The sequence below is a fragment of the Antechinus flavipes genome, chromosome 3, assembly GCF_016432865.1.
Source record: "Antechinus flavipes isolate AdamAnt ecotype Samford, QLD, Australia chromosome 3, AdamAnt_v2, whole genome shotgun sequence".
Classification (NCBI taxonomy): domain Eukaryota; kingdom Metazoa; phylum Chordata; class Mammalia; order Dasyuromorphia; family Dasyuridae; genus Antechinus; species Antechinus flavipes.
Window position 1 is genome coordinate 245534411 of NC_067400.1, and position 144179 is coordinate 245678589.

The following is a 144179-nucleotide window of genomic DNA, read 5'->3' on the forward strand; positions in this document are numbered from 1 at the left end:
CCCCAGACACTATTTAACATTTTGTCAGAACTTTATACATTTTAAAAGACAGATACACAAATCTACACATTATACAATGGAAACATTTTCTCTTGTTAATAAAAGTAATAGGGCATAGTAAATAAAATGCTGAATCTGGAGTCAGAAAACCTTTGGCACCAATCCTACCCTGGATACATTTTTTTAGCAGTGGTATACTGAATGAGTCACTTACTCTGAAGCATTATTGCCTCATCCTGTAAAATACAGTTAGTATTAGTACCTCAAAAGTTTTTTGCTAGGTTAAAATAAGGTAATTTACATACAGTGTTTTACAAAAGCACTACTATTTCTGAGCATTATAATAGTTATTCTTTTCTTCTTATTCACATCTTTTTCAAAGTGTTCTGATAGAGAGGGTCATGGAACATGTCACTAACTTACTTCTACTCTTTTTGTCTTTTAAATTAAATTTTTTTTTTTTTAATTATCAAGCATTTATTTTCTCTCCTCACTTTCACATGTCCCTTCACTAGGAAAAAAAAAAGAAAAAAAAATCCTTGAAACAAATATATGTAATAAAGCAAAAGAAATTCCTACCTTGGCCTTAACTATGTCACATTCTGCATTCTCATTTAGGAAGTGGTAGCATTCTTTATCAATAGGCTTTTGGAATTTTGGCCATTCATTGTTCAGAATTTTTGCCTTTAAAAGTTGTGTGTGTGTGTGTGTTTTTTTTTTTTTTTAATGTGTTATTGATGAGGGGAGCCCTGAAACTCTTTCTCTTTCTCTCTCTCTCTGACTTTGGGGGTGAGCCATGAAGTAAAACACTTAAGAAGCTCCTTGAAGGAGAGATTCTCCTTGAATCCTGCCTCTGTGAAATACCCCGCTCCAGGGAATAAAGTGGTTTATCTTGGTGGGACTAGTTGAAGTAATCTCATTTAGCTGGAGATTTAGATTTCTATTGACCCCTATTGAGCTGAAAATTGGCTCAAAACCACTCCCAATAAGTGGTCTCATAGAGGCCTGGGGGCAGTGACAGCATTGAGGAAATCTCATTCGGTTGAAACTTCTGTCTCATATTTCCTTATAAAAATGGCAATTTTAAACTCATTTCTTTGCAGAGGACTTAATATGCCATGCCAAAGAACCTCTCTCTTTCCTTGGCATGAGCTGCAACCCTTTGCCCATTGAAATGATATTCTCTTTTAGCATTATTCTCTCTTTATCTCTCTCTCTCTCTCTCTCTCCTATTTCCCTAAAAGGACTATGCCCTCTATATCTTCCTGCTGGGGTTTCTCTGCTTCAAACTTTACTTCTCTGTCAGGACCTTGCCACCAAGGAATTTGGTCTTTCTAGCAAAGGCTGACTTCCCCATGCCAATAATAAACTTCTTTTGCCAGTCTAGCTTTTCAGGTTTGTAAATTCCTTTACGAAGGACCTCTGTGCTGACCAAAGAGGTTCCCACAACTCCCTGCCCTGAGCCGAACCTCATCATTTGGGGGTACAATCCTAAACATCTTCATTTGGCTCCCTGACCACCAGGAATCGAGGAGAGCCGGACCTCTTCATTTGGTTCCCTGACCTCCAAGAACCCCAAGCCTCTTCATTATAATATAAATTGTTCTCCTGGTTCTACTCGTTTCACTTTGTATCATTTCATATAATTCTCGCTAAGTTTCTCTTAGATTGTCTCCTTTGTTGTTTCTTACAGCACAATAGAATTCAGTTGCATTAATATACCTTAATTGTTCAACCATTCCCCATGATAATCATTTCCTGAATTTACAATTCTTTGCCACTGTAAAAGAAGCTATTATAAATTTCTCTATATATGAGCCAGTTGATTGGTTCTAGTAGATAGAGCTCAAAGCCTGGTTTTAGGAGGACTTGAGTTCAATCTCAGTCACTTACTAGCTCTGTGACCCTGAACAAGTAACTTAATCTCTGCCTCACTTTCTCATCTGTAAAATGGGGGTATTAATTATACATATCTCCCAGTGCTGTTGTAAGGATCAAATGAGTCAATAATTGTAAAGCATTAGTGCAATGCCTGGTGCAGAGTAAGTACTATATAAATGTTAGTGTTGAGGTGTGAGAAGTGAAGGATGAGAGATACCCTAACAGCAATGACCCCTGTGTCACAGGTCTTTGCAAAAGAATTTACAGTCCCGATATGCAGGCAAGTTTTTTGGAAAAAAAAAAAGTTTATTACACTGAGAAACAACTTCCCAGAGGGCTAGTTCCAAAAGAATTTAGCAAAGGTAGGTTTTTGGCAAAGATGGGTTTACTCTTAGAAACAACTTCCCAGTAGGCCAAATCCTGTTAGGAAATTAGCAAAGATTTGGGGTATAGCCTTTGATTATATTAGGTTTCTATGGTTTGGGGCTAGGGAGCAATTAGGGGCTGATTTTCAATTCAATAAAGGGTAGTCATTGTTTTCCAGATCAAAATGATTATCAGATCAATTGGAAGTGGGTGATTCCTGTGGGAAACCAGGTAGCTTTCCCAAGGAAGATTCAGATGGGTGGGGATCATGTCCAGGAATTTCCCCAGGGCAGATGGCCTACTCTCCACAAAGATCAGGGAGACACAAGAGTCCTTATTACATCATTAGCTAGTATTGTTGTTTTTAATTATATAATATAAGTTCTCTTTTCTTTTTCTATGATATAATGGAACATAGCCCATTAGAGGTTTTACTGGGTCAAAATGTGTGCACATTTGAATAACTTTTGAAGTATTGTCCCAATTTGCTTTCTATAATGGCTGGACCAATTTATGATGAATCAATGCATCCATTAATACATCTACAACCCTTCAAACAGTTTTCATTTCCTCTTTTTTCTTTGATGAGTTTAAGGTAGAATTCCAAAGTAGCTTTAATTTGCATTTCTGTAATTATCAGTGATTTAGAGCAGTGATGTCAAACTCAAAGAGGGGCCAGTGAAGGAAAGCTACAGGTTATACATTGACTTTGTTTTAAAATATAATATTATCCATGTTTTATTGTATTTTTGTTTTGTTAACCATTTCTCAATTGCATTTTCTTTCATATTATTCTTGGGAATACTAGGATCTGCATATAAACTGCAGGCCATATATTTGACACTTGATTTGAAACATTTTTATATGGCAATTTATTGTTTAAATTTCTTCATTTTGAGAACTGCCTTTTCATATCCTTTACTATTTTATCAGGAAGCATGTAAAAGGAAATTGAAAAAAAACAGATTAAAAGGGGAAAGTGAGTATGCTCTTGCTGAAGAAAATAAAGATGATAGTGGGACAGTGTTAATCTTCTCAAATGTCAAAGAAGGATTCATTCTTACATATTTGATAACTTTCTTCTAGTTAACTTTCTTGTCTAATCTTAGCTGCATTGGGAGTTGTTTTTGGTCTATAAATTTTTAAATTTTATTAATCAAAATTGTTTATTTGATATCTTATAATCCTGAATTTTTCTTGCTTTATTATGAACTCTAGCTTTAAATCTGAAAGTTAATTCTTTTTTTATTTTTATTTTTTATTATAACTTTTTATTGACAATACATATACATGGGTAATTTTTTACAACATTATCCCTTGCACTCATTTCTGTTCCAACTTTTCCCTTCCCTCCTTCCACTCCCTCCCGTAGATTGCAGGCAGTCTTATACATGTTAAATATGTTATAGTATATCCTAGACACAATATATGTGTGCAGAACTGAACAGTTCTCTTGTTGCACAGGGAGAATTGGATTAAGAAGGTAAAAAGAACCTGGGGAAAAAAACAAAAATGCAAACAGTTTACACTCATTTCCCAGTGTTTGTTCTCTGGATGTAGCTGATTCTGTTCATCATTGATCAATTGGAAGTGAATTACATCTTCTCTTTGTCAAAGATATCCACTTCCATCAGAATACATCCTCATACAGTATTATTGTTGAAATATATAATAATCTCATGGTTCTGCTTATTTCACTCAGCATCAGTTCATGTAAATCTTTCCAAGCCTCTCTGTATTCATCCTGCTGATCATTTCTTACAGAACAATAATATTCCATAACATTGATATACCACAATTTACCCAACCATTCTCCAATTGATGGGCATCCATCCATTTTCCAGTTTCTAGCCACTATAAAAAGGGCTGCCACAAACATTTTGGCACATATAGGTCCCTTTCCCTTCTTTAGTATTTCTTTAGGATATAATCCCAGTAGTAACACTGTTGGGTCAAAGGGCATGCACAGTTTGATAACTTTTTGGCCATAATTCCAGATTGCTCTCCAGAATGGTTGGATTTGTTCACAACTCCACCAACAATGCATCAATGTCCCAGTTTTCCCGCATCCCCTCCAACATTCATCATTATTTTTTCCTGTCATCTTAGCCAATCTAACAGGTGTGTAGTGGTATCTCAGAGTTGTCTTAATTTGCATCTCTCTATCAATAGTGATTTGGAGCACTCTGAAAGATAATTCTTTTTTTCTTTTGTCTGTTTATGATGTGATTTAAAAAAAAATCTAAGGCATAGATCTATGTGGAAATTTGTATCTTATCTTAATATATGTTGTGAGGTATTGATCTAAATCTAATTTTTGTCAACTGCTTTCCAGTTTTCACTGTAGCTTTTGTCAAATAGTGAGTCCTTATTGCAGTAATTGAGGTCTTTGGTAACCTAGGCTATCTTTGTGTTATGACCCTAATCTGTTCTACTGACCAACTTCTGTATTTTTAAATTTGTATCAAATTGCTTTTATTATTGCTTAGTAGCATTAAGATGTGATAGTATTTCTTTGTTTCCTCAGAGGAATTTTTAAATTATTTTTTCTACCGTTATCAAATAATCTTTTGTCAGCTTCCTGGACCCAAGATTGAATAAATAAATTTAAGTAATATCATTTTTATTTGTCCAGTCTACACATGAATAACTAATATTTCTATAATTCTTTAGGTGTTTTTTATTTTCTCAATTCACTTACAAAATGATCTTTCTGAAATATAGCTCTGACTACGTCATTCTTCATTTGGTAAAATTCAGTAACTTCTTATTATCTCTAAGATATAACATAACATTTTCTTTAACTTTTAAGATTCTATATAATTTGGTTCCTTATTTACTTTTTTATTTTTTCACATTTTACTCTTTTTTACATATACTTTGATTCAATGAGATTTGCCTTCTTGACATTTCTTATATAAGACACTCCATTTCCTATGCATGTTGATTGATTGTTCACATGGCTGGAATTTTCTTCCTCCATCTTCACCATCTGGCTTTCTTGGAAATATCAGCTAAGTTCATATCTTCTGCAAGGTGCCTTTCCCAGTCTCCCTTAATGTGAATCCTTTCCCTCTGAGATCATCTCAAATTTATCCTATATACATTTTGATTGTACATAATTGTTTGCATTTTATTTTCCCAATGAGATTGTAAACTCCTTGAGAACAGGGACTTGCCATGTTGTAAGTCCTTATTAAGTGTTTGTTGACTTGTCTATAATAATCCTAGTGTTTTCAGATGGTTTATGAAATTTTTGTTTGTATCTTGATAAGTAAATTATCAAGTATTTTATATGTTTTCTGATTCTTTTAAATGTGATTTTTCTTTCTATTCTTGCTAGGTTTTATTTGTAATATTCAGAAATACTAATGATTTATGTGGAAATAATTTAATATCCTCCAATTTATTTCCAGCAAAGTATTTAACAAAATTCAGAACTTCCATGATTAAAAAAAATACAACAAGCAGCCCCAAAGAAAAAAAGCTCAAGTTCAGATGAGATAAAAAAAAAAAATGGTATTCACCACTATACTAAGGAGAATTTGGAATACAATATTTCCAAAAGCAAAAGATATAGGCTTTCAATCAAAGATAATTTAACCATGGGGAGCTAGATGGCATAGTGGTAGAGCACTGGCCTTGGATTCAGAACTACCTGAATTCATATTCAGTCTTGTATACTTAATACTAATTAATTGTGTAACGATGGGCAAGTCACTTAATCCAAGTGCCTTGTCAAAAAGAAAAAAAAAATTGAAAGAATGATTTAGCTAGGAAAATGAAGTATACTTGTACAGGGAGAAAAAATGGATCTTTAATGAAATAGAAGACTTCCTAGCATTCCTGATGAAAAAATAAAAGGTGAATAGAGCTTTTGAAATGGAAACATGAGACTCAAGAGCACTCTAGAAGTGTAAATATAGTGGAGGATAATAGAAGGAATAATACAAAGATGAAATATTTGCATTCTGATAGATTGAGAAGAAATAATCCTTTTTCAACTCTAATACCATTAGAGGGGAGTGTCAAAAAAGGAGTTAAATATAAGAAAGGGTCTGGAATCATTTTTATATGTTTTTTAAAAATAATAAAAGGAATGGGGGAGGCAAAAAAGTAAGATAGTAGAGAAAAAAGGAAGGGGTGTGTGTGTGTGTGTGTATATGTGTTTGTGTGTGTGTGTGTGTTGTGTGTATTGGGGGGCTTTCTATTTTATATAACTGAGGCATACTAGTTATGTATTATGCCAAAAAAGAAGGAGAGATAGTGATAGAGATATCCTTGAAACTCAATTCCATCTCAACTGAACAAACTAAGGTAGAAGATACACACATAGATAAGTTTGATATAACAATACATTCAATTTAAAAGAAAAGAAAGAAACTGGGTTGTATAGAGGACAGAACTGAGAATGTAAAGATTGTTGGCATTCTCATGGAGATATTAGTCATAATAAAAAAACTACATACACTTGGAGAGTGAATCATTTAGAGGGGTTTCAAAATAATGAAAGGGAATATTTAAGAACTCATGTTTGTGGTCTCAATAAAAGGAAGAGAAGCAGAATCAAGCCATATACTAGTCACACTCTGCATACTCAATTTTCCTTACTATCTTCTTCTACATGGTTAAATTACAGATTCCAGTATACCCCCTGGCTAAATTATTCCTTCAATTTTTTTTTCTTTTATCAAGACTCTTGGATTAAATGACTTGCCCATCATCACACAATTAGTTAATATTAAGTATACAAGACTGGATTTGAATTCAGGTAGTCCTGAGTCCAAGCCAGTACTTTATCCACTGTGCCGTCTAGCTAAATTATCTTTGATTGAAAGCCTACATCTTTTGCCTTTGGAAATATTTTATTGAGAGAGAGAGAGAGAGAGAGAGAGAGAGAGAGAGAGAGAAGAGAGAGAGAGAGAGAGAGAGAGAGAGAGAGAGAGAGAGAGAGAGAGAGAGAGAAAGAGAGAGAGAGAGAGAGAGAGAGAGAGAAAGAGAGAGAGAGTGTTTTTAAAAATTAAAAGAGCAAACAAATGTCAGGAGCTAAGGACCTGAATAGAATTTTAAAAAGTTTACCTATCTGGAGGTTGCTGATTGGAAAACATACAAGTGTATGTGTATATGTACACAATATATATATACATATATATATATACATATACACATGTACATGCATGTATGTATATATGTATGTATTTATATAAAATATATTTATGTAGAAATAGATACATTGTATATTTTTTATTTTTATTGTATATTTTAATTTTTTATCTACACACACACACACATACACACAATTCTCTTTTTCCCCTATAAATATTTATTTCTCAATCACATGGCATATTTTAAACTTGGCCACAATTAAGACATTAAAAAACTCACAAAAATCTGTAAAATTCTACATATTAAATGTATTTTTTTATTGAACACTTCATAACATTTTAATTAATAAAAGGACATTAAGCCAAGGATTAAAATTATCCGTAGACTAAAAAACCCCAAAATACTAATGGTTCAAGAATGTCATGAAACAATACATAATTTCATTAAATATAATTAAAACAAAGTTCCTACCACTATTTAAAAACAGAACATAAAGGAAAACTATGGGAAAGAGAACAACAGCAAAAAAGTGAAAGTAGTATGCCTGGATTTGCTTTTAGATTCCATAGACAAGACTGTCTGTGGATAGTATTTCCCAGTATGAGTCTTTTAGATTTGTCTTAGAACATTGCATTGCTAAGAAGAGCGGTCTATCAAAGTTGATCATTGCTACTGTGTTACTGTGTACAATGTTCTCCTGGTTTGGCTCATTTCACTCAGCATCAGTTCATGTAAGTCTTTCCAATTTTTCTGAAATCTGTTTGTTCATCATTTCTTATAGAACAATAGAATTGTATTACATCATATACCACAATTTGTTTGGCTATTTCCTAATTGAAGGACATTTCCTCAATTTTCAATTCTTTACAATTCTTTGTACCATAAAAAGACCTCCTATAGACATTTTTGTACATGTGGATCCTTTCCCCTTTTTTTATGATCTCTTTGGGACCTAGTAGTGCTAATAGCTGGGAAAAAAAGGATATGGACAATTTTGTAGCCATTTAGACTTATGAATTGACAATTTTCTTTCTTTTTTTCTTTTTTTAATGGTATTTAATTCATCCCTCCCACTAGTTGCATGGCTAAAAATAATTGTTTTTACATTACATTCAATTTTCAACATATTTCCATGAGTTATGTTTTGGGGGAAAAATTAGAATAAAAGGGGAGAAAAACAAGAGAAAACAACAAGGTAAAAATAGTATATTTTGATTTACATTCAATCATCACAGTTCTTTCTTTGGATGTGACTGGCATTCAAAATCTATTGGAATTCAAAATCTTGTATCATTGTATTGCTAAGTCTATCATAGTTGATTATCACACAATTTTGCTGTTACTGTGTACATACTGTGTTTTCTTTGTTCTATTTACTCAGCATTAGTTCATGTCTTTTCAGATCTTTTGATTTATTTGTTTATTTATTTTTTAAAGTAATATATTCTTTTGCCAAATACATGTATAGATAGTTTTTCAACATTCATTTTTGTAAAACTTTGTGTTTTAAATTCCCCCCCCCTTTTTTTTTAACCTTCCCCCTCTTTAGGAGAGAAAGCAATCTGATACAGGTTAAATATGTGCAATTCTTTTAAGCATATTTCCATATTTGTCACGTGGAGCAAGAAAAATCAGTTCAAAAAGAAAAAAAAACATGAGAAAGAAAAAAAAGCAAGCAAACAAGCAAACAACAAAAGTTGAAAATATTATGCTTTAATCTACATTCAGTCTTCATTGTTCTCAGTCTGGATGCAGATGGCATTTTCCATTCCAAGTCTATTGGAATTGCCTTGAATCAGGCAATCAGTACTGCAAACATTTATTGCACATGGACATCCTTTCCTTTCTTTTATGATATTTTTGGAATGTAGACCCAGCAGTGGCACTGTTGGATCAAAGGGCATGCACAGTTTTACGGCATTTTGAGCATAGTTCCAAATTGTTCTCCAAATTGCTTTGCAATATTTTTGTTTTCTTTAGTTCTTAAGCCTCTGTAATCAAATTTTGGATTGATGCTGAATTGTTTATTTTGTTTTTGTGCTCCTTTAACTCCTTGTACAGCCTGAACTTACTGACTTTTACTTTTAATAGATGAACTTTTGTTGTGTTTTCTTCTTTTTTTTTTTTTTTGTCTTTAAGTGGGAAATATGTATTCAACTTTCTTCTTCAAGTACCAACAAAATATTGCTGAAATCTTATAGTTCCTTTCTTTAGTTCTTCAATGAATCTTTTTTTTCCTTCTCCTGTGAAACTGTTTGACTCCTTTTAAGTGGAGTAAAGAGAAACAAACCAAATGAAATAACTAAACAATTAATATTTCTTCACCTCTCATCTTACAGGTCCTATCATGAAAATGACCATGTCATAGATAGTCATGTGCTGATACTTAAATATTTTTATTTTTCCTGCAAAAGTTTGTGGGAGAATGCATTCATTCATGTTAGTTATAGTAGATACAAGTTTTTTTTTTGAAATTACTCTGTTTATCCTAATTAGTTTGCAAGTTGGATTTATAATGTCAGACCAAAAATGGTGATTCAAAATTCCAGTCTAAGTATGTCCACTTCTTTTCCATTTGAGACATTGTGAAATATTTGTCATCTGTTTCTTTACTGGGTACAATTTTTGGAGATTTCATTAAGTGAAAATTTTCTATGTTCTTAGGTTTTGTACCTCTTCCCTTTTCAGATTTCAGATTTGGTCTGTATCCCAAAAACATCAAAAAAAAAAAAGAGAGCAAAGGACACCCATGTACAAAAATATTTGTAGCACCTCTTTTTTGTGTCGTTAGGAATTGGGAATTGAATGGATGCATTCATCCAACTGAGGTTGGTCAAGGACTGAATAAGTTATGGTACATGAATGAAATGGAATATTATTATTCTGTAAAAAATATTGAATAGGCTGATTTCTGAAAAGGCTAGAAATATTTACATGAATTGATGTTGAGTGAACTAAGCAGAACTAAGACAATATTGTACACAGTAGGATTATGTGATGATCAATTGTGATAGACTTGTCTCTTTTCAACAATGTGATTCAAGGCAATTCTAGTAGTCTTGAGATGGAAAATGCCATCTGCATCCATCAAGAGAATAATGGCGACTGAAAAACTTTTGTTGTTTGTTTGCTTTTTTTCTCATTTTTTCCTTTTTGAACTAATTTTTCTTGCACTACATGACAAATTTGGAAATATGTTTAAATGTTTTGAATTTTATCTCTTTTTTTAAAAATAATATAAACTTAGTTTTTTTTTTATTGTTTTGTTCTGGTAAGCAAATATTATGTGAATTGGACCTGCAATTATTCTTGACATAGAAATGGTAAGATCTATTTCAAATTATGCACTGTTGCAAAATGAAAGTATTCAAGTGTAGGATCTCTAAAATTTTTTTTGGAAGGCAATTAGTCAAGTGTCTTGTACAGGGTGACACAGCTAGCAAATGTCTGAGGCTGGATTTGAAATCAGGGTAAGTGCACCATTTAGCTGCTTTACCACCTCTATCCCATCCCATCCCACTCTGAGATACTTTCACATTTTAATATTTAGGTTTGCAGGACAAGTTCTCAGAGACACAATAGTTAGTGAATCAAATGGATGCAAGCATTCCTACTACCTTATCTCATAGGTCTCAATTTATTAAGATACTATAGTAAGAACAATAGCTATAATTATAATTATGCAATTATATATATACAATTATAAGGAGTTATTATGCCCAATCATAAGGAGTTATTTTGCCTAATTATATGCCACTAAATTTAACAATTTAAATGGAAGAATATTTACAAAAATATAAATTGCCTAGATTAGCAGAAGAGAAAATAAAGCATCTATGTAGACATATTTTAGAAAAAGAACTTGAACAAGCCACAAATGAGTTTCCTAAGAAAAAAGCAACAGGATAAGATATGTTTACAAGTGAATTCTATGAAACTTTTAAAGATCAACTAATTCCAATGTTAAATATACTATTTGGAATAATAGTCAATAATAGGCATCCTACTAAACTTCTCTTATGAAACAAATATAATACTGATACTTGAACCAGAAAGAATAAAAATAAAGGAAATTATTGACCAATTTCAATAATGGATATGATGTGAAAATCCTATATAAAATACTACTAAAATATTACAGTAATATATGACAAAGTGGGATTTATATTAGGAATGCAGGGATACATTAACATAAGGAAACCTATTAACATAATTCATTATATCAATAATAAAAGTTTTAAAAAATCATTATAGCAATAGATACATAAAAAGCTTTAATAAAGTAGAATACTAATTTCTATTAAAAATACTTGAAAACTATTAGCAAACATTATTTGTAATAAAGATAAGCCTTTGTAGTAAGTAAGTGAGGTGTAGTAAGATTCAAGGTGTCATCAATTGTTACCAATCCATTGTCACCAATACTATTCAATATTGTATTGGAAATCTTAGAAATAGCAATGAGAAGAAAAAGAAATAGAAGAAATCAGAATAAGGAATGAAATTATTTCTTTTTGCAGATGATATGATGAAAAATTGGTTGGAAGTTAGTTGAAATAATTAACAACCTTAGCAAAGTAGCAAAAATGTATAAAATAAATCCACATAAATTATCAGCAATCCTATATATCACAACAAAATCTTGCAAGAAGAGATAGTAAAAGATATCCCATTTAATATATAACTCTAGGTAGCATAAAATACCTGAGACTATACCTGCTAAAAACAACTCAGGAACCATATAAACCAAATTATATTAAAAAGCCCAAGCAAACCCTTTTCATGCTAGTAAAATATTTAAATAATTGGGGAAATAGTCATTATTAATAGATAGTTAGGGAAAATATAATAAAAATGACAATTTTACCTAAACTAATTTTGATGTCATCCTATACAAATTACTGAATTAGAAAAAAAACATGACAAAATTATTTGGCAGAACTATATATTCACTTGGAAGAACAAGACTATTAAAGGAACTAATGAAAAAAAAAGTAAAGGAAGGAGGTTTAGCAGTACCAGATCTTAACTTATATTATAAGGTAGTAATTATCAAAATTATTTGATACTGGCTAAGAAATAGAAAGTAGGTAGATCAATAAAACAAAATAGACATACAATTTACAGCAGCAAATACTTGTTATTTGACAAATTTAAAGTGACAAGTATAAAGACTTACATTTCAGATATATAAAAATGCATTATTTGGCAAAAAAAAAAAAAAAAGGATGGGAAAACTGAAAAGCAGTATAGCAGAAATTGGGCATAGACCAATATCTTACATCATTTACTGAAGTAAAATCAAAATAGACACATGCTCTAGGTATAAGTGATGTGGGTTATGGTCCCTTTAAGAAACTATTCCCAACCCCTCCTAGCTGATGCATTATCAATCCAGGAAGCTAGGATCTTTGATTCACAAATCTTGGTCAAAAGCATCCCTTTGAATTCCAATAGGTGATCCGGGCCTGCCCCTCACCTGGATCTGAGCCAACTTGGTCTGTCCCAGCCCCCATTCTGATGATCTGCTCAGATTTTCCAACCCCCACCAAGCAAACTTAAGCCCCCACTGAAATCCAGGGAGGAACTAACTTGGGACTCCACCCACAGGCCCCTTTAGCTAAATCTCTCCTTATAAAAGAGTCAAGCTGGAGCCTTCTCTTTGTAGAGGATTGAAACATGGTGGCACTATGCCTGGCACCCCAAGGACCCTCTGTCCACTGGAATCCTGTTTCCCACGTCCTCTTATCTCTATCTTCACCTATTTCCTTAACTAGACTTTAACCTTACTTCCAAACCCCATAATAAACCTCTTTTATCAATCTAGCTTTTGGGGCCTGTAAATTCCTCTACAGGGGACTCTCACACCATTACCAGACCTTATTTAACTCTGGATCCTTGCCCTGAGTCCAAAGGGGTTGCAGGGGAGCTCTATTTGACTCCCTGTACCCTGAACCTGCCACTAGATCTCAATTAAACCCTAATTTCATTTAGGTACCTCAAATCTAGACCTCATCATAAGGAGAATTATTACTAGAAAATCTGAAGAACATAGAACATATTACTCCTTATAAATAGGCAGACAATTTATGAATAAGTGTAAAGAGGTGTAAAATGGGTTATTTTGATTACATTAAAGTAAAAAGTTTTTGTGTGAATAAAGCAAGGGAAGAAAAAAAAGAAAAAAAATCACATAGTAACTTTATTATGTATTTAAAAGGAATAGCACGCTGTACATAATAGATTTGTAGTTTTATGTGGAATCATCTTTTAAAATTCCACTGTAATACAAATGCTTGTTATTTCAAAAATTAAAAATAAAATAAATAAAATTGTTAAAATTTTCTTTTCTACAAACCTTAGAATATTATGCCATTAACAAATACTATTTGGGTAATGGTAATAAAGCATATATATAGGGAATGTTTGTGGCCAAGACTACTAAAAAGTCTAATATAACAGGTCCATGGTGACTTTTTGCTCTATATGAAAGCCTCATAAAGTTCTTCAAATGGTAGAAGATCTCTTTAGGATGATTTGCTTAGCTGAGTTAATAGGGCTTCTCTTTACAACTCAGTTCTGATTTTGAACTGTCACTTTTATGGAGTTCCTAAGTCCATATCCATATCCCATCTCTGTTAGCAAGGATCACACTCCTGGAAGATTTATACATGCCAATATGTCTGTACTCTCTCATTTATGCCTAAAACTTTCTCAAACTAACTTTCCAAGTGATTTGTCCTTGAGATGTTTCCTTCTTGACAAATAGCTCCATTGTTAGATACTATGATGAATGTGTATGTACATGTGTGTGAAAGGAACAATATACAAGAGATATTACCCCTCCTTCAACAGGACTTTAGCCCTAAAAGGAGAAAAAGTCAGGACTTGATTAGCCCTATGGGATGAGACAAGGCTTAAGTTGTACTTTCCTAGAAACCATTTCTGGGGTCCTTTAGCTATGTTGAATGGGGTTTCCTGACCTCCTGAAGACATGAAATGATCTCATTCACATGGGGTCAGCACCCCTCCAACTTGGAGGATACCTTATAACACATGGATTGCCATGCTCTCCCTTGCTAAATAAATGGAGATAGGAGTTAGGAGGGGAGGAGGAGGCATGACCATGGAATTTGTGTTAAATGCTATATCTTTGATATGTTAAGGCTAAGTAAATCTCAATCTCTCTTTTCCCCCATCTCCCCCCCCCCTCTTTTTCTGTCTTTCTCTCTCTTTCTTGAGGCAATTGGTGTTAAGTAACTTGCCTAGGGTCACACTGCTAGGAAGTGATTCCAGATTACAACTCAAGTTCTCCTGAATTCAGGGCTGGTGCTCTATTCACTGTGCTACCTAGTTGCCCCTAAATAAATCTCTTTTAGCTAACTCTTTAATTACCTCTAAGTACCTCATTTTATTCCAGCATTGAACCTGAAGTAAGAGAGTGTGGGCATTAGGGGTAACCCTATTATTTGGTGTACTTTAGGATTGGAATAAAATGGCCTCTGTGTCTTATATCATGTTTGACATAGGGGGAAAAGCAAAACAAATCTGGACAGTGGAGTGATAAAATGACTGAATTCAGCAAGATGAAATCTGGTGATAAAGTGCTTCTGATTATGTGTGGGGAAACCTCCCTGTGGAAAAAGCAGCTGGTATTTTTTTAGATGGAGCAATTATTCTATGGGCACTATGGAGGCTGCTAGGTAGGGTAAAGAAAGTGCCAATTCCAATATCCTGTCCTTATTGTTCCAGGTAGGGTAAAGAAAGTTCCAATTCCAATATCCTGTCCTTATTGTTGACTTGCAGAAACTAAACTGCTACCGTAAATATCAAACTGAAAATTAACTAGTTTAGTCCATTCAACTACTAGAAAGCAAGCTCTTACTCAGAGAGCAAGCAATGTGCAATGAAGGCTGAGGGGCAGCTCATACAACTGGTGACAGTGCAGTTGAAAGAATTCCTTTTAAAGTATTGTGCATTGACTTAGTCACAGCAAAGAACTCATATATCCTGCTTTAATCAGATCTATGAGACATGAGATTGAAAGCAGAAGAGAGGAAGAAACTTGGAAATATCCTTTGGTGATAATAGCAATAATCTCATTTTATTACTGTTCCTAAGAGGAGAACTATTTCCTTCATTGGGAGAATAGGGGGCAGGTGGATTTTCAGCACCAAGGAACTGAGCAGGTTGCATGAAAAGTTCAAACACAAATGAATCATTTATTGGAGCTATGGTTCCTGAGGAAATGACGGTCATTGTTAAAACTCTCTTTATGATTGGGTTTTATAAGCTTGGGGAGTTCTTTGGAAGCATACTTTAAGAATCAATTAAAGTCTCCAGACTGAGGCCAGCCTTTGTTTCCCTTTTGTTAACTGATATAATTAGATATTTGCCTTTTGCTCAACATAGATGAATTTCTCTTTAAGCTGACTCCCTGATAGGGTATAGCAAAGGAATAAGATTCAGTTCCTAATGTAAATTATTTTCATAGATTGAAGCTATGAAACTATCTCTCATTCCAAATAGCCTGCCACAATAGCTTCTAGGACCAGTATACCTTGGAGGATATTAGAATTCTCCTTAAGGGTAGAGTCTCATCAAAATGGCTTTAGACTTTACCTATATATGTTTCTTAATACACAATTACACAATTTTGGTCTATTTAACCAGTGAAAATTGATCAGGAGAGTTGTGGCTTTGGAAGGATTGTAGTCAATGAATATATATATTTTGGGAATGAAAGGAGTAGTCACAGAACCCATCACCCTGATAGATGGGAAAAGTACAATGACATCTTCCTCTGGAGGAACTTTTAGATGTGCCTTCTACAACAGGATTGACAATAAAGCAATTGATAACTATTCTCCCTCATGGTACCACATTAATTTGGGCATAGACCTTTCCAGTGGCATTAATGCATACCCTTATAATGACATAATATTTGACTAAGTCAGAAAAGATAATAGTGAATCAGGTCCAAGGTCAGATGCTAGCCCATATGAGGAACAAAAGATGGTAAATCAATTTTATGAGAAATATTATTTTTGACTGGTTGACTAGATTGATCCATCCACTATGAGTTTATACATAATTGGATTTAAATAGTTACTAGTTTAGTAAAATTCCCCTAAGAAATGTAGGTTCTTTCAGTGGGCTTAGCTCCAAAATTTATGGAAGTCAAGTAAGAGTCTTGAGGGTTGGGTCAAAGACAATCTTCCATCTACATTGATTACTGGGCCTGAGCCTGCAGATCAAGTGAAGGGCAGCCTGAAGAACATAGGATTTAGACAATGAGACTCTGCTGTTTTAGATCAGAACTAAAAGGAGGAATTTTGATGACACCTCCCACTGTATAGAATTATTTATGGTACATGTCAGCATCAGTCAGAGACATCACATCTTAAACGAAAAGGTGAGAATGCTATTTGCACAGGAGCATTAATTGGTATTTCTGATTGTTTTTGTGCATTTTGCCATAGTTAACTAAAAGCTTAGGGAAAGCTTCTCTATATCTAGTTTATGATGACAGTTTTGAGTAGACTAAGTATGTAACTTATGCTGCCCTACCAGTTTTTTTTTTAACTTTTAAAAACAGTTTCATTACTCTAACTGTGGGGGCAATACAGGAAATGTTATTTCCAGAATTCAATTCATCAGTATTTTATTTTTTAATTTTTATTTATTTATTTAACGTTTAAATACAAAATAGAAAAAAAAAACACTCATCACCATGTGCATAACAGAGCATGAGAGAATTCAAAATATAAAGCAATAAATTTCCAATTCAAGAAAGCTTATATAATAAATAATACATGTTCAGAACTGTCCATCTTTGCTTCCTTGTAGGTTTTCTTTTGTCTTCTGCTGAACACTTTTTACTTTATTCTTTTTTTTTCTCCTTTCTTCCCTAATCTTTTAAACACAGATACATTTATATATCTATATGTACACATATACAAATATATAGATATCTATAATCATACTATATATACACATATACATTTATATATACCCATGTGAAACCATACAGTGCTTGTTTGTCCTCTGTTTCTCTGAAGGTGGAAAGCACCATCCTTTCCACATTTTTGTAACTCTATCAACTCATTATTTCCTATACTACAGCAATGTTCCAACCTTATATTATCTAGTTATTATAAATAGTCTAAAATAATATTGATTAATATCACTGACATATTGTACAGCGTTCTTACTTTTCTCTTTTGATTAAATCCGTTTTAGTTTTAACTTTATCTAAAGTCATGATTACTACCTCTGCTTTTTTTTAACCTAACAATTTTTTACTTCTGATCATTATTATTATGTTTGTGTGTATCTCTCTTCCTATCTCTTCTGATTTCTCTGATTTACTTCTCTCTACTACCTTGCTGTTCTATTACTCAACATATTCCCTCATCCAAGGATCCCTCTCTTATTCTCTTTCTCCCCTGCTTCTTTCCCTCTTGTTTCTACCTAAATTTAGAAGACTTTTATGGCCTTCCAAATATATATATTGTTACCACTTTATCTCATTCCCATTACTCTATATACCTTTCTATGGTCTCTTATACCCTCACTCTTTATAAATTTAGAAGATTTTTTCCCTTCTAAATATAAAAGTTGTTTTCTCTTTAATCCTGATCTGAAGTGAGTAGCATTTGTGTGTGTGTGTGTGTGTGTGTGTGTGTGTGTGTGTGTGTATGTTTGTATGTTGTTTCTTTAACCTATTCTTAATGAGAGTAGGGCTCCAAAACTACTAGCCCTCTTCCCCTTCTAATTCCATTGCCTTTCCTATATAGTTTTACTTTTTTTGAATCACATCCTACATAGCTCTAATCCAATCTTTCTTTTGAAGTACCCAATTATTAAGGACAATCTTAGACACATGGTTTAAATTTTCACATATAAGACATAAAAACAATTTGTCTTATTGAGTAATTTGTAATTTGTTTTTGATGTTTCATCTTATATTTCTCTTGGATCTTGTATGTCAAATTTTCTATCAAGGTCATATCTTTTTGCAACAAAATCCTGAAAGTTTGAAAATTCATTGAATGTCTGTTTTGTTGTTGTTCAGGGTTATGATTAATTTTGCTGGATATGATATTTTTGTCCACAACATTGTTCTTTTGTTCTTCAGGGTACAGGGTTGCAAGACTTGAGATCTTTTAATGTAGTCTCTATTAGATCTTTTCTGATTCTAATTGTGGCGATATCATATTTGAATTTTTTTTTTCTGCTTACAATAATTTCAACTTGATCTGGGGGATTTTGAATTTGACTACGATGTTCCTATAGATTTACCTTGTAGAATCTCTTTCCAAGAGGTGATCAATGGATTTTTTCCTATTTTGACTTTCCCCTTTTGTTCTAACAGTTTAGGACAATCTTCTTTAATTATTTCTTGTGTTTTTGTATCAAGATTCTTTTTTGATCATAGCTTGTTTTCTCTTTTTGATCTGTTCCCCATATCTGTTATTTTTCTTATGAGATGTCTTACATTCTCTTCTGTATTTTTCCTTCTTTATATTTGGTTTAGTTATTTCTTAGTTTCATATAACTTTGTTGGCTTATCTTTGCCCAATTCTATTTCTCATGGAGTAATTTTCTTCCTTAATGTTCTGGATCTCCTTTTCTAGTTGGTAGACTTTCTTTTCATAATCTTGTTTTTATTGGATTGTTCTTATTTTTAAAAAGCTTTTCCTTAATCTCTCTCATTTGATTTTTAAAGTTTTTTTGAGTTTGTCTATGTCTTTTTGGGCAGATCATCATTTAATGTTACTCTTTGAGGTATGAAGAGATTTTTTTCCCCCTCCAATATCCTCCTCTGAAGAAGAACCTTGATCTCTATTCTCATAGTAATTTTCTATGGTTGGGTTCTTTCTTCTTTGCCTGCTTATTTTTTTTTAAACCTTAGAGCAGCTTGTTAGTGTAATCATCTCTAATCTTGAGGTGTAGGGGATGGTGCTTCTGGTTCCAGGTCCTCCTTCAATTCTCCCATCTGTCCTGGAATCAAAACCAAGAACCTGCTCTCCAATAATTGCCCAATCATCAGTATCTCTGCCTCACTGCTTCTGCACTCATGATGTTCAGGAGGTGAAAATTCCTATGCCTGGGACTGAAGTTATCTCCATGCTCAGCTAACTTCAGGGCTTACCATTTGCTGTTTCAGTGAAACTAATTTGGAGGTGTTTACACTTCACAAAGGACAAAGCTCCATTCTGGTATATTTTTTCAGGTCTTCTCTAGTTGCTGTATGAGGCCCACTGTTTTGCCCCAGCTCATTTGTTTTTACCACTCTAAGTTCGCCTAAGGTGCTATTTTGTCTTTTTTCGTGGGGGAGACCTGAAGAACTTGGAATTTACTGTATTCTGTCTTCTTCTTCTATTCACCAGTATTTTAGAAAGCCACAGATATCTTAAAAGCTTCAGACATTTGGAGTCTCAGTGTACATCACTGTAGTCAGCAGAATCCTTACCTTTAACCTCCTATTCCTCCCTTTGTCCCAGACATGCATAGATTGAATGACAGATTAGACTTTCAGGTGCTCATTATTGTAATAATAATAATTTCATTATCCGTTGTAATAATAGTAGAAAGAGCACTAGGTTTGAAATCAGGTGACATGGATAGCAACTTCTGGAGGATCCTGGAATTAAGGGCATAAATAGATAGATTGACTTTGTAAGAAGGGCTCCCTTCTTGTCTGAATGTAGAGGAGAGAATGGCAAATAATATTCATGGGGTTTTGATACATGTATTAGAGGAGAAGGAAGAGTTTATAACTGGTGGTTTCTATTTTCTATGTCCATTTTCTCAGTAAAGTAAGAGGCAAAGTCTCTACTAAAAGAGAGCAGTATCCTCCTTCTATTCATTTCCTCTCCCCATCCCCACCCCCTACCTCCCCCGAGGTATTAAGGCCATCCTTGGGACTATATTGGTTTAGGAGGCTAAATATGAATTCAGGCTTTTGATATCACTACCAGGTTGCTCTGGTACCAAACAACTAAGAGGAACACCAAGGACACTCCGGTACTTGGTTGGTGGATTATGCTGGATAACTCAATTTTACTTATTTGAATCAACTGTCTTCAATGCTTATCACTATTGACAATGATAATTCACTTTTTAGTAATTCTTGAATATGTTTTGGGTGTCATTGTAAATCACCAGAAGATTGGCTTAAATAGGGCTCAACATAAAGAGGAAGTGATTTAGAGGATGTTAGGAGGTAAATATTAAATTTCAATTATGACTATTATTTTCATTCTTCCATTTGAATTATAGATGCTGATGCACTAGCTGCACAGATCCTTTCTTTACTTCCATTAAAGTTTTTCCCAATCATCGTCATTGGAATTATTGCACTGATCATAGCAGTGGCCATTGGTCTGGGCAGTGAGTACCATTTATTATTTAATAGTTTTTAAAACAATTATTAAAGCATTTAAAAGTTCACAAGCTTCCTTTTTAGATTAGTGTTTTGCTGCCACATACACTTAATTGTTGAAGCAAATGTCCTGTTGGAAAGGTCAATCTACTGTTTCTGAGGAAAAGTATGGGCAAAAAAAAAGGGCTACGTCACTAAGGAAATTGAAACAGTGAGAAACATTCAAAGGGAGATACTGTAATCGAATATTTTCAGGTGTGTCAATATTGGCTGGAATACCCACACATACAAAGAACTCCATTCATTAATTTATCAAACATTTCTGCTATTTGAAAAACAAGTTAGAGGCAATTTTAGTGAAAATTCATTGTTTCAGAGGCTGTCATAAAAAAATTGTTCATCAACTGGGTTTACTGAAATAATGATCTAATATGTCAGAAGACCTTCTGGAACCACCATTCATTTGTTTCTGATCAGAATAAGGAAGGAACAAAAAGAAAGAATAGGATAAATGGACACATTTAGGACTCCATCACTAAACTCCATCCAGCCAGTGCTTTTAAGTTCTGGAATTTCCCCTTCTCAGATTAAGTTTTCAGATAGTTTCTACTTAGTGAGAGGAAGCTATATCTTTCTTGGCTTAAGAAATAGAAGCTGAAAGAAATCAGAAAAAAAAAAGGAAAGCAAAAAAATTATAGTTTTTTTTTTTTTTTAACAAATTTTTATTATTAACTTAAACAAGTCTGGGCAAGAACTTTCCTGTTGTTTTTTAAACACAAAGCATGTTGTATTTTGAACATAGAGGTTTGTTTTCCTTGGGCTTAAATCTGTAATCTTGTTCCATTCTGTTTTTTTTTTTTTTAATTCAATTCCTTTAGTACACTTCAATTGCTCTGGGAAATACAGGTGCAGATCATCTTTTCAGTGTATTGAACTGACAGAAAGGTGTGATGGTGTATATAACTGTAAAGATGGAGAGGATGAATACAGATGTGGTAATTTGATTTACTCTTTTTTATTACTGTTAGTGTTATGAGTGAGAGAAAACCAATTCAATTACTCCTTTATCTTATCTGTAAAAAGTTTTGTTTTCAGCCCACAAAAAATTTAGTTGAGGAGGATATACATATCTACTTATTTGCATAAATACATATCTATTTATATGTATTTATACATATGTGTATATAAGTAATATAGACAAATGCTATGGTAGTACAAATCACTATTGATTATAGCAACAAGAAAAGAGGGATTACAACAGGATTATGAATGATATCTGATTAGTAAAAATAAACAGACAAATAATGAAATAATTGTGATTAACTTGATAAATAAAAAGTACTATTTGAATGATATTATATAATAAAATCTTTATTTTCATCCTAAAATTTTATGTCAGCTAACCATATTTTTCTTCATATGCTCTACCAGTCCGTGTGAGTGGCCGTAATGCAGTGCTTCAGGTGTTTGTTGCTGCTGCGTGGAGAACTATGTGTTCGGATGACTGGAAAGGTCAATATGGACTTATAGCCTGTGAACAATTAGGTTTCTCAAGGTAAAAGGGAAAAAAATTCCAGCCTATATGATGTTTGTTTTGAAGAGTTAAATGCAATAGACCAAAATTTTGAAATGCTATAATTCATAGTAACAGTTTTAATATAGAACTTAAATAAAACCATGAAATAAACATTCCTTTCCCATATACTCTAGCAATTTCTCTGTCCTAATACCTGCTTTTGCTTCTTGGTTGATAGACTGTCCTCACCAGTCATCTTGATCTATATTTTCACACTGGACCTAAATGGCTATGAGGAGAAAGTGAAACAGGTGATTTTGCACAGTCCTCTCTCACTTAAATCCAATTCACTTTTATGTTATGGCATCACCTCCATGATGTCATGGTCCTAAACAACAACCTTTGTGATAGATTGCTAGCTTTTTCACAATGCTTTCTTTTCTCATCAAACCTGTTCTGTGTCCCATTGCATTAAGGTCTTGCTGATCTGATTATTATAGGATAATAGATTTTTGCATGAAAGTGTAGTGGGTGGAACCACTCCAATCCCCAGGACAAATTTAATTTACTAAATTTATTGGCTCAGCCAAAAATCTGGGAGACAAAAGTTGAATTGACTGAGGGAACAAAGGTCTGACCTTCTAAGCACATGAATTTATTAAAGTAATGCTTGATAATTATCCAAGAAACTGGACTAGACTCCCTCATCTTAGGCCTGGACTCTGAATACGATGGTATATAAACTTCCATACTTTAAATCAAACAATGAAACCTTAGGTCATCTGATTTTTAATTGGAGGAAATATTAGGGACTCTCCAAGTTTGGATACAGAGAGTGAACAGATATAGTTACCTGAATTCAGAAAAAAATGATTTGTCCCACTCTTTTCAGGTGTCTGTAAATAATCAAAGGAACTTGGAAACAATAATTGATTGACTAGAGTAGGGCCAGTTTTCATAAGAATTGTGGATTCTTTAACTGAATATCAAAAAGTTTTCTACAAAAAAAGTTCTCAAAAAAAAAAGATTGTGGATCCTTGTGACAAATAAATTATTGTTAATGACTTAATATGTCACATATCCAGTATAACATATCATGAAAAGATTTTCTAGATTCAAAAGACCTCAGCCTGATATTGAATTTCTCTTGCAATACTTCTCTTGCAATATAATATGTTGTATTTACATAGTAGTACAATTAGATGACCTATTTAGTATACAAATTAAGATTATTTACATTCTGTACTTCTCTTTGGCATTTTTAATTTTATTTAATATATTCTAAAATCAATATTTTACCATTATTGTGGTGAAATTATGAGTCCACGAATAACAATTTCCCAGTATGGACAATCGTGAATGCATTATAATCTATAATGTTGGAAAGAATATCCAAACCAATGAGATTTCAGATAAATTTTAGTATTCAAGCTAGTTTTAAACATTTATTATTTTATGCAACTAAATTTTTTCCTTGTATCCATTCCTTTATTCCCAAAGAACAATTCCAGATAATAAAGATTATTTAACAATAAGCTTTTATTAATATCATTTGCATTTCCATTGCCTAAATTTCACCCTGTTTCTTCCCTTACTCCCTTCTTATAGAGAATCATCTCAAAAAACAAAACAAAAAATTTAAAAAGAAAAAAAAAGAGTAAGAGAGGAAAAAATCAGTATTTCAAAAAATATGAAAATGTATGTGATGTTCTACAACCATTGGACCTTCCCCATATCCAAAAGAGTAGATAAAGAAATGTCTTTTCATATCTAACTTTGGGATACTGCTTATTCCATGTAATTTTGCAGCATTCTTTTTTTTAAAAATTGTATTGTATTGGTTGTTCTTTTCATTGACATTGTTGTTATTATTGTGCATATCGTTTTCTTGTCTCTGATAATTTCACTCTATATCAGTCCATCCAAATATTTCCATTCTTCTCTGCATTTATTATATTCTCTCTTATAGCACAGAAATAATCCATTGCATTGATGCAACATAATTTATTTAACCATTATTCAAAGTATGAAAGTACTGCTATAAATACTTTGGTGTATATTTTCTTTATCAATGACATCCTTGAGATATATACCTAGTAGAAAAACTTTGGATTCAAACACTAGGAATAGTTTACATCTCTATCTATTTATAATTTTAAAAATTATATAATTCTAAATTGCTTTCTAAAATGGTTGTGTTTATCTTCTCATAAATTCCTTCACTATCTTTTGTCATCTTTTCCAATATGCTATGTGTGAGGCGAAACTTTAGGTTGTTTTTATTTGAATTTCTCTTATTATTAGTGAATTGAGTCATTTATAAATAGTTTACAATTCTTTTGAGGATTGTTTATTCATATTATTTGACCACTTATCTATTGGGAAATAGCTTTTGGTGATAGGTCAATCCATCTACTTCTTTGTTAATTTTTTTATGATATGATCTTTAATATTCAGGTTAAATATCCATTTTTAGTTATTGTAGAGTATGGTACGAAAAAGTTGGATAGAATAACTTCTAATTTTTCTAATAATGTGGTATCAAACAGAGAACTTCACATTAGGTAATTTATATTTTCAGTTTTTTCCAACATTAAATTACTGAGTTTTGTTATTTCTGAATCCCTTGTTTAATTTGTTCTATTGATCTACTTCTTTGTTTTTTTTAAATTAACACCAAATTGCTTTTTATAACTACGATTTTATATATAATTTAATGTCTGAAAGTGCTTTTGTTTCTTCATTATTGCCATTTGTCATTTTCCCCTTGAGATGTTAGGTTTTTTTGTTCATCCAAATGAATTTTGTTATTTTATTGAATTGTATAAAGAACAAATTTAATCATTTAATTGGTATAGCATCAAAATTGAAAATAACCTTAATAGTATTGTCATTTTTATTACATTGGCACAGACCATCCATAAACACTGGATATTCCTCTTACAATTTATGTCATTGTTAATTTCATTAAGGAACACTTTGTAAGTACTTTATTAGACTCTCCCACAAATATTTCATGTATTTTGTAGTTATTTGGATTGAGATTTCCCCTTTCAATTATTATCTCTTTGGTTTTATTGCCATATGGAAAATTTGATTTTTTGGGTTTTTTATTTTTAGTTTGTAATTTTGTTGAAGCTAATACTTATCTTAATTATCTCTTTGCTGATTCCCTTGTATTTTCTAAGCAAATATCACCTCACAAGCTTGTGGGTTTTGTTTTTATTTCTTCTTTGCTTATATTTATACTTTTATTTTTTCTTTTATTGCTATTGGTATAATTTTTATAATGATATCAAATAATAATAGGGAGTGTGTATAATTGCTTTACTGTTGTGTGTATTGGAGAAACTTATAATACATCCTTATTGAATATGATTCTTGCTTTTAGTTTTAGAAAGACAATTTTTGTTTATGTAAAATTTTGAAGGACGTTTTCATATAAATGAGTATTTTACTTAGTTAAAAGTTTTATAAAAATGTTTTTAAAAATCTATTGAGAAAATCATGTGGTTTGGGATTTTTTATATTAAATTGTAGATGAATCATCCTTGCATCTCTGATGTAAATCTAATTTGGTTATAATAATGGTTAACCATTGTAAATTAAAGGTTTGCAAATTGCTTTACATGTGTTAGCTCATCAATCTTGGGAGGCAAGTGTTGCTATGATTTCCATTTTAGAGCTGAAGAAACTAAGTCATTTAGAGATTAAGTGGCTTGTTTAGGATTACACAATGAACAAACATTAGAAGCTGGATTCAAACTTAATCAAGTCTTCCTGATTCTGTGTCCTGAATTCCATTAAAATTTTTTTTCTAATTTATAAATTTCATTATTTTCTTTTCATTTCTTGTGAATTATTCCTTTTAATTTTTGCTAATATCTTTTTTGTTTCCTCTTTTAAAACTTGTTAGCTAATAATTTATTTAATTGCTTTTTAAACCAGCTCTCATTTTTGCTAATTCAATTTTTTTAAAAAAAATTGATTTTTTCTTTCATTTTTCAGAATTTCTAATTTTGTGTTTCATTTGCTTTTCAATGTTTGCTGTATGGTCAGTTTTGTGATTTGTACTTTCTTTTATTAATTAAAATATTTGAGGACATATATTTTTCTTGAACTTTGCCTTGCAACTCAGTTTTTGTTTTGTTTTGTTTTTGTTTGTTGTTGTTGTCATTTCTTCAATTTGTTCTTTGACTTGTTTAGGATTAAATTACTTTTTTCAATCACCATTTAATTGTAATGATTTTTGTACATGTAGCTAGGGTTTTGTTTTTTGTTTTCTTAAGTTGCCATGTCTGACTGTGAAATATTTATTTCCAATTTTTACTTAGTATTTGCCAGAAATCTGTCATATCCAACTTTTCTAAACTTCTATTTGTGTCATTAATATCCTCATTTTTTGTTATGTTTGTGTCTAAAAGAGGTCTATCAAAAACTGTAATTATTATAGTATGTATAATATATAGTATATAATAAATAGGGATATGAATAGGCACTGCATCTATGATTTCATTGGTATAGGGAACTTCCAGGTGAAGAAACTTTTTTCAAAGTGGCAATTTTTTTTCAATTTAATAAGCAGGGATACTTAACCCAAGGTACATGAATTTGTTTATATATATTTGATAATTGTATTAATATGAGATTTCCTTGGTAATCCTTTTTTATTTTGTACATTTAAATTATTATCGTGAGAAGGAGTTACAGACTTTTCTAGACTACCAAGGGAGTTCACGACACAAAAAATTTTAAGAAGATTTGCCCACATCTCTGAAGGGCTAAATGATAGCATGTATCAGAGGGAAGACATTAATCTAAGTTTTCCTGGTTCCAAGAACAGTTCTACTTCTTATAAATTAACTTATTCTACTTACATATTAACCAATTCTACTTCTTATATATTAATCCATTCTCCTTCTTATATATTAACCAATGATACTATTTAATTATCCCTGATGTTTATAAACATAATAATTTCTTCACTTACCTTTTTATAGTACATCTATTTTTTTTAAACCATTGCATTGTCTGAGACTCTTATTTCTACCTTCAGTTTTTAAAATTTTATTTTGCCTGAAGCCTAAGCAATTCTACTTGAGCCCTTATTTGAAACCTGAACATTCATTTATAAGGAATATTTTAATCCAAAATTAATACTTTCTTTCATCTATGAAGGCCTAACATATAAAAGATGAAAAATAGTGGGAGTTAAATTCATCTGAGTGATAGAAATAAATATAACAATAATGACAGTGGTTTATATTTTTCATTTGGTTACAGCTATGTAAGTTCACGCAGCATGAGGATAGACATAGTTGAGGAGGAGTTGCAAGAGGAATTTGTTTCTATCAATCACCTTATACCAGAAAATAAAGTGACCTCTTTACACCATGCAGTATATGTAAGGTAAGTTCATAATTTCATTGATGTATATAGTTCTTCCACCAACACATATTGAAATTCCTCCATATCTTAACAAATAGCCTTTATGACTTGCTGAATCTCTTCTTCACCCATAGCATCCCAAACATTTCATTTGAAATCTTTCCTTTGTGGACCTGTATGTGCCAAAATGTTTGTAGCAGACCTATTTGTAGTGGCTAGAAACTGGAAACTGAATGGATGCCCATCAATTGGAGAATGGCTGGGTAAACTGGTATATGAATGTTATGGAATATTATTGTTCTGTAAGAAATGACCAGCATGATGAATACAGAGAGGACTGGCGAGACTTACATGAACTGATGCTAAGTGAAATGAGCAGAACCAGGAGATCATTATACACTTCGACAATGATATTGTATGAGGACATATTTTGATGGAAGTGGATTTCTTTGACAAAGAGACCTAACTAAGTTTCAATTGATAAATGACGGACATAAGCAGCTACACCCAAAGAACGAACACTGGGAAACAAATGTGAACTACAGAGTTCAGATACACTTGAACAATTGAACAACAACATGAGAGGAAAATATACCTTAAAAAATAAAGATATTTTTAAAGGAAATATTTCATCTCCAGGATCCTGAGTTCCAACTCAAATATATCTAAAGGTAAAATTGTAATGTTGGAGTAAAATATAAATACTTTCACATCTGTCTCTCATGCTATTAAAAAAACAACATTTTCCCCTGTCTCATTCTTTTTTTTTTTTTGACTATTTACATATTTATTTATTATTATAGCTTTTTATTTACAAATATATATATAGGTAATTTTTCAGCATTGACAGTTGCAAATCCTTTTGTTCCAACTTTTTCCCTCTTTCTCCCCACCTCCTTCTCCCAGATGGCAGGTTGACCAATAAATAATGTTAAATACGTTAAAGTATAAGTTAAATACAATATATGTATACACGTCCAAATAGTTATTATGCTGTATAAAAAGAGTCAGACTTTCCCCCGTCTCATTCTAAACAATACTGAATAATTACAGCTTACATTTATATGGTACTTTTTAATTTGCAACGTAGTTTCTTCACAACAATCTCTGAAACAACATCATATGTTGAATGAAGAAGATCAAGGTTCAAATCCAATGTTGGATACTTATGTAATCCTATACTCAATTCACTTAAACACCTTGGAACTTAATTTTCTCTTCTGGAAAATGAGGGGATTGGATTTAACTGGCTACTATGATTCCTTCCAATTCTAAATCTATGATTCTCTGAGCCTTGTCACATAGTGCAAGCATGACATAGGGACTTGACCATCATCACATAGCTTGTATGCAGAATATTTAGTAATAAGAACCAAAATATCCTTTTTATTCCAAATCTGATGTCCTTTTCACAATTTCACTTTCTTTCAAAAAGAATGTTGTCCAATTTAAGGATTATCACACAATGTAAGGAGAGGAAAGTTAACTCTGATGTATATGAGCCCTAAGTTCATGCCAAAGAGAATTTAATATTCTCCAAGAATTCAGTGATATTTTCTTACATGTAGGGTTAAAATTTTCAGGAAAATTGTGTGCAGAATAACCAGAAATATTTGTGTCATGTCAATATTTGTTTAAGAGACCTATCTTATTTATCTTTATTACATGGAAAAGGTACTATATGTAAATCCTAGAAACAAATTAATCAGTAATGTAGTATATAATATATATTTGTTTTTTTCACGATCTGTTTCTTTATTTCTTTTAAAATCTCTCTCTCTTACCCTAACAATAATGACATCTAAATTCATTCCTCCTATTGCCTTACACCCTTATCATTATATCCTTATCATTGGGGTTTCTGGCCCATTTAGGAGGATTAGCACTTTTGATATGAGGGATTGTTAAAGCCTTTTCAGGGTTACTTATTTACTTTTGATGTCTGCCTGCTATCCAACACTCACCTGAAGCTCCAAAAAGCTGTAGCATGTGTCACAGCCCAGGAAAACCATTTTAATAGATGGGCTAAACCATGTTGAGGGTAACTTATGGGTTTTAAACCTAATGTAATTTAGGAGGTTGTCAGTTCTAAGCATGAGAAGATTTCTCCCCAGCAGAATAAATGGATTAGAACAATTTGTTTCAATGGCCATGCAAGTAGTATGGAACACTTAGAGCTTAGTCAGACACCTAAAACAATAAAGTCATTCACTGAATTACAGGCCCTCACTAGTCATGCTGACTTTTGTCTTCCCACTGAACTTCAATGACTCTGGAAGAGAGAATGAGGCTGATGACTTTGTGTAACTCTGCCTCACTGAAATCCAATTCATGCAACAGTCAAATCATTACCCTTTGATATTATTGGTCACAAGACAAAGGATAGCTAGATGGTGCAGTGAATAGAGTATTGGTTCTGGAGTCAAGAGTCAGGTTCAAATCTAGCTACATCCTAGCTATATGACCTTAGGCAGATCACTTAATCTTGATTACTTTGCTAAATAAAAAAAAGAAAGAAGGACAAACATTCTTTATCATCCTAAAGATATTTAAACCTGCACTGCATTTATTCAAATCTAATTTTTTATTTTCCACTAATCAGTCTTTTATTCCTCACAAACCAGTTTACCCAATATTCTACTATAAAGCTATCCAACCCTTCTGCTATGCTCACTGGAATGCTCCATAGATAACACATGTTCCTTTTCTTTATTCTTTTCATGTTATTGCATTCACTAAGATCTGATTCCCTCATAAAGACACAGAGTCCTTGGGCACCTTTTCCAGTGTTGGCTGCATTTTCTCTCAAATTCTCAATTCACTCATTGTGATGGGGAAGGTTAAACACTCTTCATTGTCACATTAAAGCTTTCTAACTACCACCACCACCACCACTGAGATTTGTTCATTCCACATTTATAATCAATCAAGATTCTAGTAGTTATTATCTATAGCCTTTAAGACATTTTTCCTTCTTCCTCAATGTATTCAATGACTGGCTTATTCTTTCCCCAAACTTTTATTCTCATACTAATGTGTTTTTAACATACTTATTTATATTTCAAACAGTTTAAATTTCTAGTTTCTTAGTTTACTCATTTCTTATGACATATTTCTCCATCCCACTTCAGTTTATCACAGAGAAGGTCATATCTTTGATCTTGCCATCGTACATAAATGTTCTTTTAGCATAGGTATGAACTCTGAAATTTACTTATATGATCATAATCTATTATCACTCCACTTTCCCTCTGCCTTGAAATCCCAAACCCTATTCTTCATTCTCACTATGACTTCTAATGCCTCTTTCTCTCAGTTCTTTCCCAATCTATTGCCCCATGTAATGACTATCCACTCTAGACTCACCCATCTGGAGTACTTTAAACATTTTTAATGCTTGGTGAATACTTGGTGAAATATTTTTGAAAAATATACTTTTAAAAAATATTCATTAAAAATTTTGATTTCCAAATTTTTCCCTTCTTTTGTCCCCTCCTCCACTCATTGAGAAGCCAAATAATATAATACTTATCTTACAAATGTAGTAATCAAAATATACTTTCATTTTAACAAGAAAGTAAGAAAGATAAAGGAAATAAAAATGTTTTAATTTGTAATTATATGTCATCATTTCTCTCTCTGGATGTGGAAAAATGTGGATCATTTTTCACCATGAATCCTTTGAAATTCATTTTTTTTGCATAACTGCATGGTGATAATCATCATATATTATAATATTACATAATATATCATTATAATATTGCTGTTACTATGTTCTGCTCAATTCACTTGGCAATAATTAATGTAATTATTTCCAGGTTTTTCTGAACCCATAATTCCCCTCATTTTTTTATAGCATAAAAGAATTCCATAAGAATCACATACAATATTTTGTTCAGCCATTTCCCAACTGATGGACATTCTTTCAGTTTTCATTTTTTTGGCACCACAAAAAGAGCTACTATATATATTTTTGTAAATATGCATGACTTTCCTTTTTCTCTATTCTCTATTCTCTGTAGAGGACCTCAGATATTGGGGAACTCTGAGAAAAGTATACTTGAAGCAAAGATACAACAGTGTGATTGATGAGATAATGGTTCTCTAATTCACATATACTTAATATTTAGTCTGGTGATGTAATGGCTCTCTAATTCACACATACTTAGTGTACTGTAATGATGTAATCATACCAAGATATTTAAGAGCTGAGAGAACTGGAAATGAGATATTCCATCTTTGACCATCCTCCTGGTGGTTCTCCTGCCTACTTCACTTCTCCACTAAGACCAAGGTTGGTCCTGAGATCCTCCAGAGAGTTAGCCCGGACATTACAATTCTCTAGTTGTGGTATTGATAGATTGGTAGATCAAAAAGTATTCTGTTTTATATCCCTATATCTCTTTGGGTATAGTTCCAAATTGTTCTTCAGAATGGCTGAACTAATTCACAATTTCATCAACAATACATCAATGTATCTATTTTTTGACATCCCCATTAGCACTTGTCCTTTTCCTTTTCTGTTATATTAGCCAAGAAGTTAGATGTAATGCAACACCTCAGAGGAGTTTATTTTGTATTTCTCTAATTACTAGTGTTTTAGGGAATTTTTTTTCCTATGGCTATTGATATTTTAGAGTTCTTCTTCTGAAAAATGCCTATTCATAGCCTTTGACTATTTGTCAATTGTAGAAACACTCATTTTATTTATTTATTTATTTATTTTTAAAAATAAATTTGGCTTAGTTCTCTATATATTTGAGAAATCAGACTTTTATTTGAGCAGATTGCTGCAATTTCTCTTACCCTTCATCCCAGTCTCCTATATTCCTTCTATTGTGGCTGCATTGGTTTTGTTTGTGCAAAAACTCTGTAATTTCATATAATCAAAACTATTTACTTTTCGCTGTCTTTTGTTTGGCCATAAACTCTTCTCTTATCCATAGCTTTAATATCTAGATTAATTTTTTCATGCTTCCCTATTTTGTTTATATCAACCTTTATGTCTAAGCTATTACTTTAATTTCATTTTTATTGGTAGTACCGTTACCTTTTTCATTTTTTAATATTAATAATTTGGTTTTCTTTTAAGAATCAAAGAAACCAATGAATTATTTATCTATATTAATATTTTTATTATTCCAGCTCTCAATATTATCTATTAATTTATTATTTTAGAAAATTTTCACTTTCAGTTTTATTAATCTCTCATTTGATTTTCAGGATTTTTATTTTTGTGCTTAGTTGGGGATTTTTGATTTGTTCCTCTTCTAGTTTTTTTTTTTAGTTGCATGCCTAATATATTAACACATTCTTTTTAAAAAAATGATATAATGATTTAGAGATATAAAATTTCCTCTAAGGATTTCTTTGGCTGCATCTTATGAAAATTTTGTACATTACCTCATTGTTGTCATTAACTTTAATTATTTATTATTGCTAATATTTGTTCCTTGACACCTTCTTTTTTTAGGATTAGATTGTTAATTTCTCAGTTAATTTTTAATCTATGTTTATAAAACTTTACTGAATGTAATTTTTATACCTTATAGTATGAAAAAGGTGATTTTAATATCGTTCTTTTCTACACTTGTTCAAGAAATTTTTATGCCCTACCTAAAATGTGATAAATTTTTGTGAAAATGACAGTTGAGAAGGTAAATTCCTTTCTATGTCTATTCATTTTTTACCTAGAAGCCTACTCTTTTCTCACTTTTAAAACCATTTATCTTCTTAACTTTAAAAAGTTTATTTTATGGTTACATTCATGAATTTCTGAGAAGAATAAATTGCCTTTACAAGTATAATTTTACTCTCCTCTTGTAATTCATTAATTTTTCCTTTAGAAATGTGAATGCTATGCCATTTGGTGTATGGATGTTTTATTTATGATGTCTTTTAAACAAAATTAATTTACTTGATTCTTTCTTTTAATCCGGTCAATTCCCCCTCCCCCCCTTTTTTGGTCTGAGATAATGATTGCTATCCCTGTCTTTTTTGCTTCTGCTGAAAAACCCAAATTACTAACTGTATATATTTTCCCACTTCAAGTGTGTTGCTTGTAAACAACATATTGCTGAATTATAGTTTCTAATCCATTCTTCACTCCACTCCCATTTTATTCATGGGTTCATCTGATTCACACTCACAGTTATTATTATTAATTGTGCATTTCATTACATTCTCTTTTCTTTTGTTTATTCTTTTCTCTCCCTGTTTTCTCCGTCCTTCCTCAAAAATCTGTTTTGCTTCTGCCTTTTGCTTCCCGTAGATCTGCTCTCCTTATCAGCCCCTCTTTTTCTTAGCTCCTTCCCCTAATCTTTTCTGATTTGCAAGATACTATACTCAACAGAGTATAATGTGTGTGTATGTGAGTGTGTGTGTATGTCTGTATTTCTTCTTTCTTTGAACCAGTTTAGATGAAAATGAAATTTAAGAATTGCCTATCTCTCCTTTTTTTCTTTCCACTGTATAATCTTTTCCTGATATGCCTCTTGCATTAGTTATAATTTTCCTCATTCTTCCTTTCCTATATCCCTTTTCCCATTTTATGCGTTTGGACAATTCTTTTTCATCCTTTCATGCTTTTGGAGGGGGACTCATTCCAACATACTGAACTCAAATTCATGCTATCTATGTAGACTTCTTCTACCTGCCCTATTGACAATAAAATCTTATATATCTATCTATCTCTACCTCTATATCATCTTCTAATGTAGGATTACAAACAATTTAACCATATTAAGGTCTTATTTTTTCTCATTTATGTTTACCTTTTGATACTTCTCTTAAACATTGTATTTGAATGTCAGATTTTCCATTCAACTATAGTTTTTTTTTAATCAGAAATTCTTGAAAGTTCTCTATAGCATCAAATATCTATTTTCCTGTGAAAGATTATATTTAATTTTTCTAGGTAAAGTTATTTTTAGTTGTTATCCTAGCTCCTTTGTCTTCTGGAATATCATATTCTAAGATCTTTGTTTCTTTATAATGGTAGCTACTAAATTTTGTGCAACCTTACTCCATAGTATGTAAATAGATTCCTCTCTTCTTCCTGCCATGTTTGAAATATTTTCCCCATGGTCTGGGAATTTGGTTGCAATATTTCTGGGAGATTTCACTTTGAGTTACGAAAGTGATCAGTGAATTCTTTCAATTTCTATTTTGCCCTCAGTTTCTAATATTTCTGAGAAAATTTTCCTTATAATTTCTTGAAATTTCTTTCTTCCTTTTTTTTTAAATCATTGTTTTCATGTTGTTCAATAATTCTCACATTATCTTTCCTTAATTTATTTTTCAGTACATAGTTTTCCAATTTGATATTTCATGTTTTCTATTTAAAAATTTATTTTGTTTTTGTTATTTTTAAAATCTCAAAGAATCATTAGCTTCCACTCAATCAATTCTGATTTTTAAGGAATTGGATTTTTGTGGATCTCTCTCTCTTTTCATGATTTCCTAGCATTGCTTTCATTTTTATCAGCACTTTTCCTCTACCACTCATTTAATTTAAAAAAAAATGTTTTTTGTTGTTGGTGGTGGTTTTGTGTCCAATCTACATTTTTCTTTCAGGGTTTACATGTAGATATTTGTAGAGGGCTGAAACTATTGAGTCAATGCACTGAGGTCAGGACTGCCGAACACTTGAAGCTAACTACTAATTGGACAATACTCTATGGGCATATGCTTGGAAAATGGTCCTTCCCACTATCCTGTGTTGGCTCAATGATTGGTCTATACAGAGGATTGTAGGAAGGACTAGGGGGTGGAGTAAGACTAACCAGAGTCACTTCATGGTAGAAAAGGGAGAAGGGTGATGGAGATTCTGCTTCCATCCTGTTCAATCCTGTGTCTAAAGACCAAGAATAAAGACTAAGGACTTTTGCTTATCCTGACTCTAGCTGATTCTGGGGCATCCTGGGTGCTAGTGTGGTCATCACAGATATTCTCAGATTGCTGTTTTCATCTAAGTTTATTTTTTGAACTTCTTTTTCATCAACTATTTCTGATCATGTATCATTGTACCAAGTTTTAGGCTTTTTCACCTTGATATTTTCATAGTTCTTCAAGTCTATGTTTTCAGTGTTTTCAAGGTTATATGATCTGGAAAAGGTGTGGTCATTGCTTTCCTGATCTGTATTCTGATCCTTACTCAGGAAGGGCCCTTGCTCCTTTATGACCATAAGCACTAACAATTCTTTCTCTGCCCTGGAATGGCTATAGGATTTAGAGCTCTTGCTTTCTCTCTTCATCATAGAATTGTTACCAGGATCCCTCCTCCCTTGTGATCACAAATCCTCCTTTCCATCCTGGAAATGTGATTTTGGACCAGATAATAGGCAAAAGAATTACCAAACAATACCCTATCCTACATCTAGTGCATACACAGGGGCCTGCTCTACTAATTTTCTGACCAGTTTTATAATCCCCTTACTGTTTCTGGGAGGCAAGAACTTTGGAATTGTTGTTGCTGTTGCTGCTGCTGCTACTGCTGCCACCATTGTTACAATTTCCAATGCTGGTGACCACTATGTTGCACTTTGGGCCAATCATCTCCTTCCAATTACTTAAAGTTTCGGACTGGAAAACAACAATCTCACTCTTTTGTTGGCCATGGCACTTGGGAATTCAATTTGATTCATTTTTAAAAATTTGTTTAGAGGGAATTGTTAGGAGAGTTTGGCTGGAATGATTCCTTTACTCCATTATCTTGGCTCTGCTTCTAGAAATAGATCAATTTTACATTGTCTTCTTCTTCTTAATTTCTTGTTCTTGTATCTGCTCAGTGATCTTGCCCTGTTCATCATCAGCCTTGGATTATTCTCACAATCTGCTGCTGCCTTTGTTCCTATTTAAGTGCTGCTGAATGAAAATAGAGAAAATTAATAAACTGTGTTGAATGCATTCACTACACACTTATATTTCATTATATCTACTGGGACTTCATTTAAGGCAATTCTTTTATAACTCCTTAATTAATGATTCCCTTCCCTTCACACAGTCTAGTCCAATGATATTAGCTTCCTTGCTCTTCCTTGAACTTAATACTCCATCTCCTGACTATGCATTTTTATTTGCTCTCCTCCATTCTTATAATTATTTCTATTATTTTTTTCTTGTCTTCCCTTTTTACATCCTAGTTAAAATTCAACCTTCTTCAGGAAGCATTTTCTTATACCCTTTAATACTAGTAGCTTTCTTCTAAGATCATCTCTAAGTTTATAATAATAATACACACACATGTATACACATACACAATACATATATACACATATGCAAAACATACATGTCTTCCTCACGATACATATGTGTGACACAAAATATATAATTAATGCTTGTTGACTCAATTGAACTTGATTATCTGCCACAATGAACAATTAAAAAACATAATGAGTATAAGTAGTTCACTAAAACAAATTCCTATGACAAAAATATGTGTCTCATTCTCAATGTTATATTTATCCCTTCATTGCCTGGAGATATGTGGTTTGGTTTGGCTTCCATCTTTTTGACTCATTGTTTATTTGCATACAGCACTTGGACACTAGTGTTGTCCTTATTGTAATTTTTATTATTTAAATCTCATAAGTATCTCTTTTAAAATATGTTGAAGTCATTATTCTTATTCTACCTTCGGGGAAATTTAGTTAACCATTATCCTAGAATCAAATAAGACTTAATAGTATCACCAACCAAGAAATATATTTCATGGAAATTGTATTTTGAAAATTAGGCTAACTATTATTTTTATTTTAGGGAGAAATGCTCTTCTGGACGTGTAATCATCTTAAAGTGTGTGAGTAAGTATTTTGCAATATCAAAGAATTGAAAATGGAAAAGGAATAACTCTAGGAGAACTAACACATAGTTTTGTCTATTTGCCAATCTCATATTATTTAATATGCCATTATGTTTCTAATCTTATATATATGTAAAGTTTATTTCAGTGTAAGAAAACTATTTTGTTCCAAATATCTTATAGAAAATCTTATAGGATTTCATTCCAAGCTTTCTGTTCCTTTAGGGTGGTGACTGATAAATTTTGTGTGATTCTTGCTGTTGCTCCTTATTTACTTGGAATGAAAAAAAAAAAAACAAACAATAGGGAGTCAGAATGGAGTCCCTTCATGAAAAGGAAGGCTACATTACCATGATATTTATTTAAGTAACAGTTTTGGGACAGGAGATTGTTGTTCCTTCCTTACAAGTAACCAGGAAATTGTTTCTTTGTTTTCTGGAGTTAGTTCTACTTTTGTCAAATCAAGTCAAGTAATATCAAGGGCAATTAAGATTGTGTTAAGTATTGGGAACGTGAAGAAAGACAAAAAGTTCCATATCTGACAACAGATCAGATTTCCATAGAGAATTCCAAAATGTTTCCCTCAATATAACCCTTTGGTATGGGAAGTGTGATTAGCACAGAAGGGAAAGAATATTGAAATATCGTAGGAGAGTGTTTGGCATATGTCTTTATGAGGTGGGGGCAGATGTTGGATTCTGGGAAAGGAGACTGACGAAGAGAGATTAAACAAATAGGATGTACAGGAGAAAGATGAAGAGAAAAAAAGATGATAGCCAAGAGTTGATAGAGCTAAGGAAAGGAGAGATCTGACTATGGTTGTAGGTAATGAGGAAATAACTAGGTAATGGGAAATTAGAGAATATGTATTTGTGTAGATGCATATGGCAAAATTTTATGGCTCTGGAACAGGACACAGATATTAATAGAAGAGCAGTGAGAAGGCAAAGAGATCAAGGATTCTAGAATGTGTACAAGGGAGTGTTTTGTTGAACTGTCTATAGATTGAGACTATGAAAAGAGAGTGATGAGCCAGAATTGATATGAGTCTAGGGGAAAATAGAATTGAGGAAGAGTGAGGGGAGGAGAAAAAAGGAGATTATAATTGAAGAAATGATTTAATTCATCTGACTATATAGTTTTATGTAACATAACTGTCTCTCTGGCGGCAATCTATCTGAAACATGAAATAGAAAGAGGCAGTGAAAAGTGAATTGGAGATGGGTCGTTGAGTATGTATATTTTTTCTTTTTTTTCTTTTCACTCCTTCAGCTTGTGGTGTGAGGATAGGCTATAGCCCACGTATAGTTGGGGGAAACATGTCATCCCTTATGCAATGGCCCTGGCAAGTTAGTCTCCAGTTCCAAGGATATCATCTTTGTGGTGGATCTCTCATCACTCCTGTGTGGATTGTCACTGCTGCACACTGTGTTTATGAGTGAGTACTGATTTCTTTGATTATCTTATTGCTCCTTAAATGGTGCCTTCCTGTCCCTTTCGTAACTAAATTTTTTTTTTTTTTTTGGCTGAGGCAATTGGGGTTAAGTCACACAACTAGGAAGTATTAAGTGTCTGAGGTCAGATTTGAACTCAGGTCTTCCTGACTTCAGGGCTGGTGCTCTATCCACCGAGCCGCCTAGCTGCCCCCCCCCCCCTTTTCATAATTTCTTAAAACACAATAGCATCCCACCATATTCATATATAAAAACTTATTTAGTCATTCTACAATTGATGAACATGCTCTTTGTTTCCATTTTTGACACTACAAAAAAAGAGCTGCTATAAATATTTTTGCATTACCAACTCCTTCTCATCCCTTGTTTGTACAGATTTCTACTTATTCACTGTAATTGTTAGATAATGCTCTCTCTATAGTCCTTCATCCTTTGTTATATATTCCTTCCCCCATCTCTTTCCATTTTTCTCTTAGATCAATAGGCCTAATAATGTAAACATTTTATTTTTATTTAATCCCATAAAATTGTTCATTAAAGTTTTCCCCTTTATATTTCTCTTTATTCCTTTGTTTGAATCTCAAATTTTCTACACAACTCTGGTGCTTTTTTTTTTTAATCGGGAAGTTTATCTATTCATTTATTTTATTTTATTTTGCTGAGGCAATTGGGATTAAGTGACTTGCCCAGGGTCACAGAGCTAGGAAGTGTTAAGTGTCTGAATCAGAGTTGAACTCAGGTCCTTCTGACTTCAGGGCTGGTGCTCTACTCATTGTGCCACTTAGCTGCCCCAATCTATTCATTTAAATTCCGCATTTCCCTTGTAACATTTTGCTCAGTTTTGCTGAGTATCTTATTCTTGCTTGGAAGTTTGTATCCTTTGCCTTCTGGAAAATTTCATCCCAAGTTTTCTGTTCCTTTATGGTGGTGACTGAAATTTTGTGTGATTCTTGGTGTTGCTTCTTATTTACTTGGAATAAAAACAAACAAACAAACAAGTAACATAATATTTGATATGAATGTTAGCATTTACTAAAGCCTTTTTAGGATTAATTTTCATAATATTTGTGGGTGGATATTTTGTTTCATTTTTGTTTTCTGTACCTTTACCATCTTTAATTTCATTTCAGCCTTTATATGCCCAGTTCGTGGACCATACAAGTAGGCTTGGTGACCTTAATAGATACACCAGCTCCTTCTTATTCAGTGGACAAAATCATATACCACAGCAAGTATAAGCCAAAGAGACTGGGAAATGACATTGCTCTAATGAAACTAGCCATACCTCTCACTTTTGATGGTAATTTAAAGTGTAGCTTCCTTATTTTCTTGCTTTTTAAATTAAAATAATAAAAATTTCCACAATTTTTTTCTCCTCCTGAAACTATTCTGAAAATATAATCTTTATTTCCCTTCTGAGTTGAGTTTCACAATTTTCTGAATTCACCAAAATACATGGTATTATATTCACGGTGTTCTATGAGAGATTAAAGAGATTAATAAATTCTTGAAAATGGTCCAGAAGACATTATGTCATATTGGATTATACTTAACAAAGGCTTGCAAATAAAAAGGAACATTTTAGACATATGTGAAATCTTTTGGATTCAGATTAAAATAGAAAATTACTCTCCCTCCCCCACAGGTAGTGTAATAAAATATATTTTCCTACTTTGTTATATATCCTTGGCAAAGGGGTCTATAAATGTGACCTGCTTTAATATATATCTGTGCATGTATACATACATACATACATGTGTATATATATATATAATATGCATGCATGTATACATAGCAGATTGTAAATTAAATAAGTGTAAAAAGAGGAAAGGAGGTAACAAAATATATGAAAATAGAAATCAATATTATATTAAGAATATTACTGTAATGACTGACATATTACTTGTGGTCATCTTTGTCCTATTCTAGGCTGTTATTGTAACCCTGGGATGAATTGATAGCTTTTAACATTACCAAGAAGTTATATTTTCCATATGATTTCATTTAATCTAAATTGATAAATGCTAAAGTGAAAAAAATTTTTACTTTATCTTTTCTTTTTAGTTAGGTTTAAAGAAAACATTATTTCTTTTGTAAACAGATATGATTCAACCAATATGTCTGCCTAATTCTGAAGAGGACTTTCCTGATGGGAAAATGTGCTGGACATCAGGGTGGGGGGCCACAGAAGAGGGAGGTAAATATTGTAGAATTTAATATTATGAAACCTTCAGACTAAAATATGAATCTTATGAAAATCCAGAGATTTTTATAGCATCATGAGGAATTGGAAAGATTTTTTTCTTTAAGTAATTTTGGATGTTCTTATGTTACATCCAAGAGGAATAAATGGGGAAAGTAGGCTCATTATCACCAATGTAATCATTATCTTGTTTTTAACATTCTTTAAAAAAAATTCTTTTTAACATCTTAATTGTTTGTAAAAATCTGACATGTTTCCCTCCTGCCTTCTAAGGGATAGAATTTTACTTTTTACTTTTTAGTATTTGGATCATTCTCATTCATATATGAATTGCCAAAAGTTACTTAAAATTCAAAAAAAAATCTACTGATCTGTATCTACCCATAACCATAGCTCACAATTCCCTACCAATGTGTTTACTTTTATGAATCAGTTAGTAGGCATAATTAGTTCAAAGGAAAATTGTTTCATGAAATAGCATAGTATGAAATACCTGCAGTAAGATGTTCCCACCATTAACCTGGTATACACATGTATATCCCATCCCAAATGTGTACACCATCTTTGGTAAGAGCTGATGAGAGAAGGGATCATGTTGGGGTACACATAAGAACTAGATGATAAGTAAAATACTCTATATTGTTTTCCTTGCATATATTAAACTGAACACACACACATATGGTGGATATGCTAAACCATGTTTAGGTTAACTGAGACATTTCAAAATCCATCATCGAGTTAGGAGGGTATCTATCCCAACCATGAAGACTTCCCCCACTGAAATAGGTGGATGAGAATAATTTGTTCCAATGGTCAGAAAGGGCTCAAGCAGGTGCTGTGGAGTGGTTTTAGAACTTGGTTAGACATCAAAAATGAGGCTATCACCAATCATTTTATCTTTTTTTTAACCTGTGGACTTCAATGACTCTGGAAGAGAGTGAGATCAACCACGTTTTTTTTTTTTTCTTTCCATGTCTTTGTATTTATTTAATATTTTCCCTCAGTTACATTTCAAATAATTTTTTAAAATTTGTTTTTAAAACTTTTGAGCTTCAGATTCTCTCTCTTCTTCCCACCCCAGCCCCCATTAATAAAACACATGTGAAATTTTGGAAAACATTTCCATAAAACTCATGTTGTGCCAGAAAACATATATCTCTCCTTTAAAAAAAAACTCATCAAGTAATAAAGAGAGATACAAAGAGAGACACACAAACACACGCAGAGACAAAGACAGAGACGGAGAAACAGAAAAAGAGACATAGAGGAGAGCAGAAAGAGAGAGAAGAAAGAGAGAGAGAGAGAGAGAGAGAGAGGAGAGAGAGAGAGAGAAGAGAGAGAGAGAGAGAGAGAGAGAGAGAGAGAGAGAGAGAGAGAGAGAGAGAGAGAGAGAGAGAGAGAGAGAGAGAGAGAGAGAGAGAGAGAGAGAGAGAGAGAGAGAGAGAGAGAGAGAGAGAGAGAATGCTTCAATCTGTATTTATGCACAATCACTGTGAATAAGATTTTTCATCATAAGTCCTTCAGAATAGTCATGGATCATTGTACTCCTTATAACAGTAAAGTAATTCATAGCTGATCATTCCAGAAATGCTAATCACAATTACATACCACAATTTATCCAACCATTCCCTAATTGATGGGCATCCCCTCAATTTCCATCTTTTTGCTCTGAGAGCTCTTATACACATTTTTGTATGTAAGACCAACCACTTCTTGCAATTCCACTTAAAACTGATTTGCGTGTCAGTCAAAAGACATCACCTGTACCATTTAAAATTTTTTACTTTCCTCAAAGTTCTCTTGTGCAACAGACAAGAAAGCAGCAGATGCAAATACACTGGAAGTTTTATTCATCATAATCCTGCACAAAGGCGGCCTAGCCCATGAAGACATCTTGCTGGACTGAAGCATCAGTGGGATTAGGTAGATCTCTGAGTATCTCTACAACTTTTTTTTTTTTTAAGATTACTCTCTTCACCTCCTGGTGTAAGGAAGGAGCTAGGAAAGGTACCTTTAAAAATTCTTTGTTTAACCAAATCTGGCCTGCCTGCTGTGGCAGGCAGGGATCTTACTTTAAGATAAAAAAACAAAAAATATAAAATGTGCAGAAGATGATTCTATTCACCATCAGTACATGGAACATGAACACACTTATGACAATTAGAAATGTAGTAAACCTCAAAGATGAACATCTCTAGTGAGAGAATTTGCAGTTATTATATCCAAATAGCAGCTCTGAGTGAAACAAGGCTGGCAAATGAAGGCCAGATTTTCAGAGTTAGAATTGGATACAAGTTTTTCTGGAGTGACTGCAGTGATAGGATGCTACCATGAAGCTGGTGTAGATTTTGCAATCAAAATTAATCTAGTCAACAAGCTTGTGTGTTAATCAAAAGAAGTAAATGGATTCATCACAAGGTGAATATCATTTGACAACAAGTACCTTGCCAACATCATCAGCGCATTCCCTCCCACCATGGTGAACTCTGATGAAATGAAAAAAAAAAAATTTATGAAGACTTGGAAATCCTCATCATCAATGTACCCAAAGAGAACAATCTTATAATTATGCGTGTCTTCAAAATGAACTCAGATTATCAGATAAGTTAGGGAGTCCTTGAGAAGAAGTGAATTGGAAAGAGCCACATCCATGGTCATTAACAATTGAAGACTTCGCATCTCATGACTTTCTCATCACCAACATCATCCTCTAATTACCTAAAATGTAAGAAAACGTCATAGACGCCACCTTCAGAGCAAACACTGACATTTATTGTAAAGGTGTGTGAGTGACAAAGGCAATGTATGGCACAGGGTGCTGGACTGATCATAGACATCCTCTCCAACTTAAATATTCAAATTCAACAAAAGCAATGGCCTCAAGATATGACTGCCAGAAAACTTACTTCTCTGGGAATGAACAGTTCATTGCTTTGAGGGAAAGTTGAGCCAACACAAAGTTGGCAACAGTGGCTGTTCCACTTTTCTGCTAAAAGGAGTAGATAGTTTTCAGAGATTTGATGTATAACATTTCATTTGTTCATCTGGAGCAAATCTTGCACAAACAGAAAGACTGATTTACTGAAGGTGATGGGAAAATTTTAAAGTTGCTAGCAAAAAGAAAAAGAATTCAATAGGGCTTAATTCATTCATCTCTAAGAAAGAATCATTTAACTATATCATCAGGAAAGTTCAAGTAAAACATAGAGATGCAGGATTCATGGTTCTATAAGAAGGCAGTGAAATTTGGTTTTATCTTGACAGTAACACTCCAAAAGCTCTTTTATCATACCCTGAAAGTTATATATGGCCCCAAACCTATGGTTCATCTCAACTACTCAGTTCTCATAGATCCACATTGATTTTTGATAAAAACTTGATTTTGCAGAGATGGGTTAATTAATGTTCTTAAGACATCATCATAAACTAGCACTGAAGTCATTGATCATATAGCTCTAGTTGAAGTCAGTCCCTCTCTAATTAAATTTCCAACTGATGAAAGGTTTTGGATATCATTAGTCTCCTTTTATGTGGTAAAGCATCTAGTGCTGATAATATTCCAGCTAGTTTTACAAGGCAGGAGGTCATACAAAAAAGTATGGGAGAGAAGTATTAGGACTGACTATGAAACTGAAGGGTTACAGAACTGCTGTGCTGTTTTCATTTTTGTATGCTTGTGAAACCTGGACAGCCTATCAGCAGCACTCTAGGAAACTGAATCACTTCTATCTGAATTGTCTTAAGAAGCTTCTGAAGATAACCTGGCAAGAGAGGCTACTGGACACTGAGCTCCTTTCTCAAGTTGAAATGTCAAGCATTAAGACCTTAATGCAGAGATCACAACTTCAATGGATAGGCTTCATCCTTTGAATGCCAAATGTTTATTTGCCTAAAAGGTTGTTTTATGGAGAACTACACAAAGCAAATGCTCACATAGAGTTCAAAAGAAGCAACACAATGACACTCTCAAGTTCTCTCTGAAGAGCTTTGGAATTGATTGGGAGACACTAACACAGGATTGCCTAGCATAGTATGACCACATCAAAGATGGTGCTGGGCTTTATGACTGAAGCATAAACGTGGTAGTTCAAAAGAAATATGACATGCATCTTCACTTCATGTCATGAGTCCATTTGTTCATATGAACTATGAAGCAGTGGTAGAGCCTTCAAAGCTCATATTTGTCTGATCAGTTATTGTCAGACACCCTGTACTTTTATCCCAAAATGGAGATGTCATTTTTGTCCTCTTGAAGCATAATAATCAATCAGTTCTTTCAGAATGGGGTAATTCTGATGGCTGTACAATTTATCATCATAGTCCTATCTATACCAATTTTTGGTCCTAATATAAGCTATTCATAGTTTATATTAAAATCTTCCTCAGCCTCCTTTTTTATTTCTTTTTTTCTTTTAATCTTTATTTCTCTGCTGATTGTTTTGAGCTTTAAAATTCCTAGTGTCATTATTTATTTATTTGCTGAGACAATTGGGTTACTTCAGGGCTGGTGTTCTATCCACTGTGCCACCTAGCTGCCCTCTAATGTTTTTCTTTTAACAAGCCTCCTTTGTATCTCTCCATTTCATTTTTAGACCTATTTGTTGATTAATGGGTTCCATTTTGATGCAAGCTGGTCATAACTAATTTTTTTTCAAGGAGATGGGCTAGGCTGACGGGTGATGAAATTCCTACAGAAATATCCAAATTAACTCATTCTATTATCTGCAGCCATTAGGAACCAAATAAATTGTACCAACCTGGATATATATTTTTATTTTATTTATTTATAACTCATGAATTTGTAAAGTATGTCTGCATGGCTTACATACTTCATAAGAATTAAAAAAGTGTCCCTGAGATGAAGAGAATGAGAACAATGGGCTGCTTGTGGTCAATATTTTGTCCTAGAAAGGATAAGGTATATCCAAGTTAGACCTCACATATACCTAATACATATCAGGATCAGGACAGAAGACTGGAATCCAATATGTATATGTCATAGAAGTATACATTTATCCTCCCACCCCACCCCATATTCATTGTTTTTAATATTTTTGAAATTTGTGATTGACTTAGCAATTTTATTCTCAAGCAGATATTATTTTTCTTCCTCTGAAAAATGTTAGGTTCTAGGATCCTATTTATAACAGCTTTTGGATTTGATTCTCCTTGTTCAAGAGGAAGAAATCATGTTTCTCCTACAAAAGAAAAGGCTCTTTCTTTTCCTTCCTCTTAGTTTTCTGGGTCAGCTAGGTTTATGTTCCCAAATCCCTTAAAATGACCATGCTGTTGCCTTACAGCACCTAGAGAAATACAATGCAATACAGTCCATCAATCAGTCAACAAGTAGCCATCAAGTGTTTATTATGAACTTAGTACTATGAAAGCCCTTTCTCTGTTTTAAAATTGTTCCTATGGGATATTATATGAAAATATAGCTTTAACTACTTTTAACCCAAATCTACTTTCCTCCATTCCAGACCTTAATCACTTAAAGTATCAGGTTCTTGGAGATGTCAGTAATCTGTCAGAGTTATCTGTAATCCTTCAATATATTTTTGTAGAAGGGGTGAATATTTTTTCATCCCCAGTTTAATCTATTAAGAGTGTCATGGAATAAGTTTATGAGTCATTCTTTCCGAGAAACTGGACAATCAAGTTTTGTTGGTTTTTAAAAAAGACATTAAGAAGCCAGATTGTTGGCAAGCTTATAACACTCCTTATAACACTGGATTAATTTACTCCCCTTGACAGTGTAAAATTTCCATCTTTTAAAACTATGTGCCTTCTTGGTGATAATTTTAGATGAAATGGAGGTGCAGATTCAAAAATCCACTCAAAAAGAACTATTTGAACTATTCCCTCTTTGTGTTCATGATTATTACTGTTACTATTTTTTTAGGGTACAAGTAGATGGCATTTTTTGAAATTTTTTATTAAAGCTTTTTATTTTCAAAACACATACATAGATAATTTTTCAACATAAATTCTTGCAAAACCTTCTATTTCAATTCTCCCCACCCCTTTTCTTCCTCCTCCTTGCCTCCTGGCAAGTAGTCCAATATAGGGTAAACATGGTAGAAATATATGTTAAATCCAATACATGCATACATATTTATACAATTATCTTGCTGCACAAGAAAAATCAAATCAAACAAGGAAAAAAATGAGAAAGAAAATGAAATGCAAGCAAACAAAAAGAGAAAGAGTGAATATATTGTGTTGTGAACCACACTCAGTTCCCACAGTCCTCTCTCTGGATGTAGATGGCTCCCTTCATCATAAGATCATTGGAACTGGTCTGAATCATCTCTTTGTTGAAGAGAGCCATGTCCAGTAGATGGCATTTCTTAACTTAGGGAAACATATTATGATTAAATATGAATTTGCAAAAAATATAAATTAAGGATTCATTTTTCAAATTATAGAACTCTCCTTTTAACCAAAACTTGATATATGTATCATTCTTATGAAGTATTTCTATCACATAAAGCCAAATATGCTTACTTTGATTATAAAGAAATTGACAAATTCATAAGATCTTTTGCCTGTCCAATGCTATTTTGATATAAAATATATTGTTTTCCTACTCAGACTTTTCCCCTTGATTGTTTACATCATATTCATTCCTCCCCTTTGAACAAAACAATCAATTTTAACTAAATTTACTTTATGAGGAAATTTGCTTCTACTGACACATACCGATACTTATTTTGAAATAGGAGATGCCTCACCAGTCTTGAACCATGCTGCAGTTCCTTTAATTTCAAACAAAGTTTGCAATCATAAGGATGTGTATGGTGGAATCATTGCTCCTTCAATGCTCTGTGCAGGCTATTTAAAGGGTGGTGTGGACAGCTGTCAGGTAAGAAATTTTCATCAAAATTTATTCATAGTTACTTAAAATATCAACACAATAAAATGAAGCGTGGCTGGTAAAAATACGTTTGTACTATAGATTATATGGAATTTTTATGTTATTTACATTACCAACATCTAATCATTTTATGGATCATTGAAAGGTCCAGAAATGCGCCAAAGAATTTGCTTGAAAGGATGTTATTTGATCTTTTTAATGTATGCTTCAATTAGAAATATTAATTGCAGAAATTTAAATCAAGTTTTTCAGTGTTTGAAGAATTTAAAAAATGAGACAGAATCTACCTCCCATGTAACTTCTACATTTGGTAAGTTAAGATCACTGTATCTCAAGGTCCATATTAGATAAATGAAAAGGAAAAAAACTTTATATTTAAGATTTAGGTGTCCAAACACAATTTATTCTGTTATTCCTACACAGATGTCACTACCTTTATTTTTGTATGGGCCATAAGCTAAGAATAGCTTTTACATTTTTAAATAAAATAAAATTTAAAATGTTATTCTTAACTCAAGGATTGTATGGAAAAATTGACAAAAATAGAGAGAGTGGGGCAGTTTGCTGATCCTTGGTGTAGAAAATCAAACAAAAAAAAAAGAATCAAGCCTGATTTTTAGCATTTGCTCTTTTAAAGAAGAGATACTCTGAAAAATTATTAATTAATTCTTCAGAACCACAATAAACTGACTCCAACATCCCCCTGTGATAGCTATCAAAATAGCGCCCCAGATTTCTCTATTTTGTAAAGGAAAAGTTCCATGTCTACTATGGAGTAAAATTTCTTATTCTTTTTTTGAGGAGATTCCAGGTTTGGTGAAGAGGTACCTTCTTGTTATTACTTATTCTTATAGTTCTCTATTTTGGTATCTTTGATCTCAGTAACTAGTTGAGGGTAGATGAAAACATGGAATTGGAATGTTTTTAGTCTATTCAAAATAGGCTAACAAGGGACATGTAGAAGGTTTATCTGTGATCCTGGGTGCTATGGCGTTGTTTGTGTCTAGGTGGACATATAGATGAAACTGTAATTTGGATAATTAGGAAACCTGGTTTTCAGCTGATATCAGGATGATAAAAGGAAACAATTAAAAATTATGACATTCAGAATAGTAGGTATATAACATAATTATTAAATTTCCCAAGGAATTGTATCTTATTTCTTTTTCTTTTGACCAGAGCCAGGAAATCTGTATTATTCTCTCAAAATAAGGATTACAAACCTCTAATAGAAGGACTTCATAATTTTTCCCAGTGGGATTCTACATATCATGCCAACTCAGATTCTATAAAGTTGGGAGGAAAAAAGTTCCCTTGCAAAGATCTTAACATATACAAAAGGCCCATTATTTCATATTTCTAAGTATAAATGTGTTTATGTATACATATATAACAATTTACATAATTATTTCTGGGGTCAGAGACTTGAGACAATGCCCTCTCCATTTTTTGTTTCTTTAGCTGAGGCAATTAGGATTTAGTGACTTGCCCAGGGTCACAAAACTAGGAAGTATTAAGTGTTTGAGACCAAATTTGAATTCAGCTCTTCTTGTCTTCAGGGCTGGTGCTCTATCCACTGCACTACCTTGCTTCCCCTGCCCTCTATTTTTGAAATGAAATCTCTTTCAGTTCTTAACCTACCTGGACTAGATTCTGTACTGGGAAAAACTTAGCTTCTAGAGAGGATTATGCTTTTTCCTAGCACACATCCCTGCCATCGAGGCCTGGGGTGAATCATATAAATCTTATGTTTTGGTTCATTTCTAAGGATTCTCCAAAAGAGAGATAAAATAATGTACAGCTTAAGTCATGTAAGATAACTATTTATTTCTTCCATACAAAAGAAATTCTTGACATAAAAGACACACAAACACATTTTGACAAGCACTTAAATAAGCAGTAGCAGTAAACTATCATACTTTCTTGAGTAAGACTTAAAACATAAAAGTGTGAAACAGTTTTTATGATTGATAAGCAACCATTTTATTTTAATTTGGCTTTGCACTGTCCAAGTCCCTCAAAGTCCAGAATACTTTGGGCGATAGTTTGGATTCATTGTCCTACTGGTAGTCATCTCCAAGATCTATAACAGATGTAAAGCACACTTCAACAGTGGTGCCCACTGCAGAATCATGGGGAGGGTCTCCAGTAATCCTTCAACCTAAATTCCTAAGATTGCTTCTAAGGCTTGCTATTTGCTCACTTATGCTCAGTCAACAATGTGACCCAGTATATAAGATTAATTTTACTGTACCCATATTGGTTGGTAGTTGTTTTCATTTTGTTTTCACATTAAGGGTGATAGTGGAGGACCTTTAGTTTGTGAAGAGATGAAGATCTGGAAGTTGGTGGGAGCTACAAGCTTTGGAATTGGTTGTGCTGATGTAAATAAACCAGGAGTCTACACTCGTATTACATCTTTCCTGGACTGGATACATGAACAGATGGAGGTTGGTATCCAACTCTATAATTAGTTTCCTCTATTTATGTTGAAATCTTAGCCGAATTCCAAGCTCCATATAACTCTCTGCTTTAAACTAAAGGGACTCCATCAGTTCCTATAAAAAATAATTAAGGATTATTCCTTCACCTGACAAATGTCTCATAAGATGAACCATTGTTTTGGATGTTTAGAATCTCCAAAGGTACTAGAATAAGGTAGAGTAACAATTTGGATATTAACACATACATGCATATTATCCACTCAAATATTTGTTGATTTTCTTTGATACATATTTATCTGTTAATAAGATAATAGGATCAAAGATTTAGATCTGGAAGGGACATAAGGGACAATAGAGTACAACCTCTCTTATCTTTATAAATAAGAAAACTAAGATCTAGGAAGGTAAAGTGATTTCTACCATATCACACAGGTAATAGGTGTGATAAAGAAGCTATATTCTCTAATACCAAGTTCATTGTTCTTTTACTATTCCGTGTTGCCTCTTTTTGACAGGGGATTTCATCCTTTAAAGTTGTGACTTGCCCAGGGTCACACAGCTAGGAAGTGTTAAGTATTTGAGGTCAAATTTGAACTCAGGTCCTCCTGACTTTAGGGCTGATACTCTATCCACTGCGCCACCTAGCTGCCCCTTGAGGGAAATTATTAAATGAAAAATTAAGACATCCAAAGTTATTTCTTTTCTCTCCCTCTAATTTTTTATGAATGGCTACATGACTAAGTTACCTTCATGTATCTAATGAATCCGAGATATAATGCATACATTATAGTATTAGAATATGTTCCATTTGAAAACTTTTGTATAAAAATGGTCAAATAATCCATGAATTAAAATTGAGCTTCATTTTGATACTCTTTTGAATGATATAAAATTCATCAAAATTAATCAACTCTTTAAAACATTAATATGGGGAAAAGACAAGTATGAAATACTTTGAGACCTACTTAAACAACAACTTTACTTCATTTGGTTAGTTAATTGTAGTATAGGTGGGAACCTGCTGCACAGATATGCTTTGTATTTACAAATCATGGACAAATAACTAATATCATGGCACTACTCATAATCATTATAGATTAGCCTGTAGATAATATATCAATATTGTTAGGTGTGTCTCATAAAGTTGCTGTTTAACTAGACAGAAGTATGGTGCATGCAAAAAGCTTTAGATTTGAGGTCAGAATGTGGGTTTGAATCTCAGCTCTGTCTTGTATGACCTTGGTCAAATAATTTAATTTTTTTTTTTGAATTTCAGGTTTTTCATTTGTAAAATGAGGGAGTTGGTTTTCTTGTAAGATCGCTTCCATCTTTAAATCTATAAACCCATGATAGTTAAAAAAAATACCTGAATAAAGTAATCTTATCTAAAATACTACTGCAGTCCACTTAGAATGAAGAAATATCTCAGTTTGTATGGAAAGCAGAGAGTTCTCCATTGATGTTAAAAATTAAACACACACACACATACTTACACAGAACCTCTTCATCCTATGCTGTGCCATTGTTCATTCAATCACTTTTTCTCACTCAGATATTTTCACTTTCTTTTTTTCTTCTGGTTCCTTCCCCCAGCATATAAATATTATCAGTTTGATGTAGCTTTAAACAACAGTAACAATTAAAATGACCCTTTCTTTAATCCTGCTGCTTTCTCTTTTTCCCTTTTCCTGGTTAAGCTTCTAAAAAGGACATTCTCACTAACTGTGTCTGCTTCATCATCATTTATATTTCAACCCATGGAATAAGGCTTTCCCTTTATATTCCCTTCATTTAATGAAACAGTTTTCGTTAAGACCACAAATGAGCACTTTATCACTAAATCCAACCGTCTTTATTTATTCTAAGGAAACCTCATTTTTTTATACTTCAGGCTTCCATGACAATTTTCCTCCTTTTTGATGACTTCTAACATCCTCTCCCCCCTAAGTGTGGTTGTCCCTTTGCTTATGGCCCCCTGCTCTTGTTTCTCTATGCTCTCCCTCCTACAAGATCTCTCTACTCCCAATACCTTCAATAATGCATGCAATTCTCAAATATGTATGTGTGCATAGATTCCATATTTCCAACTCTGTATGGGATATCTTAGAATTCCAGAATTTCAGAATTGAAAGGGACCTAAAAAGTCAAATAGTTCATTACATACCTTAAATAGATTTTTCTCTCCATATATCTGAAAAGTGGTCATCTAATCTTTCCTTCTAAATTTCCAATGAAGAGCTATTTTCCCAAGACAGCTTAATAATTCTAGATTTGAATGATTATAATCAAAAAGAAGTTTATCTATACATTTGACTTAAATTTTTCTTTTAAAAATCGCATTATTTATTTTAAATTTAGAAAAGTTTTTGAATTCCACACTTTCATCTATTACTTACTGTTCTCTTATTGGAGAAAGCAAGCAATATGATGTCATTAATACATGTGACTGCATACAAAATACATTTCAAAATTAGCTATATAGCAAAAAATCCATTTACATTTAGAGTTCATAATTACTCTCTCTAAAGGTGGTTAGTATTTTTGCATAATGAGTCCTATGGAATTATCTTGATTATTTCACTGCTGAGAGGAGTTAGAACTTTCACAGTTGATCATCATAATGATATTATTGTTGGTGTATATAATGATCTCCTGCTTCTGCTCACTTTTCTTTGCAGTAGTTCATTTGTCTGAAACCACTTCTCTTGCCCTTTTTTATAGCACAATAGCACTACATCAAAGTCATATGCCACAACTTGTCCAGTCATTCCTTTATTTATTTTTTTTAAAATTTTTATTTAATAATTACTTTATATTGACACTCGTTTCTGTTCCGATTTTTTTTTTCCCTCCCTCCCTCCACTCCCTCCCCTAGATGGCAAGCAGTCCTTTATATGTTGGATATGTTGCAGTATATCCTAGATACAATATATGTTTGCAGAACCGAACAGTTCTCTTGTTGCATAGGGAGAATTGGATTCAAAAGGTATAAATAACCCGGGAAGAAAAACAAAAATGCAGATAGTTCACATTCGTTTCCCAGTGTTCTTTCTTTGGGTGTAGCTGCTTTTGTCCGTCATTTATCAATTGAAACTCAGGTCTCTTTGTCAAAGAAATCCACTTCCATCAAAATATGTCCTCATACAATATCGTTGTGGAAGTGTATAATGATCTCCTGGTTCTGCTCATTTCACTTAGCATCAGTTCATGTAAGTCTCGCCAGTCCTCTCTGTATTCATCCTGCTGGTCATTTCTTACAGAACAATAATATTCCATAACATTCATATACCACAATTTACCCAGCCATTCTCCAATTGATGGGCATCCATTCATCAGTCATTCCTTTATTGATGAACATTCTTTTAATTTCCAATTCTTTGCATCACAAAAAGAACTGCTATGGATAATTTTGTAATATGGTTTTTTTCCTTTTTCTTTAATTTTTTAGTCTATAGATCTACTACTTATATTGTTGGTCACAAGGTTTGTGCAGTTTTATTGTAATATAGTTTTGGCATTACTGCATCTCCTTTTCAACATTTTTTTCTTTCTCATGAAATTCTTGATTTGTTTTTGCTTTTGTTTTTTTCCTAAGTAGTACAACTGGCTTAACATTGACTAAATTAATTTACATGATGCAGTGGATAGGGTTTTTGGCCTGGAATCAGGAAGAGTCATCTTCCTGAGTCCAAATCTAGCCTCAGATATTTACTAGCTATATGACCTAAGCAAGGCAAAAACAAGTACCATAGTTTTTGTTGATTCAACCTCCCTGTGAACATTTATTATTCCTTCAATTATTTACAACTGTTTTTCTTTGTATAAAGTATATTTTGTAGTTACATAGTTCTTGTGAATATTTTGACTGGTAGGATCTCAAATATATTATACATTCTGTAGTTTTAAAGGAAGCTTTCTATCTCTTTCTGAAGAAATGATGATGGTTTGTGGGGGCTTATTTTATATCCTATTACATTGCTAAAGCTATTTCAACTAATTATTTCATTCAATTTTTTATTGACTCTGTGGTTCTTCAAGTCAACTATCCTGTCATCTGCAAAAAATGATACTTTTATTTCCTCTTTAACTACTTATTTCATCCAATCTTTTTTAAAAAATAATCTAATCATTATAACTAGCATTTCTAGAACTATATCAAATAGTCACACTGATAATGAATATCCTTGCTTAATCCTTGATCATACTAGAAAAGCCTTTAGTTTATTCACATTACAAAAAAATGTTGACTTTTGGTTTTAGCTAGATAGCATGTATTTTAGTTACACATAGTATTACTTTCTGCTTTCTAGTGTTTTTTTCAAAGTAAAATCAAGTATTTCATCATGTCAAAAGACTTTCCTGTACTTCTTAAATTATATTTTCTTTCTTGCTTTTATTATGAATGTTATCAATTACAGTTATAGTTTTCCTAATGTTGAAAAAAATTCTACATTCCTGATATAAATCTAACCTGGCTATTATGTACAAGATTTATGATATGGTATAATAGCTCTCTTAAAATATTTTATTTAAAATTTTTACAACAATACTCATTAATATATTGGTTTATAGGTTTCTTTGTTTTTTAAAATGATACCCCCTGGTTAAGATATAAAGGTCATATCTATAGCAACAACAACAACAAAAAGGAATTAAGTACCTTTTAAAATATTTTAAAAAATAAAATTGGAATTATTTTCCAAAATGGTTTTGGAATTTACTTGTAAATACATTTTGTTTTAGAATTTTATTTTGTTTTCCTTTGGGAGCTGGTTGATAGCATGTTGGGGGGGTAAATTTTTGTAAAATTCCCATGGATAGTTGAGCATTGTGTACACTGTTTTGTTTTTTTGCCATTAACTAATCTCCACAAGTGTGATATATCTAACTTTTCTAAATTTCTATTCAGTATCTTAGCTTCTTTCTTGCTTATTTATTTTCTCTGGTTCAATTTATCAAAATCTTTCAGGATTATAATGTTACCCTATTATCATAATTTTATGCTATATTTCTTCATCTTATCCTTATAATAAAATATTTGGATGCCGTATCATTTGGTACATGTGTGTTTGGTATTAAATTCATTGTCTAGATCATCTCTCAGCAAAAATTTAATTTTCCTGTCAGTTTATTTTAATTGAGCTTGGAAAAGCTTTTTTCTTGTCTAAGATCATGATTTCTTCCAGCACCTTTTAAAAATCCAGCTGAATCTTTATAGATTTTGCTCCAGTCCCTCTTAGTTCTCTATGAAGATGTTTAAAGTGAGTTTCTTATTAACAAGGTATTGTTAAATTCTGCTTTCTAATCCATTCTGTTACGCTCTTTTTATGGCTGAGTTCATTCTATCTTCTTAGATAGAATGATTAAATTGATACTTCTTCCAGGCTATTCTTTTATACTTAAAAATATATATATTTGCTGCTTTCGCTTTCTAAAGAACAAAATGATAAAAGAGAAACTGTGTGTTTAGCATTAGTTTTCTAGATCTGATACAATCTGCTTCTGCTCCCTTGCCACGCTTCTCTTTCCTTTGCACAGAACTCAAACACTTAGACATAAACATTTATTATGTACTTACTATGTTCTAGGCATTTTGTTTAGCACTGGGTGTACAAAAAAGGCAAAAGATAGTCTTTACACTCAAGAAAATTACAATCTGATGGGGGGGAGGCAACAAGCAAGGAAATATTTACAAATAAGCTATAAATAAGATTAAAAGGAAATAATTAAAAAAGAGAAGGTATTAGAATTAAGATGAATTAGGAAAAGTATCCAATAGATGAGATTTTAGTGGGGACTGAAAAGAAGCCAAGGAATTCAGTAAGCTGAGTTTTGAAAAAAGAGCAAAGGCATGGAAGACACTAGATAAAATGCCTAGAGCCAGGAGGTCAATAACACAGGATTGAAGAATACCCAGTAGATAATGTGATAGAAAAAGATTGCAAAGATTAGAGAGAGCTAGCTAATAAAGGATTTTGATCCCCAAATACAAAGTTTTATATTTGATTATGTGGGTATTAAGGAACCATTGGAGTTTTTTGAATAAGGGATGATAAAAGTCAGAACTGCACTTTAGGAAAATCACTTTGGTGGCTGAATGGAGGACAGATTGGAGTAAAAAGAAGCTCAAAGTAGCACACATGCCAGGTTATTTCAATTGTCTAAGTGTGAAATCATGAAGACCTTCATTAGAGTGGTGATAATGTCAGAGGAAAGAGGATCATATTCATTTAAAAAATTCAATAGTATTTTATCTTATCAATTACATTTAAAGATAGTTTTCAACATTCATTTTTATGATATTTTGAGTGATAGTTTAATCTTGATGGAATTAAATGACAATCAAAATTTTTTTCCTTTGCCCTTCCCTTATCTCCCCCTCCTTGATCATTTTAAACACATTGCCATATTAGTCATGTTGTGAAATGAAAACCAGAACAAAAGAAAAAAAAAGCAAACAAGCAAAAAATGCGAATATAGTATACTTCAACCCACATTCAATCTTCATAGTTCTCTGTATGCGGATGGCACCACTTGCCTGTTTAGTAAGGCATCTAAAATGTAACTTTCTCTGAATTTTCTAGTATTTGTTCAGAGGAAATTGTGGAGAAGAATTCACTACATTGCTTTCTATCACTCTTCCATCTCTCTCTATAATTGTCTTTAAATGAATTCTTCCTCTATTTTTCCAATTAAGTTGTAGCTTTTCTGGATAGTCTCCTCATTTTCATATTTTAATGGAAGTTTTTTCTTTCTCTTTGAATTTCTCAGAGAGAACTTTGCTTGGATTATTCATTTTATGTTCCTGTTATACTGTAGTTATTGCTTTTAGGTATGTGAGTCTCCCACCAGATAACCAATAGAGTATACATTTCTTGAGAATATAGTCATTGTCATATCTAGCAGTCTAATCTTTGAGCCTACCACATATGATAGGCTCTAACCGCATGTACATTGTGTTTAATAAATGTTTGTGGAATGGAGAACTAAATTAATTAATTATCAGTACATTTCCAAGTTAGTTGAATATTGAATTAGTTAATACAGCTTATTGAAAGCCTTATAAAAAGAATATCTGTAGACAGTAAAAAATATAGAAAGATCTAATGAAAACTATGTTATCGTTTTCTAGACACAAATGGGACTAATGTAGACTTTCAGATATTCATAGATCTGTTGCCTTTGATGCTACTGCAAATAAGCTGCTAACTATGATAAGTTATATCTGGAGTAACTGGGAATGTTTTACAAAAGAATTAACAACATAGTTCTATAACTTATATCTCTGAAATTATTTTTCAATAGTGTCCAACAGTTTCAATATCACTGAGTGGAAAAGCTCACTTGAATAGAAAGCTAAAACTTCTAGAATAGAAAGTTAAACATTTAAAAAGATTAACCAATGTTTCTATTTTTAGAGGGAACTAAAAATTTGAAGATTTCATGGATGAGCAACAGGATTATTTTTCTCACCTTGAATTCCCACTCTACAAAAGCTGTACTGTCCTACTGTGGACTGATATGTAAAACTTAGCTTCTTGTTAAGATCAGATCCCTTCATTATTTTCCTTGATTATTGTGTTCATTTGTAAAGAACATTTTGGGTAATGACTGTAATGCTTGGCACAGAAGAAGCACTTAATACATTTTTCTATCCATTACAAATAGTATGAACCACACAAATGCACTGGTTTCTTGGGAAAATGGATAAATTTACACAAAAAGTAATCTTACAATCATTTGAATGAAATACTGTTTGGAATTAAAGAGAAGTGTTATTGTTAATTAAATACCTTTGCATCAGAAACCAGAAAACTTAAAACTTTCTTCTTTCAAGATCTATTTACATGTGAAAATTATGTTCATTAATAAATCATTTTCATGTATTAAAAAGTAATTGTTGCTGTTTTTGTTTTGAAATTTTTTAAAGTTTTCTCTGAAGGGAAAACTAGTTTAATCTTGATGGAATTAAATGACAATCAAAAGTCTGCTAGTATTGAGAAACCAAAAGCTAAATTCCTTATGTATTATGAAAGTATTGAAACTTACGGTTAAAAGGAAAGCAAACTTATTTTTTTTTTAACTTAGTGCTCAATAATTACGTAAATCTAAGAAAACCTCTGTTGGGCCTGGAGTTTGGGTCAGTTCTCCATTTCTCTTTCACTAAAAGGTTCTCTGCTTTAATATATACATTATATTATACAGTAATATACACATAATCTACCCACAAAATAAATAGTCAACAAAAAACACTCACAAAGACACATTGAAAGAAAGCCTTTAAAAAGAAGTAAAAGAAGAAAAAAATAAATTCTGTTGTATTCTTTTGAGAAGTTTTAACATCATCTAAACATCAGACATTCTGCCATATTACTGTTGGGTATATATTGCCATCAGCTTCAACCAAAGAATACAGGACTGATAAACCTCTTGAACTTCCAAAGTGGATTCCAAGTCTGCAAGCTTCCATCTGAGGATCAATGTTTATTTATCTAAGATCAGGAAAGAGACCGTACAGAAGAGACAATCTAAAATCCAAGGACAGGTTTGAGATTTACTTGCCATATATAAACTGCCCTTTCCTTTGTGTTTTATAGGTATTATAAACAGAACCTATTGATAATAGCATCATAGATATAGAATTAAAAAACAATTCAGAGGCCATATAATCAAACTACTCATTTTGCAGATGACAAAACTAATATCCAAAGAATATCAAATGATTTGTTCAAGGTCATAAAGAAGGTAAGTTTCAAAAGTGAAAATTGAAATAAGGTACTCCAATCTAATCCCAGTCAGTGCCAATTCCCATATAGGATACTGTCTTCAATCCAATGTGTGGATAGGCAAAAGTTAATGATCACATGATGAAATTAATTTGAAGGGTATAAAACCCCCCACTAATATACCCTACTAATTTCCAGGACTAAAGTCACTCCATTGTGCCTCTACAGGTTTCTTACTTGACTACAAATCAAACCATCAAAAAGAAAAGAGTTTACATATATTCCAAAATATTTATAGTGGCACATTTTGTGGTAGTTAAGATTTGGAAATAAAATATATGCCTTCAATTTGAAGGATGGCTAAACAAATTGGGATACGTTACTATAATGGAATATTACTGAGATTTGTATGGTAAATACAGAGAAGCAAAGCAAGCTCTATATGAATCAATGCAGATTAAAATAATCAAAGCCAAGGAAACAATAAACATTATGACTACACCAATGTAAATTCAAAGAACAATTATATGCCAAAAAAATAAAATGTAAATATAACAAAATCACATAGATCAAATGGTACTAAAATGAAGACATATGAGAAGACGTCTCCAACATAGTCTTGGAGTTTGCACACTGCACAGGATTTTAGACTTTTTTAGTGTGTTAATCAGTAGTGATAACTTTCTTCTTTCAAAATATATTATTTGTCATCGAATAACTCTGAGAAGGAGAGGCAAATATATGAGATACTAAGAAAAAGAAAATAACGCAAACTTATTAAAATTAAAGTTCTCCCCTTAATCCCACTGTAAGGTGTTCAGTGAGTTTCCTTTGGGCATACTACAGATTTTTTGCTGATAACTTAGTAGAGTAATTAATGTCTATCCTATCTGTCCTTTGCTACTGAAAGTCATGGTAATTGGCTGTTCCACGAACTTTGCTAAGATATAGATGGGAAGTCCAAAATTCTTTACACCATTTGAAGTTCACAAAGTTCTTCTCTGGTTAAAGGGAATTGATGAAGGAAACCCAACCTATGCCAAAATATGTCCTTTCACCCTGAAATGGCTCTTCTACATAGATTTGACAAGAATGATTTACTCACATTAATTTGTAATAATCTCAATACTGAACCAATATATAGATAATTCCTATGGTGTGACCAAATTTCTTCAGACATTCTCAACACAGTTCCTGTGAAATTTCAGTTCTAAGAACTCTTTCCTCTTTGTTGAAATCCTACAATTGAGATTAATTAAGATTTGTTTTCACCTCAAAGTATCAAATCATTTTATCATTTACTTTGTGTGTTAAGGATAATTTGATTGACTTAAACTGATCCTTATAATAAACAAATAAAGGACAAGGTTAGAGAAAAGACACTCATAGTTAAGTCAATCAATAAAGTATTCAAGGAACTGAACTTTAAAGGAAAGTTGGAATACCAAGAGGTGAACAGATAGAAAAAATTGTATCCAAACATTGGATCAGCTTCTGCAAAAGCACAGAGATTAAGAGACTGTGTAATGTGGGGGTAACAACAAGAAGGCTTATTTAGATGGATTACAGAATATGTAAAGGGGATCAATGCTTAAAGTTAAGAAAAGTGGATTTAGCGGTAAACTGTGAAGAATGTTGGGTGCCAATAAAAGGCGTTTTTATTTGATTCTTAGAGGTAAAAGAGAAACAGTATATATAGTTTATATGACAAATAATTTAGTACCAGGAAAACTGAGAAGGAAAGCAATATTAACAATGAATTGATGTGGATCAAGAAAGATTTTGCAAAGGCTGATCCTGAATTGAGTTGTAAAGTATCCTTTGTCTGAAGACAAAGGACACATCTCATGTATGTGAAATACCTTGTGTAAATATAAAGAGACAGGAGACAGATTACCAAGTCTAGAGAATGATGAGCTGTCAAATTAGTCTTGAATATGGATTTCATGAAGAAAAATAATTTGGAATAAGCCTGGATAATTATGTATTAGCCAAAGTAAAGCGAAAGAACTATTTTATGACTAAGCCTTCAACATTAGTAATCAGTGTCAACTAATTTTAAAGGCATCAGTATTAAGCAACATTCATTTTTAGATAATTTATTTAGCTTATGCTTAGTAGTGTTATGGGGTAACCTATTTTTTCTTTTAAAATGCAAGAAGAAAAACCAATTGGATAAAGCATATGTGAAACTTTCAGAATGTATTGCCTTTTATTGAGAATGGAAAGAAATGGTAAGCAGTAAATGTCATAATTTGCAGACCAATGGCTCATGCAAGCAAAGTTCTTTCTCAAGTTATCCCTATCAGTGTCTTTGGTAATTTTCTTGTTTTCTCTTTCCATTTTGAGTTTAAAGAGAGTATACATTTTGGCTGAGGCTTCATTGTTTCCTTTCAGTCTTCATTCAGGTATACCATTATAATTTCCTTTCATCATCTTCCTTCACTTATAAAAGATGTTTGCTCTAGCCTAAGGTTTATACTTATTTTGACTCAGGCCTGAGGAACAACTATTTGTCAAGGATAGGCTCAATTCAACAATTAAATTCAGCTAATATTAGTAAGTGCTACTCTGAGAACACAAAGATAAAAATGAAACATTTATGTTCTGCTTGGGGATAGGGATAATAAGAAGTTAGAATAAAATTAAATTCATGACTTAGAATCAGAGAAGTCAGATAGGATATGAACTTAAGATGAATTAGTGGCCTTCCTTTTTTTAATGAGTGAAGAAATTGAAACCCAATGGACTTTAAAAAGTTTCTCTATGATGTTATAGTTAATTTTTATTGCTAAAGTTGGGAAAATCTTTAAAATTAAGCAAAATTATAATATGACTAAAATAGATAGATGTTTGATGAAAGAAAAGAACTGCAGTAAATGTAGAACTTTGATTTCCTCTCTACTTAAATAAGAAAAACAAAAAAATTATTATGAGGATAAATTTTTGCCATAGAAAATACCAATTTGTATTCCATTGTAGCTATTTTGATAGATAACCTTGTGAAGCTATGAGCTTCAAAGAATAAGAAATTTTAAACAAACAAACCCTAAGTATACAATTAAGAATTTTCTTAAGTACAGAATATACCTTCCTTCCTTGTTAACTGTCTAAAACAGGCAAAAGTTGAGCCAAAATGGTAGATTATAAATAGTACCCATTTAAGCTCTTCCAAAATTTCCTTTTAAACAAATTTAAAATAGTTCCTCAAATTAAATTTCAGAGTGGCAGATTTAACAAAAGGTCAGAGTGACATTTTTTTCCAGCCTAAAACAATTTAGGAGGTCAGCAGGAACTACCTATGATACTGCAGGGAAAGGCAAGCCCAAGTGAGGCAGCAGCACTATTGATGGCCCTTGGGAGATCTCCAAAAGTGGCAGTAGCAGAAGGGGCAACAAGTTTTGGGAACTCGGTCCAGGAATAGCAAGGGGGTGAGACAATTAGTCAAAAAGAGATTATGGAACACAATTTTCAGATACTAAGTACAGCTGCAAACGTGCAGAGGACTTGATAACAGTTCCAAGGTCAAGAAGAGCACTAGTGCTTTTAGCTGCAGGGGAGCAAGGGCCCCTCCTGGATAAGGAACAAAGTACCCATAAGGAAAACAGTGATCACATCTATCCTCAAATCATATTTACCTTGGAAGCACCCAAAACTTGCAGACCCACCCAAAACTAGCTCTGAAAACAGTAGCATGGAAGAAAAATATGATGCTTTTCCATACCCATGAGTTAGACTTTAAAATAAATCTCTAAGTGAAGAAATAGGCTAGAAAAAAGAACAAACAAAAAACTTTACCATAAAAAACTACTATGGGATTTTGCAAGTTTTCAGTATTCAATGTCTTCTAGTCTGAGTTTTGTTCATTAATGAACCAGGTTTGGGTCTGAGAAAGATCTCTATTGGTTTGTTCTCAGTTTGAAGTTTTAGTAGATACTTGGACTAGTCTATTAACCACCAGGAAATCTTGCAGGTTAAGAAAGATTGAATAATAGATTCCTCTTTGGTTTGGGATTCCACTATCAGCTTTAGCTTGGACTTGAAGCTAGAACTGAGCCATTGCTCTGTTCCTGGGGTCAGGGCCACTCAGATACTATCACATTCAGTTTATTCTTTTATTAGTACACTGCAAGATTTAGGATTATGATAATGGAAGATCACAATGGTGACTATTATCTTTCTTTTCTCCTACCCATTGGCACAGTCTCTCTTCCCACTATAATGTGGCAGTGTAAGGAGGCTTCAGGCAACCCTGGAGAAAGAATGAAGGCATTTTTTTTCCAGACAAAAGAAAACTCCTTCTAAATAGTTTTTGTCACAGGTGTAGATTGGGGAGGGATATCCTTAAACTACTCACCTTGGACACAATATTAATAAAGTCAGGATAATCTATAATGATGGGCATGGTAACTTTGTTCAAATTCCTATAATCTACTGTAAATGGACAGATATCTTATGTTTTATGTCCCTCCCAGCTCATTGGACAAGTGGGAAAACAGAGGAAAATAGATTTGTCCAGATTCACACAGCCAGTAAATGTTTGAGGCCAGATTTGAATTCAGGAAGATGAGTCTGACTCCAGATCTGGTAGTCTATCCATTGTGTTACAGAGCTGACCATTTACATAGAAATCTACAATAATACATTAGTTTCATGTATGATACAAAACCATTCATTTTTCTAGGGAGACAGTTTATACTCATGATTCTACTTAGTCTTAAACCCATTAGAAATTTTTCAGGATAGAATTGAATAGGGTCTCTAAAATAATGAAAGATTATAGCAAAGCATGATATTAATTACTGAATTTATGTGGATGATGTCAAATTTGGCTCCTGAAAAAATATTAAATAACTCTTTCATCTTGTGGAATTTCTTTAATAATATAAAATGCTGCTTTGACTCACTAAGTCTGAAATTCTTAAAATATGCAAAAGAAGACTATAAACTGAAGAATTTGGATTCTTTATTCTTTATTCAATTTGACTTCCATATTCAAATCCAAATATGGAGGTCAAATTGAATAAATGTATAAAGATAAGACAAATACTTTGTTCTTCAGGCCAAACTTATCAAGTATATATATTCCACTTACATTTTCCAATTACATGTAAAGTTTCCAACATTTACTTTTATTAAATTTTGAATTTCATTTTCCTCCCTTTCTTCCTTTCCTTCCATTTCCCCAAGATGAAAAGCAAGTTGATATGTTATACATGTACAATCAAATTAAATATATTTCCACATGTGAAAGGAGAATCAGAATAAAAGGAAAAAACTGAAAGAAAAAAGAACAAAAAATTGAAAATACTATGCTTTGACTCCATAGTTCTTTCTCTCGATGTGAATGGCATTTTCTGTTATGAATCTCTGGGAATTAGATCATTGTAATGCTGAGAAGAGCTAATTCTATTAGAGTTTATCATCATATAATGTTGATGTTGCTATTTACAATGCTTTCCTACTTCTGCTCACTTAGCATCAGTTCATGTAAGTCTTTCCAGATTTTTCTGAAATCTGCCTACTTATAATTTCTTATGGAACAATAGTATTCAATTATATTCATATACCACAATTTATTCATCCATAATCCTAATTTATGGGTATCTCCTTGATTTCTAATTCTTTGCCACCACAAAAAGAGCTACTTTAAACATTTGTGTGTGTATGTGTGTATATATATATATATAATATATATATATTTAATCCCTTTTTAAATGATGTCTTTGGAATCCTAGTAGTGGCATCAACCAAAAATATATAGAGAGATTTGGTGGCCGCTTGAAATTTGAAAGAGAAGAACAAATAACACTTATGCAAAGCAGACTAATTACGTTGAAAGACTCTCGAACTTACCAGAACACTAGAACAAATCAGAAGAGATATGGAAAATGCCCTATTTTTATTAGGTATGGTGTACTTTTTTGGAAGAGGGATGGGTTTAGAGGGAAAATATATGTCTTGCTTGGTCATGTGAGATGACTACAGGATATCCAAATGTAGAAGTCCTGGAGTTAGCTGGTTATATGACACTGAAGATAAAGAGAGAGTGTGATATAAAGATGGTTCTTTCTTTATAGAGAAAAATGCCCTAATAAAAATACAGATTACATCACTCTAAAGGAGCTATATATTCTCTTCAAAAAGGAGGAAGAGTTTTATTGAGCAGAAGGATGAAGAGAAGACCAATTTTTGTTGATTAAAAATAAACATTAACTATTAAAAATGCTATGTATTTGTGACTACAAGGTAATATAGCAGCTATATAACTATTGCTAAGATAAGATAGAAAGTAACTGTGCTTTGCTTATTTAAGTTCATAGTAAATATTGCATTAGATGAAAATAATGATATCTGATATTAAAGAAAATGGGCATTTGAAAAAATATTAATTTGAGCAAAGAAAGACCTTTCCTAACTATTTAAAAAATATTCTTTGGAAGGATAACTAATCCTATTGACTTAGGATCATCATTTCTGTCCATGCAGTTGCTGTCCCATGAATTCTGAAATCCTACAATATCTGAGAAGGTGTATTTCATCAGTCTGGGCTAAAATTATCTTCTTTGCCCCACTGTAGAAGAAAAATGAAACCGATGGAAACACTATTAACAAAACATCTCCTTGTTTGGTTCATCTATCAGTATGAATCATTTTTTTAATTAAAAGAATTTAAAATTTCCTGAAAAGCTCTTAACTGATATGAAATGGATCATGGGCAGGTCAAGGGATACTCCCATAGGATAAGGGAGACTATCTTTATTGTAAAACAATCCTGTTACAAGATGACTATACAAAATGGCATTTTCCTCTATCACCAAACTTCTAGTTGACTTTTAGTAGTCACCTTTTTTTTAAAGGTGACACCTTTTTTTTAAACACCTTTCTAATTTTTAAAATACCTTTTAATCAACAAAGATTATTTCAAGCAGAGGGCTGCCAGACCCTCCTTAGGTAAATGTTATCTAAAACTCTTTAAGCAAATATACCTGGGTCTATATAATAAAAAAAATTAGGCTGATTCTTGCCCTTGACACCAATTCTTCTTTTGGCTTGAGAGAAAGAAGACAGAAGAGTAGAATGGAGTACAAGGTGTTTTGCACACTGATCATCACTTTGATGCTGGGGTACAATGTGCTGACCCAGGGAGTCTTTGGTAAGACAAATTTATTTTTTGTGTTTATCATATTGAAGTTCCAGACATAATAGATTAGATGTCTTAGTTTTTGTACTCTTGGAAAGTGATGTTTTTTCCTATTTCAAATTCTAAGATTGGGGCAAGAGGGAGGCAGTGTCCCAGAGAATAGGCAAATACATATGACCCAAGAATGTATAATATAATTTCTTTTTTATTTTTAAATTTAAATTTTATTTTATTTAATAATAACTTTGTATTGACAGAATCCATGCCAGAGTAATTTTTTACAACATTATCCCTTGCATTCCCTTATGTTTCGTTTTTTCCCCTCCCTCCCTCCACCCCCCCCCAAGATGGCAAGCAGTCCTATATATGTTAAATATGTTGCAGTATATCCTAGATACAATACATATTTGCAGAACCGAACAGTTCTCCTGTTGCACAGAGAGAATTGGATTCAGAAGGTAAAAATAACTCAGGAAGAAAATCAAAAATGCAAATAGTTCACATTCGTTTCCCAGTGTTCCTTCTTTGGGTGTAGCTGTTTCTGTCCATCATTTATCCATTGAAACTCAGTTAGGTCTCTTTGTCATAGAAATCCACTTCCATCAGAATACATCCTCATATAATATTGTTGTCGAAGTGTATAATGATCTCCTGGTTCTGCTCATCTCATTTAGCATCAGTCCATGGAGGTCTCTCCAAGCCTCTCTGTATTCATCCTGCTGGTCATTCCTTACAGAGCAATAATATTCCATAACATTCATATACCACAATTTACCCAATTCTCCAATTGATGGGCATCCATTCATTTTCTAGTTTCTAGCCACTACAAACAGGGCTGCTACAAACATTTTGGCACATACAGGTCCCTTTCCCTTTTTTAGTATCTCTTTGGGGTATAAGCCCAATAGAAACACTGCTGGATCAAAATATAATTTCTTATAAGTAATTTCTTTCTAAATTATTACTGGTAGTACATTATCATCACCATACCATCACTACAACTGCCATTAACACTATTTCTAGAAGTAATATGTTTCTGAAAAGATATTTTGCATGGGATATAAATGGAGTAATGATAAGCCTAGTGGTTTGGCTAAGAGTTATTGCAAAGGCTATTGCTGAGTCCAGAGGGCAAAAGTAGGAACTATGAAGGAAAATAATAAGCAGATAGATTTAAAATTAACATTAAGAAAAATTTTCTAGTAATTAGAACTCTTCATTGAGATCTTTAAAAAAGATACTGATGACCACTTGGTGATTTTTTTAGATGATATTCATGATATGGGTAGGGATTGAATCTGGTGACTCCTGAGATCTCTTCCAACTTTAATTACATGCATCTATGAATGAGTGGCTGAGAGATAAAAAAAAAATGCTACAGGATTACAGGACAACAAATGCTATGCCAGTTTTCAAAATAGGGAAGGGAATGGCAAAATTCCAAGAAAATATTATTAAATGGATAGCTATTAAACATTAATGAAAAAGAAAAGTTTCACTATAAATATCTACTGATCTGCTGAAAATAAAGCTAATAGTAGAAGAGTTAGTAATATAAGGACTATATATTTAGTAAAAGGACTAAATCTAATGCATCTTTGATATGTGCCAACTACTGTGCTAAGCACTTTATAAATATTACCTCATTTGATCACCACAGCACCCTGAAAGGTAAATGCTATTACCCCCATTTTACAGTAAAGGGAACTTAGGCATCATTCTCAGTGTTACAGAACTAGTGACTGAGACTGGATTTGAATTCAGATCTTCCTAACAGTAGCTGCAGCACTCAATTCGCAGTACCACCTATCTGGATCTAGCTGTCATCAAGACATTAAACCAATGTTTACTTACCAAGAACCTTGCTAAGTTAATCTTTTTTCCTTTTCTTTTTTGACAAGTACATCAGTGGAATGCTTTATATGTCTTATCAAATAATTTGACAAATTAGTCATATTATTCTTATGGAAAAATATGAGATAGGCAATATCACAGGTAGGTCCTTTTGGAAGTGATCGAATAACTTAATAGAACAGATCAATGGTTTTATGTCAGTTTGAAAGAAGGTACTTGGACTAGTGTTTTAAATATCTATTCTTTTCCTTATGCTATTTAGCATTTTTCTTAGTGGCTTAAGGGTATAAAACAGTATGTTTATTAACAGCCATGAAGATATTAAGCTACCAAGGATGTTTGAAAATAGAGCCCCAAAATAATCTCAATAAAGGCTTAGCTGAATCAAAAATGTTACTGAATAGATACTAGTATAGTTCTTATGTTTGGGCTCAAAATGTCTACTTCACAAGTACAAGATAGAAGAGGAATAATTAGATAGGAGATTGTTTAAAGCAGAACAGACTACAAGTTCAATGTGAATTAACCACATGATTCGAACCAAAAAAGTATTAAGTTTCCTTAAAACAAACACAATATCTGAAAATCAGAGGTTGATAATTCCACTATATTCTTCCTTGGTTAAAACATAGTATTATTGTATTAAGTTTTCAGTGCCATGGTTTAATAAGGATATTATTCCTTCAACAGAGTAAAACAATTAAAATGGTAAAGAACCTTGTCCTATCAACTGAAGACACTGAGCATATTTAGCTTAAGAGAAAGACAGAAGTCTTAGTCTAAAGGCAGCCTAAAAATATATTAGGCTTTTCTTTTTAGGGGAGGACATCATCCTGTATTATTGACTCACATTGAGTCTGTGGTTCAACAGAACAGGGTATTCTGTTTCATATTTAAGCATACCTCTTTTATCTTGTCCTTGTGAAATTGATGCTTTGATACCCAATATAAAAACTTTATATCTATCCTGATTCAATATAATCTCCTTAGGGTCAGCATAGCTTCAGGATAACTGTCTTAGAATACTTAAATGCTTCACTGTAGAATGGAAATGACATTCATTCAATTTGACCTGGAAAATAGAACCAGAAAAATAATGGATATTGCAAGGAGACAAATATAATTTTAACATAAGGAAAATCTTCCCAATAACTAAAGTTCCCCAAAAGTAAATAGGGCTATCAGAAGTTTTTAAGTTTCCTTTCAGTAGACAAAAGCTGAATGAACATTTGGATATGTTATAGGCAATCTTACTGTTTATTGTATTGGAAATAAAAATGGACTTGAAGTGAGCAAGACTAATTCTGACATACACACTTGCTACACAATGATTGCCACTAAACCTCTCTGAACGTTATTTTTTTCTCATCTGTAAAACTGATATTAAAATGCTTGCCTAACAGCAATGTTCCAAACATCAAATGTGATGCTATATGTAAATTATTTTAAAATCATTATTATTATTCTTTATCAAGTATGGATTGGACCTAGAATTGAAAATAAATAAGTTCAAACCCTGCCTCTATTCCGTATTGGTTTGCATAATCATGGGCAAATCATTAAACCTCTAAGTAACACTGCAACAGGGAATTGAATGAGAATGTAAGTTATAAGTGCTAGTTACTGACTGGTATTGTTGTAGGACGTTTCCATGATAGGGGTTCTCCACATTGAGTAAGTCACAGCTCTAGACCATCCCTTCATTGTTTCCTTTTCCCATAAGTCCTACAAAAAGGATCAGGCTAGATGATTTCTGAGATAATTATTAGCTGATATTCTGGGATGGATATTGTTCAGTGGATGAAATCTATATGATATTACATGCTTGTTTTCTTTTAATTTTTACATATTTTCAGAAACATGTAATATGACTCCACAGGAGAGGAAAAATTGTGGTTGGAGTGGTATCACAGAAAAAGAATGTCAAGAAAGAAATTGTTGCTTTGACAGCAATATTAGGGGTTATCCCTGGTGCTTCTCCCCTCGGCAAGAAATAGAAGATAATGGTATGTATCTTTGGAAAGTGATTATAACTTCTTCAGGTTTACAATAAATGAAGAGGTTTAATTGGGTGATGTGTAATGCTTCTTTCCAGATCTAAAGTCTATTGTTCTATCAAGTGCTACTCTGATGTCTCATCAAAATCTATGGTAATCCTAGAAATAAAAGTAGAATACAATTATAGACAAATTTAGTTTAATACTAAAAGTATAAATAATACATGATAAAGAAAAGGCCTCTGATAGAAAATATACTGAATGGAGAAGCAAATTGCCATTTTTTAGTTAAATATAATTTAACAACTTCTCCCAAAGAATCTCAGCTCACATTTATCTCTAAAATATTCTACTAGCTTCAAAGCAGGAGTACATGGATATTGTTGGCAGTTTTGCAAGTCAGAATAATATTTTAAATGCATATTATAAAATATATAGTTTCAAAAGAAACCAATTGTATAAAAATAATTATCAAAATATTTTTAAAAAGGTTTATAAATCCTAAGATAATATAAGTGTCTCTGAACAAAAATAAGTTGAAAGAAAAATGAATTTCATTTCGCTATCTGCAAATTTAATAAAAATATGATAGTCTATCAGGCCATGTATGGTAGCTTTCATAACTTATATCAGTTTGTTTCTTCATACAACCACACACATAATCTTTATTCTTCTCTATGGTGAAATTATTTGTATATTTGGAAGATTATATCAGTGAAGTGCAAGCTTTGACCTGTTTACCAAGTTTGTTTCTTTTTCTTTTCTTGAAAGGCAATTAGGATTTAGTGACTTGCCCAGGGTCACACACCTAGCAAGTGTTATGTGTCTGAGGTAGGATTTGAACTCAGGTCCACTTGACTCCAGGGTCAGTGTTCTCTCCACTGTGCCATCTAGCTGCTCCATAGATGTCATGTTTAAAGGAACAGCTAGATGGCAGAGTGAATAGAGTGCTGGGCCTGGAGTCAGGAAGTGGTCTTCTTTCTGAATTCAAATCTGGCCTCAGACACTTATTAGCTTTGGGATTCTGAGCAAATTACTTGCTTAACCCAGTTTGCCTCATCTGCTTTATCTGTGAAATGAGCTAGAGAAAAAACCCCTTCAGTAATTGCCAAGAAAACCCCAAAATAAGTCACAAAGAGTTAGATACCATAGATACCAGTGAAACAAAAACAAAGTTGGAAAGACTTGATATAAGCTTGAAGATGACTTGAATATTGTTTAATAAAGATATCTTAATACACTGGTACAAGCACTAGTTTATCAGTGTTTCTGGCAATGTATGAAAATGCTTACTAACAAGTAAAAGGGTCATATTCTACATCAAGGAAGAAAATATTCACACCAATGAAATCACAGATTTATTGAAATATTTGAGATGGGACATTGGTGATTAGACAATGTAAAATTACAAAAACTTTCCTTACTTACAATGATAATATTTTCACATGAAGGAGCCAAATGAGTGCTGAGAGAAAGTCATCTATAACTAAAAATATCATTAATTCAATGATATGACCAGGAATTATGATTTTAAAAGAAGGAAGAAAAAGATCTTGGAAAGAAGAAACAATTTATCATATTGATACTCAGTACTTTGACCTCTGCCATTAGTTTTTCCTACAAGTTTCTCACTAAGTTTTTGAATTATCTATTTATTTTTAAATTTCTTTTTTTTAATTGAGTTCCATTTTTTTCTTCCCATCCATTCCTCCTTCTCTATTGAGAAGGCAAAAAAGTTACATTTCAATTTATACTCAGCGTTTGTTAATTGTATCTCTGAAGGCTAATAGCATTTTTCATCATGAGCTGCTCAGAATTGTCTTGGATTATTATTTTAATTGAGTAGCTAAATGTTTCACAGTTGATTATCATCATAATATTATTATGTGCAATGATCTCCTGGTTCTCCTCATTTAACTTTGAAGTGAACAGATCTTTCTTAAACTATATCCTTCATCATTTCTTATGGCACATGATAATTCCATCACAATCATAACAACAATCAGCCCTTCCACAATTGATGGGTATACTCTCAATTTCTAATTCTTTGCCACCACAAAAAGAGCCACTATAAATATCCTGTTTCTTTGATCTTTTGGGGATATATACCTATTAGTGGTATTTTTGGGTCAAAAGATATAGACAATTTTATTGTCAGTTTCACCAAATGATTTTGACAAGACCAACTACATTTGGTTTGATTTTTGGCTACTTTACTATAGGAGAAAGACTAGGTGGGAATGTGGGGGAAATTAGCCAATGATTCTTACAGAATTAAATTTACATTTAAATTCATTGAAATAATTTTATTTTTTCCAAATAGCAATGATATTTATTTTCACTAACAAAATTATACATTTTTTTTGTCTTTTAGAATGCTAACAAACTCATGAGAAGACCTTGCTTGTTTGATCCAATGGAAACCTTACTTTATATCAATGGAAGATGTTTATAGATTTTACTGAATTTTCTATAGATTTATTATGGGTGTGTGTCACTTTTAACTTGACATTTATAGTGACAGAAGTCATCACTTCTCTTCAAATATTTCCCTGCTAATATAATTTAGGCTAAAAATTAAAAAAATAAAAGAAGATGGAAAAATTTAACAAATGTTTTTCATTTCTTTAAAAATGTCTAAAATTATTTTAATTCTTGAGAAATAGAAAATTTGCATATCTATTTGCAAATTGTTTCCTAATATAGGATCTCAGAAGAAAACATTGTTAGTATTCATTAGTAAGAAATGGATGAGTTGATATCATAGGGAAGTAGGCACAGAAAGGTACCTTACTTTTTTTGGATAGCTATAATAATTTATTTATTCAATAAATATTTATTAGTAATTGTCTATGTGCCAGGCACTGGACTAAGTTTTGGGAAGATAAAAGACAATATTTGACTTGGAAAAAAAAAACACCTTAAATTTAATGGGGGAGACAACATGCAGAAAAATATATAAGTAAGCTATACATAGGGGAAAAGAAATAAGAGGAAAAGCTCTAGAATTAAGGAATATTGAGGAAAACTCTCTGTAAGAATATAATATAGGACTTTGTTGTGATTAAAAAAACACAAAGGTCAGTAGTCAGACTAGATGAGGGATAATATTGCAGATGTGAGGGAGAACCAAAGAAAATGCCCAGATCAGAGAGATAAAATGTTTTATTGGTGAAACATCCAGGAGATCAGTTTCACTGCATCCAAGAGTCTATATTGGGAAGTAGGGTATAAGAATAATGGAAAGATAGGAGAAGGTGAGGTTATCAAGAGCTTTGAATGACAACCAGAACGTTTTATATTTGCTCTGGGAAGGAATAAGGAAATTACTGGATTTTATTGAATGGGGCTGGGAGATATGCTGGGTTTTAGGTAAATCAACTTCATGGCTTTATGAATGTAGAATGAACTGGAGTGGGCAGAAACCTGAAGCATGCAGATCTACCACCAGACTCTTGCAGTAATCAAAGCTTGAGGTGATGAGAATCTGCACTAGAGTGTTGCCAGTTTCAGAGGAGAGCAGGAAACATGTGAGAGATATTTCAAAGTTGTTGACAGAACTTGGCAAAAGCTTGGAAACGGGATGGGGATGGGGACTAAGAAGGCAGTGAGAGGTAGTAAAGAATGTAGGATGAATTTTAAATTACATGCCTGAGGTACTGGGAGAAGGATGTTGCCCTCTATAATAATACAATAGGTAGAGCAGGCAGTATACATGAAAGTGTGAAGTCACCTTATGATGAGAATGATACATAGATGAAGATTGGATGGGCATAATTGATAATATTATAAGGGGTGAAGGATTCAAGAGAAGAGAATAGTATAGAGTTCATTTGGCTTATTAAGAAATCAAGATGGAGAGAAGAGGAGTGAATAATATGACCTGGGGAAGAATTGAAGAGTCAAAGGGAGTAGAGGTCTTGGTGAGGATTAAGAATAGGGTTACACAAAAAGAAACTGAGAAAAAGATTAAAAGCCAATAGGTTATTGTTGGGTAAGATGATTTCAGAATTCTTGGATGTGAAAGTGGTACATTAGTGAATGATGACAAAATTAAGGCAATAACTCTGAATGTGTGGCTAAGATGGCATGAAAGAGTAACTAATAAGGACAGCAGGTTGAATGATTAGGGTATGAAACTATGCTCACTGAGTGGGGACATCACTCCTCTACTTTCAAAGGGCATTCTAACCAGGAGACATTCTTTACACTGGACATTCTCTAAATTAAACTGGGAGATTGGGTTGGTAGGAGGAGATGGAAGATGCCTTATGCTATACAAATAGAAGTGGTTGATTTGGGACAAATGGAAAATGTTTGATATGACCTCTGGTAACATTTCCACAGGGAATACACTATGCTTAGCAGGAAATAGGAAGCTCAGGACACTAGTATACCCACAATGTGAGGTTTTCTTAGCTGAGAAGACTGGTTATGAGGCAGCAGCAGGAAGTGATAGGACTAATAACATAAACTTTAAGACCCTACATACTATAAATCTAAAGTGTAAAGAATACTTAAGAAATGCAATAAAATTAGCTATTGATACAAATTGATCATGAAAATGAATTGATCATTGATACAAAATCCATCATTTATTATACAGGTGTTCTAGCCAATATCAATCTTTACAACTGATATGAAGAATTGACTCTCTCTCTCTCTCTCTCTCTCTCTCTCTCTCTCTCTCTCTCTCTTTCTCTCTGTGTGTGTGTGTGTGTGTGTGTTTATTTCTTATTTTCATTTGCTTCAAGGTCAGCATACTTTGTGCTAGTCCCAGGTTCTTTATTTTTTAGCTTTATTCTGTGCCTCATTTTACATGCTCTGCACTAGTTGCTCAAAATAAAAGTTTTTTGATGAGTTTTCCACGTGTTGAGTGTTAGAATCCTTACAAAGTTTTAAGTCATTAGAGTTAATGGAAGCAATGCTTGTGTACTTAAGATTTACACCTTTGGGAGAATTCACACATTAGAGCTCACACCTTTGAGAGTTTATAGGTTAGCTCACATATTGGAGTTCACAAGTTCGGGAGATTCACAAGTCAGAAATCCATAATCCCACTATCTTAGAGGAGGAGTCAACCTTTGGGTTCACACTTTTAAGAGATCGCATATAAGAAGCTCTTAGAGGTTCAATCAGTCAGTCAGTTGAAAAAGATTGAAAGCCAGAAGTCAGACAGTTCGGAAGATTGACAAACTAGAGACTGCATTTGGGCAGAGCGAAGGATTCGGAGGAGTAGAACCAAGATTCAGAGAGAGCTGGAGGCTGAAACTAGCAACAAGAACTCTTGGAACCAAAGAAAGTTAACTGGGCTATTTTGGATGAGACAAAGATTTGAACTTTTATCACTTGGATGCGTTTGAAGTGATTATTACTCTGAATTGAAACTAAGACTGCCTCCAGAAAACCTCCCTGAGAAACCTGCTCCCAGAGAACCATTATTATAGAAAAGAAGAGAACACCACAGTTGAGCACTAAGACTGCTAGCTAAGAGAAATAGGATTGAATCCTAATGTTGAGTGTCTGTGTGATTATGGACAAGTCATTCAATTTATCTGAACCTCAGTTCAAACATTAACAAATTAGGGGTCATAGCAATCTAACTCATGGGATTATAATTAGGAAAGTCCAATATAAATTTTAAATTGCTATATAAATATCATTTTCTCTCAGTCAATCAATCAATCACCAAGTACCTCTTATGAAACTGGGTATCATGCATAGCTCTAAAGATAAAAACGGAACAGGAATCTTCATGGAGATAGAAACAATGATCCTATCAATTTGTTAGTGAATGAATGCAGAGCTATTGAGGTGTAAATAGTTATCATTTTGGGGTTATTCTTTGATTTTGATAGAGGCCATTTTAGGAGTGTCTACTGAAGGAAAACTTAAAAAGAGGGGATAACAAAGTAGGAAGAAAAATGGAGAGGAAGCATGAACACAGAGACTAAAAAAAAGAATAAAAAGCTATGAGAGTATTCAATTACAGAATAATTTAGAAAAGACAGAAAGGGAAGGTAATTAATAAAGAACATGAAAGAAAGTAATATTTTTGTTTTATTTGTGAGAAGTGGTCTATATATTTCACCACACTGTGTAATGATTTTGTGACATTCACAAAAAAGAATTAAAAACTTCTGATCCAATCAGAATATACATTATTTGTAATAGAGGATCTGTAAGTTTTTTCAATAAAATTAGGATAGAAGCAGAGATGATTCTTGTCATCATTTGTATTTGCCTTTTTAAAAAAGAGATGATTTAGTAATTTATTTATTTAACAGATATGGAAACTGACACGAAAATAGATGAATTTCCCTTTGTTCCCTAGGTGGTAAATATCAGAGTCATAATTTGAAGTCAGGAATATGCCTGCGGGAAAACAACAACAATGACAAATAACAGCATTTTCCACTATTCTTTTCCCATATGTGGAGAATTCTTCTTTTGTATTAGTTCATGGCAGGTTTCTTATGTGTTTTGGGAATTTTCCTATTTGTAGTTTACTATGGTGCAGTAATATCCCATTACATTCATGCACCATATGATAATTTTTTCATTTCTAATCACTGAACAAGGATTTTTTTGTTGTCCCATTCTGTGTTTTCACAGTAAATACTGGCATATGTATTTTAGTGTGTATGTAGAATTATTACTTACCTCCTTTTTTCTTTATGATTTTTTTGAAATTTATTTTTTTTAACACACATTGCTTTACAAATTTATCAATTAGTCTTTATGCTTTATAAATTGCCTTGTTATCATGTTGGGAGAGAAAAATCAGCTCAAAAGGGAAAAAACTAGGGGAGAGATAAAAAAGAGAAAAAAGAAGTGAACATAGCATCTTCTGATTTATACTCAGTCTTTTTAGTTCTTTTTCTGAATACAGATGGCATTTTCTGTCCAAAGGCTATTGGGTTTGCTTTGGATCACTGAACTTTTGAGAAGAACCAAGTTTTTTATAGTTGATTATCACACATTCTTGCTATTATTGTGTGCAATGTATTCCTGGATCTGTTTGCTTCATTCAGCATCAGTTCATGTAAATCTTTTCAGGCCTTTCTAAAACCAGCTGTTTCATCTTTTTTTATAGAACAGTAATATTCCATTATCTTCATTTTTTAAAGTTTCTTGTTTTATTTTTTATTAATAATTTTGATAAAGCCAAAGAGAGCCTGCTTATTAAATTTGTGATTGGCAAAGATATGGGATATAGTATTAACAAATAGGATTACAGTTAAGATTATAATAATCTTGACTGCCAAGAGAATTTTGTCATAACCAAAATAATGAAATTAAATAAATTAGATGTGAGGTCTTACTTTTGTCTTCAACAAATCAGTTTTAACAGTAGAACAAAGATCCATGACCAGACAGCAATTTGTTTAAAAAACAAAACAAAACAGAAAACCTGATGAACTGAACAGTATCCTTGATAATGTAAACATGCAGCACATCAACAGCAAAAACAATTCCATTACCTTCATATACCACAATTTGTTCAGCCATTCCTCAATTGATGGGGTATCTGCTCATTTTCCAATTCTTTGCTACCACAAAATAGCTGCTACAAACATTTTTGCACATGTGATCCTTTTCCTCTTCTTTATGATTTCTTTGGGATACAGACCCAGTAATAGCACTGTGGATCAAAGACTATGCACAGTTTTATTGCTCTTTGGGCATAGTTCCAGATGGCTCTCCAAAATGGTTGGATAATTTCACAATTTTGCTAACAATGTATTAGTGTCCAAGTTTCCCCACATTTCTTCCAACGTTTATCTTTATCTTGTCCTATCATCTTAGCAAATCTGAGGGTTGAGGTTGTACCTCAAAGTTGTTTTAGTTTGCATTTCTCTAATCAATAGTGATTTAGAGCATTTTTCTCATAAGTATAGATGGCTTTAATTTTGTCATCTGAAAATTGTCTGTTTATATCCTTTGACTATTTATCAATTGAAGAATGACTTGTATTCTTATAAATTTGATACAGTACTTCATATATTTTAGAAATGAAGTCTTCATCAGAAATACTGGCTATAAAGATTTTTTCCCTATGAAGTTAAAAAGTTTTTGTACAAACATAACTAATGCAGACAAGATTAGAAGGGAAGCAATAAACTGGGAAAACATTTTTACATTCAAAGCTTCTGATAAAGGCCTCATTTTCAAAATATATAGAGAATTGACTCAAATTTATAAGAAATCAAGCCATTCTCCAATTGATAAAGGGTCAAAGGATATGAACAGACAATTTTCAAGTCATATTCTAGTCATTATTCTAGTTATATGAAAAGGTGTTCCAAATCATTATTGATCAGAGAAATGCAAATTAAAACAACTCTAAGATACTACTACATACCTCTCAGATTGGCTAAGATGATAGAAAAAATAATTACAAATCTTGGAGGGAATGTGGGAAAACTGGAACACTGATATATTGTTGGTGGAATTGTGAATGGATCCAACTATTCTGGAGAGCAATTTGGAACTATGCTCAAAAAGTTACCAAACTGTGCATATCCTTTGATCCAGTAGTGTTACTATTGGGCTTATACCCTAAAGAGCTCTTAAAGAAGAGAAAGAGATCCATGTGTGAAAAAATGTAGTGGCTAGAAACTGGAAACTGAATGGATACCCATCAATTGGAGATTTGCTGAATAAATTGTGGTATATGAATGTTATGGAATATTATTATTCTGTAAAAAATGATCAGTAGGATGATTTCAGAAAGGCCTGGAGAGAATTACAAGAATTGATGCTAAGTGAAATGAGCAGAACCAGGAGATCATTATACATGTCAACAAGAAGACTATATGAAGATCAGAGCTGATGGACATGGCTCTCTTCAACAATGAGATGATTCAAACCGGTTTCTGTGGTGTTCTTTTTCTTCTTTAAAATAATATAAAGGTTCTCTCTGGGAGAGAGAGCAGGTTTCTCAGGGAGGTTTTCTGGAGGCAGTCTTAGTTTCAGTTCAGATCAATAATTATCCCAAATGCAGCCAGGTGATAAAAGTTCAGATCTTTATTGTCTCTAATATAGCCCGGTTAGCTTAGAGGCCTATCTCTCTACTTGGTTCCAAGAGCTCCCTCCAAATGTCTCCAAATCCAAAGGTTTTGTCCTTCAGCCTCTGCCTCTGCTTCTTTCAGCCACCAGCCAGCACAAAGATGGAAAGAATCTCTTGTCTCCTTCACTTGGGACTCTGCTAGCTTTCTGGAGAGTCTTTCAGACCAGCTTGGTCTGGGGGGGCGGGAGAGGAGGAGGAGGAGGGAAGTGCAAGAGCCTAGCCACCACAATGGTATGAGATGAAGATGAATCTGGTTGTGCCTCCAAGAGAGTGCTTCTCCTCAACTGAACTGATGCTCCCTTCTCAATCTTCCACTGAACTCTCTTCTGCCACCAGCCAACCAAGTGGAAAATGGAATGAATCTCTCTCTCCTCGGAGAGAGAAGTAAACAAAGTTTACTTTGTGAATCTCCCATACTTGTGAACTCCAATGAGTAAAGGTGTGAACACAAGCATTGTATCAATTAGTTCTACTTAGTACCTTGTTTCAGGTTCTGGCCCAAAACAGCAACTCTAATGAATTAGCAGTTTGTAAAGACTCCAACAGGTTCCAATTATTCAGAAATAAAGAGAGTCATCTACACCCAGAGAGAGAACTATGGGAAATGAGTGTGGATCACAACATAGCATTTTCAGTCTTTCTGTTATTGTTTGCTTGCATTTTTGTTTTCCTTCTCAGGTTTTTTTCCCTTTCTTTCTAGATCCAATTTTTCTTGTGCAGTAAGACAACTATTTAAATATGTATAGATATATTGGATTTAACATATACTTTGACATATTTAACATGTATTGGATTACCTGCCAGCTAGGGGAGGGAGTGGGGGAAGGGAGGGGAAAATTAGGAACAGAAGGTTTTGCAAGGGTCAATGTGGAAAATTTACCCATGCATATGTTTTGTAAATGAAAAGCTATAATAATAACAACAACAAACAAACAAATAAATGAAAAGACTTTCCCCCCAGCTTTGTACTTCCCTTTTAATCTTGTTTCTGTTGTGTTTTTTTTTTTTAATGCAAAACCTTTTTAATTTAATGTAATGAAAGTTGTCCATTTTATCTTTCATAATATTCTCTAGCTCTTCTTTGGTCATAAATTCTTCCTTTCTCCAAAGATCTGATAGGTAAATTATCCCTTGTTCTCCTAATTTGTTTTAGGTATCATCCTTTATGACCAAATCATCTATCCATTTTGACCTTATTTTGGCATGGAGTATGAAATGTAGGTCTGTGCCAAACTTCTGACATATTATTTTCCAGTTTTCTCAGCAATTTTTGTCAAATATACGTTCTTATTCCAGAAGCTGGAGTTTGGGGGTTTACCAAATATTAGGTTACTATAGACCTTGAATATTGTCATGTGTATTTAATCTATTTCACTAATCCACCACTCTATCTATGTCTTAAGCAATACCAAATGATTTTGATGACTGATGCTTTATAATATAGTTTTAAGTTTGGTACTGCTAGGCATCCATACTTTGTATTTATTTTTATGAATTCCCTTGATATTCTTGACATTTTGTTCTTCCAGATGAATTTTGTTATTATTTTTTTCTAGTTCTAGCATTTGACCTCATCTTAAAAACTCTGACAAGGGTCCTCAAACTATGGCCCGCAGGCCAGATGTGGCAGCTGAGGATGTTTATTTCCCTCATCCAGAGCTATGAAGTTTCTTTATTTAAAGGCCCACAAAACAAAAGTTTTTGTTTTTACTATAGTCCAGCCTTCCAGCAGTCTGAGGGACAGTGAACTGCCCCCCTATTTAAAAAAATTGAGGACCCCTGCAGCCTAAGATATCTCATTGAAAAAAAATGAAATAAGTAAAGAAAAAAGTGGCTAAAATATATTTAGTTGGAAACAATGTGACTGTAGATTAGCTTCTATTTTGTGTTTTGTTATCATATCTAGAATTTATGGTTGGGGAAGAATATCCTCCTATATAGGTCTCCACATATGTGGTCAGCAGAATCTCACGTTCTAAAATAAGCACTATAACTACTTATAGGTAGAGGACAGCCTTTATTTAATCCCAAAGAAAACAGAAAAATAAAGGAATTCATGGAAGTTGTAAAATAGAGGTTCTTAATTTATTTTGTGTCATAAGTTTCTTTGGGAAGGTATGGATCCATACTCAGAATGTTTTCTTAAAATATAAAATAAAGTACATAATGATTACAGAGTAAATGTAATATATCAAGATCCAGCTATAAAAACATTGAGAAATATACTTCACTGACTTGAGATTAAGAAATAAAGAATACACATTATTCATCGATGTCAATACAATTGCTTTACATTTTAATGTATATTTATATATGATATATTGTAACAACCACGCTAGCACCCAGATACCCCAGAATTAGGATAAGCAAAAGTCCATCTTTATTCTTGGTCTTAGACTCAGAATTGAACAGGATGGAAGCAGAATCTCCGCAGCTGCCTTCTCCTCATCTATCACTGAGAGTGTGTCCCTGGCTAGCTTTACTCCATCTCCTAGTCCCACCTACAATCCTCTATATACCAATCATTGAGCCAGTACGGATAGTGGAAAGGATCATTTTCCAAGCATATGCCCATAGAGTATTGTACAATCAGTAGTTAGCCTCAAGTGCTCGGCAGTCCTGCCCTCAGTGCATAGTTCCAGCCCTCTACAATATATGTATATATAAAATCTAAATGTAAGTTTGTGTGTATGCAAATATATGTATCTATATTTATATGTTCTTTCATTCATATATATTTGCATACACACACATATACATACAAACATACAAATATATATAAAAGATTTTTTGTAGACAATAGTAATATTCCCAGATCCCTCCCTCCTGTTTAATGTAGAAAGAAAATTTATTTGCCCATCTAGTTCTAAAGAGGGAATTAAGAGGATGGCAAATTGAGAGAGAGATTAATCAGTCCTAAGCAAAATAAACTGAATGAATATATATTTGGACCAAATAAGGCCCAAACTTTTCCTACAGAATTGAGTAGTATCTAGCCTTAATATAAAATCTTGATTTGACAATTTGGATTAAAAGAATAAGTAAACCAAAAAGATTCTCAGAATATAGTACCAATAATGCCCAAGATAGAAGGCTTTGAAGAATAAAATTATTCCAAAGCATCTGTAAGCAATGTTTCAAAGAAAAATGATTTAAAGAAAAACTTATATAATTCCTAGAATAAATAAAGATTTTTGCATTTTTTAAGAGATGAAAATAATTTTGTAAATTAAATTAGAGTATTAGAGGACATTAGGAAAGAAATGAGAACATTAGAAGATAGTTTTAGAAGAAGAAATAGAATTTAGTACATTACTCAAGCAATATACCTTAAAATGTAAAATAGACTAAAGAGCTGTTAATGATGCCACAAACCAGCTAGAAATATAAAAAAGTCAAAAGACTAGAGGGGAGAATAGAAAGTTTTTCTTAGCAAAAATAATTGATCTGTAAAACAATTTCAGGAAAGATAATTTAAGATAATTAATCCAAAAGTCACAATCAAAGAGGCTGCTCATTCTATTTTAAAAAAAATTGAAAGAAACTACCTAATTTTATTACAATCAGATGGTCAAGTGAAAGTAAAAAAAACCCATCAGTCATCTTCTGAAAATTGCAAAAATGCAATAGTCAAAAGCAATCTCTCTCAATGTAAAAAATATATCAAGTACCTAGAAAGAAAGTATTCAAGGGCCAGAGCCACAATTAAGATCATATATGACTTAGTAACTATTACTATAGAAGAGCTGACAAAGAGTTCAGATTTTTTAATGTATTGTTTTTCACTCATGTCTGACTCTCTTGGAGTTTTTTTTTTTTGTTTGTTTGTTTGTTTGTTTGTTTGGCTAAAGATACTAGAACAATTTGCATTTTCTTTCTGCAGTTCATTTTACAGATGACCCAAATAGAGTTAAGAACTTGCTTAGGATCATACAACTCGTAAATGTTTGAAGTCAAATTTGAACTCAGGAAGATGAGTCTTCCTGACTTTGGGTCCAGCATTGTTTACTGTGCCACTTACTTTCCCAATAGTTCAGAATAATATATTTAAAAAGGCTCACAAGCAAGTCCATGAATACTGAATGTAATTCTACAATTTGGAAGAGGAAAGGGAAATAAAGGACTTTTAGGCATTTCTGATGAAAAGACAACATCTAGGTAAAAACTTTGATGCACAAATATAGACATCAAAAGAAACATTAAAAAAAAGATAACTGTTAGTGAATAGTCAGAAAGGACTAAAGACAAAACAATTATATTCAAATGGAAATGGGAAAGCAGATATATATCCCTTTAAGGGATATGAAAGGAATTAATTGAAATAGAAAGCCTAGGAATATTTTTTTTTATGTTTTGATAATCTTAAAAAAGGAGAGGGAGGACAAAAGGAATACACAAAAGAAATGACAATGAAGGGTCAAGTAACACATCTCATATATTTGAAGTTTTCAAATAGAAAACTGTCCAAATTAGGAAGAAGGAAGATTCAGGTAGCCTCTCAATCATACTTTGAACTGGTCAAAGGATGGTAGAAGACACATATACACACATACACACACAGTGAGGGTAAAAATACATTTATATAAATAGGCAAATATGAAAGACTGATGAGAGGAAATGTTATGGGCCAGAATTCTGAACTTGAAACAAAGAATTCTTACAAGGAGCTAAGTCAGTGGAATTGATAGCGACAATAGTTATCTAATTTAGCATGGTTCAGTATGATTGATTTAATCCTACAAGGAGATGTTATGGGCCAGACTTGAAACAAGATACTAAGTGGAATTGAAGAGACAATGGTTAAATCTAGTTTAGCATTGACTTAATCCTACAACAAATAATGGTTTCCTAGTGATATAATGATTGGTGTATATTCAGTATAGAGCATATACACTAGAAGCCTCAACCAGGATTGATTCGGAGAGATTCAGTGGGCAGAGAAGGAGGCAGGAGCTCAAGCTATCTGAACCAAGGGGAGAAATTCAATTCGACCTTCGATCTTCCTGATGGCTGGCCTGGATTCCTGCACTTCCCCCACTAAGACCAAGGCCAGACTGAAAGGCTCTCCAGAAAGCTGCCCAATCCCAGGAAGGAGATAATAAAAGATATGAACTATAAGAAAGCTAACCAGGCCCCAGGAAAGGAGACAAGGCTTTGAAATGTTATGCCATAGTCTCTTTGAACTGTTCTACATCAGTTTCCCTGCACTATTTTTCCTTATTGTCCTGACTGAGTTTCCCTGAATTATTCTACCTCAGTTTCCTTAATGATTCTGCCTCAATCCCCTTAGTTGTAAAACCTCCCTCTGGTCCATTAAGACTGAGGACCATTTGCTCTAAGGTTATAAATTATCAATGTGGGACTCAAGATGAGGGGGAGATCAGAATTCCTGGCTCCTAACTTCTTCTGCCCTCATGAATTTATGACACTACCCCCCTCTAAAATATTCTAAAAGATATGACTATCCCAGATACCTCATTGACATCTTCACTTCTGTTTATTCAGACATCCTGACTCTGGCTTCTAGTAAGAATTTATAGCCTCCCCCATTCTGACAGAACCTGACAGAAAAACTTCCCACTCTTTTCTTTCTTTATTTGAAAAAGATATAAAAAGACTTGGGATTCTCCCATTCATCACTGGATACTTTGAGACGAGAGTCCTATCCAGAAAATTATACTTTCCAATTAATAAAATTTTAAAAACTCTCTAATTTCTATCTTGCCTCAGTTTCTCTGGCATTACAGAAAGAGACAATAAAGTTTTGAACTTTAACACCTGGCTGTACTTGTGGAGATTACTGAATTGAAACGAAGGCTGCCTCTAAAGACCACCAAGAAAACCTCAACAGAGAACATTACATTTTAGAGAGAACATTACAAGGAAAAGGGGTAGAATAAAAGCAAGGATACCAAAGAGAATACTCATAAGCAAAACAAACTATTCTCAAAGAATAGCTCATAAAGAAAGATTCAAAAGGCAAGATAGAAAGAGTAATTGTGGTTTGTGAGAGAAAAAAAAGTAGATTATATAAAACATGAATATCTGATGCTGAGCATATTTTTTCCTCATCATTCTCTTTTTCTTTAAAGAGAGAAAGGGAGCAAAATAAAAAAAGAGAAAATAAGCCAGGAAAAATACATAATTATTATTCATAATTAATCAATTAATGATCCATGAGGAAATGAGGAAAGATAACAAAATTTACAAAGTGGAATCCAACAATGATACATTTAATTTAATGCAAAATTTCATTTAACTACATATGTATTTCTCTTTAAAAATATTTATTTATTCAAAACTAAATACAAAATAAGAAAAAACAAAATAGAAAAAGAAAAACAAAATTAAAATACAAAAAAATAAAAATTATGTGCCCAGCAAAATATCAGAAAGGATTCAAAATATGTAACAATAAATTTTTATTTCAAGAAAGTATATACAACAATAGAAGAAATTATATTCATGATTGTCCATTTTTTCTTTGCTTCCTCATACGTTATTATTTTGTTCTCTGCTATGCACTTTTTACTTAATTCATTTCTCCCCTTTCATTTCCCCCATATTTCTCAAGCAGGCTACAATTAAACATGGTTTTATATATAATATATGTGTGTGGTTAATTGGTTGTTGACCTTTGTTCTTGAAGAAGATCGAAATGACCTAATTAAGTTAGAGTTGAGTTCCAGTGTATTTGACTGAGGCTAATCAAACCAATATGAGCTCAGAATGCTTTGTCACAAGTCCAATACAAACAATCCCTATGAACATTTGTGGTGGCTTTCCTAACTTTTTGCATCTTCTGTTTCTTCTGGGCTAATTCAATTCTGCTTTGCTCATAGAACACAGTACATTCTTTGATTAGGGCATTCCATGCTGGGCAGTCCTAGGCTAATGTCTCCCATGTCATACGATTGATTCTAAAGTTCTTAAAAGAGATCTTGAGAATGTCTTTGTATCCCTTTTTTTGGTCACCCTGTGAGTGCTTACTCTGTGTAAGTTCTCCATAAAATGATCTTTTTGACAAGAGTACATTTGACATTTGAATAATATGACAAGTTCAACAGAGTTTTGCTCTCTGCAGTAGAATTGCAGTATTTGGCATTTTACTTCAAGAAAGGACCTCAGTGCCTGGTATCATCCTCCCAGGTGATTTTCAGAATCTTCTTAAGACCATTCAAATAGAAGCAATTTAATTTCCTGGCATGGTGCTGATATACTGTCCAGGTTTTACAGGCATTCAAAAATGAAGTCAGCACAATGGCTCTAGAAAACTTTCAGTTTGGCAGTCAGTCTAATACCTCTTCTCTTCCACACTTTTCTTCAAAGTCTCCCAAATATTGAGCTAATTCTGGCAGTGTGTGTGTCAATCTCATTATGAATGTGAATATTTGTGGAAAGTATACTGCCAAGGTAAATGAACATATACCCACATCATACAAAACTTCACCATTTGCAATAACTAATAGTTCCACATATGGATGCTGTGGTGCTGGCTGATGAAATGCTTGTGTTTTCTGGTTAATTGTTAGGCCAAAATTAGCTCAAGCAGTGGAAAAAAAATTTTTTTTCATATCAGTTTAAGAGGCAGCATTGAATGCACAATCATTTGCAAACAAACAAACAAGCAAACAAAATGTATCAATATTCCCTCCACTTTAGTTTTGGTTTGTAGCCTTTTTAAGTTGAAGAATTTACCATCAATGTGGCAGCTGACTTTGATTCCATGTTTGTCCTCATTGAAGCATTTAACAAATAGCTGAAAAGAGCAGTCAGTAATCATCAGCACTGAGTAGTTGAAGTGCATCATAGATCTTTGGCCCATAAATAACATTTAGTGCATCATAAAAATGCTTTGGATTGTTACTATCAGCATAAAACTGAATTTCATCTTCCTTACTGAGTCAAGAATTATTCATCTCTTTAAATTTCAATTTTACTTTACTTTTGATGGAATTGAAAGCTATCTTCTTAGAGATCAATGAATTATCCTGCTGTCCCATATTGTGGAGTTCTCGTTTTTCATTTACTAGCTTCTGAATTTTCCCATCATCTTCATCAAATCAGTCTTGATGCTTGTGAGTATTCTGACCCCACTGTACAAATGCAGTGATATACATCAAATCTCTGAAAACTGCCTTCTCCTTTTCTGCTCCACTGTTGCCAACTGTGGGTTGGCTCAACTTATCCTCCAAGTTGGCAATAAACTGCTCTCACTCACACCATCACACATACATATATCTATATACACATATACATCACCTACATGCATACACACACATACACACATTTACACATATGTAGACATGCATTTAAAATAATAATATGGCTGATATGTTATCTAGATTTATTTCTTAATTGAATCTTGAAGTTTGACATTATCTGAGATCAATGATTACTAGTCCTCCTTTTTTTCTAATAAATTCTAGTCCTGATTTTTATTATACTGTTTTATATATCTCTTATATACCTCCCTAACTCTTTTACTTCAATTCTCCTCCTTAATGCCTTGCTAATACTGAACTTTCCTCCCTCCTTCTGTATTCTTATTCTCTGTCACTCTTTCTCTCCTTCTTTATCCTTTTCCCATTAATCTACACACCTTGTCCCACTGCCATAAATTTACAAACCCTTCCATACCTCACCTTATTTTATTCCCCCCTTATTTTTTTCTTTTCTTTTTTTTTTTTAAATTATGGCTTTTTATTTACAAGTTATATGCATGGATAATTTTACAGCATTGACAATTGCCAAACCTTATATCCAACTTTTTCCCTTCTTCCCTCCATCCTCTCCCCCGATGGCAGGTTGACCAATACATGTTAAATATGATAAAGTATAAATTAAATACTATATAAGTATACATGTCCAAACAGTTATTTTGCTGTACAAAAAGAATCGGACTTTGAAATAACGTACTATTAGCTTGTGAAGGAAATAAAAAATGCAGGCAGACAAAAATATAGGGATTGGGAATTCTATGTAATGGTTCATAGTCATCTCCCAGAGTTCTTTTGCTGGATGTAGCTGGTTCAATTCATTACTGCTCTATTGGAACTGATTTGGTTCATTTCATTGCTGGAGATGGTCACGTCCATCAGAATTGATCATCATATAGTATTGTTGTTGAAGTATATAATGATCTCCTGGTCCTGCTCATTTCATTCAGTATTATTCAAGTTTCTCCAGGCCTTTCTGAAATCATCCTGTTGGTCATTTCTTACAGAACAATACTATTCCAAAATATTCATATACCACAATTTATTCAGCCATTCTCCAATTGAGGGGCAGTCACTCAGTTTCTAGTTTCTGGCCACTACAAAGAGGGCTGCCACAAACATTCTTGCACATACAAGTCTTTTTCCCTTCTTTAAAATCTCTTTGGGATATAAGCCCAGTAGTAATACTTCTGGATCAAAGGGTATGCACAGTTTGATAACTTTTTGAGCATAGTTCCAAATTGCTCTCCAGAATAGTTGGATGTGTTCACAGTTCCACCAACAATGTATCAGTGTTTTCCCACATCTCCTCCAACATTCTGCATTATCTTTCCCTGTCATTCTAGCCAATCTAACAGGTATGTAGTGGTATCTCAGAGTTTTCTTAATTTGCATTTCTCTGATTAATAATGATTTGGAGCATATTTTCATATGTCTATAAATAGTTTTAATTTTCTTTGTTTGAGAATTGTTTATTCATATCCTTTGACCATTTATCAATTGGAGAATGGCTTGATCTCTTATAAATTAGAGTCAATTCTCTATATATTTTGGAAATGAGGCCTTTATCAGAAACTTTGACTATAAAAATGTTTTCCCAGTTTATTGTTTCCATTCTAACCTTGTCTGCATTTGTTTTGTTTATACAAAAACTTTTCAATTTGATATAATCAAAACTTTCTATTTTGTGGTCAATAGTGATCTCTAGTTCTTCTTTGGTCATAAATTCCTCCCTCTTCCACAGGTCTGAGAGGTAAACTATCCTATGCTCTTCCAATTTATTTATAATCTCATTCTTTATGCCTAGGTCATGAACCCATTTTGACCTTATCTTGGTGTATGGTGTTAAGTATGGGTCAATGCCTAGTTTCTGCCATATAATTTCCAATTTTCCCAGCAACTTTTGTCAAATAGTGAGTCCTTATCCCAAAAACTGGGGTCTTTGGGTTTGTCAAACACTATATTATTAAAGTTATTGGCTGTTTTGTCCTTTGAACCTAACCTATTCCACTGATCAACTAGTCTATTTCTTAGCCAATACCAAATGGCTTTGGTAACAGCTGCTTTATAATATAATTTTAGATCTGGTACAGCTAGACCACCTTCATTTGATTTTTTTTTTTCATTAATTCCTTTGAAATTTTGACCTTTTGTTTTTCCAGATGAACTTTGTTGTTATTTTTTCTAGGTCATTAAAATAGTTTTTTTGGGAGTCTGATTGGTATAGTACTAAATAAATAGATTAGTTTAGGTAGTACTGTCATCTTTATTATATTTGCTAGTCCTATCCAAGAGCATTTAATATTTTTCCAGTTGGTTAGGTCAGACTTAATTTGTGTGGAAAGTGTTTTATAGTTTTGCTCATAAAGTTTCTGATTTTACCTTGGCAGATAGATTACTAAATATTTTATACCATCAGTAGTTACTTTAAATGGAATTTCTCTTTGTAACTCTAACTGTTGGATTTTGTTAGTGATATATAAGAATGCTGATGACTTATGTGGATTTATTTTGTATCCTGCAACTTTGCTAAAGGTGTGGATTGTTTCTAATAACTTTTTAGTAGAATCTCTGGGGTTTTCTAAGTGTACCATCATATCATCAGCAAAGAGTGATAATTTTGTTTCCTCATTGCCTATTCTAATTCCTTCAATCTCTTTCTCAACTCTTATTGCCAAAGCTAGCATTTCTAATACAATATTGAATTGTAATGGTGATAGTGGGCAAACTATCCTTGTTTCACTCCGGATCTTATTGGGAATGGTTGCAGTTTGTCCCCATTACATATGATGCTTACTGATGGTTTTAAATAGATGCTACTGATTATTTTAAGGAAAAGTCCATTTACTCCTATACTCTCAAGTGTTTTTAATAGGAATGGATGTTGGATTTTATCAAATGCTTTTTTCTGCACCTACTGAGATGATCATATGGTTTTTGTTAATTTGGTTATTAATATGGCCAATTATATTGATAGATTTCCTAATATTGAACCAGCCCTGCAATCCTGGCATAAATTCTACTTGATTGTGGTGTCTTATCTGGAGATGATTTTCTGTAGTCTTTTTGCTAATATCTTATTTAACATTTTAGCATCAATATTCATTAAGGAGATTGGTCTATAATTTTCTTTCTCTATTTTCAACCTACCTGATTTAGGTATCAGTACTATCTGTGTCATAAAAGGAATTTGGTAGGACTCCTTCATTCCCTATTTTTTCAGATAGTTTATATAGCATTGGAGTTAATTGTTCTTTAAATGTTTGTTAGAATTCACATGTAAATCCATCTGGTCTGGGGGATTTTTTCTTAGGGAGCTGATTAATAGCTTGTTCTATTTCTTTTTTCTGAAATGGGACTATTTAAGCAATTTACTTCCTTCTCTGTTAATCTGGGAAGCCTATATTTTTGGAAGTAGTCATCCATTTCACTTAGATTATCAAATTTATTGGGATAAAGTTGGGCAAAGTACCCCTTATTATTTCTTTAATTTCATCTTCATTGGTGGAAAGTTCTCCCTTTTCATTTTTAAGACTACTAATTTGATTTTCCTCTTTCCTTTTTCTAATCAGATTTATCAAAGGTTTATCAATTTTATTGTTTTTTTCATAAAACCAATTCTTAGTTTTATTAGTTCAATAGTTTTTTTTTTATTTTCAATATTAATAATTTCCTTTTAATTTTAGAATTTCAAGTTTAGTATTTGATTGGGGGTTTTTAATTTGGTCTTTTTCTAGCTTTTTAAGTTACAAGCCCAATTCATTGATCTTCTCTTTCTCTATTTTATTCAAGTAAGCATCTAATGATATAAAATTTCCCCTTATTACCACTTTGGCTGCATCCCATAAATTTTGGTATGATGTCTCATCGTTGTCATTATCCTGAGTGAAATTATTAATTGTGTCTATAATTTGCTGTTTCATCCAATCATTTTTTAAGATGAGATTATTTAGTTTCCAATTACTTTTTGCTCTATTTACCCCTAACTTTTTGTTGAATGTAGTTTTTATTGTATCGTGATCTGAAAAGAAAGCACTTACTATTACTGCCTTCCTGCATTTAAATTTGAGGTCTTTTTGTCCTATATATGGTCAGTTTTTGTATAGGTTTCATGAACTGTTGAGAAGAAAGTATATTCCTTTCTGTCTCCTCTCAGTTTTCTCCAAAGATCTATCATAGCTAATTTTTCTAATATTCTATTTACCTCTTTAATTTCTTTCTTATTTGTTTTGTGGTTTGTTTTCTAATTCTGAGAGTGCAAGGTTGAAATCTCCCACTATTATAATTTTGCTGTCTATTTCTTCTTGCAGCTCTCTTAACTTCTCCTTTAGGAAGTTAGATGCTATACCACTTGGTGCATATATGTTTAGTATTGATATTGCTTCATTGTCTATAGTACCCTTCAGCAAGATATAATTTCCTTCCTTATCTCTTTTAATTAGATCGATTTTTGCTTTTTCTTGATCTGAGATAAGGATGGCTACACCTGCTTTTTTGACTTCACCTGAAGCATAATAGATTCTGCTCCAGCCTTTTACCTTTACTCTGTATGTATCTCCCTGCTTTAAATGTATTTTCTGTAAACAACATACTGTAGCATTCTGACTTTTGATCCAGTCTGCTATCCGCCTGTGCTTAATGGGAGAGTTCATCCCATTCACATTTACGTTAAAATTACTAATTCTGTATTTCCTGCCATTTTATTATCCTCAGATTATGCTTTTCTTTTTCTTGCTCCCCCCAACCCTCTTTCCCAGTTTTAAACTTATGGGCCCCACTTGTATCATGCTGCTCACTCTCTTTAGGATCCCTCCCGCCCCCCTTTGAATCTCCTCTCCTTTCTTGTATCCTTCCCTTGTTACTCTTTTTCTTTTTCCTCTCCTCCTTTTTAATGAGGTGAGAGAAGATTCTCTGTAAAACAAACATGTCAATTATTTTCTCTTTGAGCCAACTCTGATGAGAGTAAGATTCACACAATGTTCCTCCCCCTCTCTAAATTCCCTCAGATATGATAGGTTTCCTTTGCCTCTTCTTGGGATGTAGTTTCCCTCTTTTAATCCCCCTTTTCCTCCTTTTCTGACACTATCCCTTTTCCATTTCTACTTCTCTTTTTTATGTCATATTAGTAAAATCAAATTATACAGGTAGTCTTTATGTATATCCACAACAGAAATATAGTTCTCAAGAGTTTCTTTTTTACCTTTTCTGCTTCTCTTGAGTTCTATGGTTGGAGATCATATTTTTTGTTTAGTTCTGGTTTTTTCCTTAGAAACAAATGGAATTTATCTATTTCATTAAATGTCCATCTTCCCTGGAAGAAAATGTCCAGCTTGGCTTAGTAGTTTATTCTTGGTGTATTCCAAGTTCTTTTGCCTTTTGGAATATTAGATTCCAGGCCCTTTGACCCTTTAATGTGGAGGCCAGCCAGATCTTGTGGCGCCTCGATATTTGAATTGTTTTTTCTGGCTTCTTGTAATATTTTTTCCTTAATCTGATAGTTCTGAAATTTGGTCACAATATTCCTTGGAGTTTTTATTTTAGGGTCTTTTTCAGAAGGTGTTTGATGAATTCTGCCTATTTTACCTTCTGATTCTATTACATCTGGACAGTTCTCTTTGATGATTTTCTATAAAATAGTATCTAGACTCTTTTTTTTATCATAATTTTTGGAAAGTCCAATAATCCTCAGATTATCTTTCCTAGATCTATTTTCCTGGTCTGTCTTTTTTCCAAGTGGATATTTAATGCTTTTTTCTAATTTATCATTTTTTTGGTTTTGCTTGACTCATGTCTCAATGAATCATTGGTTTCTATTTGTTCAGTTCTGATTTTTAATGAGTTATTTTCTTCATTAGCTTTTTTTTAAACTTCTTTTTGTACATGTCCAAATTGAATTTTTAAATGAGTTGTTTTGCTCTATGAAATTTTTTTTCCATTTCACAAATTTTTTTTTTTTTTAGTGAGTTATTTTCTTTTTCCAATTCACCAATCCTACTTTCTTGGGAATTCTTTATCTTTTCCAATTTACAAATTCTATTTTCCTGGGATTTTTTTTTTTTTTTTTTTTACCTTTTCCAATTCACAAATTCTGTTTTCCTGTACTTCCTGGGAATTCTTTACCTTTTCCAATGCACATTTCAGGAAGTTGTTACTTTCTTGCATAGCTTCTCTTTCCTTTCCCCATTTTTCTTCTAACTCTCTTTTAAGAATTTTATTGGTTTCTTATGTGATGGGGGCCAGGTAACATTCCCCTTTGGGGTATTGTCTGGAGACTGTTTGCTATTAGTCTCCTTGGAGTTGCAAACCTGCTCTCTTTCTGTATAGAAGATATTGTTTGTCCTTTTGATTTTTTTTTTTATTCATTTTTTAAAACCTTTAGGTTCTGCCTTCAAGGCAAGGAGGTTACCAGCTTCCTCTGCAAATCAGGGATAGGTATAAATGGGCTGCAAAGAGCAGCGAGATATGGGAGTGCTCTGGGAAAAAGGTCCCCCCCCCTCCACCAGAAGTGATTCAGACCTGGTTAGTACAGGTCCAGCTGTGCAAGTGCCCAGTGAAGAACCCCACTGTGCAGATTAGAAAGTGCCCTGAGGCTAGAGACTGAGCATTGAAATTGTCAATACCCTAGGCCAAAGCCCACAGAAGGGGGAAGGAAGAAAAGGGAGGGAGATTGTGGGTATTAGCAGATGACCAGCAAATAGCTCTTCATGGACCGGAAGTATCTCTGCCCAGGGAAGCACAGTTGCACTGTGGAAATTCTATTGGCCCAGGCCGAGCCCCACACTGTGCAGATTAGAGGCTGCCCCAGGCTGTGCCCACCTGCCATGCAGATTTGTAACTGCCCCGAGCAAGTAGAATGTGGCTGCAGAGCTGTGTTACAGTCTGTGCTGAGTCCCTCACTTCTGGTTTTAGGTGGGTATAGCCAGATCCTGTTAGGTTCTGGCATTTTTTAGAGTACTTTTTGCCTTTGGCTTTAATTTCTCTGCTGATCTGCTGTTTTGCAACAAAGGCAGAGCAATCAGTGTATGCCAGAGTCGCCTCTGTAATTTTCTAACCACAAAGGCCACCCCCTTTCCCATCACCTCTCTTTGCTAGCCTTTCCTACTTCCCTGCCTGTACTGGTCTGTTTGTGCTCCTCAGGACAAACCTTTCCTGGCAATCTTTCAGATTATCTTCGACTGGTGAGTTGTTGTATTTCTAATCCTCGTGTGTTTTACCAGTCAAGCGCTATTTTTGAGGTTGAATTTAATAATTGGTCATGAGGTTATGAGAGGAGCTTAGAAAGTCAAGTGTGCCTTCTCTGCCATCTTGGCTCTGTCTCCCCCCCCCCCCCCCTTATTTCTTTATAGATTTTAGAAGTAATATATTTCTCTTGATATATAATTAATACACATATATACATATATATGTATGTATTTTTCCTTATTTAACCTTTCCTGATGTGAGTAGGTTTTCAGAATCCCTCTTTGCCCCCTCTAATCTCTCTCTGTTTGTTCTTCTACACCTCATTCATATAGCATAATTACTTTACTTTTCCTAGAAAGTTTTGTTTTTTAGCATCAGATCATACTCAGTTTTCTTTTGAACTACTCAATTGCTGATATCAATATCAAACATAGTTTACATTTCCATGTAAAAACATAAACAGTTCCAGTAATGGATCGTCAACAAAAGATACACTTGAAATGTAGTTACACAGAGTAAAAGGAAGGAGTTGCAATAAATTTTTTCTTCAGTTGAATGAATTAATATAGGGGTAGCAATCATTATTTCAAATAAGCAAATCAAGTCACACATTGATTAAGAAATAACAGCAAAATTATATTTTGCTAAAAGCAAAAGAAGATGATTAAAAGATAACAGAAAAGCTATATTTTACTGAAAAGTACCATGGGAAATGATATATATTTTTAAAAGTTTTATTGTTGTATTTTGTTTTTATATTACAAACATTTACAGACTTCTTTATATATTTCTTGTAACAAACTTCTTGAGATATCTTTTGTAACAAAATAAAAGTTAAAATAAAACTAACAATACAGTGATATCTAAAAAATGTCAGCAAAATTTAACATTTCTTACTTTGCAACTGCTCTATTTTAAAAAATTAACAAAAATCTATTTTCTCTTTTTTATCTTCTTACTAAAAAACAAAGAAAAGAAGAAAGCAAACTTCATAACAAATATGAGTAATCAAACAAAACAAAACAAATTCACTTAATGAGTAAACACAAATATATGTTTGCATATATATATATGCATTTACACACACACACACACACACACACACACACACACACAATTTTGTACTGCCAATCCAATACTTTTCTATAATGGATAGTACTTTATCATCAGTTTTCTGAAACAATTTGTAAATGGTTATCATATCGATCTCTTTCTTACAGCATTGAACTTTTTTTTATATTGTTGCCATTATTTTATAAAATGTTCTCCTAGTTTGGTTAATTTTATTGTTCATCTGTTCCTTTTTATAAAAATGAGGTATTCTATTATTTTTTGTTTGTTTCTGCTTATTTCACTCTGCATCAGCAGCTCTTGGTTTCAGATAATTTTTTTTTTATCAATTTAAAGAAAAGTCAATTTATTATTGTTTTCTAATATTTTTTAAAAATCAAAATGAGTATTGTATATTTAAAACTTCCACAAATGTTCTGCAAAACTCCTCAAAAAATAGTTTTTTTTAAATTGCATATATTATTATTTAGTTTATTGCTTTTCAACATTAAATCGATGCTGCATTCATGGTTTAAATCCAACTTAGTTTGATTGTTCATGTTTTTATTTTTTAAATTAAAAAAAATTTTTTTTTGGTAGAGACAATTGGGATTAAGTGACTTGCCCAGGGTCATACAGCTAGGAAGTGTTAAGTGTCTGAGGTTAGATTTGAACTCAGGTCCTTCTGACTTCATGGCTGGTGCTCTAGCTACTGCACCATCTAGTTGCCCCAATTGTGCAAGATTTTTTAAAGAAACAATGACTAAGCACTTAACAAATATTATCTCATTTGATCCTCACAACAACCATTAATAATTTTCTTCTCCAAAATTCTTATTCTAGTTCTAATTTCTCTTTAAACCACTTGTATCATTCCTTCTAGTTACTCCTCTAGTTAGCCAAGAAAATTTTATCTGAGATTGTACTAATGATTGTGACATAACTCTCATTCTTCTTTCTTCTTTTCTTTTATTCTCTTTTTGTCTCCTGCCTCTCTCTCTCCCTTCTTCACTCCTTGCTTCCTTCTTTGTACAAATGGGTTTTAAAAAAAAAAATCTCTTTGGGATATAGACTTAGAAATGTTATTGCAGGATGAAAGGATTAAAACCCTTATTTTGCAGAAAAAGGAATTCACATTAAAGAAAATGAAGTAAATTTCTCAAAGTCACATGAATAAGTCACAATGCTTTGATTTGAACTCATTATCACAGCTATATACACTTTTTCATTAACAACTTGAATTATTTGAATTTTAAAATAAAGATATCATGAATACCAAATTAATTTGAATGTGATCATCTAGAGTTTTGATTTACCATAATTTCAGAGAATGTGAGGGGCACATGAGAAAATATTGAGAACTAAATTGCTAAAATCTGATACTCTTCTGAAAATATTAACCATAGAATATGGTTATCAGTTCAGGGACTTCTCTTTAATTTATGTGATTCATTCTGCTTTATGTTCTTTCTCAGATGAAAAGAGAGCTTATTGAAATGTGAAAAGTGTGTGTGATTCCACAGAAAAAGTACACACATAGGACCTTGTATTCTTGGAAGCATTTTAAAGAAATGCTTATGATCCCTACTCAACTCTTTTTATATATGTGTGTGCCTTATTCTGGGTCAAAATCTTTGGTCCTAGCACTGTAGAGATGTGTCCTGGTTTTGTTTGTTTCTGGGAGAATGGGAGTGGAAAGGAGACAGAAGTGGAACCAAGTTGGTGGAGAGTAAACAGGTCTTTGTCTGAACTCTTCCTTGCTTCCCTCAGAATCAACACCAGATCAAGGCTGTGAATGGGTTTTATAGTGACAGAATCCACAAATATTTGAAGTGTAACAAATTTCCATCAAAAGATATTTTGGAAGAACTTCATGAAAGGTATGTCTCAGTTGGACAGGGGTGAAGGCAGCTAAGTGTAAACATAGTGCAATGGAGGCCAGGGGAATTTAGTATGAGGTTATTAACCAAAATATAGAAGCTTTAGCTACTTTGTCCTAGTTCAGAAGCCAGTGGATCAGTAGACAAGCTGTGAGACCTCTAACACAACTACAGAAGGCAAATAATGAGCTCCTGAGCCCCAGCATGACAAGCAGGATCTGGCCACATCCACCCAGCACAGGAAGGAAGTGGGCAGCACCAGCAACAGGGAAGAACGAAGCTATTGCCTGTAGAGGAAGCTTGGAGCAATCTTCCTTTTGCCCTAAAAGCAGATCTCAACCTTCAAAAAGGAGCAAAAGAGCAAAAAGAACTCTGACCATAAATAGCTATTATGGAGACAGGGAAGAACAGACCTCAAACCCTGAAGGGCTTAAAGACAAAAAACATCTTTAGATGAAGCCTCAAAGGGTGATGTGAGTTGGTCTCTAACTCAAAAGTTCTCTTGGGAAGAATTCTAAAAAGATCTTAAAAGAGAATAAAAGAGAAAAATGAAGAAAAGAATGTTGGGAAAGGAAACACAGAAATTATCTGAAGAAAAACGCCTTAAAATAGATTTGGCAAAATGGAAAAAAGAAAGTAACTCTTTGAAAAATAGTATTGCTGAAACAGAAAAAGAAAACAATCCCTTAAAAATTAGAATTGGTGAAATGGAAAAAAATCCAATGAATAGAACAACCCAGTTGAAAATTTAATTTCCCAAATGCAAAAGGAAATAAAAAAGCTAACTGAAGAAAATAATTCACTAAAAATTAGAATTGAACAAATGGAAATGGAAATGACTCAATGAGACATCAAAAGTCAGCCAAACAAAAGCAAACCACTGAAGAAAATGTAAAATATCTCATTGGAAAAACAACTGACCTGGAAAATAGATCCAGAAGAGACAATCTAAGAATTATTGGACTATCTAAAAACCAAGACAAGAAAAAGAGCCTAGACAACATTTTTCATGAAATCATAAAGGAAAACTGTCCTGATGTCTTAAGAACCAGGAGGTAAAATAGCTATTGAAAGAGATCACCTATTTCCTCTGGAAAAAGACCCAAAAGGAAAACTTCAAGGAATATTGTAGCTAAATTCCAGGATCATCAGATTAAGGAGAAAATACTGCAAGAAAACAGAAAGAAACCATTTAAATATTGAGGAGCCTTAATCTGGATCATTTAGGATATAGCAGCTTACACCTTATGGGATCAAAGGGCCTGGAATATGATATTCTGGAGGGCAAAGGAGTTTGGACTGCAGCCAAGAATTAACTGTCTAGAAAAACTAAGCATTATTTTTCAGGGAAAAAGGTGGACATTCAATAAAGTATGGAATTTTCAATTATTTTTGATGAAAAGACCCAAACTGAATAGAAAATTTGATCTTCAAATATAGAACTCAAGAAAAGCATAATAATATAAAAAAGGAAAAATTATATATTTTTAAAGGTTAAATAGCTTACATCCTCATCTGGGAAGATACTATGTTTAGCTCTAGAGGACTGTATCTTTGTTAGAGGTATATTTAGAGCATATAGGTATAATTTGACTTTATTGTGATGATATTAAAAAAAAGATACTGGGGTGAAAAATGGATTGTACTGGAAGACAAGGAAAGGAGAGATAAAATGGATAAATTACATCACATAGGCAAAAAAGATCTATTACTGTTGAGAGAAAGAAGAGGAGATGAGCATTGTTTGAATCTTAATCTCATTGGATTTGGCTCAAAGAGAAAAGTATAACTTGAGGAAAATAAGATGGTGGGAAATATAGAGTTAGTAATTTTAACTGTGAATTAATGATATGAAGTCTTCCACAAAATGGAAACAAATATTAGACTGGAGTAAAAGTTAGACTCCTTCAATGTGTTGTTTATAGGGAAACACATTTAAAATAGAGTGATACAGAGTAAAAGTAAAAGACTGGAGCAGAATCTATTATGCTTCAGTTGAAGTAAAAAAAAGCAGAGGTAGTGGTCCTGATCTCAGATCAAGCAAAAGCAAAAAATAGATCTAATTAAAACAGAGAAAGAAGTAAACTACATTTTGCTAAAGGGTACTATAGATAATGAAGTAATATCAATTACTAAACATATATGGACCAAGTGATATAGCATCACCTTTCCTAGAGGAGAAGTTTTTTTTTTTTTTTTTTTTCAGATTAAAAAGAATTTTTAATGTTTATCCTGGATAAAGTCCAGTACTTAATGTTCACATTGTAAGAAAGTGCCATTGCAAGTTCATAGCAAAAAATAACTCATCTGGGTTATAAAATCATGCTTTTTACAGCCCTAAAGTGCCACATCTTATACAAGTTCACTTTTACACATTGCACAGATACGTAAAATAATCACTGTCCACATTGCAAAGTACCCAAGAATTTTTAAAAGCCCACCACATACAAAATTCTTAAGGGAATAAGAGACATTAAATAATCCTTGATAGTTTATACTTTTTTATTTTCTGTTGATTTTCCCTTAAGGTTGCATAAATCCTCTATTCATGCAACAGCTTACCCTAAAACTTTCACCTATGTACATGTTTGGGGTGAGGCAGAATAGGGAAGACTGAGTTTGAAATGTAGCTTCTCTAATGCAGCAGCTACTTATCAAAATGTACTATTAAAAACACTCCTAAGAAGAATATTCTGTAGATAAGAACAAGTTTACATAAAGGCTTCCTTGGAAAATCTCTTATAATCAAAACATGGAAGCTAACTAGTCTTTTTTTTTTTCTGGGGACTGTGGCTGTATAGACATGAGGAAATAACAGTAAAGCTTCTTGGGTATGGCAGCTGGACTGAGCACATACTTTTTTAAGCAAAATGTGAGAGATCTGCAATCTCCTGGGAAAAGAATCTCTCTCACTTCTTTAAACAAGGCTGGACTAGTTTAAGGGAGAGAGCCCCAAACTTTGGCATATCTTAAATGCTTCTACTGCAGTACTTTTTTGAGAAGACAGCTTCAATATAAGGGACTAACCTTAATGGGTCCCTCTGTCATTAGCTACATCCCGTAGGCATTGTAGTAAGGCAGTATGATTTTCTGGACAATTCTTTTTAGCTGGTGATTCACTTCCATCTTCTAAAAGAATGCCTCTCTTCTTGATTGGAGCCTCGAGGAGAAGTTAAGAGAGCTGCAATTGTATCAGAATTCGACAAATCAAACAATAAAGTAAATAAAAAAGGACTTAAAGAGGTAAATAGAATTTTAAAAGAGTTAGGTATGATAGACCATTGGAGAAAATTGAAGATACAGAAAGGAATATACTTTTTTCACAGTGGTAAATGGAACCTACACAAAAATTGACCATGTATTAGGACAAAATCAAATGTAGAATGGCAGAAATAGTAAATGCATCTTTTTAAAGATCATGATATAATAAAAATTACATGTAATAAAGGGCCAGGGAAAAATAGGCCAAAAATTAATTGAAAACTAAATAATCTAATTCTAAAGAACGAGTGGGTGAAACAACAAATCATGGACACAATCAATAATCTCATCCAAGAAAATGATAATAATAAGACAAAATACTAAAATTTATGGGATGCAGCCAAAGCAGTTTTTTGGAGAAATTTTATATCTCTAGATGCTCACTTGCATAAAATAGAAAAAGAGGAGATCAATGAATTGGGCATGCAATTAAAAAAGCTAACAAAAAACAAATTTAAAAATCCCTAATTAAAAACCAAATTTGAAATTCTGAAAATAAAAGAGTTAATGAAATTGAAAGTAAGAAAACTATTGAACTAATTAAAAAAAACTAAGAGTTGGTTTTATGAAAAAACCCAACAAAATAAATAATTTAGTTGAAAAAAAGAAAATAAAATGGCTAGTATGAAAAATGAAAAAGTGAATTTTTTACCATTTTCCTAACTGTATGCCAATAAATTTGATAATCTAAGTGAAATGGATAAATACTTACAAAAATATAAATTACTGTTTAAGAGAGAAGGAACTAAATTATTTAAATAAGTCCCATTTTAGAAAAATAAATTGACCAAGCTATTAACTAACTTCTTAAGAAAAAATCTCTAGGATTAGAAGGATTTACAAGTGAATTCTATCAAACATTTAAAGAACAATTAATTCCAGTGCTATGGCAAACTATCTGGAAAAATAGAAAAAGAAGGCGTCCTACCAAATTCCTTTTATGACACAGATATAGTGTTGAAACAAGCCAGGTAAGAGCAAAATGGAGAAAGAAAATTATTGACTAATTTCCTTAATGAATGTGGATGCAAAAATCTTAAACAAAATATTAGCAAAGAGATTACAGCAGGGAAGCTAGGTAGAGCTGTGAATAAAGCACCAGGCCTGAAGTCAGGAGGACCTGAGTTCAAATTTGATTTTAGACACTTAATCCTTAACACTTCCTAGCTGTGTGTCCCTAAGCAAGTGACTTAATCCCAATTGCCTCAGAAAAAAAAAAAAGAGAAGAGAGATTACAGCAGAATATCACCAGTATAACACACTATGACTAAGAAGGAATGCAGCCCTGGTTCAGTATTAGGAAAACTATTAGCATAATTGATTGTATGAATAACCAAATTAACAAATCATATGATTATCTCAATAGATGCAGAAAAGCATTTGACAAAAATACAATGCTCATTCCTATTAAGAACACTAGAGAACATAGGAGTAAATGGAGTTTTCCTTAAAATGATCAGCAGCGTCTATCTAAAACCATGGGGATAAACCAGAAGCATTCCTAATAAAGATCAGAGGTGAAAAAAGGTTGTCCACTATCATCATTATTATTCAATATTATAGTAGAAATGTTAGTGTAAGCAGAAAGAGAAGAAAAAGAAATTACAAGAATTAGGGTAGGTAATGAAAAAATAAAATGATCACTCTTTGCAGATGATATTAGGGTATATTTAGAGAATCCTAGAGAATCAATTAAAAAGCTAATAAAAACAGTTAACAACTTTTACAAAGTTGCAGAATACACCATGAATCTACATAAATTATCAGCATTCCTATATGTTACCAACAAAGTCTAGCAACACAAGATACAAAGAAAAGTTCTACTTAAAATAATTGTAGATATTATAAAATATTTGGGAATCTGCATACCAAGACAAAGTCAGGAACTATATGAGCACACTTACAAATCCCTTTCCTCACAAATAAAATATGCAACCGGAAGAATATCAAGTGCTCATGGGTAGACTGAGCTAATATAATAAAAATGACAATTTTACCTAAATTAATCTGCTTATTCAGTGCCATACCAATTAAAATGCCAAGAAATTATTTTATAGAGCTAGAAAAAATAATAAAAAAGTTCATCTGGAAGAAGAAAAGGTCAAGAATCTCAAGGGAATTAATGGAAACTAAAAGTACAGCCTAACTGTATTTTAGGTCTAATATATTATAAAGCAGCAGTCATCAAAACCATTTGATACTGTCTTAGAAATAGAGTAGTTGATCAGCAGAATAAGTTAAGTTCAGAAGACTCAATAGTCATTGACTATAGTAATCTAGTGTTTGATAAACCCAAAGACCCCAGTTTCTAGTATAAGAACTTAGTTTTAGACAAAAATTGTTGGGAAAATTGGAAAATAGTATGGCAGAACCTAGGCATTGACCAATACCAACACTCTATACCAAGATAAAGTCAAAATAGGTTCATGTTTTAGATATAAAGAGTGATACTATCAGCAAATTAGGAGAAAAAAGGATAGTTTACCTCTCAGATCTGTGGATAAAGAAGGAATTCAATGGCCAAAGAAGAGCTAGAGAACATTATGAAATGCAAAGTGGATTATTTTAATTGTATTAAATTAAAACATTTTTGTAGAAACAAAACCAATGCAGCCAAGATTAGAAGAGAAGCAGAAAATTAGGGAAAAATCTTTATATTCAAGGGTTCTGATAAAGGATTCATTTAAAAAATATATAAAAATTGACTCAAATTTATAACACAAGTCATTCTGTAATTGCTAAATGGTCAAAGAATATGAACAGACAATATTCAGAAGAAAAAATTAAAATAATTTCTAATCATATGAAAAATGCTCTAAATCACTATTGATCAGAGAAATGCAAATTAAGACAACTCTGAGGTACCACTACATACCTTTCAGATTGGTTAAGATGACAGAAAAATGTAGTGATAAATTTTGGAGGGGATGTGGGAGAACTGGGACACTAATACATTGTTGGCGTAGCTGTGAACTGATCCAAGTATTCCGGAGAGAAATTTGGAACGATGCTCAAAGGACCAGCAAACTGTGCATACCCTTTGATCCAACATTGTCTCTATTGGGCCTGTATCCTAAAGAGATTATAAAAAAGGAAAAATGACCCACATGTGCAAAAATATTTGTAGCAGTCCTTTTTGTAGGGGCAAGGAAATGGAAACTGAATGGATGTCTATCAGTTAGGGAATGGCTGAATAAGTTATAGTATATGAATGTTATGGAATATTATTTGTCCTATAAGAAATGATCAACAGGATGATTTTTGAAAGCTTGGAGAGACTTACATGAACTGATGCTAAGTGAAGTGAATAGAATCAAGTTAACATTGTATGCAGCAACAAGATTATGTTATGATCAACTCTGATTGGATGTGACTTTTAAACAATAAGATGATTCAGGTCAATTCCAATATACTTGTGATGGAGAGAGAAATCTGTGTCTAGAAAAAGGATTATGGAGTTTGAATGTGCACAATATAGTATTTTCACTTTTTCTATTGTTTGCTTGCTTTTTCTTTATTTTTATTTTTTTTTTTTGCTTTTTGATATTATTTTTCTTGTGCATCATGATAAATGTGGAAATATGTATAGAAGAATTGCTCATGTTTAACATATATTGAATTACTTGCTGTTTAGAGGAGGAATGGGGCAGGAGGGAGAAAAATTTGAAACACAAGGCTTTGCAAAGGTGAATGTTGAAAACTATCTTTGCATATATTTTGAAAATAAGCTATTATTTAAAAAAAAAAAGGAGTAGAAAGGAGAAAGAAATTGGTTTAAACCAGTCAGTTTGCCAACAATACAGTCTTGTAAAATACCTTGCCCTGGAGAAGGGGAATTGAGATTCTGTGTCAAAGTATAAACCGGAAGCTCCTATAACAGTTATAAGGGACTGATGCTAAGTGAGATGAGCAGAACCAGGAGATCATTATACACTTCGACAACGATATTGTATGAGGATGTATTCTGATGGAAGTGGATTTCTCTGACAAAGAGACTTAACTAAGTTTCATTGGAGAAATGATGGACAGAAACAGCTACACCCAAAGAAGGAATACTGGGAAATGAATGTGAACTATTTGCATTTTTGATTTTCTTCCCGAGTTATTTTTACCTTCTGACTCCAATTCTCCCTGTGCAGCGGGAGAACTGTTCGGTTCTGCAAATATTTATTGTATCTAGGATATACTGCAACATATTTAACATATATAGGACTGCTTGCCATCTTGGAGGGGGGAGGAGGGAGGGAGGGGAAAAAACGAAACATAAGTGATTGCAAGGGATAATGTCGGGTAAAAATTATCCTGGCATGGATTCTGTCAATACAAAGTTATTATTAAATAAAATAAAATTAAAAAAAAAAATAAGGGAAAATATAAAATAATGAATAAAATTGAAATTTTCCTCACTGAGACATTTTATCCCCAAATTCTACATATAAGAAATCTTCCATCCTCTTCCCCGTCCACCACCCCCGTGTCAGTCAGTTTACTGGAAAGAGCTAGTAAGAATATTTTGAAAACTGAATTCTTTCAGCATTTCAGCAGTAACTTATAACGTGATCACAGGCAAGTCTCTCATTTCTTTAGAGAATAAAATTTTTTATAAAATGATCTCCAAGTTTCTTTTGTTACCTCAATTACTTCCTGCCTGCCACTAAACTTTGGTAGATCACAATTAGCTTTTCAATAAAAGAAGCATTTTTTTTTTTTTTAGTTCACTGCTCCTTAACTTGCCCCCTGGCTTTCTGGACCATTAAGCAAAATAGGAAATGGTTTGATATCATTGTTTTAAATGACTAGCTCACTGTTTCTTCTGAAGCTAAGTCCTAGAATCCTTGAACTATGTACAACTCCATAGACGTCAATGGAAGAAAAAAAAATAAGGTAGAAAAGATAAAGTTGCCTAAGAAAGCCAAGTGCTCATTGATAAGCTACCTTCAAGTGTCTGTAGTTTAAATGATCTGTTACACAGCTATAGTCTAATTTAAGGAAAAAATCTGAGCCAATTTACTTAGAGCCAAATTTTATTGAGGGAAGCATACATGACCCTGAAATATGCAAGAACTTGCAAGCTGATAAAGTAGTTTCATTTTAATGAAAAGTTAATTTATTAAATACTTATTGCATTTTAGGCAATAGAGATCCAAAACAAAATAAAAATGAAATAATAAAAATACTTCTGAAGGAGATTATATTCTCTTAGAGAAAAATAACTTGTGTGCCTAGAAAGATAAGATTCTCTCTCAGTCCCTGTTTCTGTCTCTATCTCTGTCTGTCTGTCTGTCTGTCTCTCTATGTATAATCAGATACACATACGTGCTAATTTTTTTTTTTGATAATCACTTTTTATCATATATTTTATAGTTGAGTGCTATAAAACCTTCTTTATTAACCTTATTTATTTCTAAGAAGAATTTTATATATTTATATAGTTCTTGTGTGGTTCTTAAAATTTTATATATTTTACATTAAATTTAAGTGAAGGTTCTTATTTTATTTCTTATTGGGTTTTATTGGTAATATACAGAAATGTTGATGTTATTTTTGAAATTAATTTTAGTTGATTTTCTAGAAGTGTCTAGGTAAATTATTATATTATGTGCAAAAAGCAAAAATTTCAGTTCTTCTTTCCCTAAGCTTATTCTGTCAAACTTTTTGAGTTGCTTTTTACTGATAATTAACATCTTTGCTTCTTCCTTTATATGTAATATATATGTTGTAATATCATATTTTCAAAAGGTCCTATTATTCCTGTTTTCCAGTGTTTATACTTAAAAAATAGAATGTATGAAAAGTTTTTTATGTATTTCTTAATAAAGCTATAAGACTTTTTATTCAATTTATGATTAATGTTATCATTGTTGAATTTTCCCTAGTATTTAACCAATCCTCTCTTTTTTAAAATTCAGCTTGGTTATAGTTATAATCTTTGTGATATGTTGCTGTAGCCTTTTTACTAATATATTCCTAAAAAAAAATTGTCAATGTCATACTGGCCTGTACTTTTATTTCTTTCTTTTGGCATGTTCTGATTACTTACCCAAAATTGATAGGTCTCTTTCAATCTCTTTTTTTTTTTCTGAAAAAAGCTTATGTACTATTAGAACTTTGGGGTTGGATTTTTCCTTTTGTATGGGATTCTTTATGACTTATTCAATTTCTTTTTTTGAGATTGAGTTACTTAAATTATGCATTTCTTGTTCTATTAACCAAGGCTTTTAAACTTTTGTTATTCTTTAAAATTTCATTTATGTTTTTAACATTTATTGAGATATAATGAAGAAAAACATTTTCTAATTTTTTTATTTCTTCATTTGCTGTGAGTTTTAAAATTTTCAATATTGATAATAGATTTATCTATTTAAACATAAGCCATTAATTTTAATTAATTGATTGATTTCCTTTTGGTTCCATTTTTGCAATATTTTTGATTTTTCAGAATTCCTATTTTGGTGTTTAAATTAAAATTTTAAAATAGCTGTTTTTCAGGGTTATTTTTTTTTGAGGGGGGGTGAGTACAATAAGGGTTCAGTCAAGGACCAAACTAATCTGAGCAGTATGTGTGAGCCTTACAAAAGTTCTAGGAGATGGGGAAAGTGTCCCTCTCTTTTTCCTTTTTATAAAGGGGGAACTCAGAGAAATAGTTCCATGCCATACAGTCTAGAGAGTAACACTAATTGGAGTAACTTATTATAAAATGTATTAATGATAGCTTTTTCTATTTCAATGTCTGATATTTTGGATATTCCCCCCTCCACTTGCTATACAGTGGAGAATTCTTTGGGGTAGTACAAATATGGTTATCCCATTTCTGAAATGGGCTTAAATGGGTGAATTGACTTCAAGCACATTTTCTCTTACTAAGTAAGAATAATAAGAATCATAGCTGAGGTCCCAAATCTCTGGATTAAGATTTAAATATCTGATTATAGATGGAATATGAAATGAAATCAGTATCTTAATTTATGATTGTGTTAACAGTTCCTGTCTGACAAGCACACTATCCTGAGTTTTCTTCTAGTCTATGCCATTCTAAGTTGAGTACCAAAATAAATGTGCTATGATATTAAATGACCCAAATGAGTACAGAAAAATCTATGAAAGGCAACAGATTTAAACATTCTAAAATTTTCATTTTGAGTATAATTTATTTGCATTTATCAAATAAATGATTCTATTTTTAAAGACAGACTTAATGAAAATTTTTGTAACTATTGTTTGTTTATTCTACAAACTGGTCCCTCTGTATTTGAAGAAAACATTAAGATGGTAACAGGAAAGTAGAGTTGTATCTCTGTATGTTCCTGTTTAGTCTATTGTTAGATCAGGATGTAGGGATTTTTCTAAAGATCCATTTCTATTTTCTTAGCACATGTGACTTTACAATAATTAGTATTGCCCTTGTGAAAAACCATGTCTTTTCCTAGTATTCTTCCCCCTTCTTCTGCCAGGAATCATCCCATCTAAAAATGCTATTTTTTAAAGAGAAAAAGGTGGGAAAAATCAGTATAAGAGATTGAGGTGTCTTCTATGTTGTCCTTTAAAATTTTACAAGATCCAATTTTGACATTTTCTGGCTCGTCTCTTTTCTCCAATTAACCTAGTATAGGCTTTTTTTTTTTTGGTTATTGTTTTCTTAGTTCTGCTTACTTCCCTTTCAAGTAATCTTTATTTGGTTCTTTACAGTTATCATTTTTTTTTACAGCACAACAATATTCTATTATATTTATATATTAAAACTTGTTTAGCTATTTCCTAATGGACTTCTACTATGTTTCCAGTTCTTTGCTATTACAAAAAGTGCTGCAATAAATATTTTTCTTTCTATTTCTGGCTTCCTTGAGCTATAAACCTAAGAATGGGACTTCTGGCTCAATGAGTACAGAAACTTTAATTACTTTATTTGCAAAATTTTAAATTGTTTTCCAAAGTGGTAGAAGTAATTCATGATTCCAGCAATGATGTACTAATGTGCCTATCTTTCACTATTTCCATACCAACTACTCTCATCTCTTGTTTTTATTAATTTTCAGATGAAGAAGCAGGTTTGATTTCATATTCATTTATTTAATTTCAGTGATCTGCAGCATTCTTTAATATGGTTCTTAATAATTTTAACTTTTCCTTGAGAAATGTTTTTTCCATTCATATCCATTGATCACTCATCTATTGGGATATGATTTTTTATGATATATACACATACATGTATTTGTATGTGCATATATGTGTGTATTGTGTAAAACCTTTTACAAATATGTGTAGTCAGGTAAACTTCTACATTAGTTATTCCTCTTCCTTCCTCCCTCCCTCTCCCCTTCTCTGTTTCTCTGTCTCTTTGTGTGTGAACATTTAAATTTTTGCTCTAAATCCACATTATCTCACTATTTCTGGTTGGATAGCAGATTTTCTCATGAGTCTTGTGGAAGTGTTATTGATTCATTGTGTTAATCAGAGTTATTAGATCTTCGAAGCTTTTTTGTTTTTACAATACCATTATCAGTGAATAAACTGTTCTCATAGTTCTGCTCATTTCACTTTGTATTAATTCTTGCAAATCTTTCCAAGTTTTTCTAAAAATTCCTCTTTTTTTTAATCATTTCACACAACACAATAACATCCACTCATTCATATAAGGTAACTTGTTCAATCATTTCCCAATCATCAATTACCTTCTCAGTTTCCAATTCTTTTCTACCACAAAAGAGCTTTTATAGTAATTTTTATACCATATAGATTTTTGAGGGTTTATTTAGTAGTCTGTAACTTTAATGAAGCACAATGAAGATTTATAATGTTTGGGCTAACTTTCTGGAGTATCTCAGGACCAGCCCAAATCCTTGGTCTTAGTGGAGGAGTGATGGAGGCAGGACAGTCATCATCAGGTTGGTCAAAGATGAAGTCTGGAATCTGGAGTCTGGAGCCTGTAGTCTTCTCTGTGTCTGTGGCAGAGAGAGTGTTCTGTGTCTGAGACTCCTTTACATACCTCAGTATGATTATATCACTACAGTACACTGAGTGTGGGCCAATCACCATTACATCACACATTAAGTAACCATTATCTCACATCAAGTAGGTGCTTAACTATAAGCACCATGCTGTCCTTCATTCAAGTATACCTTTTCAGTTTCTCACCCTCTACAAAAATTTTCCAATTAAACCTTCATATCATTGGCAAATAGGGATATTTTTATTTTCTCTGCTGATTTTTATCTTTTTTTCCTTGCTTAATTATTATTGCTAACATTTCCAGAATTACATTAAATTATAGCAAAGATAATGGATATCTAGAAGTTAAAGACTTCTGTTTTTATTGGGAAAGACATGATCTTTGACATATTTTATAGGAAGCCTTTCTCAACTCCTCTTAATTTTAGTGCATGCCCTTTGTCAATTATTTTTCTATTTATTCTGCTTGTAACTTTCTTTGTATAAATTTGTTTGCATGCTGTCCCCTCCACACCATTAGATTGTAAGTAGGGACTGCCTGGAAGCTTTTTGTATCTCTACTACTAAGTACATTGCCTGGCATATTAAATATGTTTTTTAAAATGTTTATCAATTGATATAACTCCATTGCATATGTTTATTTTTGGTTTTAGATAGATATTTTAAGGATATTAAAAAAGTTCCTTCTATATTTTGAAAAAAAAATTTTTTTAGCATAAATACTTTTGTCAAAGACTGTTAAGATAATTATGTAGCTTGGGATATTTTTGTTTTTAATATGATTGATTAAATTGGTTGCTTTCATAATGTTGACTCATCCTTGGATCCCCATATAAATCCAACATGGTCATGGTGAATGTTTTTTTTTTTTAATGAAATTCTATCATCTGATGGGATGTCAATTTTAAATTAATATTCATTAAAGTTATTCTGGAGTTTTCCTTCTATGTATTATCCTTCCTTGCCTTAGACATCATAGCTATATTTTCATCATAAAGGAAATCTGACAGTTCACACTGTCAGGACCCACTTTCTCCTTTGGCAAGTGAAGGCTAAGCACCCAAAATGGAACCTCAAAGTCCTTGGTTCCTGCTGATTCTCTTTATCCTAGGTCTGTGCACTGGGGTTGAAGGGGAGAAACCATGTAAGTAGAAAGCTGAGTTTACCAAAAAATCCTAACTTTTGAGGATAAATTTGTGTAGTATTGGTAGTAATAAGGAGTAGTAAGCCGTTTTTTCAAATTTGATAGAATTCTCCTTTGAATCCATCAGGACCCAGGAGTTTTTGTTTTTCCTTTCATTTTTCATTTACAGTTATTCAGATTGGAACATTGAAGACTTCTATTTGGAATTTCTGTTAATTTGGTTTAGTTTTGTATTGTCAGTTTTGTTAGTATGCAATTGTATAAATCCATCTTTTCATTACATCTGACTTTATTATGCTTTCGCCTTGTTCCATCGTTATTTTCTTGACTTGATTTTTGTCCTCTTTCTTTTATTCAGGTTAGTTTAAAGGTTTATTGGCTTTATTAGTCTTCTGAAAAACAAATTTTAGAACTATTTATTATTTATATGTATTTTTACTTTCCAGTTTATTCCACTTCAAATTTCTAATCTCTCTCCCATTGACATAGTAAAAAAAATAATTTTAAAGTTCTAAAGAATTTTAAAGTACTTATTTAAGATAGTATGTTGGGAATTAATATTTTAATAAGTTTTAATTTCAATCCTCTCTTTTTCTATTAATGTATGTTTTTAAGGATATACTTTCCTTCTGAAGATGACTTGAACTACATACCCCAAATTTTAATGTGTTGATTTACTTTTATTTTGGTCTATTGTTTCATTTTTGCTTTTAAGATAATCATTTACTATTAGTCCTCACTGTTTAGAATGCAGCTGAGACCCCCCAAGGGAAAAATTACCTCTAGCCATCAAAAATTCATGAAATAAATGCTCGTGCTTTTTCCTCATATGAGAAACTTGAAGGCCTTCAGTCAGATACAGTTTACTTTTGCAAACAATATTATAAGCGTTGATAAGTGGTATTTGAAATATTACCATCAATATTAATTGGTAACATTCATGCAATTGTTATGTTATGCAAAACTATTTCACTAGAACAATCCTGTGATATGTTTGTATTGGTACTACTGCTTCTTCTTCTTCTTCTTCTTCTTTTTTTTTTTTTTAATAAATGAAGCTAAGAAAAACTAAATGGATTGCCTAAGTTCATCTTGACAATTAGTAATAGACTAAGAAGAGAAGATTTCTTTAAAAAGTAGAATTGCAAAAATGGAAAAGGAGATACAAAAGTTCACTGAAGAAAATAATATCTTAAAAATGAGGATTGGACAAATGGAAACCAATGATTCTACAGGACCAAAAAAAAAAAAAAAAAATCAAAAAAATTGAAGAAAATGTGGAATATCTGTTTGGAAAAACAACTGACATGGGAAAAATTAAGAATTACTGGTTTATCTGAAAGCCATCATCAAAAAAATCTTAGTCACTCCATTCAAGAAATAAGGGAACTAGCTGATATTCTAGAACCAGAGGCTGACATTGAAATTGAAAGGATCCATGGATCACCTATTGAAAAAGATCTCAAAATGAAAACTCCTGGGAATATTATCCAGAGTTAACAGGTCAGGAGGAAAATACTGCAAGCATCCAAAAAGAAACAATTCAAATACCAATAGAAGACAAGATAAAGCAGCTTCTACATTAAAGGGTCAGAGGGCTTTAAATGTTATATTTCAAAGGACAAAAAAAAGGTAAGATTACAACCAGGAATCACCCATCCATCAAACTGAATACAATCCTTTAGGATAAAAGAAATATTCAATGAAATAGTGGACTTTCAAGCATTTCTGATGAAACGATGAGAACTGAATAGAAAATTTGAATTTCAAATGCCAAAGAACTATAACAAATCATAAGGAATTCAATAAACTTTATATTTCTACATAGGAAAATGATGTTAATTATACCTAAAACCTTGTTCATTATTAAGGTAGTTAAAAGGGGTATGTATGCCCAGCAAGGGTGTGTTTGAATGAAATGGCACAATTATCTAAGAAAAATAAAATTAAGGGATGAGAAAGAAAAATGCATTGGGAGAAGGTAGAGGAATAGATAGAATGGGATACATTCTATCCTTGAATAAAGGGCCTGAAAGAGATTGTACAGTGAAGGAGGAAATGCGAGAAGTGGGGAGAGGAGCATATAAACCATATTCTCATCAAAATTGGCACAATAAAGGAACAATTATACACACTCAGATGTAGAAATCTCTTGCTATCTGGGAAGATTAATAAGAAAATAATGAAAGGAAATAGAAAAAGTGGGGGAAGAGTTGATATAAGGAAGGACAGTTTTGGGGAAGTGAAAGTCAGAAACAAAACACTTTTGAGAATGGATATGGTAAAAGCACACCCACACACACACACACCAGGCTAAATGGGGAAAATTACTGTGAAGACGATTTCATTTCTCAAACATACAGAAAATTGAGTAAATTTATAGAAATAAACCAATTCTTAATTGATAAATGGTCATAAGACATGGATAGGCAGTTTTCAGGTAAAGTAATCAAAGCTCTCTATAATCATAAAAATGCTCTAAATTACTCTTGATGAGTGAAGTGAAAATTAAAACAACTCCGTGTTACTATCTCATGCCTGACTTATTGCCTAATATGACAAAAAATGACAAATATTTGAGGGGATGTGGGAAAATCAAGACATAAATGTACTAGTAGTGAAATTGTATACTGATTCAACTATTCTGGAGAGCAATTTGGAACTCTGCTCAAAAAGTGGCCAAAGAATACCTACTTGGTCTGTATCTCAAAGAGATAATTTAAAAAAAAGGAAAAGGATTTATGTGTACAAAAATATTTATAGTAGCTCTTTTAGTAGTGACAAAGAATTGCAAATTGAGAGGATGTCTATCAACTGGAGAATGGCTGAACAAATTGTTGTATATGATTGTGATGGAAAACTCTTGTGCTTTAAGAAATGATGAGTAGGTTGCTCCTAGAAAAACATGGAAAGACATGAACTGATGCAAAATGAGCAGAACCAGGAGAATATTAATAACAATTTTGTATAATAATCTACTATGAGTAATTTAGCTATTTTCAGAAGTACAATGATTCAATATAATTCTCTAGGATTTCTGATGAAAGATAGTGTTCATCTCCAGAGAAAGAACTCAGAACCTGAATACAAATAAAACATCTTTTTTCTTTATTTCTTTTCCTTTTTAAAAATTTTGTCTGTGTTTTCTTTCACTGAATGAGTTACAATGGAAATATGTTTTGCATGACTATACAGTATAACCTATTTCATGCCTTCTCAATGTGGGGGGAAGGAAGGAAAAAGAGAATTTAAAATTCAAAATTTGAAAAAAAAATTAAAATTGTTTTTATATGTATTAGGGAAAACAATATATTAAGAGATTTTTTTTTAAAGCTGAAATTTCCTATTTTCCCCAGCTTGTCTTTCTTTTTCCCTTTTTCTTTTTTAATAAGTAACTTTCCCCTCCTTGCAGCTATAAACTTTATCACAAATGTTTAACTTTTTTTGGCTAGTAGTGAACAGCAGCATACACCATGCTTTGAATTTGTGTACACAGCAAATTTTCTGCCTCTGGGATACTAGCTTTATTCTGTTATATTTTCATTGTGCTTTTTTTTCTCTTAACTAATTTCTGGGCTTCTTAGATGATTAGTTGATGAGTCATCACCTTAAATATGCAATTTTGTTTCCACTGAGGCTCTTTGATCTCAGTTTCTCATTGCCATGTCTTGTTAAGCATGCCTATCTGAATTCTATTCTCAAACAAAGAATTTTAAACTTTAATGGAGTAGGGAAAGAGACAAGGTTATCTGAGCTTCCTGAGCAAACACAGGAGAGATTATAAAAAACAAACAAACAACAAGATATGTGCAATAAGTTCACACTGTCAGGACCCACTTTCTCCTTTGGCAAGTGAAGGCTAAGCACCCAAAATGGAACCTCAGAGTCCTTGGTTCCTGCTGATTCTCTTTATCCTAGGCCTGTGCACTGGAGTTGAAGGGGAGAAACCATGTAAGTAGAAAACTGAGTTTATCAAAGGTTTACATGGGATCCAGTACTTAGTAACTGCTTAATAAATACTTGTTTGATTGACTGACTTAAAGCTATGTAAATGCAATTTTAATGAATCCTTTTTAACAAGACTATCAGTTTATGTGGTCCTTATTTCTATTTCTCTTTTAAAAAAATGGGAAAATTAAATTAAGAAGTTAATTCAAGCTGTCTTGATGCAAAATATCCTAAGATATGGCTACCTCGCTACTGGAAAATATGGTTCTCACGACTCATTCTCATGCAGCTTCAAGCCACATATTTTATGTTGATTCCAGGTGGAAGATGAGAAAGAAAGTCCTATATAAACACTTGGTTGACTTGAGTTTTTCTATCATTCCTTTTTGTTACCTTAATTAAATATCAAAAGAATTTAAGTACCATGCAAAAAAAAAAAGTAAAGTTAGATTGTGGGGCTTCTCAGGATCTTACTGGAGGCAGAGGATGTCTATTCATTGGATCACTATAATAGAAAAAGTTAAAACAAAACAATAAAACACCAACAACTTACCACCTTAACCTATGAATATTGTATCAGTTAAGGAACTTCTGTAGCAAATATGATAGTTCCTGTAACAATAAATTTTATATTCAAATTGGTTAGTTTACCAAGACATTAGTCAAGTTACAAATGAAAATTAGAATTTGATTTTTAAAAAATCCTTGCAGAAATAGTTCAAAAGATTGAGAGTAAACTTAACTTTGTTTTATATAGCTGCATGTCAGTGTTCAAGACTGGACCCAAAGAACAGAAAGAACTGTGGATTCCCAGGGATTTCTGGTGAAGAATGCTTTGCTTCTGGATGTTGTTTTGATACTCAGGTTCCTGGAGTTCCCTGGTGTTTCACTCCTCTGCCAAAGGAAGGTAATATAGCCTAACCATCTCTATGCTGCAAAATCAAAATACATTACAACTGGTCACAAGATAGATAGATTTTCAGAAATTAGCATAGATTCCATTTTTAAAGTCAGATTTGTAGATTTTCACAAAAGAGGATTGTGTGTTACAGCTATGTATGTATCTGTATGAGGTAACTTTGGTTTACTCAATAAGGGGATGATTTGAATAATTACCCCTTCTAAAAAAAATCTAAAAATTACTTATCCGGATCTATGAATTGTGAAAAATTTCTTAAGTTAAATGTAACTAGTTTGGGTTGGTTGAACTAAATTTTTAATAAATTAGGAAGATTGTAACTTACTATAAAGGTTTTTGATGATGATATCAGTTTTTAATGATATGAACAAATGAAATTTATATCAATTGTATATCTATATAGATAGATATAGATATAGGTTTTATTTTTATACTTAAAGGTTATAGTTAAGAAGTACTTGCAACTCAGTCACTTGCAACTTCATAAATCCTTAGTTATATTCTCAAATGGAATATAACTTTACATCTACTCTAATATATTTATTCTGGCAATGAAAATATCTTTAAGAATGCTTAACAGCTTCAGTTTTTCCCTAGGAATAAGAAAATACCTTTATTGTCAGGTAATAAAACAGACTTAAGAAAGATAAAAATATGTTGAAATCAAACGACAATTTCCATAATGTTGTGAAACAAAGGACAATACTTTTAGCTATAATGACTTGTTCCAACTTCCTAACACTATGATGATCCTAGAAAAATATGGAATAAAAAGTTATAAAACCTCAATCAAATTAGGTTTGTTTAACATTCTTTTAATAAAATTTTCAAAGAGTCTGAAGAGTGTGTCATGGAAGTAAAGGCAAGAGTAAATTGTGGATATCCAGCAATTTCCCCTGAGACATGCAAATCACGAGGATGCTGCTTTGATGACCAGATCCCTGAAGTACCTTGGTGTTTCTACCCTCTTCCTGTAAATGGTAATTATATCTGTATATATGTATGTATATATGTATATGTGTGCATACACATATAGCAAGGAAACATAATACCTCAGGATTTAACAAAATGACTAGACAGACTGGGGCTGGTGAAGGTGGAAATAATCATTTCTTGATACTAAAGTCTGCAGTTACACTTAAGAATATTTGCTTGTTTTCTTATTCATCCATCATGATGTTCTTTTTTAAAACCCTATGTAAATATAAGCCTACAGTCAAATTCATCGAATATTCTCAGTGGCTACAAATCATTATCCTTTAAAAATTGATTTGATTTTTGAAAAAAAATTGAAACATCATCCCAAATCAAGTCTCAAGAATCATGTGGGTGATTTATCTGGGTAATACAATTTACAAAATTCAAAATGAAGTAAAGTTAAGGTAAGACAGTAAGGATTTATCACAAGTTAAAGTGTGGTTTATGAGATATCTTTCTGTGACTCTCAAAGAAAATCCCAAAAATATATTGCTTAATGGAAATATTATTGGAAATTATATTAGGATGAATTCCCAAAGGGAATTCTTTGAAGGAAACCTTTTAGATGGTTAAGATATGGTATGTTACTATAAATTTTTGTCTTCTTTTATGAGTCCAGATATTAAATATAATTTACTTATAAACCTTGGTATATCACCCAATACTGTTACCAGAGAGGTTAATTATGCTTACGGGAAAGCATCTCACTTACATAGCAGTGGGAGGGATATTTTAATTTTTCTAATTCAAATTACCCTGAAATACCCTAGTTGTATGTGTATCATATTCTCTAGGTTCATTATTCCAATTCTTACAGGCAAGTTAGATTCCCATAGGGTAGCTTACATATATGTGTATGTTCTAGCTATATTAATACCAATCTTTTTTTTTTTTGTAATAATCCTCTTTGATGCTTGGGAAAGAAAGGAGTGCCCATACTTTCATGCTTCCATGCCTTCTTCAATGTGGGTATTTCTGCCATAAATGCATATTGCAATCCATCTCATCTTTTGTGAATTGTTCTTATCTCCCCACAAATCCTACATAGAATGCCATATTTTATGGATCTTCCCTTAGATATCTTGGGCTGTTGTACATGCCAGTGGACTATGTGTGCTGTCCCTCAAATACATCCTCATGCTCTTGTTCAATCCTGGGACCAGAATATTATACATTTGAAGTATCTGACCAAGACAAATGTGCTGATGGATTAACACTAAAAGTAGTCCATTGAACTATATGCTACATTGCAGACTCTTGGTTTATCCTGTGTGTTGGATAGAACACTGGGCCTAGAGAAATACCCAAGTTCAAATCTAGTCTCAGATTTTTTTTAGTCATGTGACTTTAAGTAAACTATTTAACCTCTGTCTCTCTAAGTTTCCTCAACTATAAAATGAAAATGATAATAGCATATATTTCTCTGGGTTGTTGTGAGGATTAAATAAGATATTTGTAAACCATTTAGTATAATACCTGGCAAAAATAGGCACTTAATAAATACCAGCTGTTATGACAAAAATAATTTTATTACTATTGATGCAGTTAAGTATAACTATTATCTATATTATAAATATGATTCTAATAATTTAATATCTTAGTAAATTATAAAAAATTTATATCTGAAATAATAAAAATGTGTCTCTAGCTTTTGAACATCCTGGATTAAATTTTCTTCAGTCAATTTTTTTCTTGGACATATATTGTGATATATCTCTTTAAAGTTACTGTCCATATTATTTTTAAAATTCAGAAACTTAGCACATAAGGAAATATTTACTTAAAAAAACACTTTTTTGAGGGGGGTGGAGGGACCAAGACTATAATAAAATGGCATTATCATAACTGCATTCCAAAAATTCTTTGAGATGATTCCTCTATGGCTAGGTTCCACCTGAAAAATATATAAGTCACTAGACCACTGATCAGTGAGGATAAACTCTACAAAGAAAATTTTGCTTCTGTGTTATTTTATGTAAGAATAATTATAGTTTTCAAAAAAATATTTAAAAGGCAATCATATACCCTCTGTGTTCATAATTTATTATGCTTTCTTGATTTCTATCTAGCTTTTACTAATCATTTTGCTATTTTTTTTTAAATTTCCAGAATGCCATTATTAAAACTACTGGCTCCAGATAATTAATTTTCCCCATTAGATATTCTGAGAAAAGAAGAAACAAAAGAACATACTCATCTCCCTAAATTTCATTTTCTGTAATTACAATAATTTTATGGTGTATAAATTAGAGGTTTCACCTTCTTATTCTTTTCAATGGTTGAGAACATAACTTCTTCAAATAAAAAGTTTTCTTAATATGTATTAAACTTACGTTTGACTTCTTATTTTAATATCTTTGTGCAAATTTCTACAATTTCTCTTCCTCTTCTGTTATTTCTCCTCTTACTAGTCAATGGTAGTATGCTTTTAAAAAATATAAAACATTTCTTATTTAATTTTTATGAGCATGATATTACTAGAATATGGGTTCTTCCTGTATAGCTCTTTGATACAAAAAATACTGCTTCTTGGTGATTAAGCAAAATAATATGAAGCATCAGTATATATTAATTTTAATTTTATTTTTATTTAATAGAATTTCATTTTTTTCCAATTAAATGTAAAGATAGCTTTCAACTTTTGTAAGATTTTTAGATCCAATTTTTTTTCCTTCCCTTCTTTTTTTCCCCTCATCCTTCCCCAAGATAGCAAATAGTCTGATATAGGTTATCATGTATTGAATTTGTACATCTATCAATTGCTTAAGACATTTGGCTCAAGAATCAGATGAATGGGGGGTAATGTTTCATAACATCTATTTTTCCCAAAAATATTATAGACAATATATTTTTTAAATAATGTAAGGCATTATTAATAAACTGTAGTGATTGGTTACTAAATCTGTTAGACTAAATCAGGCAATTTAGTTGTATTTTTCTTTATTGTGCCAGTATGGAATAATGACTCGAGTTTAAGTCTTAATTGTTACACACACCAGATATGAACATAGAAGTGACCAACTTGTGGCTTCATCATAGCAAGAGATACATAGTTTGTGTACTGTTCAAGGTACAGCAAAACAAGAGCAGCAGTTTAATGCTTCTGATCTAAGAACAATGTCTTGGATTCAGTCTCCAAGCTAGCCTAATGTCTGTAGCTAAATGAGTTAGTGATGGTAAAGGAGTACCTAAGTGGCCAAGGGTACATGTGCCAAAGTGTTTAAGAGGGGTTAGACAGTGGATGGAAGGGTGGGAAGCAATTTGGAACTATGTACAAAGGACTATAGAACTGGGCATACTCTTTGATTTTGCAGTATCATTAGTGGTCTGTGTTCCAAAGATATCATAAAAGAGGGAAAAGGACTCCTATGTATAAAAATGTTTGTAACAGCTCTTTTTGTGTTGACAAGAAATTGGAAATTGAGTGAAGGCTTATCATTTAGGAATGGATGAATAAGTAATGATATTTGAATGTAATGGAATACTATTGTTCTATAAGAAAAGATGGAAGCCTTAAGAAAAGCCTGGAAAGACATACTGAGTGGAGTGAGCAGAACTATGATAACATTGTACACAATAATAATAGCAAGAATATTTGATGATCAAATATGATAGACCTAGTTCTCCTCAGCAATATAATGATCCAAGACAATTCCAGTATTCGGATATATGGAAACTGAATGCATATAGGACTCTTTCATTTGATATGATGTCTCATCATTGTCATTATCTTGAGTGAAATTATTAATTGTGTCTATAATTTGCTGTTTCACCCAATCATTCTATTTTCACCTTTTTTATTTTGTTTTGTTTTTTCTTTTTCATGATTTTTCCTTTCTGTTCTGATTTTTCTTTCTCAACATGACTTATATGAAAATATGTTAAAAAATGATTGTACATGTATAACATATCAGAATGCTTGCTGTCTTAGGGAAGAAGGAGGTAAGAGGGAGGGAGAGAAAAATTTTGGAATTCAAAATCTTATAAAATCTTTTCCATTTAATTGGAAAAATAAAATACTAAAAAAAAAAGAAAAAAAAACGAAAGAAAATACAACTTGAGGGGGAGTTAAGGAGAAATTTACTTGATTATATAACAGAAAGAAAAAAGGAGGAACATTAAATAACTAGGTTAAAATGAAGAAAAAATAAGAATAAATCAATAAAATGGCAAAGCTAAAGAAAGGGAAGGAGGAAAGGATGAAGGAGAGGACTTGAGAGAAAAAGGAAGAAATATCATAGAAAAAGGGTTACATTAAAGTAGATTAAGCTAAAAATAAATGAGTGATATTTTCTTCACAGAGGAAGGAGGAAACATAGAGCAAATATAGGGAAGTATAATCTAATTCTTATAATTTAGAATGCCAATGAATCAAACAATCTAGAGAAAAGAGAAAAAATGTGAGAAATTAAAATTAAAATTTAAACTACCAAAATCTTTTACTTATTAAAAATATTTTAAAAACCAGACATACACAAAATCAAAATGAGAGAGAAGAAGAAATTTACTGTGCATTTAGGTGAATTCAAAATAACAGAAGTTGGAATAATCTTTTATGAAAGAGATAAAACATTCACAATATAAAAGAGAAAAAACAAAACAAAATCCTATATGATGACAAAATGAACCATAGAAACAAACAAAATCAGTATTAAGAATATGTTTCAAATGCCTTAACTTCTAAATTTATTTATTTATTTTTTTTATTATTTTTTTTATATACTTTTTTTAAAATTTTATTTTATTTAATAATAACTTTGTATTGACAGAATCCATGCCAGGAAACTTCTAAATTTATAAAGAAAAAACTTGGGGCAGCTGGATGGCACAGTAGATAGAACACCAGCCCTGAAATCAGGAGGACCTGAGTTCAAATTTGACCTAAGACACTTAATTCTTCCTAGCTGTGTAACCCTGGGCAAGTCACTTAACCTCAATTGCCTCAGCAAAAACAAAACAAAACTGACTTAAATATAAGAATATAAAGACTGCAATACAATAATAACAGACAATGTACATTAACAGACAATAACAGACAGTGCACCTTTTTAAACTCTGGACAAATTCAATACAAAGATAAACAAAAGGGAAAATAGTAAAGAACAAATTTCTGGAGGAATTAGATAGAGATAAAAGGCTTATGACTTCTAGAAGATGAATATTCCAAAAAATAAATGTTTCAGCAATATATGAATAGTTTTTCAAAATTTGACTATTAAGCCAGATAGGTACGGCAAATACTTTTTAAAAGACACAAATAGAAAACATATTTCTTACAGTTCATAAAATAACAAAGTAACCAAGTCCAAGACTTTGACAAAGACAAATTAAGACCTAACAATGACATTCCAAATGTTGCCACTCAGCCTTAGAGTATCTAAAAGAACAAATCTTGGAAACAATGATTATTTGAACAAAAATTATAATGAAGAATTAGCATTACAAATGTCTGGTATGCAGTTAATAATCTTTATAAACATATACTAACAAACTAGAAAAAGGATTAATGAACTAAATATTACTTAAAATTAGAAAGCTTCTACATAATTCTAGACATAACAAAAATCCTATATATAATTACAAAAAAAGCTTACAGATAACAACTTTTTTTTAAAGAAAATAATATATACAAACACAAAACCCAAGAGGCAATAAATAATAGAAAGAAATATCCTCTTCCAAATAACAAAATTAATAAAGAACTACCAAACCTCACAAAAACATGCCTATAAATGCTTTTTTATTCTTTTCTTGCAAGGCAATTAGAGTTAAGTGACTTTCCCAGGGTCACACAGTTAGTAAGTACTAAGTATTGGAGATCAGATTTGAACTTAGATCCTCCTGGCTTCACAGCCAATGTTCTATCCACTGCACCATCTAACTGCCTTGCAAAGTGCTTTTTTAAAGCTGGAGGAATTTTTAGGGCTCATGAGTGACCATGTCAATGTCATAAAAATAATATTATGATAGTTAGTTTACAATTACCAATCAAATGATCATTTAATTTATAGAACTCAATAAAATAATGACAAAACTCATTTGGGAAAAATAAAAAGATTCACAATAGAAAGAAATAATGAAAAATGGTAGGGATAAAACAGGAAGAGAACTTCCAGATCTCAAACTATGCCATGAAGAAGCAGTCATCAGAATTATTTCGAACATATTAAATAAGGGAAAAACAAAAAATTAGAACTCAACTACCCAAATGTTGGATAAACCAGAAAACACAAATTACCCAGGAAAGAATTCCGTATGTGATAAAAATTGCAGAGAAAGCTTAAAAACACTCAGAAAGGTTTAGATCAATACTTTATATTACGTGCCATAGTACATTCTAAATAGATTAGTGACTGTAATATTAAAGATTATGCTATTTAAAAATTTAAGAGTTAGACATCTCTCACAACCATGGTAGGAGATGAATTCTTAACCAAACAAGGGATATTGCAGAAGAAAAATAAATTAACTTTGATTACATGAAATTGAAACACTTCTGCACAAACACAATTAATGTACCTAACAAGGCAAAATGGTTGAAGAGGGAAAAGATCATATTTGTTTCAAGAAATTTCTCTGATAGCATATCTAATACATGTAAGCAACACAAATACATCATTTTCCAAAAGATAAATTGTCCAAAAAATTTGGATGTTTCTTAAAAGAAGAACCACATATAATTAAGATCCATGTTAAAGAATGCTCCAAATCTCTAATAAGAAAAATGCAAATCAAAACATTGCTGAGATTTCAATATTAATTCAGATAACAAAAAAATGAAGATAGTCAAAGTTGAAGGAGCTGTGGATAATCACTAGTGTATTTTTGCTGGAGCCATGAATCAGTTCTATTATTTTATATTTAATTTCATAAAAAATTGATTCATTGATGCACTTTTGGTGTATCTATGAATTGGTGCATTAGAAAGACAATTAGCATTAAGCTTCTAAACTTACTATATTGTGCAATCCCTTTTGTCTAGCAAAATACTTCTAGGCCTCTATCTTCAAAAAACTCAGAAAGAGTACATAGATCATTTAGCCAAAAAAATTTATAACAGCTTTGTGTATGGCAGTAAAAACCTGGAAACTCAGTAGGTGCTCAGTAGGGCAATGGCTGAACAAATTACAGTATATGAATGTAACAGAATATTTAATGTGTTATAAGAAAGGATGAAAGGGGTATTTTCAGAGAAACCTGAAAAAACTTGTATGAACTGATATTGAGTGGAGTGAACAAAATCAGGAGAACAATTTATACATTGAGATTTTAAAAACAAAACTATGAAAAATGGAAGAATTCTTATCAGGATAATGGCCAAATATGATTCCAGAGGATTGATGATAAAGTATACTCCTTATCTCCTGAGAGAGAAATGATGCATTCAGCATACAGTGACTTTTTTCAGACAAGGCCAAATATATGTATATATATTCGTACCTTGGCCTTGTCTGAAAAATACATACATACACACACATATGCCTGTTTATACATATTTATTGCAAGGGTATAATTTGCCTTTTTATAATGAATTGTTGGAATGAAGTAAGAAACAGAAAAATATTTTTTGTTAAATGAAAAACTAATTTAAAATAGTTTCGTTCAAGCTGGGAAAACATTTTATAGTTAAAGGATCTGCAACATATTTAACATGTATAAGACTGCTTGCCATCTAGGGGAGGGGGTGGAGGGAGGAAAGGGAAAAGTTGAAACAGAAGTGAGTGCAAGGGATAATGTTGTAAAAAAAAAAAAATTACCCAGACATATGTTCTGTCAATAAAAAGTTATTTTAAAAAATAGTTGCATTGGTAGTTGTTATAGACAACATTTTGCCTTAAAGCTCAATATTTTAAAATCCCAGCTTGATAGTCTATAATTGTTGGTTAATTGTTCATTGTAAACCAGCTACATTAACTCCAGTTCATGACCACAAAATGTATTCCAAATTTGGTCACCTGATTTGTATATATGTTTCATTGATCATAAACAATTTGGGCAAGTTCTTAGTCAATATGCATTGTTATTAGAAAATGCCTTATTTTCTACTATTATTACATATAGCTCTAGAAATATCTGTTATAGCAATTAGATAAAAGATTGAAATTAAAGACATATACACCAAAAGAAGATAATATTATCACTGCAGATAAAGGATGGTTTGTTTAGAAAACTCTAGAGAATTAGCAGAGAAACTTTTAATTGAGACAATTCATAGCTTCAGTCAAGATTGTTGTTGTTTGGTCATTTCAGTTGTGTATGATTCTTCATGATTCTATTTGGGGTTTTCTTGACAAAGATACTTTAGTAGTTTTCCATTTCCTTCTGCAGCTTATTTTATAAATGAGGAAACTGAAGTAAACAGGATTAAATGATTTGCCCAGGATCCCACAGCTAGTGTTTGGGACCAGATTTGAACTCAGGAAATGAAGTCTTCCTGACTCCAGGCATGGCACTCTATTCACTGTATTACCTAGCTGTCCTTCAGTCAAATAGAATACAAAATAAATTTTTGGAAAGTCAATTTTTTTTATATAACAATAATTAGATCCATCAAAAAGTAATAAAGAAAATCTCATTCAAAATAATTTATAAACTGACAAAATTTCAGATAATCCAGCCACTAAGTTTTACTAGATAATTACATAATGTTTTTTGAAGAGATAAAGAATTACTTAAATAACTAGAAGTCCATTGCTTATTGTTGAAATAAAAAAAAATTATATATTTCTACCTAACTTAATTTACAGACTTAATGCTATAATAATAATACCACCAAGGGAGTATTTTATAGAACTAAATAAATATAACTAAACTTATTTGAAGGAAAAACAAATCTAGAATCCCAGGAGAAAATTACCAAAAAATTAGAAATAAAGGAAACATGCTGCTAGATCAACAAAATTGTTATCTGTTGTTAAGTCTAGAATTTTAAGTCAATAGAATGAATTTTCCTTTTGAATACTCATTATATTTATAAAATTATTTTGAGTCTTTTCTTGTTTCATCTGTTCCAATAATTCTCATTTAATTTATATTCCAGGGATGTGTGCGTATTTTGTTTTTGTTCATAAATGTTGTGCTTGTGTCTTAGCCCTCCTTGTCAGCATAATAGATATTTATGTTTGGAGGTTTTTTGTTTTTTTTTGTCTTACAATCCACTTATTGACTTCAAACTTTATCTTCTGGTGAAGTTCTCTACAATTCTGGAAAGAACGTCTAGGTTGTGCTTGTGTATTCTTGGATTGTGCTGATCATTTCATGGAGTATTTAGTGTTTTTATCATTCCAGAATCTTACCAGATTGTTTATGCTTGAGATTTACAAGCTTTCAGTGAGATTTGATTCTGGATGTAGTTTGGGTTTGAAGCAGAACAACATATGTGTAGTCTGTCCTTGATTGTGATATAGTGGATTGCTCTTGAGCTCAGCCATCATCACAGATGGGAAACTTCAAAGGTACAGAGTGACAGGACTTCAGCTTTCTCACAGGTCTGGATTTTTTGTCCTGGTTACTCTAAAGATTTCAGAATGGACTATAAGCTGGAACAGAAATTTATCTATGCTACTGGAGTCAAAATCCAGTCTTCTTTCTGCACTTGTTCCTTGCTTAGTAGACAGTTTAAACCCTATGGACTCTCTTTGCTCTGGACTGCCACATCTAGGTGCAGATTCCTTTCTTATTCTGCACTGGATCCATAAGGCAGCACTAGCTCTCAAGCAACAGAGGTGCTAGTTGTCGTCTGCTCCAATTAGCTGAATATGTCTCTTTGTGCCTGAGACCTTTTCCTGCTCTGATTTACTGGAGTTGATAATCCCTGCACTATACACTGTTCTCTTTGCTACAACTTGCCCATAAATTCTTCAACCTTATGTATTTTCCATTGCCAAAGTGGGCTAGAAAGTGACTCACTGTGACTTTTACTGGATTTCTCAGGTAGAATTCAGTATGATACATTTAAAAATTTTTTGTTGGGAAGACCTGGAAGCTCTGGGGAGATCTTGACTCCTCAATTTTGGCTGATCTTTTGGGCATATTCTAATTTGTGTAATTTGCCTGAGATCTATTTGCTATTTGCTTGGCAACCCTTTCCCCCACCCCAAAAACAAGCAATATTTGTAATGATCTTTTGGGAAACTTTTGTAGGGGAGAGGAAATAAAACCAGAGGCATAAATTTGGAATATGCTGCTCCATCAAGAGAAAATAGCCAACAAAGTTGACCATTGACCTAAAAATTGTGCATAGCAACTCTGACTAGAAATACTTAGGGGAGCAGATGTAAATCTAATCTGATTTCTTTCATCCCTCTTACACACACACACACACACACACACACACACACACACACACACACTTATACACACATCCCAAAAGAGTCAAAGTCTTGGCCTGGTATTTTCCTCTTAAAGAAGGAATATCAGTTTTTCTTTGAGAAATGAGCAGTATTGCAGAGATATTTATTACACCTCACGAGCTGTATTTAGACAATTCATATGGGAAAAGACATAACTATATGGGCAACACATACACTCTCCTCTTAATTCTGAGTTGTGATCCATTAGTATTTTCCCCTGTTTTTCAGTTTCCAGTAATTTTACTTCAACTTTGATTTCCCCCAATTATCATATAATGGAACTTTGAACCAGAACTAGACAGAGGAATCAGTACAATGTCTAAGAAAAATTAAATGAGTAATTTGCAATTATGCAAATTAAATAAGAAGTATTTGAATATTGTGGCACAATGTCACAATAAAGAAAAAATAGTACTATTCATTTTCTGCTTTGCAATACTGAGAATGTGTTAGTTTAATTACTAAATTGCCATTTTTTCATACAATAGAAAAAAATCTTAGTCTGGCTCTAGGAAAAATACAGTTATACTTATTACTGTCTCTGAGCTTACTAATAGCTCACCCACTTCCTTATGCCGGAAGTGGTGGTGACTTCAGATGATAGAGATAAACAACAGCAGTTTTTCCTGTCATCTTGGGTGGGGATTTTTGTTTTCCTTTCTTCATGTACTTTGGCTCTTCTATAAGGAGGTCTAAGATACCACATTTTAGTTGTTCTTATGTATGACATTAACAAATTAGATTTTTAAAATATTTATGTCTTCTCCCTCCCTTAAGAACAAAAGCTTTTTAAGGATTAGAGATTTTTCAATTTTGTCTTTATATCCTCAGCACTTAGTATAATGCCTAATGTATTAAGTGCTTAATAAATGTTTCTTTATTAATTAAATGTAAATATGAAGAAAATAAAAAATTATTAAGGACTTAAAACATGGGAAATAATGTATTAAATATGGGAGATACAAATAGAAAAGTAAATTGGTTTTTGCTTTTAAGGATTTATATTCTGATGGGGAGACAATCCATATGAAATGGTTCACTTTAATTCAGATGAAAATAACTCACAATCCTCATAATGCAGTGGCAAAGTATAGCATTGCCTTTTCTTCAGTGTCATTTCTACTAATAAAATCACATCAATTTCTGATACTGATCCATTTGACAATGTTAAGGATTTTGGGGGGGTCTTCAATGCAAGGCTTGTAGGAGCAGTTATTACACTGCATCTCCACAAGTTTCTTCTCAGGATGATATATCAGGATGATAGATTAAAAGTTTTGCTATTTACAAAATTTGTAAATTTAAAAGATTTCCACAAATGCTGGCTGGGTTAAAGACTGATAAAGGGGAGGAGATTACAAGGTGGCACGTGACTGTTGTTTGGGAGCAGAAATGACTGAATAGATGTTGCATGTAAATTGATCAAAATGACTGAGGAAATAAAAATTTGAGCTCCTGATCATACTTGTTTACTGATAGAGTATACAATTGCACAGCAAATTGGGACCAAGATTATCAGCTAGGGATTAAAACCAAAATATAAGGGGACATGGAGTTTTATGCATTAAAAGAAAACAATTGGAGAGGATTCCTATCAAATAAGGAGTGACTGAATAAATTATAGTATATGAATATAATGGAATATTATTGTTCTATAAGAAATAATGAGCAGGCTGATTTCAGAAAAAACCTGGAAAGACTTACTGATGCTGAGTAATATGAGCAGAACTAGGGTAACGTTGTACACAGTAATGCAAAATTAAGATCAACAATGATGGACTTGGCTCTTCTCAGCAATGCAGTGATCCAATAGACTTGTAATGGAAAATGCCATCCACAGCCAGAGAGAAAACTATGAAAACTGAATGGCTATTAAAATTTAGTATTTTTACCTTTTTTGTTTGCTTTTATTTTCTCATGGTTTTTTCACTTTTGGTCTGATAGTTCTTGTACAACATGACAAATATAGAAATATGTTTGAAAGGATTATACACATTTAACCTATATCAGATTGCTTGCTGTTTTAGGAAGGGAGGAGGAGAGGGAAGAACAAGAAAAATTTGGAAACAAAGTTTTACAAAAATGAATGTTGAAAATTATTTTACATGTATTTGGGGAAAAATATTTTTGAGGGGGTAAAAACAAGTGGCTCTTCAGGGGAAAAAAGTACACTAGATTAAAAAAAAGAAAGAAAGAAAACAATTAAAGAGGATATAACCAGGATTCAAGATTAGGTGATCAGATTATAAAATTACATCATTTTTTGAGTGGGGAGGAGGGTAAGTGAATTTCAAGAGATAGAAAGGGACAATGAGCAGATGGACTTTTTCAGATGTGAAACAAGAAATCCCAGATTAGCAAGCAGGTAGAATTTAGGTCTCAAAATAAAGTCAGTTTTATATTATGAAGTTAGTTTGGTTCACACAATTCCCATATAGATCAAGGGAGTTGGAGAATGGTGACTCAAGTATCTAATAGGCTAGGTTTATTTGAATTATAGCCATCTCTTCATGAGATCCACCTTACCCATCTTTGGGAAGGGAGTTTTATTCCCCTGTTTCCACTCTAAAGGGAACTAAAATCAGGTTAAACCCTTATTTTTTGATTGGTGAAGATTTGTAATAACATCTGTTTTTCAGGAAGCAGATGATATTCTTTCTGTGGTGATTGTTGGCATTCTCCTGTTTGCTATTAGCAGTGGTTTATATGCATGCATATATGTATGTATATGTATATACATATATATGTATGTATATGTATATACATACATACATATATATATATATATATATATATATATATATTGTGTGGTGGAAAGTGATTGTGTCTGAAAATAAGTGACCATCCCTTAGGATTGGGAATTTGCAAATTTTATCATAGTAGTATGTATAATGCTTTCTTTCCTATTTAAAAAAGGTCTTTCAATGAACAAGATAAACTTTATTTGTGTGAGTGTATACTTTATAAAGTAAATATGAATGCATATGTGTGTTTTATTTATTAGGGAAATTAGTCTGTATTTTTCTTTCTCTGTTTTTGCTTTCCATAGTTTATGTAGCAGCATCATATTTATATCAGAAAAAAGATTTGGGAGGTTGCCTTCTTTGCCTATTTTTCTTTTTTTATTGTAGCTTTTTATTTACAAAAATATGCATGGCTAATTTTTCAACACTGACCCTTGCAAAACCTTCTGTTCCAACTTTTTTCCTCCTTTCCCTCACCCCCTCCCCTAGATGTCAGGTAATCCAATACGTGTTAAATATGTTAGAGTATATGTTAAATACAATATATATATATACATATTTATATAATTATCTTGCAGTACAAGAAAGATTGGATCTAGAAAGAAGGTAAAAAATTCTGAGAAGGAAAACAAAAATGTAAGCAAACAATAACAGAAAGAGTAGAAATGCTATGTGGTGGTCCACACTCATTTCCCATAGATCTCTCTCTGGCTGTAGTTGATTCTCTTCATTACTGAACAATTGGAACATAGGAATGGATCATCTCATTGTTAAAAGAGCCATGTCATCATATAGTATTGTTGTTGAAATGTATGATGATCATGAAAGAGTGTTCCAAATCATTATTGATCAGAGAAATGCAAATTAAGACAACTCTGAGATACCACTACACACCTGTCAGATTGGCTAAGATGACAGGAAAAAATAATGATGAATGTTGGAGGGGATGTGGGAAAACTGGGACACTAATGCATTGTTGGTGGAGTTGTGAATGAATCCAACCATTCTGGAGAGCAATCTGGAATTATGCCCCAAAAATTATCAAATTGTGCATACCCTTTGATCCAGCAGTTTTTCTATTGGGCTTATATCCCAAAGAAATACTAAAGAAGGGAAAGGGACCTGTATGTGCCAGAATGTTTGTAGCAGCCCTATTTGTAGTGGCTAGAAACTGGAAAATGAATGGATGCCCATCAATTGGAGAATGGCTGGGTAAATTGTGGTATATGAATGTTATGGAATATTATTGTTCTGTAAGAAATGACCAGCAGGATGAATACAGAGAGGACTGGCGAGACTTACATGAATTGATGCTAAGTGAAATGAGCAGAACCAGGAGATCATTATATACTTCGACAACGATATTGTATGAGGACATATTTTGATGGAAGTGGATTTCTTTGACAAAGAGACCTAACTGAGTTTCAATTGATAAATGACGGATAAAAGCAGCTACACCCAAAGAAAGAACACTGGGAAACGAATGTGAACTATCTGCATTTTTGTTTTTCTTCCCGGGATATTTATACCTTCTGAATCCAATTCTCCCTATGCAACAAGAGAACTGTTTGGTTCTGCAAACATATATTGTATCTAGGATATACTGCAACATATCCAACATATAAAGGACTGCTTGCCATCTAGGGGAGGGGGTGGAGGGAGGGAGGGGAAAAAAATTGGAACAGAAACGAGTGCAAAGGATAATGTTGTAAAAAAAATTTAACCTGGCATGGATTCTGTCAATATAAAGTATTCTCCAATTGATGGGCATACATTCATTTTCCAGTTTCTAGCCACTACAAACAGGGTTGCCACAAACATTTTGGCACATACAGGTCCCTTTCCCTTCTTTAATATCTCTTTGCGGTATAAGACCAGTAGTAGCACTGTTGGATCAAAGCGTATGCACAGTTTGATAACTTTTTGGGCATAATTCCAGATTGCTCTCCAGAATGATTGGATTCGTTCACAACTCCACCAACAATGCATCAGTGTCCTAGTTTTCCTGCATCCCCTCCAACATTCATCATTATTTTTTCCTATCATCTTAGCCAATCTGACAGGTGTGTAGTGGTATCTCAGAGTTGTCTTAATTTGCATTTCTCTGATCAATAGTGATTTGGAACACTCTTTCATATGAATAGAAATAGTTTCAATTTCATCATCTGAAAATTGTTCATATCCTTTCACCATTTATCAATTGGAGAGTGGCTTGATTTCTTATAAATTTGAGTCAATTTTCTATATATTTTGGAAATGAAGCCTTTATCAGAACCTTTAACTGTGAAAATGTTTTTCCAGTTTGTTGTTTCCCTTCTAATCTTGTTTGCATTAGTTTTGTTTGTACAAAAGCTTTTTAATTTGATGTAATCAAAATTTTCTATTTTGTGATCAATAATGGTCTCTAGTTCATCTTTGGTCACAAATTTCTTCCTTCTCCACAAGTCTGAGAGACAAACTATCCTATGTTCCTCTAATTTATTTATAATCTTGTTCTTTATGCCTAAATCATGGACCCATTTTGATCCTATCTTGGTATACGGTGTTAAGTGTGGGTCCATGCCTAATTTCTGCCATACTAATTTCCAGTTATTCCAGCAGTTTTTATCAAATAATGAATTCTTATTCCAAATGTTAGGATCTTGGGGTTTGTCAAACACTAGATTGCTATAGTTGACTATTTTGTCTTGTACCACAATTTATTTAGCCATTCTCCAATTGATGGTCCTTCATTCAATTTCCAGTTTCTAGCTATTACAAAAAGGGCTACAAACATTTTTGCATGTATGGGTCCCTTTCCCTTTTTAAAGATCTCTTTGGGATATAAGCCCAATAGTAACACTGCTGGATCAAAAGGTATGCATAACTTTTTGAGCATAGTTACAAATCGATCTCCAGAATGGTTGGATGTGTTCACAATTCCACCAACAATGTATCAGTGTCCTAGTTTTCCCACATCCCCTCCAACATTCGTCATTATCTTTTCCTGTCATCTTAGCCAATCTGAGAGGTTTGTAGTGGTATCTCAGAGTTGTTTTAATTTGTATCTCTCTGATCAATAATGATTTGGACCATCTTTTCATATGACTAGAAATAGGTTCAATTTCTTCATCTGAAAATTGTCTGTTCATATCCTTTGATCATTTATCAATTGGAGAATGGCTTGATTTCTTATAAATTTGAGTCAATTCTCTATATATTTTGGAAATGAGGCCTTTATCAAATCTTTTGACTGTAAAAATATTTCCCAGTTTATTGTTTCCCTTCTAATCTTGTCTGCATTAGTTTTGTTTGTACAAAACCTTTTTAATTTAATATAATCAAAATGTTCTATTTTGTGATCAATAATGATCTCTAGTTCTTTGGTCGCAAATTCCTTCCTCCTCCACAGGTCTGAGAGGTAAATTATTCTATGTTCTTCTAATTTATTTATAATTGCATTCTTTATGCCTAGATCATGAACCCATCTTGTCCTTATCTTGGTTTATGGTGTTAAGCTATTTTTTCTAAATAATTTATATAGCATTGGAGTTAATTGTTCTTTAAATAGTTACTAGAATATACTTGTGGATCCCTCTGGCTTTGGGGACTTTTTCTTTGGTCACTCATTGATGGTGTAATTAATTTCTTTGTCTAAAATGAAGGTATTTGGTATTCCTCTTTGGATAATTTAGTCAGTTTACACTTTTGTATCTATTAGTTCATTTCACTTAGAATTTCAGATTTATTGACATATAATTGGATAAAATAATTCCTAATAATTACTTAAATTTTCTCTTCAATGATGGAGTTTTTTTTTTTTTTGATATTGGTAATGTGTAGGGTTTTCTTTCTATCAAATGAATGCTTTATCTATTTTATAATTTGTTTTTAAACAGCTCCTACTTTTATTTATTTGTTCAATGACTTTTTATTTTTAGTTTTATTAATCTTTCCTTTCATTTTCAGGATTTCCATTTTTGTGTTTAATTGGAGATTTTTTGGTAATGTTCTCTTCTCTAGAAATATAATGTTCTCTGGTAGCAGGTTTCTTGGGGAGCTCCTGGAGGCAGACTTAGTTTCACTTTAAAGTAATAATCACCTCAAATGCAGCCAACTGTTAAAAGTTCAGATCTTTATTTTCTCCTTCCAAGTCTTGTCTCTTTCCTTGGGCCCGGTTAGCTTTCTTAGAGGTCTATCTCTCTCCTTGGTTCCAAGAGCTCCCGCCGAATATCTCTGACTCCAAAGGTTTGTCCTTTAGCCTCTAGCTCTCTCTGAATCCAAAACCTCCAGCCAGCAGAAAGGTAGAAGTTGGAATGAATCTATTTCCTCCTCTAAGAGTTTCTAGTGGGCTTCTCCTTTAGTGGACTTGTCCTTTTATATACTCTTTTAGAGGTGTGAACTCAAAGGTTGACTCCTCCTCTGAGTGTGGGATTGTAGGAATTGTGACTTGTGAATCTCCTCCACTGAACATGTGAATCTCCCAAAGTCTCTATCAATTTCCAGTGAGTTAACACCTTGTTTCAAGTTCTGGTCCATAACAATTTTTAATTTGTTATTTTTCTAGTTTTTTTTTAATTTTCCTGCCCAAATTTATGGATTTCTTCTTTCTCCATTTTATTGATGTAAATGTTCAGAGATATAAAATTTCACTTAAGTACTGCATTGGCTACTTCTCATAAATTTTGGAGTGTTGTCTTATTATTGTCATTCTTTTTAATGAAATTATTTATTGTTTCTATAATTTGTTCTTTGATCCACTCATTCTTAAGGAATTGATTAGTTAGTTTCCAATTAATTTTTAATCTACTTCACATGATCATTTGTTGAATGTAATATTTACTTCATTATGACCTGAAAAGGATATGTTTTATATTTCTGTTTTTCTGCATTGGGTTATAAGGTTTTTATACTCTACTGCATTGTCAATTTTGTTGTAAGTGCCATATAACACTGAGAAGAGGATATATTCCTTTCTATTCCCAATCAATTTTCTTTAGAAGTTTGTCATATTTAAGCTTTCTAAAATTCTACTCATTAGCCTCATTAACTTTTTTTCTTCTCTTTTTCTTTTTCTGAGGGGTTAGATTTATCTAATTCAGAGAGGGCAGGGTTGAAGTCCCCCACTAATATAGTTTTACTCTATTTCCTCATTTAACTTATGCATGTGTTGGAGGAGAAAGAAATTTGTGACCAAAGATGAACTAGAGACCATTACTGATCACAAAATAGAAAATTTTGATTACATCAAATTAAAAAGCCTTTGTACAAACAAAACTAATGCAAACAAGATTAGAAGGGAAGCAACAAACTGGGAAAACATCTTCACAGTTAAAGGTTCTGATAAAGGCCTCATTTCTAAAATATATAGAGAACTGACTCAAATTTATAAGAAATCAAGCCATTCTCCAATTGATAAATGGTCAAAGGATATGAACAGACAATTTTCAGAGGATGAAATTGAAACTATTACCACTCATATGAAAGAGTGTTCCAAATCATTATTGATCAGAGAAATGCAAATTAAGACAACTCTGAGATACCACTACACACCTGTCAGATTGGCTAAGATGACAGGAAAAAATAATGATGAATGTTGGAGGGGATGCGGGAAAACTGGGACACTAATGCATTGTTGGTGGAGTTGTGAATGAATCCAACCATTCTGGAGAGCAATCTGGAATTATGCCCCAAAAATTATCAAATTGTGCATACCCTTTGATCCAGCAGTGTTTCTATTGGGCTTATATCCCAAAGAAATACTAAAGAAGGGAAAGGGACCTGTATGTGCCAGAATGTTTGTAGCAGCCCTATTTGTAGTGGCTAGAAACTGGAAAATGAATGGATGCCCATCAATTGGAGAATGGCTGGGTAAATTGTGGTATATGAATGTTATGGAATATTATTGTTCTGTAAGAAATGACCAGCAGGATGAATACAGAGAGGACTGGCGAGACTTACATGAACTGATGCTAAGTGAAATGAGCAGAACCAGGAGATCATTATACACTTCGACAACGATATTGTATGAGGACATATTTTGATGGAAGTGGATTTCTTTGACAAAGAGACCTAACTAAGTTTCAATTGATAAATGACGGACATAAGCAGCTACACCCAAAGAACGAACACTGGGAAACAAATGTGAACTATCTGCATTTTAGTTTTTCTTCCCGGGTTATTTATACCTTCTGAATCCAATTCTCCCTATGCAACAAGAGAACTGTTCGGTTCTGCAAACATATATTGTATCTAGGATATACTGCAACATATCCAACATATAAAGGACTGCTTGCCATCTAGGGGAGGGGGTGGAGGGAGGGAGGGGGAAAAAATCGGAAAAGAAATGAGTGCAAGGAACAATGTTGTCATTATAAAGTAATCATTAAATAAAAAAATAAAAAAAAACTTATGCATGTGTGTATGTGTGTGTATGTGTGTATAATAGATAGATAGTATTGATATTACTACATTGTCTAAGGAACTTATTAGCAAGGTATAGTTTCTTTCTTTATCTTTTAAAATTATACTACTTTTTCTTTTGTTTTGTGAAATCATAATTGCTACACCTACATTTTTTTTTTACTTCAGCTTAAGCATAAGAGATTCTACTCTACCCATTTACCTTTACTCTATGCATGTCGTTCTGCTTCAAATGTATTTCTTGTAAATAACATATTGTAAATTCTGATTTTTAATCCACTCTGCTATATAATTCCATTTTTGGGTGAGTTCATCCCATTCACATTCACAGCTATGATTTCTAATTGTATAGTTCGCTCCACATTATTTCTTCTCCTTTCCTTCCTTCCCTCTCTTCCTCCCTCCCTGCTCTCTGTTTCTCTGTCTCTCTCTCTGTCTCTTTCTCTCTCTGCCTTGCTCTATTTCTGTCTCTCTTTTTCTTTCTGACTCTGTCTCTCTCTTCCCCCTCCCTCTTTCCCTTCTCTCTCTCTCTCTCTCTCTCTCTCTCTCTCTCTCTCTCTCTCTCTCTCTCTCTCTCTCTTTCTCTCTCTCTCTCCTCTTATTCTTTCCTTCCCATTCCCCCCTCACAATGTTTTGCTTCTGACCAAAATCTCCACTAATTTGCCCTCGCCCTTCTATCAGTTTCCTTATGTTGCCTTCCCCTTACACCTTGCCATAGTGTGAGTTAGATTTTTATAGCCAACTCACTATGTATATAATTCTGTCTTTGAGAAAATTCTGATAGATAAGATTAAGGTTTCAGGACTGCACATCACCCCCTTATCTTTCCCTCTACTATAATTGTTCTTTCATGTCTTTTTATCTAAGATATATGCCTCATTTTACCTTTTCATATCCTCTTTTCTCAGTGCAATACTTTTTCTCACCCTTAAATTTGTGGGTTCTTTGGACTTTCCTAACTTATATCCATGTGCTCTCTATATAAATTTCTTCTAATTCTAATTCTAATTCTAATTCTAATTCTAATTCTAATTCTAATTCTAATTCTAATTCTAATTCTAATTCTAATTCTAATTCTAATTTCTTCTAATGAAGTTCTTGGGCACTACAAATATCATCTTCATATATAGGAATGTCAACAGTTTAAAAATATCAGTGCTTTATAATGTTTCTTTCCTGTTTTTTTTGTGTTTGGTATTTGAAAATCAGATTTTCTTTCTAGCTCTGGCCTTTTCTACCAGAAATGCTTGAAAATCCTCTATTTTATTGAATACACATTTTTCCCCTGAAAAATTATGCTACATTTCCCTAAGCAGGTAAGTCTTGATTTTAATCTTAGTTCTTTGGCCTTGTAGAACATCATATTTCAATTCCTCCAGTTCTTTAACATTAAAAACTGCTAAATCCTGTGTAATCCTAATTGTGGCTCTCCAATATTCAAATTTGTTGTTTGGTTACTTGCAGTCTTTTCTCCTTGACCTGAGAGCTTTGAATTTGGCTATAATATCTCTGAGAGTTTTCCATTTGTTATCTCTTTCAGAACGTGATTGGTGATTTTTTTTTCAATTTCTATTTTACCTTATAGTTTTATTATATCAGAGTGGTTTTCTTTAAAAATTTCTTTTTTGTTTGTTTAGTATTTTATCTGCCCATCCCCAGTTACCTGTAAAAACATTTTTTAACTTTTGCTTTTAAAACTTTGAGTTCTAGATTCCTTTCTTTTCTCATTCCTCATCCCACTTCCCATTGAGAATGCAAGCAATTCAGTATAGGTTATATATGTGTAGCCATGCAAAATATTTCCATATTACTTATGTTGTAAAAGAAAACAAACAAAAAACCCACACAAAAAATAAATGAAATCATTCAAAAGTATGCTTCAATCTGCATTCAGACACCATCAGTTTTTTCTCGGTGTATGGATCGTAGTTTTCATCATAAGTTCTTCAGAGTTGTCCTGCATCATTGTATTGCTGAGAATACTTATGTCCTTCACAGCTAATCATTTTACAATATTGCTGTTATTTTGTACACAGTATAGTTCATTAAGCATTAGCTCATGGAAGTCTTTCAAGGTCTTCTGAGAGTATTATGCTCATAATTTCTTATAGCAGAATAGAATTCCATTATAATCACACACCATAATTTATTTAGTTATTCCCCAATTGATGGGCATCCCCTTAATTTCCAATTCTTTGCCTCTATAAAAGAGCAATTAGAGATAGGTTTTGCCCATAAAAATCATTTTCCTTTTTTAATCTCTTTTGAGATACAGACCTAGTAGTATTATTGCTAGGTCAAGGATTATACATGGTTTTTATAGCCCTTTGAGCAGAATTCCAAATTGTTCTGCAGAATGATTAAATCAGTTCACAACTTTACCAACCATTCATTAAGGTCTTATTTTCTCCATATCTTTTCCAATATTTGTAATTTTCCTTTTCGATTATTCTATTAATATTTTATTGCTCTATTAATCAATCTAATAAGTATGTGGTGATATTTTAAAATTGTTTTAAGTTGCATTTTTCCAAGCAATAATATATTTTTAAATATCTGGCTTAGATAGCTATGATGACTTCATCTGAAAATTGTTCATATATTTTGATAATTTAACAATTGGGGAATGGCTTTTTTTGTACATTTGACTCAGTTTTCTACATATTTGAGAAATGAGGCCTTTGTCAGAGAAGCTGGTTTCAAATTTTTTTCACACTTACTCTTGCTAATTATTTCTTCCCTGTGTGTTCTTTTCTTTCTCTTTTCTTGTCCCTTGTACCTCCTCAAAAGTGTTTTTTTTCCTTCTGATTAACCCCTCACCCAATTTGTCCTCCTTTCTATTAACCAAAATGAGATAAAGTAAGAAACTGCAAGGGAATGGGAATCATTATAGTAACTTTCTCTCATTTTTCAAATATATAAGAAATGGAGCCAAATTTACAAGAATAAGAGTCATTCTTTGAATGATAATCTGGAAATGAAGCAGGATGTTTTCAAGGGGGAAAAATGAACAAGATTACCAATATGAAATATGAAAAAATGCTCTGCAACACTAATAATTAGAAAAATGCAAATCTGGTTATCACCTCAGGGTTTTTATCCAAACAGATTGGATAAGATAATAAAAAAGGAAAATGTCGAATGTTGGAAGGGATGTGGGAAACTGGCACTTTAATGCATTGTTAGTAGAACTGTGAACTAGTCCAAGCATTCTGGAAAGCAGTTTGGAAGAAAAAGCAGCAAAAGCCATAAAACTGCATAATCTTTGATCCAGTAATACTACTACTATAGTATATATTTATCTATATTTATATCCCTCAGGGGCCAAAGGAAAACAAAAAATGATAAGTATATGTTTAAAAATATTTATAAAAGCTCTTTTGTGTGGTAAAGAATTAGAAACTAAACCAGTTATAATTTATGAAAATTTTAAAAATGAGAAAAAAATGGGGTTTATAGTGCCAGATCTCAAAGCATACTACTAAGTAATAAATAAATAAGTAAATAATAAACACTCTTGTCATGTAAGAAAGTATGAAGGAAAGTATTTCAGAAAAACTTGGGAAAACATATGAACTGATGCAGAGTGAAGTAAGCACTTCAGGAAAACAATTTACACAAAAATAGAACATGACACAATCAATCCTAGACCATCTATCTTATCAGACATTCTCTTTGACCTCTGTTGAAAATTGGATTCTGAGGGAATAAGTGTATCATCTTTCCATAACAGAATATAAATACTTCATTCTTTTTCCATCCATGTTATTATGGACTTGTATTTGTTTTTCCTTGTTTCTCTTGACTGCTGTATTTGAATCTCACAATTATTCATGTGCTTTGGCCTTAGAAATGTGACTTCTATTTCTTTAAAGATTCATTTCCCTCTGTAAAATTACATTTTGTTTTGCTAGATAAGTGCTGAGGAAAGTACCATGTGCATGTATTAGGGATTAGTTTCTCTGTGACATGTTATTATCTCATTAGACCTTTTGATGTCTTGGCAATTTTGAGAGGTTAGCCCAATAGGAGAAAATGTCTAGTCCTCCAATATATTATTCATGTTCAATGATTATTTGTTAATATTTTGATATCAACATGGCTGGGATTTTTATTGAAGCTCCCCAAAGGTCTGTAATAACCATCTAGGATGTTTTTAATTCTTTGTTTATTTTTTGGCATCTATTCTCTATCAGTCATGTTTATTTTGTTCTTTCTGATCCAAAGATCATTCTTTATGGAGGAAAAAACAAAATTAAAATAAGAGTGCTTCTTCTCCATCATACCATCCCTTCTGAAGGAGAGGTCCTGTCCCTTCTTAGGATCTTTTTTTGTGGTATTTATTTTTTCTCAAAAGCTTCCATTTATTTCAGCTTTACTTTTTTTTCACATAATGCTTACAAATATAATTAATTTAAGTAGAAATTAAAGGATAACTAGAGAAAATAATTAGAAAGAGGTAAATACACCTTTTAGTAGAAGAATAAAATTCACATTAAAAATAATGAACTTCTTATAAATTAGAATGGCTCAAAGAGAAATAAATTATTGCATAATACAAAATGAAATATAAGAAAAAAATCAAGACTGAAAAACTGAAGATAATATAAGGAATGTCTTATAAAAATTACCTGTAAAACAGATTAAGGAGAGGTAATCTAAGAATTAGACTTCCATAAAGTCGAGACAAAAAATTAATAAGGCCTCAAAATTGTATTTTTAAATTTTCTTTTCATTTAAAAAACATATATTCTCCTTTTCTCTGTAAACAAACCATTGTTACAAATATACATAAAGTAAAATAAGTTCCCAAATCAGCCATGTTAAAAAATATTCTCATTTTTCATAGTTAGTCCATCATATCTTTGTCATAAAGTGTGTAGCATCATCAGTCCTCTGAAGTTTTGGCAGATTATTGCTTTCAACAGAATTCTTAAGTTTTTCAAAGTTTTTGCTTTTTAAAAAAATATTATTGTATTAAAGTATAAATTATTGAACTGGTCAAGATTACTTCACCTTACATGAGTTCATAAAAGTTTTCTTTGTCATTTTTATATCATATTACTATTTCATTATATTCATAAACCATAATTTGTTCAGCCATTTCTCAGTTTGTGGGTACCTTTTTAATTTCTAGATCTTTACCACTACAAAAGAGTTTCTTATTAATAAAGAGTACTTTTTCTCCTTTCTTTGATCTATTTTAAAGCTTACAAATATATGTCTCTGATATCCATTAGTTTGGAATTATGGAAGAATAAACACAATAAAGACATAAGGGAATAAAAAGAACAGGGATGTGCTCATGCCCATAGGTTTTTCAGGTTGGGGGAAAGTACCATATTCTTATCTTACACTCCAAAGCTGCCAGGAGAGAGAGATAATGGATTCTTTTGTTTTGTACTCTCATATATATCTTGTCAGCCAATTAAAAAGGCTTTTTATCATAACCAAGTAAGTTCATAGGAATGTTGCAGAATACATACACAGAAACTGAAATGGAGGACAGAGCCCTCCATGACTACCATCATGCATTTCCAGAAGGAAGTACAAAAAACTGAACTCAGTTATCTATTTTGTATTTAAGTTTTAAATAAATAAAAAAGAAAAATAATCAATAATTTTAGCAAATTAGCAGCATATATATGAGAAAAATATATAAATCATGAACTTATCATTATACTACCTACATAACTCAGAAGAAAAAAAAACTCAGAAAGAAAAAAAATCCCTTAAATGTAAATATATGCCATTTGTAGGGATTTATAACAAAACAAATTTATAAACTATTTGATAGACTACATACAAAACAAATTTATAAACTATTTGATAGACTACATATCAAGACGTATAAAGAAATTATATGAATAAAACCATAAACACTCCTTATAGCAATTAAGGCAGCATCAAATAACAGGAAAATTATAGGTTTTTCATAGCTATAACATGCCTATACAATAAAAATTACAACACTAAATTAATTTACTTATTCAGTGACAAACTACTAATAGACTATGGAGATGAAAAATAATACATTTTAATTAGAACAAAATTTCAAGAATATGAGGAAAAAAATTTTAAAAATGAGAAAGAATGGGGTTTACTAGTGCCAGATCTCAAAGCACACTACTAAGTAATAAATCATCAAAATTATTTAGTACTAGTCAAAAATAGACTATTCAATCAGCAGATGTTAAATACACAATATACAGAAGCAAAACAAAAATAGTATCAGTGTTGAAGAAACACAGGGATCTTAAGAAATAGGGCAAGAATTCACTATTTGACAAAACTTTTGAGAATGGGGCACTACTAAGGAACCATTTAGATTTAAATAAATATCTTCACTATAAAACAAGATTAGCTCCAAATGGTGTCATGAAATATAAAAAATGTTCATTTGTAAACAGATTAGAAGAACAAGGAAGGAAATAGCTTTTATAGCTATGGATTGGGAAATAATTAATGACCAGTAAAAATAAAGAGAAGTGCTGTTCTGCCATTTCAGTTATGTCTGATTCTTTGTGACCTCATTTGTAATTTTGTTGCTAAAGACTGGTTTACCATTTCCTTCTCTTGCTGATTTTAAAGATAAGTGAGGCAAACATGGTTAAATTATTTGTCCAACGTAACACTGTGAGTAAGTGTCTGACACCAGATTTGAAGTCATTTTGACTTCAGGGCCAGGACTCTATCCATCATATCACCCAACTGCTCCCTAGAGAGGATTACGGAAAATAAAATGGACAATTTTAATTGTGTAAAATTTAAACGTTTTTGCACCAACAGAATTGAGTGATTAATTTTTTGAAAAAAATCTTTGTAGTTTCTCTGATAAAAATTCTTATTTTTAAAATACAGTGTTTTAAAAGTTTTTATGCAGTTTTAATCTTTAATAGTTTAGAGAACTGATTCAAATTATGGAAAAATAATTTCCCCCAACAAATACAAATGATCAAAGGATATAAAACAAACAGTTCTTAAAGGAAGAAATTCAAATAATTGGAAGCCATATATAAAAATGATCCAGATCACTAATAATTTGACAAACATAAATTAAAACAAACCTGATATTTCATCTCATACCTACCATATTGTCAAAATGACAATTGCTACAGGTACTGCAGCAAAATAGATGAAAAATGCCCTGTTAGTAGAACAGTGAATTAATCCAGTTATTCTGGAAAGCAATTGCAATACTATTCTCTAATATAAGCAAAAATATTTAAAACAGCTCTGCTATAGTAAAGAAATTGAAATCTAGAAGATATTCATTCATTGGGGCCTGGTTAACCAAATAATTGTTTATTTGTATATGAGATGTTACTGTACAGTAAGAAATGACAGCAAGGATAAATAGCTTCAGAAAAAGCTAGTAAAATTTACATGATGCAAACATAAACAATAAAATTGAGGTGAGCTCAAACAAAAGAAAAAAAAATCTGCACGATAACAACTTGGCAAAGAAAAATAACTTTAAAAACTTTAGAAATGTGATCATTGAAATGACCATCCACAAGTTTAAAAGAATAATGATGAAATATTCTATCCAACTCCTGACAAAATGATTGTCAGAAATATGTATGTTTGTTTTCTAGGTATGGTCAATACAGGGAGTTGTTTGGTTTGGTTATGGATATATGTTACAAAGATTGTTTTTCTTTTTCTCTTTTTAAAAGTTAGATAAACTTTAGGAGAGAGATTTGAGCCAATAATATTATTGCTAAAGAAAAAAGGGTTTGGAGCAAAATGTACAAAAGCAAACATAGCATAGAGTTCAGAAGGAAACTGATGAGGAGCTAAAAATAAAATATGTATTTATTATTTTCAATACAAAAAATAAAATTATGCAGTAGAGATCTGTGGTTTCCAATACCATAATTTGTACTTTTACATAGAGAAATCTATTTATTTGATATTTATTAAGTTCAGA

At 32.4% G+C, this 144179-nt stretch overlaps 3 protein-coding genes across 3 annotated transcripts; all 3 read left to right on the forward strand.

Annotated features, from left to right (window-relative positions):
- Positions 1-5955: 5955 nt before the first annotated feature.
- TMPRSS3 (transmembrane serine protease 3) lies at positions 5956-58281 on the forward strand. Its single transcript, XM_051990575.1, has 12 exons — positions 5956-5959; positions 20641-20751; positions 21622-21738; positions 22175-22298; positions 27543-27668; positions 37407-37450; positions 38722-38887; positions 40034-40203; positions 41005-41100; positions 47829-47971; positions 50281-50433; positions 57846-58281. The coding sequence occupies exons 1-12, from the start codon at positions 5956-5958 to the stop codon at positions 57861-57863; spliced, it is 1272 nt and encodes a 423-aa protein (XP_051846535.1). The 3' UTR covers positions 57864-58281.
- Positions 58282-66168: 7887 nt separating this feature from the next.
- On the forward strand, positions 66169-72761 carry TFF1 (trefoil factor 1). The gene is made up of 3 exons (XM_051984822.1): positions 66169-66309; positions 70008-70157; positions 72523-72761. Exons 1-3 carry the CDS (start codon positions 66234-66236, stop codon positions 72528-72530), a joined length of 234 nt encoding a protein of 77 aa, XP_051840782.1. The 5' UTR covers positions 66169-66233; the 3' UTR covers positions 72531-72761.
- Positions 72762-114735: 41974 nt separating this feature from the next.
- On the forward strand, positions 114736-119076 carry TFF2 (trefoil factor 2). The gene is made up of 4 exons (XM_051991143.1): positions 114736-114854; positions 115609-115758; positions 116604-116750; positions 118858-119076. Exons 1-4 carry the CDS (start codon positions 114776-114778, stop codon positions 118869-118871), a joined length of 390 nt encoding a protein of 129 aa, XP_051847103.1. The 5' UTR covers positions 114736-114775; the 3' UTR covers positions 118872-119076.
- Positions 119077-144179: the final 25103 nt, after the last annotated feature.

Bases quoted from the DNA above. Each gene is read 5' to 3' on its own strand.
- TMPRSS3 (XM_051990575.1), top strand. The intron at 37,451-38,721 runs GTAAGTATTTTG...TCACTCCTTCAG, and splicing joins AATCATCTTAAAGTGTGTGA to CTTGTGGTGTGAGGATAGGC. The intron at 40,204-41,004 runs GTAATTTAAAGT...TTTTGTAAACAG, and splicing joins CATACCTCTCACTTTTGATG to ATATGATTCAACCAATATGT.
- TFF1 (XM_051984822.1), top strand. From the start codon at position 66,234: ATGGAGTACAAGGTGTTTTGCACACTGATCATCACTTTGATGCTGGGG. The intron at 66,310-70,007 runs GTAAGACAAATT...ACATATTTTCAG, and splicing joins GCTGACCCAGGGAGTCTTTG to AAACATGTAATATGACTCCA.
- TFF2 (XM_051991143.1), top strand. From the start codon at position 114,776: ATGGAACCTCAGAGTCCTTGGTTCCTGCTGATTCTCTTTATCCTAGGC. The intron at 114,855-115,608 runs GTAAGTAGAAAA...TGTTTTATATAG, and splicing joins AGTTGAAGGGGAGAAACCAT to CTGCATGTCAGTGTTCAAGA. The intron at 115,759-116,603 runs GTAATATAGCCT...AAATTTTCAAAG, and splicing joins CACTCCTCTGCCAAAGGAAG to AGTCTGAAGAGTGTGTCATG.